This window comes from Gobius niger (genome assembly GCF_951799975.1).
Source record: "Gobius niger genome assembly, chromosome: 18".
In the NCBI taxonomy this organism is placed as follows: domain Eukaryota; kingdom Metazoa; phylum Chordata; class Actinopteri; order Gobiiformes; family Gobiidae; genus Gobius; species Gobius niger.
Window position 1 is genome coordinate 324,933 of NC_136869.1, and position 124,044 is coordinate 448,976.

At 41.5% G+C, this 124,044-nt stretch overlaps 2 protein-coding genes across 2 annotated transcripts; one reads left to right on the forward strand and one right to left on the reverse strand.

Moving 5' to 3' along the window:
• Nucleotides 1-31,105: 31,105 nt before the first annotated feature.
• On the forward strand, nt 31,106-84,927 carry unm_hu7910 (un-named hu7910). Its single transcript, XM_079576280.1, has 25 exons — nt 31,106-31,177; nt 40,049-40,228; nt 41,687-41,731; nt 44,974-45,042; nt 62,115-62,165; nt 63,292-63,375; nt 65,579-65,617; nt 65,705-65,746; nt 66,941-66,973; nt 67,071-67,109; nt 67,188-67,223; nt 68,085-68,132; nt 68,247-68,348; nt 69,928-69,951; nt 70,019-70,104; nt 70,221-70,307; nt 73,655-73,805; nt 73,868-74,004; nt 74,889-74,987; nt 75,636-75,725; nt 76,908-77,048; nt 78,153-78,288; nt 78,353-78,444; nt 80,017-80,150; nt 84,749-84,927. The coding sequence occupies exons 1-25, from the start codon at nt 31,138-31,140 to the stop codon at nt 84,897-84,899; spliced, it is 2,136 nt and encodes a 711-aa protein (XP_079432406.1). The 5' UTR covers nt 31,106-31,137; the 3' UTR covers nt 84,900-84,927.
• A 2,364-nt stretch (nt 84,928-87,291) lies between these two features.
• Nucleotides 87,292-120,720, reverse strand: LOC306977842 (uncharacterized protein; the record flags this gene model as incomplete). Its single annotated transcript, XM_079576281.1, has 19 exons — nt 120,595-120,720; nt 118,611-120,531; nt 118,442-118,536; nt 118,128-118,245; nt 118,015-118,049; nt 117,678-117,908; nt 109,867-109,898; nt 109,549-109,762; nt 107,730-109,485; nt 107,479-107,655; nt 107,247-107,414; nt 107,134-107,168; nt 90,665-90,726; nt 88,761-89,485; nt 88,286-88,453; nt 88,054-88,221; nt 87,929-87,975; nt 87,571-87,855; nt 87,292-87,332 (listed from the first exon to the last, which is right to left on the reverse strand). The coding sequence occupies exons 1-19, from the start codon at nt 120,629-120,631 to the stop codon at nt 87,292-87,294; spliced, it is 6,315 nt and encodes a 2,104-aa protein (XP_079432407.1). The 5' UTR covers nt 120,632-120,720.
• Between the last annotated feature and the right edge of the window lie 3,324 nt (nt 120,721-124,044).

Here is a 124,044-nt window from a genome sequence, read left to right on the forward strand (position 1 = left end):
ATCATCAAAACATCACCAAAACATCATCAAAACGTCATCAAAACATGACCAAAAAATCACCAAAACATCACCAAAACATCACCAAAACATCACCTAAACGTCATCAAAACATCATCAAAACATCATCAAAACATCATCAAAACATCACCAAAACATCACCAAAACATGACCAAAACATCACCAAAACGTCATCAAAACATCACCTAAACGTCATCAAAACATCACCAAAACATCATCAAAACATCATCAAAACATCACCAAAACATCACCAAAACATGACCAAAAAATCACCAAAACATCATCAAAACATCATCAAAACATCACCAAAACATCATCAAAACATCATCAAAACATCACCAAAACATCACCAAAACATGACCAAAAAATCACCAAAACATCATCAAAACATCATCAAAACATCACCAAAACGTCATCAAAACATCACCAAAACATCATCAAAACATCATCAAAACATCATCAAAACATCATCAAAACACTGGGAAAACATGACCAAAACATCACCAAAACACTGGGAAAACATGACCAAAACATGACCAAAACATGACCAAAACATCACCAAAACATCACCAAAACGTCATCAAAACGTCACCAAAACATCATCAAAACGTCATCAAACATCACCAAAACATCACCAAAACATGACCAAAACATCACCAAAACGTCATCAAAACGTCACCAAAACATCACCAAAACATCACCAAAACATCACCAAAACATGACCAAAACATCACCAAAACACGACCAAAACATGACCAAAACATCACCAAAACATGTCCAAAACATCATCAAAACGTCATCAAACATGACCGAAACATCACCAAAACACTGGGAAAACATCACCAAAACATGACCAAAACATCATCAAAACGTCACCAAAACGTCATCAAAACGTCATCAAAACATCACCAAAACATCATCAAAACACCAGGAAAACATCACCGAAGCAGTGTCTTATAACCAGGCGGTTTCTATGGCAGAAATTGGTTAAAAAAAATATTGGTAAAACTCATTGAGACGGACACGAGATTCAAGGTTCAACTACAATACAACTTCAACTACAATACCGAATACCGAAGGATCTGCCAGATACCAGAGACTTCCTGTAAAATGGCCGCCGTGAATGAAAAGTGAAAAACATGAAACTTTTCTAAACTGAGCCGTAAATAAAGGAAACAGAAACACAGGAGCAGCTCCGTTTCCGCCGCAGAGAAAACGCGAGACGCCGCTGCTGGTTCATCACAGCCCGACCTGGAAACGGCTCCACGGAAACCAGATCCGTCCAGGAAACCCAGTCCAGACGCACGCTTTAACTTAACCCTGACCCGGGCTTTTACTGTGAAGGAGCTACACGGGCTCTTACTGTGAAGGAGCTACACAGGCTCTTACTGTGAAGGAGCTACACAGGCTCTTACTGTGAAGGAGCTACACGGGCTCTTACTGTGAAGGAGCTACACGGGCTCTTACTGTGAAGGAGCTACACAGGCTCTTACTGTGAAGGAGCTACACGGGCTTTTACTGTGAAGGAGCTACACAGGCTCTTACTGTGAAGGAGCTACACGGGCTCTTACTGTGAAGGAGCTACACGGGCTCTTACTGTGAAGGAGCTACACGGGCTCTTACTGTGAAGGAGCTACACGGGCTTTTACTGTGAAGGAGCTACACGGGCTCTTACTGTGAAGGAGCTACACAGGCTCTTACTGTGAAGGAGCTACACGGGCTCTTACTGTGAAGGAGCTACACGGGCTCTTACTGTGAAGGAGCTACACAGGCTTTTACTGTGAAGGAGCTACACGGGCTTTTACTGTGAAGGAGCTACACGGGCTCTTACTGTGAAGGAGCTACACAGGCTTTTACTGTGAAGGAGCTACACGGGCTCTTACTGTGAAGGAGCTACACGGGCTCTTACTGTGAAGGAGCTACACAGGCTCTTACTGTGGAAGGAGCTACACGGGCTCTTACTGTGAAGGAGCTACACAGGCTCTTACTGTGAAGGAGCTACACGGGCTCTTACTGTGAAGGAGCTACACGGGCTCTTACTGTGAAGGAGCTACACGGGCTCTTACTACACGGGCTCTTACTGTGAAGGAGCTACACAGGCTCTTACTGTGAAGGAGCTAAACGGGCTCTTACTGTGAAGGAGCTACATGGGCTCTTACTGTGAAGGAGCTACACAGGCTCTTACTGTGGAAGGAGCTACACGGGCTTTTACTGTGAAGGAGCTACACAGGCTCTTACTGTGAAGGAGCTACACGGGCTTTTACTGTGAAGGAGCTACACAGGCTCTTACTGTGAAGGAGCTACACGGGCTCTTACTGTGAAGGAGCTACACGGGCTTTTACTGTGAAGGAGCTACACGGGCTCTTACTGTGAAGGAGCTACATGGGCTCTTACTGTGAAGGAGCTACACAGGCTCTTACTGTGGAAGGAGCTACACGGGCTCTCACTGTGAAGGAGCTACACAGGCTCTTACTGTGAAGGAGCTACACGGGCTCTTACTGTGAAGGAGCTACACAGGCTCTTACTGTGAAGGAGCTACACGGGCTCTTACTGTGAAGGAGCTACACGGGCTCTTACTGTGAAGGAGCTACACGGGCTCTTACTACACGGGCTCTTACTGTGAAGGAGCTACACAGGCTCTTACTGTGAAGGAGCTACACAGGCTCTTACTGTGAAGGAGCTACACGGGCTCTTACTGTGAAGGAGCTACACGGGCTTTTACTGTGAAGGAGCTACACAGGCTCTTACTGTGGAAGGAGCTACACGGGCTCTTACTGTGAAGGAGCTACACAGGCTCTTACTGTGGAAGGAGCTACACGGGCTCTTACTGTGAAGGAGCTACACAGGCTCTTACTGTGAAGGAGCTACACGGGCTCTTACTGTGAAGGAGCTACACGGGCTTTTACTGTGAAGGAGCTACACGGGCTCTTACTACACGGGCTCTTACTGTGAAGGAGCTACACAGGCTCTTACTGTGAAGGAGCTACACGGGCTTTTACTGTGAAGGAGCTACACAGGCTCTTACTGTGAAGGAGCTACACGGGCTTTGACTGTGAAGGAGCTACACAGGCTTTTACTGTGAAGGAGCTACACAGGCTCTTACTGTGAAGGAGCTACACGGGCTCTTACTGTGAAGGAGCTACACGGGCTCTTACTGTGAAGGAGCTACACGGGCTCTTACTGTGAAGGAGCTACACGGGCTCTTACTGTGAAGGAGCCACACGTGCTCTTACTGCTTGTTAATGTACTTTTACTCGTGTGTTGTGTCATGTGATCAGGTCACATGATGCAGGAGAAGGTCCAATAGGATTGAAGCACGGCGACTTTTGAACCTCTGAACTCCCAGCTGAAGTGAGTGCATTTTCACAAGTTTGATTTCTATTAAGTGACAAAAAGTGACAAAAAGTGACAAAAAAGTGATAAAAATGCGATAAAAAAGTGACAAAAAAGTGACAAAAAAGTGATAAAAATGCGATAAAAAAGTGACAAAAAAGTGACAAAAAAGTGACAAAAAAGTGACAAAAAAGTGATAAAAATGCGATAAAAATGCGACAAAAAAGTGACAAAAAAGTGACAAAAAAGAGACAAAAAAGTGACAAAAAATGCGACAAAAAAGTGACAAAAAGTGACAAAAAAGTGACAAAAATGCGACAAAAAGTGACAAAAATGCGATAAAAATGCGATAAAAAAGTGACAAAAAAGTGACAAAAAAGTGACAAAAAAGTGATAAAAATGCGATAAAAATGCGACAAAAAAGTGACAAAAAAGTGACAAAAAAGTGACAAAAAATGCGACAAAAAAGTGACAAAAAAGTGACAAAAAAGTGACAAAAAAGTGACAAAAAAGTGACAAAAAAGTGACAAAAAAGTGACAAAAAAGTGACAAAAATGCGACAAAAATGTGACAAAAAGAGTGACAAAAATGTGACAAAAATGTGACAAAAATGTGACAAAAAAGTGACAAAAAAGTGACAAAAAAGTGACAAAAAAGTGACAAAAGTGACAAAAAAGTGACAAAAGTGACAAAAAAGTGACAAAAGTGACAAAAAAGTGACAAAAAAGTGACAAAAAAGTGACAAAAAAGTGACAAAAAAGTGACAAAAAGAGTGACAAAAATGTGACAAAAAAGTGACAAAAAAGTGACAAAAAAGTGACAAAAAAGTGACAAAAAAGTGACAAAAAAATGACAAAAAAGTGACAAAAAAGTGACAAAAAAGTGACAAAAAAGTGACAAAAAAGTGACAAAAAAGTGACAAAAAAGTGACAAAAAAGTGACAAAAAAGTGACAAAAAAGTGACAAAAAAGTGACAAAAAAGTGACAAAAAAGTGACAAAAAAGTGACAAAAAAGTGACAAAAAAGTGACAAAAAAGTGACAAAAATGCGACAAAAAAGTGACAAAAAAGTGACAAAAAAGTGACAAAAAAGTGACAAAAAAGTGACAAAAAAGTGACAAAAAAGTGACAAAAAAGTGACAAAAAAGTGACAAAAAAATGACAAAAAAGTGACAAAAAAGTGACAAAAAAGTGACAAAAAAGTGACAAAAAAGTGACAAAAAAGTGACAAAAAAGTGACAAAAAAGTGACAAAAAAGTGACAAAAAAGTGACAAAAAAGTGACAAAAAAGTGACAAAAATGTGACAAAAATGTGACAAAAAGAGTGACAAAAAAGTGACAAAAATGTGACAAAAATGTGACAAAAATGTGACAAAAATGTGACAAAAAAGTGACAAAAAAGTGACAAAAAAGTGACAAAAAAGTGACAAAAGTGACAAAAAAGTGACAAAAGTGACAAAAAAGTGACAAAAAAGTGACAGAAAAGTGACAAAAAAGTGACAAAAGTGACAAAAAAGTGACAAAAAAGTGACAAAAAAGTGACAAAAAAGTGACAAAAGTGACAAAAAAGTGACAAAAAAGTGACAAAAAAGTGACAAAAATGCGACAAAAAAGTGACAAAAATGCGACAAAAAAGTGACAAAAAAGTGACAAAAATGCGACAAAAAAGTGACAAAAATGCGACAAAAACGTGATTACAAAAGTGACAAATATGCGAGAAAGTGACGACACAGTAACAACGCGGTCTTAGCTTTCAAATGCACCGTTACTCTGGCCTATAGGCTGTGAGTGTCAGTCATGAAGCTTTCAGATTTGGGTAAAGCTGAACTGGAGAGAGTGCGTTTGGTTCAGATGTGAGTTCAGAAGTTAAAGCATCCGTGCATTAAAGTCAAAGAACATCGAAGAGTGTGGAGAGTCCGGGAGCTTTATTGTGAAAGCCTCCTGTGCCCCACTGCACTTCCTGTTTGTCCAGAGACTAAAATTAGAGGCGATTATGTCAGGAATAAAACACGGGCCACAATAGACCAGGAGCCGAGCCTGGACTAAAGCCAGGACTAAAGCCTGGTCTGAAGCCAGGACTGAAGCCTGGACTAAAGCCTGGACTAAAGCCAGGACTAAAGACGGAGCGGGACATGTTTGGGTCACGTTACAGAGAATTATAGGTCAATAAAACGACATTAAAAAGCACTAAACTGACATTAGATCCATAATCCTGTGAATATAAAGGCACGAGTTCATCAAGGACACAAACATCTGGTTTAATCAGATACTCCTGCAGACACGAGGACATCTGGAAGGGGTCTCCCCCCAGGTTCAGGACGACGATTATCTTTACCAAAATAAAATATTGTCTATGATTTCAAAGCTTCACATGGAGCGGATCAAAAACACAGAACAAAAAGCAGCTGATGTTTTCATGGCCACGATGGAGAGCGAGGCAGCACTACATGAAGCAGAAGAACCACAGAACCTTCAGGGCTCAGGTCGTGCCAGCTGGAGATCCATGACTTTACTGCCCGGTAAAGACGACAAACTGAGACTGAGACGCTTCCAAAACCTTCACCGCTCCTCGGTTATTCATGAAGGGGAAGTGTCTTGCCCAAGGACACGACAGGAGTCGAGTTTCACAACACGAGAAGACGATCTGCACTGCATGTCCCGGAGACCTTAAACACTTTAAACAGAGAATCCTCCGGAACGGGAGGAGAGAAACTAAGACTGTCCCAGAGCCTCCAGAGCCTCCAGAGCCTCCAGAGTCTCCAGAGCCTCCAGAGTCTCCAGAGTCTCCAGAGTCTCCAGAGTCTCCAGAGCCTCCCGAGTCTCCAGAGTCTCCAGAGTCTCCAGAGTCTCCAGAGTCTCCAGAGTCTCCAGAGCCTCCAGAGCCTCCAGAGCCTCCAGAGCCTCCAGAGCCTCCAGAGCCTCCAGAGCCTCCAGAGCCTCCAGAGCCTCCCGAGTCTCCAGAGTCTCCAGAGCCTCCAGAGCCTCCAGAGCCTCCCGAGTCTCCAGAGTCTCCAGAGCCTCCAGAGCCTCCAGAGCCTCCAGAGTCTCCAGAGTCTCCAGAGCCTCCAGAGTCTCCAGAGTCTCCAGAGTCTCCAGAGCCTCCAGAGCCTCCAGAGCCTCCCGAGTCTCCAGAGTCTCCAGAGCCTCCAGAGCCTCCAGAGTCTCCAGAGTCTCCAGAGCCTCCAGAGTCTCCAGAGTCTCCAGAGCCTCCAGAGTCTCCAGAGCCTCCAGAGTCTCCAGAGCCTCCAGAGGCTCCAGAGTCAGGACAGTCCAGGTCCACATGAGGACAGTAACTCACTGAGCTGATCCACAGAGTGAGCGCTCACTTCATCCACAAACTCTCTTTGATCCCAAATCCTCGAGCCGCCATTTTGGGGCAGCTCGAAACAACAGCAGTGACTTCAGGCTCTGTGAGGCTAACGCTAACGCTAAAGCTAACGCTGAAGCCCAGGTGTTTCTCTTTGTCTAAGAGTCGAGCTTCTTATTCAGTCCTGGTTTAGTCCTGATTTAGTTCTGGTTTAGTCCCGGTTTAGTCCCGGTTTAGTCCAGGTTTAGTCCAGGTTTAGTCCAGGTTTAGTTCTGGTTTAGTCCTGGTTTAGTCCTGGTTTAGTCTTGGTTTAGTCCTGGTTTAGTCCTGGTTTAGTCCTGGTTTAGTCCAGGTTTAGTCCAGGTTTAGTCCTGGTTTAGTCCTGGTTTAGTCCTGGTTTAGTCCTGGTTTAGTCCTGGTTTAGTCCTGGTTTAGTCCTGGTTTAGTCCTGGTTTAGTCCAGGTTTAGTCCAGGTTTAGTCCAGGTTTAGTCCAGCTTTAGTCCAGCTTTAGTCCAGGTTTAGCCCAGGTTTAGCCCAGGTTTAGTCCAGGTTTAGTCCAGGTTTAGTTCAGATTTAGCCCAGGTTTAGTCCAGGTTTAGCCCAGGTTTAGTCCAGGTTTAGTCCAGGTTTAGTCCAGCTTTAGCCCAGCTTTAGTCCAGCTTTAGTCCAGGTTTAGCCCAGGTTTAGTCCAGCTTTAGTCCCGCTTTAGTCCCGCTTTAGTCCAACTTTAGTCCAGCTTTAGTCCAGCTTTAGTCCAGCTTTAGTCCCGCTTTAGTCCCGCTTTAGTCCAACTTTAGTCCAACTTTAGTCCTGCTTTAGTCCGGCTTTAGTCCAGCTTTAGTCCTGCTTTAGTCCAGCTTTAGTCCTGCTTTAGTCCGGCTTTAGTCCGGCTTTAGTCCCACTTTAGTCCAGGTTTAGTCCAGGTTTAGTCCAGGTTTAGTCCAGGTTTAGTCCAGGTTTAGTCCAGGTTTAGTCCAGGTTTAGTCCAGGTTTAGTCCTGGTTTAGTCCTGGTTTAGTCCTGGTTTAGTCCTGGTTTAGTCCTGGTTTAGTCCAGCTTTAGTCCTGCTTTAGTCCGGCTTTAGTCCAGCTTTAGTCCTGCTTTAGTCCGGCTTTAGTCCGGCTTTAGTCCCACTTTAGTCCAGGTTTAGTCCAGGTTTAGTCCAGGTTTAGTCCAGGTTTAGTCCAGGTTTAGTCCAGGTTTAGTCCAGGTTTAGTCCAGCTTTAGTCCTGGTTTAGTCCTGGTTTAGTCCTGGTTTAGTCCTGGTTTAGTCCTGGTTTAGTCCTGGTTTAGCCCTGGTTTAGTCCAGGTTTAGTTCAGATTTAGCCCAGGTTTAGTCCAGGTTTAGCCCAGGTTTAGTCCAGGTTTAGTCCAGGTTTAGTCCAGCTTTAGCCCAGCTTTAGTCCAGCTTTAGTCCAGGTTTAGCCCAGGTTTAGTCCAGCTTTAGTCCCGCTTTAGTCCCGCTTTAGTCCAACTTTAGTCCAGCTTTAGTCCAGCTTTAGTCCAGCTTTAGTCCAGCTTTAGTCCCGCTTTAGTCCCGCTTTAGTCCCGCTTTAGTCCAACTTTAGTCCCGCTTTAGTCCCGCTTTAGTCCAACTTTAGTCCAGCTTTAGTCCGGCTTTAGTCCAGCTTTAGTCCTGCTTTAGTCCAGCTTTAGTCCTGCTTTAGTCCGGCTTTAGTCCGGCTTTAGTCCCACTTTAGTCCAGGTTTAGTCCAGGTTTAGTCCAGGTTTAGTCCAGGTTTAGTCCAGGTTTAGTCCAGGTTTAGTCCAGGTTTAGTCCAGCTTTAGTCCAGCTTTAGTCCAGCTTTAGTCCTGCTTTAGTCCGGCTTTAGTCCGGCTTTAGTCCCACTTTAGTCCAGGTTTAGTCCAGGTTTAGTCCAGGTTTAGTCCAGGTTTAGTCCAGGTTTAGTCCAGGTTTAGTCCTGGTTTAGTCCAGCTTTAGTCCAGGTTTAGTCCCGGCTCAGACTGTGCTGGAAACGTCTCCACGGCTTCGTCCTGAGCAGATAAACGGACAGAAAAACCCTCTGATTTGATCTGTTTTCACGTTTTCCTCTTCGTTTCTCCACAGCTGGAGGAGAAAGTGTCTCCAGACCCAGACCTGGACCAGTTTTAGTCCAGTTTTAGTCCAGACCTGGGGGAAGGTCCGGCTCAGGGTGACCAGGAGGAGACTGAGGTCAGTGTGAGCCGGACTTTAGGACCAGGAACAGAAGATCTGCAGCTTCACAACACAGGCTCATCCACAGGGTCAGACATGAGGGGAATATTAGTCATAAAAATCAGCAAAATGAGGAAAAACTGTGTTAAAAAAAAAAGTGAAAATAAATAAAAATGTGTAAAATTGTGGAGCTTTAGGGAAAATATCAGTGCTGAAAATGGGCAAAAAATGAGGGAGAGAAATTGGGAAAATGAAGAAAAATTAGGGCAAAAACTAGAAAAAAAATGCCCAAAAACTACAAAAAAATGAAATACCAAAAATATATATATAATGTGATATAATAATAAATCTGGAATGTGGAAAGTCACTTCCTTTAAGCAGCTCTTAGATCCAGCACATTAACTCTGCAGACGTTAAAGAACCGAGAGAAAAGACAAAACCAGGGCCAGATGTTGGAGCGGCAGATGTTCCGTCGCATCGTCTCAGCATCAGTGCAGAGAAAACACGAGCTCATGTTTCAGCAGAAACAACAAACAGGCCGAGAGAAACCGGAAACAAGAACCGGGAACTAGAACCAAACCGGAAACAAGAACCGGGAACAAGAACCGGAAACAAGAACCAAACCGGAAACAAGAACCGGAAACAAGAACCAAACCGGAAACAAGAACCGGAAACAAGAACCAAACCGGGAACAAGAACCGGAAACAAGAACCAAACCAGGAAACAAGAACCGGAAACAAGAACCAAACCGGGAACAAGAACCGGAAACAAGAACCAAACCAGGAAACAAGAACCAAACCGGGAACAAGAACCAAACCGGGAACAAGAACCAAACCGGGAACAAGAACCACACCGGGAACAAGAACCAAACCAGAAACTAAACCAAACCGGAAACAAGAACCGGAAACTAGAACCGGAAACAAGAACCAAACCAGGAACAAGAACCAAACCAGGAACAAGAACCAAACCGGGAACAAGAACCAAACCGGAAACTAATAACCCACACAAAATAGTCCCGTAGTCTGGCAGATTTAGTGACTTTAGTCAATGAAAAACACATTTATTATAAATGTTAGGTTTGTGGGACCCTGGTATAAGCGGATTAAACAACGAGGAGCCGCGTTAGACGTTATAATGCAGGAGGAACAACACTGTGTCGGCCGTTAGAACCGGCTAATGCACTAAGGCTACGAGGTGTTTAATCCTGACTTATTCTACCATGTGTTTAGCTAAACCTGGGACTATTTAGATGGTTTACAGTTATAGTTATTGTAAGTGGCACAGTTGCAGAGTCACAGTTGCAGAGTCATGTTGTACAGTTGTAAATCTTACACTAAAATACTCAGTGGTATAATATTGTCGTAGAAATAAACGATGTAGCTAGCGTGCTAGATAGCGTAGCCGATTTAGCCCAGCCTCTGTGACAGCCATCTGTCTCAGATGTAGATTTTAGTTTATTTTTTGTATATTTTTATTTTTTTCACTGATATTTGATATCGGAACCGACACTGGAAAAAATCCGATATTGGGTATCGGCTACAAATATCCGATACTGAACAGCTAACGATTTATATACCAATTATTTTCACGATTCATCGATTCATCGCTTGGCTGTGAAAGGTGGAAATTGTATTTTTTCAATTTTTTTATCACATAAGCTAAAGTGGCGCCACTCGAGGACGTGTTGATGGAGGAAACTTAAAGTAAACATTTGTAGGAGGCTCTTTGGGCTAATTCTGCTTCTGATTGGACGAGGCAAAGACAGATATTTATGAAATTTACAATGTACAAAACACTGCAGACCCGAACTTTAAAAATACAGTAGGTTTTCATCCAAAATACATAATTGTCATGTCTTTTTTGCTCTAAAAAACTGCAAAAACTACCTCTGTACAACATCACATCTTAGTTATTATACTTTTTAGGTCCTACTTCTCCCAAATAGCAACAACAATTATAAAATGCACAGCAGACAAACTCTCGGGTCTCAACCGAGCACATTTCCTCCAGTGCAGCTTTACCCAAATCTAAAAGGATCAACAACAGAAAACACAACAAAGTGACACAAAAACTGTGCTGGAAAAACAACAAAAACGACGAACAAAAATGACAAAAAAAATGACAAAAATCTACAAAAACACGTGACAAAATGTTATGATCACGGTTGTAGGTCTAAGCTTTCAAATGAGTCCAGACGCTTTTAGATTTAGGTAAAGCCAGTGCTCGGATCAGGCGGTAAGAGGTTTCAACTCTGCTCCTTTTTTTGACTTTAGCACGAGAAATGAACTGCCCGACATCGATGCTCGGAAACTCACGAAGTCCCGATTAGCTTTGGAGACGCTACGACTCGTTCAGCGCTAACCAGCGGTAACCATCGCTAACCAGCGCTAACCAGCGCTAACCAACGACAAAAGACCAGAATCCTCACTTTCACCAAACGCAGCATCAGCTCATCTGGAAAACTAAAATATCAGAAAAAGCAAAACAAAGAGAGCTGGAGACACGGAGCGGAGGAGAAACACCCCCTCCACCAGGGCTGGACTGGCAGAAAAAAACAGCCCGGGACTTTTGGGTCAAGACCGGCCCTCCAAAAAAAAAAAAAAAGGCATATTCAATGCAATAGTGGAGGTGATGAGCAAAACAATGAACCCTTGGCTTGAACTAAAACAGTATAAGCTACGACTTGAGGACAATAGTTTCATTTTGTTTCTGCTGAATTCAAGCTCACGCCTCAGAGACTCAACACTTTCATCTTGTCGTTTATAACTTGAAGGAACTTTTGTAAAATGACTTAACAATCTTAAAATGTGCGTTCCGTTAATGAAGTTCCTCTCGCGACTGTGACACAAATAAACTTCTCAAAACAAACCACATGATCCACTGTAGATGAAGATGAAACGGAGTTACAGAGCTGTGGAGTGAGAACAGAAATCCCAAAAAGGCCAAACATTGTGAATCCTTTCAATGGAAACAAGATTTTTCCAAACTGCACTGACGACGAGTCACCTGACAACTCCCAGCATGCACTTCTTTGCAAACATTTATCTAAAATGTATTTAAAAACAGAGGTCTGAGGTTCTGTGGGTCCGGGAGGGAGTTACAATAAACTGTTTCCTCTGATATTCACAGTGTGAGGGGCATGAGTGTTATGTCCCAGAGGCCCATCGCTCATTATACCAGATTATCTGGACCAAGACTCAAGAAAGGCCACCAGAGGGCGTCACATCCCTCTAGTGGAGGAGTTGTGTAATTGCATAAATATAATGATAGATACTCCAATGGCTTTTCCCGTTAATTGTGGGCCGGAAAACCCCCGAATCTCCCGATGGCCCGTCCAGCCCTGCCCTCCACACAGAGTCCGAGCCGGTTCTGCTGCTTCCATTGGTCCTGGAGCTCAGAAAGTCCTTTAACCCCGGGGTCCAGCCGTCAAGTCGGAAATTTGAACGACAAGAATCGCTTAAGCTGCGACGCTGCTAAAAACCCCGAGCAGCTACATTTAGCGTGTTAGCATGAGGGACGTTAGCAACATTAGCATCACACACAGGAGCGGCTCAACAGATCGTCCGACTGTAGGGGGCGCTGCAGGCCACCTTTGAGGACAGACAGAACCCTTAACCAGAGCTACATGTGCAGGGACTGGGAATGTGACACTTCCACAAATACACATGATGACCTCTGACCCCCCGCCTGAACCCAGAGCATTTTCTCCAGTTCGGCTTTACCCAAATCTAAAAGCTTCTTGACTGTAACGCCTCATTTGAAAGATAAAATCTAGAAAAGTGACGGGAACTTTCTGTCACGTTGTCGCTGCATTTTTGTCACTTTTTCGTCTCTTGTTTTTCAGGCTTTTTTTCTTTGCTTTGTCGTCACGTTTTCGTCACATTTCGTTGTGTTTTTGTCACTTTTTTGTTGCTTTTCCAGCACATTTTTGCTTGTTGGATGCTTTTCTTTCAACCTCTTAAAAGGAATAGGCCACCGTTTTTACATACTAAAATATGTTCTTACCTCAGTTTAGTGGAGTTAATATATCCCCGTCTGGTCTTTGTCCGTGCGCTCACACATACGCAGCCTCTCCCACATGTCACATAGCTCCGAAAAAGCTCACGATAGAAGCTACCAAGCTCTTCCACGTGTTCCCTATTTAAATAAAGTTACGTGAAGTGTTTTCATGCGAAGTATATTTACACAGAAATGTAACATGTGGATTTTATAAGCAGATAAAAAGGGGAACTATATTGTGAGGCGTAATGATACGAGGAGACTAAAGACTCCCCCGCTCACTTCCGTCAATAACCTTTAGGAGTTACTGCGCGGACGTTTTACTCCTCGTATCATTACGCCTCACAATATAGTCCCCCTTTTTATCTGCTTATAAAATCCACATGTTACATTTCTGTGTAAATATACTTCGCATGAAAACACTTCACGTAACTTTATTTAAATAGGGAACACGTGGAAGAGCTTGGTAGCTTCTATCGTGAGCTTTTTTGGAGCTATGTGACATGTGGGAGAGGCTGCGTATGTGTGAGCGCACGGACAAAGACCAGACGGGGATATATTAACACGTCTAAAGTGAGCTAAGAACATATCTTAGCATGTAAAAACGGTGGCCTATTCCTTTAACTCCCGCCTGAACCCAGAGCATTTTCTCCAGTTCAGCTTTACCCAAATCCTGTAGGCCAGTGGAACGCCTCATTTGAAAGCTAAGACCTACAAAACTTAATTGATCTTTTTCCTCAGATTATCAGATTTTTTTCATCACTTTTTTTGTTGGGCAGTGATCTCATTTTTTCCCCACTTTTTTGTCAAATTATTTGCATTTTTTTTTTGTCAAATTCTTATCACTTTTTCGTAAAAATTTGTGTCACTTTTTCGTCCATTTTTTGTCACTTTTTTCACATTTCCATCATTGTTTTCGTCTCAGTTGTGTTGCTATTTTTCTCCAGAAGCTTTTGGATTGGGGTAAAGCTGGAGAAAATGTGCTCGGTTCAGACGGGAGTTAACTGCAGGCGAGCAACCCTTAACCTCTTAACTCCCGCCTGAACCGAGAGGATCTTTTTCCTCACGTCAGCAGATTATTTTTCCATCATTTTTTTGTGGGTGTTCAACTCATTTTTGTCACTTTTTTTTTGTCATTTTTAGTCATTTTTTAGTCATATTTTTGTCATTTTTTTCTCATTTTTGTCACTTTTTTGTCATTTTTTTGTCATTTTTTTGGTCAATTTTTTGTAGTTTTTTCGTCCATTTTTGTCACTTTTTCATCAAATTTTTCGTCCATTTTTTGTCACTTTTTTGTCACATTTCCATCATTGTTTTCGTCTCAGTTCTGTTGCTTTTGTCCAGAAGCTTTTGGATTGGGGTAAAGCTGGAGAAAATGTGCTGGGTTCAGGCGGGAGTTAAGGGGTTAAGCTTTTAGATTTGGGTAAAGCTCGGTTTCGCCCGGGGGTAAGGGTCAGGTACATATGACCATCCGCCCCTGTATAAGCCGTAGCGCTGAGTTTGCAGAGTTTACAACACGACAGGCTAATGTTGCTAACTAGCGGCTAACACACGGCTAACTAGCGGCTTGGCCCAGGCGCTTCATTCATCTGTAAAACTAACCTAAAAGTATCAGAAAAAGCAAAACAAAGAGACTGTGTGTTTATGTGGAGCAGAAACAACCAAATACTGAAGCATAAAAATATAATAACAGGATAAAGTGACAGACTCAGAACATGAGCTTCATTCTGATCCTTCTGTTTAAAGCCACTTTACTCAAATGTTAAAGTAATAATGACAACGTGATCAGTCTGGAAACACTTTAGAACGTCAAACACCAGAGTGTGGACTAAACATGGAGCTGCACCAAGACCGGTTTAAAAGAGGGAGGTTTCACCCCTTAACTCCCGCCTGAACCAGCTTTACCCCAATCCAAAAGCTTCTGGGAAAAAGGTGAGAAAATAGCGACAGAACTGAGACGAAAACAAGGAGGATGTGACAAAAAATGTATAAAAAATGGACAAAAAGTGACAAAAAAGTGACAAGAATTTGACGAAAAATTGAGGAAAAAATGGGCGAAAAAGTGATAATAATTTGACAAAAAAAATGGACAAAAAAATCAGAAAAAATAAGGAAAAATAATCTGATGATGTAAGAAAAAGATCAATTTAGTTTTGTAGGTGTTTCAAATGAGGCGTTACACTGGCCTACAGGATTTGGGTAAAGCTGAACTGGAGAAAATGCTCTCGGTTCAGGCGGGAGTTAAAAGGACTCAAAAAAAAGTGAAAAAGCGACAAAAAAAAACACAACAACAAAAGGACAAAAACATGAAAAAAATGCTTTCAAATGTGTTCTAGGCCTTGGCTTTCAAATGAGGCTCTGCGGTCCGGAAGCTTTTAGATTTGGGTAAAGCTGAGCAGAGGTTAAAGTGAAGGAAAGCAGAGGAGACGTGAGGACGAGGAGTGAGGTCACATGACGCAGCTGATCCTCAAGTACAGACGCCAAAACTAAAGCAGTCAGCGCTTTGGGGAGGAACACGTCAGCGCCGCGAGGCTCTGCATCACCGGGACACACCGGGACACACCGGGACACACCGGGACACACCGGGACACGCTGAGACACACTGGGACACTGAGACACCAGGACACTGAGACACTGGGAGACACTGAGACACACTGAGACACACCGGGACACTGAGACACACCAGGACACTGAGATACACCGGGACACTGAGACACACTGAGATACACTGAGACACACCGGGACACAGGGGGAGAGACACCAGGACACCCTGAGACGCCCTGAGACACACCGGGCCGAGAGCAAACAGCGTTTACATCAGGGGTCAAAACTGACCCTCCATCATCAAACTCTGGCCCTCCAGATGATTTGGAGAAACATTATGACCCAAATCAGATCAAACGCCGTTAAAGTGCTCTAGAAATGTGAAAAATACTGTCAATTCCTTAAAGTGTCTTAACAGAGCTCCTTACAGGCCATAATCCTGAAAGAATAATCATCTATAGGTAGAAATGACTTCAATCTCTTTGAATGAAGAGATTTAATCTAAAGTTGGAGCAGATTTGGTCTGGCCTTAAAGCAGATAAAGCAGGAGTCGGCAACATCAGGCCCGGGGGCCAAATCCGGCCCTCCAGCACAGAACCTCTGGCCCTCGAGGTGATTTTGAGAAACAGAGTAGTACTTTAAGTACTTTAACATTTTTAAGGTTAAATGGGAGGAATGCTGTTAATGCACCCGATGAGGTCATATTATGCACAACTCTGGCATTTGTACAAAGTGCACTGGAAAAATATAGAAGAAATTAGAAATTATAGAAGAAATGACAGAAACCTACTTGAATGAAGAGATTCAATCTAAAGTGAGAGCAGATCTGGTTTGGTCTCAGATCAGATAAAACATCTTATCACCAATGGAACAAGTCATTATTCTCATATTTCAGATTATATTGTAGAATTTCAAGTGAAAAACATCTTTTTCAAAGTAAATAAGTCATTTCAAAGTGGGTTTTATGTTTGTTCCATTGACATCAGCATTTGTATCTTTATCTGAGATTAGTCCAAACAGAGTCAAATTCAACATAAAGAATCTTTATTCAAGCAATTTTAAGTCATTTATCTCATTTATCTCATTTAGGATGGTAGTTTTTCCAGTGTCGTGCTTTACTTTGGCCCTCGGTCTGTTTACAATCAAACAAAATGGCCTCTGTTAAGAAAACTTGCCTCCCCTGGAGATAAAGCCTGTTCTTGCCAATGGAACAAGCACAAGTGTTTTTCTTTATTCAGATTATTCTGTATAATTTCAAGTGAATAATAAATATTTTTTACAGAAAAGGTGAATTTTCCTGATTTCCAGCAGGATTTGTATTTGTTCCATTGACATTCGCGTTTTTATCTGACCTTAGATTAGTTCAAACCGACATAAACTTAACATAAAAAACCTTTATTCAAGTGATTTTAAGTCATTTATCTAATGGACATGTTTCCAGTGTGTTTGATGTACAACACTGGCAGAATAGAAAGTGATGCTTTACTTCAAATCCTCCAAGTGGAGGCTCCGGCCCCTGGTCTTTTAACAATGAAGAAAACCGAGCCTCCACCAAGAGAACTCTCCTCCCCTGCTTTACATCATGTTTTTATGTCGTCGTTTTCAAACCTTTGACGGAGAAACGTCACCGTAAATCTCCACCTCAGCTCATCACAAACACAGAAAACACAAAAGCACTTCTTATATTTGTGCACAGTTTGTCCAAAACCCAAACCACCAAACCACCAAAGCTTCTCTCCTCTCACTGACAGACCCGAGTCCCTCCAGGCCTGGTCTGGTCTGGTCTGGTCTGGTCTGGTCCGGGACGTTCCCTCATGTATTCACCAAACGGAACTCTCTCTCACCTCTAAACCTTTCACATCACATCCAAACTTCCCGGATCCTAATATTCCGTGAGCTGAACTTTTCATTTCTCCTGCGTCACATGACTCTCCCGCTTTCACTGCCCCGAAAGGCTCGTGCCAAAAACGCGCGCACTTGGCGACACCGATAAAGAAACGGGGACGTGCGTAAATCACGCGTAAAAAGAGGAGGAATGTTTGCGCTTTTGGAGAGAGAGGTGCGCGCGGGGAAGGACCTTGGACTCACCTTGATCCCGGGGCGGGTTTTGAAGCGCGTGATGAGGAGAGAGACTTTCCTCCGACTTAAACACTTTTATAAGCCCCGGTTTAGACGCACAAAGGCGGGATTACCGGACACATTCGCCGCGTAATCACGAAAAAGTTGCGTTGTGCGTAAAATCCGGCGGACCGTGTGTTTGTGAGCGAGCGTGAGCGCGTGTTTGGGCAGGTTTGACCTCTGGAGAAACTCAGAAAACACATGTGTAACGCGCGCAGAGAGCCGGGGAGCGCGGAGACGCAGACGCGCTATTCCGGCCCCGCGCGGGCGGAATGCCAGGCGGTAATTACCGACTTTAAAGTTGTTATTTATATGGATCCGCGAAGGCGAGGGCCGCGCGGAGGTCAGGCCGTTTACGTGATTGACATTTTGATCATAGCGCGGCCAAATTTAGCATCAAAACAGTCCGGGCGCGCGCGTAATGGTGCGACAATGCGGGAGGGAGCGCCGGGTTTGTGGGGATGAAGCGCGCGCGGAACCGGGAGGGCGGCGCGTCAGAAAGTCGCTTCTGTTTGACACTGGAACAAAAACCCAAGCGGAACACAGAGGCAGGAGGTGTGGAAGCTTTGGACTCACGTGTGGAGCTCGCGCGGAAAAAGCGGTCCGAGGCTCGTGCGTCAGCCCCGAGCGCGCGGCGGCTCCGGCTCCATCGGGGGAAGCGCGGAAAGGAAACGCCGTAAGATCCAGGTGTCGGTTTGTTTGGGGGTTGTTGTTTCAGCGGGACATCCTCGAGTTTGTATCCCACAGAGAGGCGTCCACGGCCGGGCAGGAACACAGAGAGAGAGGGGGGGGCAGCGGCGGCGGTGGCGGCGGCGGGGGGGTCCCGGCAGCGGAGGGAGAAGAGGAGGCGGCGATGTGGACCAGAGAGAGGAAAACTCCAGACTGAAGCGAGAGGAGCGGGAGGCTCCGGACGCGCGCGGGGACAGGGGAGAGAGAGAGAGAGAGAGAGGGAGAGAGAGAGAGGGAGGGAGGAAGTATCGCGAGGGTTTGGGCACAGCTTCTCCAGTTTGGCTTTACTCGAATCTAAAAGCTTCTGGGGGAAAACGAGACGAAAAAATGAAACAAAAACATTAAAGTGAGGAAAAAACAAAAGAGCAACAAAACTGAGACAAACACGATGGAAAATTAGAGAAAACGTCAAACGCGACGGTGGTGCACAAGGCCGTGGGAACCCAGGGTGCTGAGGGCGCTGCAGCACCCCTGGTGGATAGTTTGTGAACTGCAGGCAATATTAACCACTTAACTCTCGCCTGAACCGAGCACATTTTCTCCAGTTTGGCTTTACCCCAATCCAAAAGCTTCTGGAAAATGGTGTGAAAATAGCGACAAAACTGAGACGAAAACAATGATGAAAATGTGAAAAAAAATGTACCAAAAATTGACAAAAATTTGACGAAAAAGTGATAAGAATTTGACAAAAAAAATGCGAAAAATTTGATGAAAAAGTGGCAAAAAAGTCATGAAAATTTGCCAAAAAAATGAGAAAATTTGACGAAAAATTGAGGAAATAATGGACAAAAAAGTGACAAAAAATTTACAAAAATTGACAAAAAATGCGAATAATTTGACGAAAAAATTAGACAAATTTGACAAAAAAGTGACAAAAAATGGGAAAAAAAAATGGAAAAAAATTTGCCAAAAAAATGAGAAAAAGTGATAAGAATTTGACAAAAAATGTGAATAATTTTGACAAAAAAGTGACAAAAAAATCACGAAAATTTGACCAAAATTGAGAAAAAATAAACAAAAAAGTGATAAGAATTTGACAAAAAAATGACAAAAAATTTTACAAAAAATGACAATAAATGTACGAAATATTTAGAAAAATTTGACGAAAAATTTAGAAAAAAAATTAGGAAAAAGTGACCGCGATCGGAAGGTTGTGGGTTCGAATCCCAGCTCCCGCAAACGCACACAGAACAAAAGCGCTTCAGAGGTCGAGTTCATTTGGCCCCGGTACTTTCTTTCTGAAACCGGTGCTTTAACGACACTTAGTTTCCGGCACCGACACTTCATTATTTTTCATACAGAAACATAAAAATGATGGATTTGTATCAGTCGTTTGAGATGAAACTTCCTTTAACAACAGGCGGAAAAAAACTTTCCACGTTTCTTATTTTTTCCCCCATTTGCAACAATTTAAAAGAAAAATGTCCCCCCGAAATTTTACTTCCAATTTTCCCTTTTTTCTAATTTTCCCCAATTTTTTTTTCTTCCATTTTTCCCCCACATTATTTCCCTTTTTGATATTTTTGATTCCCCAATTTTTTCCCAATTTTTGCCCTTTTTTTTTTCTTTTTTCTTTAACTTGTCTTTCACTTTTCTTTTTCTTTTTAAATGTGTAAAACCAACGGCACAAAATCTTGAATATAAAGATTGTATATTTCTTGTCTTTACCTGCTTTCGATACTTTTATTTTCCGATACCGGCAGTACCTAAACCTTCATTTTGGACGCCGTACTGCAGGGGGGGCACCTTTTCTTAACAGACGGCCATTTTGTTTGATTGTAAACAGACCGAGGGCCAAAGTAAAGCACCACACTGGAAAACACACCTTCTTAAATGAGATAAATGACTTAAAATAAAGGTCTGTTTGGACTAATCTAAGATAAAGATACAAATGCTGATGCCAATGGAACAAACATAAAACCCACTTTGAAATGACTTAATTACTTTAAAAAAAGATGTTTTTCACTTGAAATTATGCAATATAATCTGAGTTAAGTGAATAATGACTTGCTCCATTGGTGATAAGATGTTTTATCTAATGTAAGACCAGACCAGATCTGCTCACACTTTAGATTGGATCTCATTAAAGTGGGTTTCTGTCATTTCTTCTATCATTTTTTATCTATTTTCTCCCAGTGCACTTTGTACAAATGCCAGAGTTGTTCATGATATGACCTAATCGGGAGCATTGACAGTATTTCTCCCATTTAACCTTAAAAATGTTGAAGTACTTTCTGATTTGTGTCATAATGTTTCTCCAAATCACCTTGAGGGCCAGAGGTTCTGTGCTGGAAGGCCGGATTTGGCCCTCGGGCCTGACGTTGCCGACCCCGCCGTCCTGGTATCGTTTAACGGCACCAGCCCCAGTTCTGTAGGTCTTAGCTTTCAAATGAGCGTTACTCTAGGGAGGGAGGGGGGGACCGGGACCGGGGGGACCGGGGGGGGGGGCTCTGGTTCAGACTCAGACTTGAGTGAAAAGCCGCTGACCCACTTGAGTCTTGTTTTGATAAAAGTGGGACGTTGGGCCTATCTTTAGGAAAACGTTTCCTCATCAGGAACGAGACTTTCTGTGTGAGCTCCGGATCAGAATCACCACGACAGCGCTGGACCAGAGAGCCGGGGTCAAAGGTCACGGCTGGACCGAAGAGCCGGGGTCAAAGGTCACGGCTGGACCGAAGAGCCGGGGTCAAAGGTCACGGCTGGACCGAAGAGCCGAGGTCAAAGGTCACGAATCTAAAAGCTCTCAGCCGATAGGCCAGATCTCAGTGGGACTATCCTGGTTAAAAAATGACGAAAAAATGACAAAAAAATGACAAAAAGGTAAAAAAATGTCAAAAAAAAATGTCAAAAAATGAAGAAAAAACAAAACAAAAAATGACAAAAAAATGACACAAAATGACAAAAAAAGAAGAAAAAACAAAACAAAAAATGACAAAAAATGAAGAAAAAACAAAACAAAAAATGACTAAAAAAAAGACTAAAAAATGAAGGGAAAAAAATGACAAAAAAGTTTCAAAAATGAGTTCAAACCCCCCCAAAAAAGATGAGTCTAGAGTTGGATGAGTTTTGTAGATCTTAGCTTTCAGATGAGGCGTCACTCTGGCCTACAGGATTTGGGTAAAGCTGAACTGGAGAAAATGCTCTCGGTTCAGGCGGGAGTTAAGAGGTTAAATAAAGGTCAATAAAAAAAAACATGTACAATAGGTCAGGATGACGTGTGTGTGTGTGTGTGTGTGTGGTGGGGCACAGACGTGTGAAGAGGTTCATTCTTCACAGATGAGATTCAAACACCTGTGAGTGTCAGACACAGAGTCTGCAGTGACGTCACAGAGTCTGAGAGAAACTGCAGAAACAGAAGCTCCTGAAGCTTCAGACTCAGAACTGAAGCTAAAATAAATAGAAATAAGAGTTTTCTCAGATTGTTGTTTCTTCTGTGTCAGACTCATAATAACCTGTGTCTCATCTGCAGCTAAAGTGCGCCCTCTAGAGCACAGAGTTGGGCGGTACCACATGGACAGTGTTCAGGTCACTCTTTCATTTGACAGTTCAAGCCTCTGGTTTATATGGGATCGACGGATCACAAACAATATTCAAAAAATGTTCAGCAACAGAGACGTAAATATAATCTATTTTTTAAACTTTAGACATTTTTGTTTGTAAACTTTCACCTCTTAACTTCCACCTGAACAGATCCCATTTTCTCCAGTTTGGTTTTACCCGAATCTAAAAGCTTCTTGGGGAAAAAGCACCAAAACAGCCACAAAAAATGAGAAGAAAACAAGGATGTAAACGCAGCAAAAATGTGACAAAAATTCAACAAAAAAAGACAAAAAATCAACAAAAAAATGACCAAAAAAATCAACAAAAAATCAACAAAAAAACAAAAATCAACAAAAATCAACAAAAAAAGACAAAAAAATGACAAAAATTCAGCAAAAAATCAACAAAAATCAACAAAAAAAGACAAAAAAATGACAAACATTCAACAAAAAATCTACTAAAAAATGACAAAAATTCAATAAAAAAGACACAAAAAAAAGAATTTAAAAAAAACCAACACAGCAACAACACAAGGAAAAAGTTATCAGTTTTGTGGGTCTTAGCTTTCAAATGAGGTGTTACACAGGCCTAGGTAACAGCCAAAGAGAACAGAATGCATTTGGTTCAGGCGGGGGGTCAGATAAGACTCCACATCAGAGGATTCTACAGATCTGACTCCTGAGATTTCCTCTGATACAAATGTATATTTAGACACAGTAAAGAGTTTATTCACAAACTAAACTCTGTCCTAAAGGCACAAACCTGCTGCCCCCTGGTGGTCGCTCTGTGCTGATGCAGCCGTGACCAGAGTGAAGCAAAAACAGGCCCAGAGTTCAGAGTCACAAACGTGTTATTGCTTTTGTCAGTGAAAGGTCAGTCAAATCCTGGACGGCAAAAACTTTCTCCAGCTTCACCAGGACCAAACTGAAACGTTCATCAGCGAGAGAGGCTTTTCTCTGTCTTTAATCGTTCCTCACAGGGGAAGAACCTGGTGTGATCTTTGACTCTGAGCTGGTGTTTATTCCACACATTAAGAACATCACAAAGAGGTTCTTCATGTCCTCCTCCCTCTAACAGGAAGTGAAGTTACCTCTGAACCCCCGCCTTAACTCAGCACATTTACCCAAATCTAAAAGCAAAACAACAAACAAACAAAAACATGTCAAAATAGCAACAAAAAAGGGAATAAAAAGTGACAGAAAACGTGATAAAAATGTCACAAATGCTGAGAGTTTTCCAGCTCTTCTTCGCGCTGAAATGAGGCCCGGCCTGTGAGCTGGAAACTCCAGTCGAGAAGCTTTAATTTATTTGATTTATTTATTTTATTTATTTTATTTATTTTATTTATTTTATTTATTTTATTTATTTTATTTATTTTATTTATTTTATTGTATTTTTTTTTTTTATGTTTTTATTTTTTCATTTTATTTTATTTTATTGTATTTTATCATTATTTTTGTTTTATGATTTTTTTATTGTTTTATTTATTTTATTTATTTTATTATTTTGTTTTATTTTTTTAATGATTTTTTTATTTTATTTTATTTTTTCATTTTATTTCATTTTATTTTATTTTTAAATTATTTTAATTATTTTGTTTATGTTTTTATTTTTTCATTTTTTTTAATTTTATTTTATTATTTTATTTCTTTTTTTTAATTATTTTTTTTAATCATTTTTTAAATTGTTTTATTTTTTCATTTTATTTCATTTCATTTCATTTCATTTTTAGCTTTATTTAGGACAGTGTTACTAATGAAGCCACACTGTATTGTCCCCGTGCTCAGGCTCAGACACTCTCATACATCCTGACCTGTTGTACATGTTTTTAGTGGTCGGGGAAACCGGACACAGACACGGGGAGAACAGGCAAACTCCTCACAGATTTGGGTAAAGCCAAACAGGAGAAAGTGTCACAGATGTTCACAGATGTTTTTAAGGCTGTGTGTGTTTGTCTCTTACCTGCTGTCCCGCGTGCGCGCTCGTGCTGAGGGCGTGGCTCGCGCAGGTGTTCCGCATCTGCACTAATGAGCCTCACCTGTTTCCTTCTCTCCGCCTTCAGAATAAAAGTGCACTTCCGGTCTGACACTTTCACAATAAGAGCCCAGTGCTGGGGAAGTTCCACACATACATCAACCAATCAGCTGAAGCCTGACCCCGCCCCCTCTAACCACAACCTCTCAAGCCCCGCCTTCCCCCACTTTACCCAAATCTAAAAGCCAACTGACAAAGAAAACTTCAAAAATGAGACAAAAAAGCAACAAAAACGTGACATAAACACGGCGACAACGCAGGGAAATATCTGTTTATTAACCTCTTAACTCCCGCCTGAACCGAGAGCTTTTTCTCCAGTTCAGCTTTACCCAAATCCTGTAGGCCAGTGTAACGCCTCATTTGAAAGATCTACAAAACTAAATGGATCTTTTTCCTCACAGCAGATTTTTTTTCATCACTTTTTTGTCGGGCAGTCGTCTCATTTTTTTACTTTTTGGTCACTTTTTCATCAAATTATTCACATTTCTTTTGTCAAATTCTTATCACTTTTTCATTAAAAAAATTCTCAATTTTTCGTCAATTTTTCTGTCATTTTTTGTCAATTTTTTGTATTTTTTTGTCACTTTTTTGTCATTTTTTTCATCAATTTTTTCTCAAATTTTTGTCATTTTTTTGTCGGGCAGTCGACTCATTTTTGACAAATTTTCTTGACTTTTTTGTCACTTTTTTGTCAAAATTATTCACATTTTTTGTCACATTCTTATCATTTTTTCGTAAAATTTTTGTACATTTTTTCCTCAATTTTCCGTCAAATTTTTCGCATTTTTTTGTCACTTTTTCGTCAAATTATTCGCATTTTTTGGTCCATTTTTTCCTCAATTTTTCGTCAAATTTGTCTAATTTTTTCATCAAATTTTCATCCATTTTTTCGTCAATTTTTTTTCCATTTTTGTCATTTTTTTGTAAAATTTTTGTAATTTATTTTCTCGATTTTTTGTCAAATTTTTCTCACTTTTTTCACATTTTCATCCTTGTTTTCGTCTCAGTTTTGTTGCTATTTTCACACCTTTTCTCCAGGAGCTTTTGGATTGGGGTAAAGCTGGAGAAAATGTGCTCGGTTCAAGTGGGAGTTAAGGGGTTAATATTGCCTCCTGATGGTGAAGGACCTGCTGATGCTGAAGGACCTGCTGATCCAGAGCCGTGGGAGGATGTTTTAGTTAGGGGGCGCTGAGGGACAAAATTTACCCCCAAATACTTTTTCTGCATAAATCCTATTTATTAACCTCTTAACTCCCGCCTGAACCCAGAGCATTTTCTCCAGTTCAGCTTTACCCAAATCCTGTAGGCCAGTGTGACGCCTCATTTGAAAGACCTACAAAACTGAATGGATCTTTTTCCTCACGGCAGATTTTTTTTCATCACTTTTTTGTCGGGCAGTCGTCTCATTTTTGACTTTTTGGTCACTTTTTCATCAAATTATTCACATTTCTTTTGTCAAATTCTTATCACTTTTTCATAAAAAAATTCTCAATTTTTCGTAAATTTTTTGTCATTTTTTCGTCTAATTTTTCTCAATTTTTCATCAAATTTTTCTCATTTTTTTGTGAATTTTTTGTGAATTTTTTGTCACTTTTTTGTCATTTTTCCTCCATTTTTTGTCACTTTTTTCTCAATTTTTCATAAATTTTTTCTCAAATTTTTGTCACTTTTTTGTCACTTTTTCGTCAAAATTATTCACATTTTTTGTCAAATTCTTATAATTTTTTCGTAAAATTTTTGTCCATTTTCTCCTCAATTTTTCATAATTTTTTTGTCACTTTTTCGTCAAATTATTCGCATTTTTGGTCCATTTTTTCCTCAATTTTTCGTCAAATTTGTCTAATTTTTTCATCAAATTTTCATCCATTTTTTGTACATTTTTTGTCACTTTTTCGTCAATATTTGTAATTTTTTTTCTCGATTTTTCGTCAATGTTTTCTCACTTTTTTCACATTTTCATCCTTGTTTTCGTCTCAGTTTTGTTGCTATTTTCACACCTTTTTCCAGAAGCTTTTGGATTGGGGTAAAGCCAAACTGGAGAACATGTGCTCGGTTCAGGCGGGAGTTAAGGGGTTGATATTGCCTCCTGATGGTGAAGGACCTGCTGATCCAGAGTCGTGGGAAGATGTTTTAGTTAGGGGGCGCTGAGGGACAAAATTCACCCCCAAAATACTTTTTCCTATTTATTAACCTCTTAACTCCCGCCTGAACCGAGAGCATTTTCTCCAGTTCAGCTTTACCCAAATCCTGTAGGCCAGTGTAACGCCTCATCTGAAAGACCTACAAAACTAAATGGATCTTTTTCCTCACGGCAGATTTTTTTTCATCACTTTTTTGTCGGGCAGTCGTCTCATTTTTGACTTTTTGGTCACTTTTTCATCAAATTATTCACATTTCTTTTGTCAAATTCTTATCACTTTTTCATTAAAAAAATTCTCAATTTTTCGTCAATTTTTTGTCATTTTTTGTATTTTTTTTGTCACTTTTTCGTCTAATTTTTCTCATTTTTTTGTCATTTTTTTGTGAATTTTTTGTCACTTTTTTCTCAATTTTTCATCATTTTTTTCTCAAATTTTTGTCATTTCTTTGTCGGGCAGTCGACTCATTTTTGACAAATTTTCTTGACTTTTTTGTCACTTTTTCGTCAAAATTATTCACATTTTTTGTCAAATTCTTATCACTTTTTCGTAAAATGTTTGTACATTTTTTCCTCCATTTTTCGTCAAATTTTTCGCATTTTTTTGTCACTTTTTTGTAAATTTTTTGTCACTTTTTCGTCAAATTATTCACATTTTTTGGTCCATTTTTCCCTCAATTTTTCGTCAAATTTGTCTAATTTTTTCATCAAATTTTCATCCATTTTTTGTAATTTTTTTGTCAATTTTTGTAATTTTTTTTCTCGATTTTTTTGTCACATTTTTCTCACTTTTTTCACATTTTCATCCTTGTTTTCGTCTCAGTTTTGTCGCTATTTTCACACCTTTTTTCCAGGAGCTTTTGGATTGGGGTAAAGCTGGAGAAAATGTGCTCGGTTCAGGTGGGAGTTAAGGGGTTAATATTGCCTGCTGATGCTGAAGGACCAGGGGGAGGAACCACCTGTGCAAACACCTTATACATAAGAGTTTTATTCAATCCTTTAGAACCTTTTTATTCCTTTATTTTACTCCAAGGCCTGGGTTTAAGAGATGTTTTGCACGGATGCTTTAAAAAGACCAGTGTTTGACGGCTCGCCCGGGGGATTCTGGGAAATGTAGTTCAGTGTCAGGCTAAAGCTGGGCTGCTCTATTTATTTCATCTTTATTATGAAACATTGAAAGTGTAAAGCACAGAGCAGTTCAGTCCGGGCACTTTCAGCTGAGCAGGAACAGTGAAGCTCACATTTGAAAGCTAAGACCTACAAAACCATCTATAGCAGGGGTGCCCAAAGTGGGGCCCGCGGGCCAAATTTGGCCCGCCGAAACAGTTCTGTTGGCCCGCCAAAGAGTGACCTACTTTTGCGCTGCGTGTGGTTAAAACTAACTCATTCTCAATGGTAAATATGGATGCAGTACACCTTTTGACCACCAGCGTCAAATTGGGGGCGCTGTTTCACTCCTTTCACAAAGCTAAGGAAACACTGTTGTGGTGTCTATTTATCAATTACAGAGCTTTGTAGCATCAACTTTCACAGTTTTCCAACTTTTATTGCAAGGGTTGTTGACATCGACAACAGTATATGTTAAAAACTGACTTATAAAAGAATTGATGCTGAACTGACACTTTCAAAATACTCTAATGTGGCATTTTCTTTGAGTTAACCTCTTAACTCCCGCCTGAACCGAGGGGATCTTTTTCCTCACGTCATCAGATTTTTTTTCCATAATTTTTTTGTTGGGCATTTAACTCATTTTTGTAACTTTTTTGTCACATTTTTGTCCTTTTTTAGTCCATTTTTTGTCATTTTTTGTCTTTTTTTGTCTTTTTTTTGGTCCTTTTTTAGTCCATTTTTTGTCATTTTTTGTCTTTTTTTTTGTCATTTTTTTGTCACGTTTTTGTAAAAAAAATTGTCACATTTTGTCAGATTTTTGTCTTTTTTTTTGTCACATTTTGTCAGATTTTTGTCACATTTTGGTCACATTTTTGTATTTTTTTTGTCAGATTTTTGTCTTTTTTTTGTCACATTTTGTCAGATTTTTGTCTTTTTTTTTGTCACATTTTGTCAGATTTTTGTCTTTTTTTTGTCACATTTTGTCAGATTTTTGTCTTTTTTTTGTCACATTTTGTCAGATTTTTGTCTTTTTTTTGGTCACATTTTTGTCACATTTTTGTCACATTTTTGTATTTTTTTTGTAATTTTTTTCGTCACTTTTTGTCAATGTTTTCTCACTTTTTCCCTCACATTTCCATCATTGTTTTCGTCTCAGAATGAGGTAAAGTTACTGTAGGTGCTGCAGATACAGGTGTTTTTTTTTGGCACTAAATGCTACAATTGGCATAGCTACCATTTGTTTTAATATAGCATGTTATTTGCAGTTATATGTGTTTTTCGTGCTTGACATCGCTGTGTTTGGCCCGTGACTCACAGGCACTTTTTAATTTTGGCCCTCGGAGACAAAAAGTTTGGGCACCCCTGATCTATAGGATCTTTTTATTTATCTTTTTATTCCTTTCTGTTGCGATTCTGTGTTTTTGTCATGTTTCTGTTGCTCTTTTGACCCGTTTTTATCACTAATGCAGAGACAGGGATGAGGAAGCTTCAGATTTGGGTAAAGTGGAACTGGAGAAGGTGGGGGTGGGGCTGGTTTGTGGTGCGTTGCTCAGGGGCTGGGGTAAACACATGATCCTCTGCTCCAGCCGCTGACCCTGAGCTGGTCCTCCACTGCAGTCCCGCAGCTCACCAGCAGAGGGCGGCGCTCGCTCACTGTGGACAAACCTCCTGTGGTCAGTCCAGACCTGTGGTGCAAACATCTGCCTCCACACGGTCTCCTGAACTCACGACCACGTGGTCCCGGACTCACCTGATAAAGCGCTTTGTATCAGGCCCAAAGTGCTTTACATGAGGAGCCGGACACACGAACAGACACGGACTAAAGGGCAGAAGAAACACTTTTACAATTCATTCCAAGATGTTTAACCTTTATTTATCACACGGCTCTTCACAGCGTCAGCAGAAGCTCCGTTGATTTGAATGGGATGTCATTATTCTCTGATAAAGTTCCTCTGAGTTGGTGTTTTCATATCACTCCGCACGTACGTATCAGCGACACTATCTGTCCCGTCACTGAGAGAGAAGTCGGGGAATCGTGAGTCTGACTTTCAACTTACCCAGAGATTCACCACCATTCCTCCAACTGCACCTTCAGCTAAGTAGCTAGGCTAGCTGCTAGCCTTGCTGCTTCTAGCCTAGCCAAACGTTGCCGAGCAACGCGCAAACTTTTGGGAACTATTTGTTGCGGAAGTCATTAAATAAACCTTTGGACCTTCATAAAAGTGTACGAAGTTTATGTTGTGTGTGTTCAGTTGGCAAATGGCCGAATAATAAGCGGATAATTTATTTATTTATTTATTTATTTATTTCAGTCATGTTAGTATGTTTTCACATTTCAACAACTATACATGCTTTTTTTTAATACATGATTGAAAAGGAGCACGATGAAGACAACGCTTATGCTAAGTGCCCCTTTCTTCAAATACAAAAAGTAGACAAAAAAAAAATATTAGATTTTTTAAAGTTAAAATCTAATATTTACAGTAGTGTGTAAGAGTTGATATTTGTTAATTTGAACTGTTTTTTAAATTGGTGCGCTGTGGAGGAGTTCTTTAAATTCAAGGGCAGGGCGTTCCACAGTTTGATGCCCATCCGCTTCTGGGTTGTTCTGGCAAAGGGAGAGTAAAGTGAAGTTTTCTACGACTGGATGCATCGGCGTTGAACACAAACATCAATTGTACAGCTTGAGGCAATCGAAAAAATCTTGCTTTAGACATTATTATCAATGTTTGTAATTTAATGAGATCTTGTAATATTAATAGTTTTGATTTTATAAACAGTGGATTTGTATGTTCTCTGCTATGCGTTTTATTTATTATTCTTATAGCTTTTTTTTGTATTTTTATCAGCGGTTGATTGTAGTTTTGTATGTGTTTCCCCAAACTTCTGAGCAATAAAGTAAGTGAGGAAGTATTAAAGCGCAGTACAAGACCCTTAAAGATTCACGATTTAAAAATATTTTACTTTGTGAAGAACAGCAATGTTTCTACATAATTTATTTCTAATACTGTGGACATGAGATAGAACGAATGTGTAGAACGCTGGTCATTACCGGAAAATAAGCACCTTCAGGGCGAAACAAGACCGGTTTGCCCTGTCGGTGCTTATTTTCCCGATAATGACCAGCGTTCTCTACATGATCCTTTACTTACAGTTTTTTTTGCCAATTTATTTACATTTTTTCCAGATTATTATTTTTATGTCCACTTTATCCCCTAGTTTTAGACACATTTTCCCACTTTTCCCTCAGGTCTGAGGAGAACGAGACCCGCCTTTTTAGTTTAGCTTTTAACTGACCTCTATTTGTTTAGTCCTAAAATATAAAATATAAAATATCTGGAGGTTGTGCAGGCGCATTGTTTTAAATGTTGTATCTGTAAAGCTCTTTGTGAAACCTTTTGTTATGAAAAGCGCTTTATAAATAAAGTTTGATTGATTTTCTTTTTACAATTTTTTCACATTTTTCCCCATTTCATTTATTTTATTTTTTCTCCATTTTTGTTTTTCTTCCAAATTTGTCCTGGACATAAAGTCGAGTTTACATTTGCAGTTCTCTCAGACATGACTTTACCTGCTCAAAACTGACACTTTCATCACAGTGTCATCATTCTGTCACTTATTTGCAGTAGTATTTGTGGTAGTAGTAACAGTAGTTTGTGTATTATTATTATTATTATTATTATTATTATTATTATTATTATTATTATTATTATTTATTATTATTATTATTATTATTATTATTATTATTATTATTATTATTATTATTATTATTATTATTATTATTATTATTATTATTATTATTATTATTTTACTGTATTTATGATGGAACCGCTGCTTCTGCCACGTTCGGTCCCGTTGTAAAAGCAAAGGCCCGTTTTTGAGCCTCCCCATTGGTCAGACGCGCCTCCGGCCCCGCCTCCCCCCTGACTCCCGGCTCCTGATTGGCCCAGAGCGGCGTCAGTCCGGAAGTGCAGGACGTGATTTCGCAGAGGCTGCTTCAGTGCGAGCGAACAGCGGCTCGTCGCGCTCACTCTCCCGCCGTCCAGCGCGTTTTCACGGCGGGTTTCTGACCGAAGGGAGGCTTTCACCCGGAGGAACCGGAGGAAACGGAGACATGACGCAGAGGAGGAACTCCAAAAGTCACGGGAGGAAAGGTGAGGAGATGTTTGTCTCCTGCGCGTCGCCTCAAAACGGGAGGCGCCCGCGGTATCAGCTGTTTACGCTCTCCTCGCGCTCCATCGCACGTTTAACGCGACATTTAACGACACTGCGCACGTGACGTCATGTGCGTGAAGCCTGTCTTTAATTCGGCTTCGACTCTTGAACCGAACATCCTTGATTTCTGCCGTTATTCCCACGGTCCGCTGTACGGGGCGCACCGCTCACCGCAGCGCCATTGTTGGATGAAACTCAACATCGCGTCGGAATAAAAGTGAATTATTAATTTCGAGCTGAGCCGAAGTGACGAGAGGATCTTCACTTTATCGGAGAATCGATTTAAAACATTCGACTTCGCTGGTTTTGCGCTGAAACTGACGCCGGACTCTAAAGTTCACGCTTTTGCTATGAGATCCCGCGATGCTTCGTGTGACTGAAGGACTTTGTCACGGTGGTTTTGTTTGTTTTGAGTTCAGATAAAGATGACGTCACGAGCGTAAGGACGTGATTAAAGCTCGTTATTCGAATCTGAAGCTCGGTTAGTTCCCGGTGACATGAAACCTCTTAACCTCCGCCTTAACCGAGAGCATTTTCTCCAGTTCAGCTTTACCCAAACCTACAAAACTCATCTCACAGATCGTAATGATAATTGTTACACATTTAATTAACCACATATTCACAGTTTCATAATTATGGGAAAAGTTCAACAGTTTATAACCGGGATTTATTATTATTTTACATTTTTATTGAGCCAAATAATGCATTTTTTTAAAAACTTTTTTATGGAAATGTTGCACATATGTTTCTTAACCTCTGAACTCCCGCCTGAACCGAGAGGATTTTTTCCTCACGTCATCAGATCTTTTTTCCATCATTTTTTTGTTGGATATTCAACTCATTTTTGTAACTTTTTTGTCATTTTTTTGTCAAATTTTTGTCACATTTTTGTCATTTTTTTGTCACATTTTTGTCACATTTTTGTCATTTTTTGTCTCATTTTTGTCATTTTTTTGTCATTTTTTTGTCACATTTTTGTCACATTTTTGTCATTTTTTTGTCATTTTTTTGTCACATTTTTGTCACATTTTTGTCATTTTTGTGTCATTTTTTTGTCATTTTTTTGTCACATTTTTGTCACATTTTTGTTGAATTTTTTTGTCTTTTTTTGTCACATTTTTGTCATTTTTTTTATCATTTTTTTGTCATTTTTTTGTCATTTTTTTGTCTTTTTTTTGTCACATTTTTGTCATTTTTTTATCATTTTTTTGTCATTTTTTTTGTCACATTTTTGTCATTTTTTTGTCACATTTTGTAATTTTTTTGTCATTTTTTTGTCACATTTTTGTAATTTTTTTGTCATTTTTTTGTCACATTTTTGTTGATTTTTTTATTTGTCTTTTTTTGTCAATGTTTTCTCACTTTTTTGTCCCATTTCCATCATTGTTTTCGTCTCAGTTTTGTCGCTATTTTTCCCAGAAGCTTTTGGATTGGGGTAAAGCCAAACTGGAGAAAATGTGCTCGGTTCAGGCGGGAGTTAAGGGGTTAAAAGACATGAGAGGTAATTTGTGCAGATACAACTTCAACAGATCAAACTTGCCAGGGGAAATCAACAAAAACAAAAAAAAAGCGTTGAAATCTGGTCACGATATATGTACATATGAACAGCCTTTCTGTTCTTTATTTATTTATTTATTTGTTTATTTATTTGACAGGGACATTAATCATCCAGGTCACAGGAGTGAGTCTGGTCTCCTCAGGTCTTCATATTTTGTCATTTTTTGTTACATTTTGGTCATTTTTTTGTCAATTTTTAATCAAATTTTTGTCATTTTTTGTCACATTTTTTATCAAATTTTTGTCATTTTTTTGTCAAATTTTTATAATTTTTTCGTCCATTTTTTATCAGATTTTTGTAATTTTTTCGTCAATTTTTCATCAAATTCTTATCAAATTCTTGTTATATTTTTGTAATTTTTTGTCACATTTTGTAACATTTTGGTCATTTTTTTGGGTCATTTCTTGTCAATTTCTTGTGACATTTTTGCCACTTTTTCATAAATTTTTCGGCACTTTTTTTGTCAATGTTTTCTCACTTTTTGGTCACATTTCCATCATTGTTTTCGTCTCAGTTTTGTTGCTATTTTCACACCTTTTTTCCAGAAGCTTTTGGATTGGGGTAAAGCCAAACTGGAGAAAATGTGCTCGGTTCAGGTGGGAGTTAAGTTCCAGCCTGATTGTCCTGGTTTATGATCTGGTGACTCTGGTCTCCTCAGGTCTTCACATTCAAAGCCTGGTCCTGGTTTATGATCTGGTGAGTCTGGTCTCCTCAGGTCTTCACATTTAAAGCCTGGTCCTGGTCTGTGTGGTTCCGCTGCAGCAGACCCGTTATCGCCTCAGATCTGTGTCCGTGTCAGACTCAGAGGAAGCCCGTGAGGATGTGGGTTTTGTGGTGAACGATGCTCAGAAATAAACTCCACTAAAGATGTGACACTTTGAAGACGAGACAAAGTCGAGCTGTGAAGATAATGTTGGTTTAAAGAGAATTATCCAGTTATGTCCGGAATAGAGACGTATTTACTGCAGTACTTTTACTTCAGAAACACGGAGACGCTGCAGGTCAAACACAGACTCTCTTTACCAGGTTTATTCTCTGACAGTTTACTCTCCAACATTTACAAACATCTGGAAGAGCTTGTGAAATGTCTGTGTCTCCCTGGTTTTGACTAATGCTGACATGTTCGGTGTCCACGTGTAGCACGACAGGCTGTGCCCGAGGTGACGCTGGAATCCAATATTTGGATTTTTAACCTCTCACCACCAAATCAAACGCATTCTCTCCTCTTTGCCATTGGCGTCACTTTTTATTTCCCCTATGTGTTTTTGTCACTTTTTAATGGCACTTTTGTAACTTTTTTTTTTTGCTGGATTTTTGTCACTTTTTTTGCTTGATTTTTGTCACTTTTTTGCTGGATTTTTGTCATTTTTTTGCTGGATTTTTGTCATTTTTTTGCTGGATTTTTGTCATTTTTTTAATGGATTTTTGTCACTTTTTTGCTGATTTTTTGTCACTTTTTTGCTGGATTTTTGTCACTTTTTTGCTGGATTTTTATATTTTTTTGCTGGATTTTTGTCTTTTTTTGCTGGATTTTTGTCCTTTTTTTGTCCTTTTTTTGCTGGATTTTTGTCACTTTTTTGCTGGATTTTTGTCCTTTTTTTGTCCTTTTTTGCTGGATTTTTGTCACTTTTTTGCTGGATTTTTGTCACTTTTTTGCTGGATTTTTGTCACTTTTTTGCTGGATTTTTGTCACTTTTTTGCTGGATTTTTGTCACTTTTTTGCTGGATTTTTGTCTTTTTTTTTGCTGGATTTTTATATTTTTTTGCTGGATTTTTGTCTTTTTTTGCTGGATTTTTGTCCTTTTTTTGTCCTTTTTTTGCTGGATTTTTGTCACTTTTTTGCTGGATTTTTGTCACTTTTTTGCTGGATTTTTGTCACTTTTTTGCTGGATTTTTGTCACTTTTTTGCTGAATTTTTGTCATTTTTTTGTTGGATTTTTGTCATTTTTTTTGTTGGATTTTTGTCCTTTTTTTGCTGGATTTTTGTCTTTTTTTGCTGGATTTTTGTCACTTTTTTGCTGGATTTTTGTCACTTTTTTGCTGGTTTTTTATCACTTTTTTGCTGGATTTTTGTCACTTTTTTGCTGGTTTTTTATCACTTTTTTGCTGGATTTTTGTCACTTTTTTGCTGGTTTTTTGTCACTTTTTTTCTGGATTTTTGTCGTTTTTTTGCTGAATTTTTGTCACTTTTTTGCTGGATTTTTGTCACTTTTTTGCTGGATTTTTGTCTTTTTTGCTGGATTTTTGTCACTTTTTTGCTGGATTTTTGTCACTTTTTTGCTGGATTTTTGTCTTTTTTGCTGGATTTTTGTCTTTTTTTTGTTGGATTTTTGTCGTTTTTTTGCTGGATTTTTGTCACTTTTTTGCTGGATTTTTGTCTTTTTTGCTGGATTTTTGTCTTTTTTTTGCTGGATTTTTATCATTTTTTGCTGGATTTTTGTCATATTTTTGCTGGATTTTTGTCATATTTTTGCTGGATTTTTTTCCTTTTTTGCTGGATTTTTGTCACTTTTTTGCTGGATTTTTGTCACTTTTTTGCTGGATTTTTGTCATTTTTTTGCTGGATTTTTGTCATTTTTTGCTGGATTTTTGTCACTTTTTTGCTGGAATTTTGTCTTTTTTGCTGGATTTTTGTCACTTTTCTGCTGGATTTTTATCATTTTTTTGTTGGATTTTTGTCTTTTTTTTGTTGGATTTTTGTCTTTTTTTTGTTGGATTTTTGTCTTTTTTTTGCTGGATTTTTATCATTTTTTGCTGGATTTTTGTCATATTTTTGCTGGATTTTTTTCCTTTTTTGCTGGATTTTTGTCACCTTTTTGCTGGATTTTTGTCATTTTTTTGATGGATTTTTGTCACTTTTTTGCTGGATTTTTGTCACTTTTTTGCTGGATTTTTGTCATTTTTGTCAACTTACATCCTCATTTTCTTCTCATTTTTGTCGCCATTTTGAAGAAGCTTTTAGATTTGGAGAAAACGTGTTCAGGCCGGAGTTAAGAGGTTAAATATCTGCAGTTTTAGACTTTTTTATGCACAAAATGAACACATGAAAAGACAGTAAAGTTCTGGTGCATTTTCCTGATGTTTCTCCATAATCCACAGCAGGACCAGACTCAGACTCTCGGTCTAACTGAACGTTCCACATGCCTCCTGGTGGTCGTGCAGTGTAAACGCGGCGTGTGTCTCTTTAAACTCTCCCGTCCCTCGACACAAGGTCAGGTCTATTTGAGTCTGGACTCAGACTCTGGTCCACCTTCACACCGTGTCACAGGGGAACACTCGCCGTCTTTACTTTCTGTGGATTATTTACTTTTGTTTCTGTGGATTATTCAGTTTTGTTTCTGTGGATTATTTACTTTTGTTTCTGTGGATTATTCGCTCTGATGCAGCGTTTGCTCCGGCTCGGGCTCGGACAGGAAGTGGGTCAGTGATACTAAACTAAACTAAACTAAACTATACACAAACACCTGCAGTAATAACTGTAATAACTGTAAGAACTGTAATAACTGTATTTGACAAACGTTCTCATCAGTGACTGAAGACTTATCTGCACTTTATTTATTCACTTTATTTCTGCTTTTGTCTCCAAGGACGACACAGCTACATCTACATTGTCCTGAGAAATGAATGAATGAACCTGAAATGAGTCGAGCCGTTGTTACTCCTTGTGTGAAACTAGCCCCCCCATAGTGTCCCATTCACTCCAAACTAGTGTCAATGCTTAGTTCTTCGTTTGTGCTTCGTTTGTGCACTTACAATTAGCGTTTTATGTGCACAAATGAAGAGCTGAACATTGACACTAGTTTGGAGTGAATGGGACACTATGGGGGGGCTGATCAATTACCAATCAATGATCAATATCTCAAAAACGAAGTGCGCTGGTGCGCCGTCTGGTCTGGGGTTGGTTCTTAGTCTTGATCTTTGTTCAGGTCTTGGTTCTTCGTCTTGATCTGGTCTTGATCTGGTCTTGATCTGGTCTTGGTTCGGGTCTTGGTCTTTGCTTAGTTTTAGTCTGGTTCTTGGTTCGGGTCTTGATCTGGTCTTGATCTGGTCTTGATCTGGTCTTGGTTCGGGTCTTGGTTTGGGTCTTGGAAAAGTTGAAAACTGCTGAAAATCAGGAAAAAGACGGAAGTTTGATAAAAGATAAAGAACATGAAAACCAATGATTGATGCGGAGGATCCACAGTCAATCAATATCTCAAAAACGAAGTGGCACAAACGAATGACACCATTTTGAAACAAATCGGACACTATGGGGGGGCTAAACTTCACACAAGTTTCGATACTGACTAAATGAAATGTGAAACATCTGTGGGACTTTCTCTTTAACGATGATGTACAGATGTATCTACTAAACATCTGTGCAGATGTATCTACTAAACATCTGTGCAGATGTATCTACTAAACATCTGTGCAGATGTATCTACTAAACATCTGTGCAGATGTATCTACTAAACATCTGTGCAGATGTATCTACTAAACATCTGTGCAGATGTATCTACTAAACATCTGTGCAGATGTATCTACTAAACATCTGTGCAGATGTATCTACTAAACATCTGTGCAGATGTATCTACTAAACATCTGTGCAGATGTATCTACTAAACATCTGTGCAGATGTGCATCGGTTTGTTGCTCACACTTTTTAAAATCTAAAGATGCGACACTTCAGACAAACATTTGATTTTGAGTTTATGTTTCTGCACTTTCTGTCCACGAGGAAACTTCTGCTTCGTGTTGTATTTGTGGTAACAGTAACAGCAGTATTTGTGTTAGTAGTATCTGCAGTAGTATCTGCAGTAGTATTTGTGTTAGTATCTGCAGTAGTATTTGTGTTAGTGACAGTAGTATTTGCAGTAGTATTTGTTCCCTGTAGTTCTGGTCGTAGCAGTAACAGTAGTGTTGTAGTAGTAATTGGGTTAGTAGTGACAGTAGTATTTGTTCCCTGCAGTAGTAGTAGTCTCGCTGCAGTAGTATTTGCAGTAGTATTTGCAGTAGTATTTGTGTTAGTAGTGACAGTAGTATTTGTTCCCTGCAGTAGTAGTCTCTCTGCAGTAGTATTTGCAGTAGTATTTGCAGTAGTATTTGTGTATCCGCTGCAGCTGCTGGTGGATTCCAGGTCTATTCCCGTCACTGTGACATTCACATCGTCACATTGTCTGTGTTTGTGTCGTCGACTCCAGGACCAACTCAAGGCCTTAAACGTCATTAAAACATTAAAAACATTAAAACATGAATGAACCCTGTGTTCAGAGTGAATGAGTGAATGAGTGAATGAGTGACTGCTCTCTCACATTCACAGCTGAACTTGGGTTTAGTTAAATGTTTTAGGAGAAGCAGCAGCTCGATGTCCGATGCTAACTGACTCATGTAAACCAATGGACGCCGCTAGGCTAGGCTAGGCTAGGCTAACCCATAGAAATGAGTGAGCGCTAAGCTAACACGCTTATTCCATAGACTGTAAAAAACAATGGACGTCTTGTGCTCAGGGGGAATTCATGGAGGATTTACAGACTCCTCCTCCCCAGCTCTGACGAAGCATGTTCCTAATAAGGGCATAAGGGCGGGATCTTCACCGTAGACTCCGCCCTTGTGTGACGTGTAGCTCGCGCTGCTCCAATGCTAACAGTCCCACCCTCATTAAGCACCAGATTTCTAACATTCTTCTTATGAAAACCAGCCTGGTTTCATATATTGTGACTAACCCAGCGTTACCTCAGGAGGAAGATCCAGGCTGTGTCCGAATGTCCACACTATTCCCTATATACTGACTATATAGTGACTATATAGTGACTATATAGTCACTATATAGTGACTATATAGTCACTATATAGTGACTATATAGTCACTATATAGTCACTATATAGTCACTATATAGTGGTCACATGTTGTAGGCGTGTCCGAATGTCCAGAGGGATAAAAGTCGTCCACTCAAAATTTCCCACAATGCATCTGGAAAAGTAGTGAGCATCGATGGTCACTAAACGGGTCAATATTTCCCACAATGCACTGGGAGAAGAGCCTGACAGAGACAGGTCTGTGAACTAAACACGACTGAAGTAAATCAGCTGTTTCAGTCGAGTGTTTGTGTTTCTCAGGAATAAACGACCTAAATATAAACGGTTACGGTGAAAAGATGCTAACGTTAGCTGCTAACCTTTAGCTGGAGCTGTTACATGACCGATAGCTTCATGCTAACGTTAGCTGCTAACCTTTAGCTTGCGCTGTTAAATGACCGATAGCTTCATGCTAACGTTAGCTGCTAACCTTTAGCTTGAGCTGTTAAATGACCGATAGCTTCATGCTAACGTTAGCTGCTAACCCTTAGCTTGAGCTGTTAAATGACCGATAGCTTCATGCTAACGTTAGCTGCTAACCTTTAGCTTGAGCTGTTAAATGACCGATAGCTTCATGCTAACGTTAGCTGCTAACCTTTAGCTTGAGCTGTTAAATGACCGATAGCTTCATGCTAACGTTAGCTGCTAACCTTTAGCTTGAGCTGTTAAATGACCGATAGCTTCATGCTAACGTTAGCTGCTAACCTTTAGCTGGAGCTGTTAAATATAAAGCGTATCTGACTCGTATTTATCATAAATATTCCACTGTCTCCGAGTTTGGTTTTTATCACAGAAATACTTTATTCCCGGAGTTTATTGAACTTTTAGCAGATGTCGTCGCTCAATCTGCTGGTGTTCGGACACCGGGCTCTGAGCTCACGCTTTTTTTTTTTTTCTTTTTTTGTGATGACAGTAACGCCTGTGACGTCACGCAGCGCGGAGAAAGTCGTGTCCGAATCGCCAACAGAATCAGTGACTATATAGATCGGGCCTATGTAGTGAATGAGGGGTTAGGGACTGGGTGGACATTCGGATACAGCCCTAGTCTAGTGTTGAAAACATTGAAACCAGGCGTTAAAGTTGTTTTTAACGTGTCTAAACTCCAATGCTTTTCAATGGGGCCTGGTGGCCATATGGAGGTACTGCAGCAACGGCATAAATTCAGTGTAGAAGAAACACTTTGATGATAAAAACACAAATGAACCGACATTATATTAATAAAAATGGCCGAAAACGTCTCCTTGTTCTAAACTCCGGGTCCAGATGTTTGTGAAGCGTCTCCTTGTTGATCCAGATGTTTGTGAAGCGTCTCCTTGTTGATCCAGATGTTTGTGAAGCGTCTCCTTGTTGATCCAGATGTTTGTGAAGCGTCTCCTTGTTGATCCAGATGTTTGTGATGTGTCTCGTCTCTGTTGCAGAAGTGAAGGCGGCGCTGAGTAAGAACGGCCGGCGCCCGTCAGACTCCGCCCCCTCTGACCCCGCCCCCCCGGACCCGGGCCGGTCCTGGCTGGGTCTGGTGCTGGTCCTGGCTCTGCTCGGGCTCTGGAGCTCCATGGCCGTGGTTTACTTCGACGTGGTGGACTACGACCGCGTCCTGGGTCAGTTCTGTTCAAACACGCTATGATCCAGATGTTTCTCTATGATCCAGATGTTTCTCTGAGCCAGTGGTTCTCAACCTGGGGGTCGCCAGACAAATGTGGGGGGTCACCAGATCATTTAGATAAAATAAACATATTTTCATTAGCGAATAATCTGATATTTTGTTGTAGCCTGTGTTTGCTGTTTACCAGAGGGACATTATGTGTTTGTAGTTTGATGAATTTCATTTTAGCCATTTTTTTTTTTTTTTTTTAACCCCTTAACTCCCACCTGAACCGAGCACATTTTCTCCAGTTCGGCTTTACCCCAATCCAAAAGCTTCTGGAAAACAGCAACAAAACTGAGTTGAAAACCATGATGGAAATGTGACAAAAAAGTGATGAAAAATTGATGAAAAAGTGGCAAAAATGTCTCAAAAATGACAAAAAATGTGACAAAAAAATTACAAAAAATGACAAAAAAAATGACAAAAATGTGACAAAAATGTGACAAAAAAATGACAAAAATGTGACAAAAAATGACAAAAAAATGACAAAAATGTGACAAAAATGTGACAAAAAAAATGACAAAAATGTGACAAAAATGTGACAAAAAAAATGACAAAAATGTGACAAAAATGTGACAAAAATGTGACAAAAATGTGACAAAAAAAATGACAAAAAAATGACAAAAATGTGACAAAAAATGACAAAAAAATGACAAAAATGTGACAAAAATGTGACAAAAAAAATGACAAAAAAATGACAAAAATGTGACAAAAAATGATAAAAAAATGACAAAAATGTGACAAAAAAATGACAAAAATGTGACAAAAAATGACAAAAAAAATGACAAAAAAATGACAAAAAATTGACAAAAAAATGACAAAAAAATGACAAAAAAATGACAAAAAAAGGACAAAAAAATGACAAAAAAATGACAAAAATGTGACAAAAAAATAACAAAAAAATGACAAAAAAATGACAAAAATGTGACAAAAAAATGACAAAAAAATGACACAAAAATGTGACAAAAAAATGACAAAAAAATGACAAAAATGTGACAAAAAAATAACAAAAAAATGACAAAAAAATGGCAAAAAATGACAAAAATGTGACAAAAAAATTACAAAAATGTGACAAAAATGAGTTGAATCCCCAACAAGAAAATTATGTAAAGAATGTGCTGACGTGAGGAAAAAGATCCTCTCGGTTCAGGCGGGAGTTAAGAGGTTAAGAATGTTCCTATTTCTCACGGTGTGACCCGGGCGGGGGGGGGCGGGGCGGGGTCACGAACCCTTTTACCTGTTATAATGGGGGTCACGAACCCTCCAAAAGGTTGAGAACCTTTACTCTAAACACGAAAACATCTGTGACACTAAAACATCTGTGACACTAAAACATCTGTGACACTAAAACATCTGTGACACGAAAACATCTGTGACACTAAAACATCTGTCACACTCTCCTGGGACGCAGCGCGAGCCACGGAGTTCCGGCTCAACTTTACTAACGTTCTACAAGGTACTCGCCGCCGCCGCCGCATTCATGTTCCCACCACCATCTTTAAACGGTCACGTGACGTCGCCGTGTGGTAACCGCGGTAACGGGGCACGACAGGAAGCAGAAAAAACCACTTTATTTTATACTTTATGTTGAAAATTCACTTGTTATTGGAAAGTGCTGTTATTTCCACACTGACTTTGATGCACCGATCCGATACTGGCATCAGATATCGGAGCCGATACTGGCGTCAGATATCAGAGCCGATACTGGGAAAAAGTATCGGCAAATATCTGATACTGAACCGATACCAGTTCTAAAAACACGACTTTCATTAAATGTGCGTGAATATGAACCTGCTGAGACAGAAGCTATGATGGGATCACCCGAGTGTTTGAGTTTTACTTTATAAAGTCACTGATGTGACGTATATTTGTAATGATGAGAGATGGATTAATGTAACTGAAGCCGAGGATGTTTAGAAAGTCCAGAGATCCTTGTTTCATGTTTTTACATTAGTTTATAAGTGAAGGATAATGTAAAGAACGCTGCACTGCAAAAAGTACCCAACTAAAAACAAGGAAAAAATCTTAAAATAAGACGTTTTGTCTTGTTTTAAGGAAAAAATTCTGCCAATGGGGTCAGCATGTTTTTCTTGCTAAGAATTCTTATTTCTAGAATATTTTTCTCATCATAAAACAAGAAAGAAACATTAATTTTAAGCAAATAAATAACTACAATTAAGCAAAATGTCCTCAGAAAATGGAGTAATTTAAGGAAAACATTCTTATTTAGTGAAAAATTGTGCATATTTTACTTAAATGTTGCTTGATTTAAGTAAAATGACTCACATTTTTGAGCAAAATGTTGTTAATAAATACTAATATTTAAGGAAAGTATTGCCCGGAGACCCGCCTCCATGATGTGGAGCCAGGCTGATGGTCAGAATCACTTATTGTACATGTTTTTAGTGGTAGACTCGGGGAGAACATGCTCCACACAGAAAGGCCCCGTCCTGGTGGGAATCGAACCCGGGACCTTCGAGCTGTGGAGCTGAGGCTCTAACCGCTGTGCCACCGAGCCGCCCACTTTAAAGAATGGAATGTTTTATCTCTCTGTGAGAAGCAGTTATTACATTAAGAGTTGATCTGAGTTTTTCTTAAAATAAGAAAAAATATTCTTTGTCCAGTCATCCACCATATCCAATATTCATGTCTCAAGCCATAACATTCCCCTTTCCTCCTCCGTTACAAACCTAGGGGTCAGATTTGATCCTCATCTGTCATTTGAGAACCATATCCGCCACCTGTGCAAAGTGTCCTTCCATCACCTACGAAACATCACCAAACTCCGCCCCTCCCTCTCACAATCAGACGCTGAGAAACTGGTCCATGCCTTTGTCTCCTCCAGGCTGGATTACTGCAATGCTCTCCTCGTCGGGATCCCTGGTAAGAGCCTCCTGAAGCTCCAGCACATCCAGAACTGTGCAGCCAGGATCCTGACGAGGAGGCGCAAACATGACCACATCACCCCCGTCCTCCGGTCCCTCCACAGGCCGCCGTCCATTACAGAATCCACTATAAAATCTGCCTCCTCACAGACCAGTGTCCATGGAACAGCCCCGGCACCTCACTGAGCTCCTGACCCCACACACCACAACAAGGCGCCTACGGTCCACTTCCACCCACACCCTTCACCAGCCCGGGACCAGGCTCTCCACAATGGGCGACAGGGCCTTTAAGGCAGTCGCCCCGAGACTCTGGAATGCCCTGCCAGAGTCCCTGAGGGTCCCCAGAGTGTCGAGGCCTTTAAAAAAGGCCTAAAAACACATTTATTTTTAAAGGCCTTTTCAGACTAATTTGTTTGTTTGCTGTGTTGTTTTTACTATGTGAATGTTCTTTTTGTTTTTATCAGATTTTATTATTCTGTTGTAGCACTTTGAGGTTTCGCTGAAATGTAAAGTGCAATATAAATAACATTTATTATTATTATTATTATTATTATTATTAAAACTGAAGAAGATTCAAAAAGTTTTTCTTTCTTGTTACAAGAAAAGCAAATTTATCTGAACAAGAAATGGCTCGATTTTATTTCCTAAAATAAGATTTTTTTTCTCAAGAAAATTTGCTCAGTGAGACATTATTACTTTTTAGGGAAAAATAAGAACTTATTTCTTAAAGTAAGACATTTTTTACTTGCTTAGAATCCACTTTTTGCAGTGTGGTCATTATCGGGAAAATAAGCACCGACGGCAAACCGGACCCTGAAGGATCTTTTCCCCATAATGACCAGCGTTCTGAACATTATCTGAACTTATTATTTTCCAACTGAACTCACACAACATGAACTTCATACACTTTATGAAGCCCAAAGGTTTATTTCATGACTTCTGTGGCAAACAGGTCCCAAAAGTTTGCGCATTGCTCAGCAACATATGGCTAGGCTAGTAGCAGCAAGGCTAGTAGCCTAGCCAAACCACTTAGCTGAAGGTGCAGTTGGAGGAATGGTGGAGAAGCTCTGGGTGAGCTGAAAGTTGAAAGTCGGACTCGCGTTAACTTCACGAGTGATTCCCCGACGTCTCTTATGGACGAGGACGGAGACGGAGAGACTCTAATACTATATGAGACTGTGTTAAAGCATGAGCTCCGAGGTCAGGGGCAGCGCTCAGTATATTTTCGGAGGTTCCTTTATCAGAAACTAGTAGAACGTTGGAAAATCCCATTCAAGTCAATAGAGCTTCTTCTTACATCATGAAGAGCTGAATAATAAACAGATCTAACTCAGATATAAGATCTTTATTGATCTCACTCTCACAGCAGACTCTTTAACAAAGTCTCTTGGTATAAAACTGTATTTATATTATGCTTTAAGAACACTGTGGAGCACAGTGCAGCACACGGAGCAGGGCAAACCGGTCACAAAAGAACAGTCGATATAAATAAATGTAAAAAACAACACTCGATATAAATAAATGTAAACTAATACAAAGGCAATGAGAGAAACATGAATAAAGCGTTTAACACATGATGCAAAGTCCCGCAGACAAAAGTAAAGACAAAGACAGATCCAGTAATGCAAACACTGCAAGGTAAAGGTTTGTGGATTTAAATCAGGCAGAGGCGACCCTGGAGGCACGTGTTCAAAGAGGCTAAATAAAAGAATAACAGATAAAGTATTTACCGTCTGTGGAGTCGGTTTGGTCGTGTTTACGTGACGACCTCACGTTTTAAATGTTCTGATAATGTTTCTGTTTTTGTTTTCAGGGAAACTGTCGGCGTACGATTCTGACGGAGACGGAGACTTCGACCTGGACGACGCCAAAGTTCTGCTCGGTGAGTTTCACATTTGTTTATGACGATGATGTCACGTGTGGTTTACAGTCAGTCCGTTCAAACAGCTCAAACTTTATCAAAACTGAAACAAAACGACGAAGTTTTACATCTGAATCTTCGTTCCCTGAGTGAGTTTATCTCATCTGCTCAGTCGCCTCGTCCTGAACCTGCTCCTCTGCTCGTTTAAAGTGTGTTTTTATTTACTGTTGTTGGAAATGAAGCACATTCACCCCACACACACACATGCATCACACGTGTTCATAAAGAAAACAGCTTTTATTTTGTTTTTTTTAGCCGACACCAAACATGTCACTACTTTTGTTTGATTTACTTTTATTACCATTTTATTTTCATTTGCACTAATCAAAAGTGTTTTCCCCCTTAACTGTTTTCAAACATGACCATATATGGGCGATTCCAGAGAAGCGTCTGTATCCACATCATGAAAAAGTTCTGAGGACGAGGCAGATCCGGACCGCAGTGAATAGGCGACAGAGGCGGCTTTTGCTGTGGTTTCTGTGTAAAAACTATGGCAAAGTTAAAGCTTGAACAGCATTTCCTAAACTAAAATACAGACACTCGTTCGCTCCAGACCCGAGATCGGCTCCGATATCCGATACCGTATCGGGTCGATGCATAGTTTTTACTAGTGCTGTCCATTGTTTTTTAACTGCGATTAATCAGCGTCATTTTTCTCTAATGATGATGTTCATTATTAACCTCTTAACTCCCGCCTGAACCGAGAGGAGCTTTTTCCTCACGTCATCAGGAGTTTTTTTCCATCATTTTTTTGTTGGATATTCAACTCATTTTTGTAACTTTTTTGTCATTTTATTGTCGTTTTTTTATGTCACATTTTTCGTCATTTTTTTTATTTATTTTTTTTATTTTTTTTATTTATTTTTTTTATCACATTTTTGTCCAATTTTTGTCACGGTTTTGTCATTTTTTTTAAAAAAAAATTGTAATTTGTTGTCATTTTTTTGGTCATTTTTTTGGTCATTTTTTTGTAATTTTTTGTAATTTTTTATTTTTATTTATTTTGTCATTTTTTTGTCTTTTCTTAATCAATTTTTTGTCATTTCTTTGTCATTTTTTGTAATTTTTTATTTTTATTTTGTCTTTTTTTGTTGTCAATTTTTCATCAATTTTTTGTCACATTTCCATCATTGTTTTCGTCTCAGTTTTGTTGCTATTTTCACACCTTTTTTCCAGAAGTTTTTGGACTGGGGTAAAGCCGAGCTGGAGAAAATGTGCTCGGTTCAGGTGGGGGTTAAGGGGTTAAACACTTGACCGACATTTTTTTTTCCATCATTTTTTTGTCACATTTTGTCACATTTTTTGTCAATTTCATGTGACATTTTTGCAATTTTTTCATCAATGTTTTTGTCATCAAAAAATGACAAGAATTTGATTAAAAAAATACATTTATTTTTATTTTTATTGATTTTTATTGACCTTTATTTAACCAGGATAGTCCCACTGAGATTAAGAATCTCTTTTTCAGGGGAGTCCTGGCCCCAGAGGGGAGTCTATTGTACATGTTTTTAGTGGTAGGGGAAACCGGAGCACCCAGAGGAAACCTACGCAGACACGGGGAGAACATGCAAACTCCACACAGAAAGGCCCCGTCCAGGTGGGAATCGAACCCGGGACCTTCTAGCTGTGAGGCAGGAGCCACCGTGCCAAAAAATGTGCCAAAAAATGACAAAAAAATGACAAAATTTTAATTAAAAAATGACCAAAAAAAAAGACAAAAAATGACAAAAAAGTTTGGCTTTACCCCAATCCAAAAGCTTCTGGAAAAAAGGTGAGAAAATAGCGACAAAACTGAGACGAAAACAATGATGGAAATGTGACAAAAAAAATATTATATATATAAGAAAATATTGATGAAAAAGTGGCAAAAATGTAACAACAAAATGACAAAAATTTGATAAAAAAAACTTGACCAAAAAATCTCAAAAATTACAAAAAAAAATTAGAAAAAATGTGACAAAAAAATGATGAAAATTTGACAAAAATTTGACAAAAATTTGACAAAAAATGACCAAAAAATTACAAAAATGTGATTAAAATCTGACAAAAAACTACAAGAAAATGACCCAAAAAAGAAAAAGAAAAAAAAAGGACAAAAATGTGATAAAAAAAATTACACCAAAAATGCCAAAAAAGTTGCAAAAATGAGTTGAATCCCCAACAAAAAAATGATGGAAAAAAAATCTGATGACGTGAGGAAAAAGATCCTCTCGGTTCAGGCGGGAGTTAAGAGGTTAATTTTCCATTCTGTCTCCCATCACAGCCTCTCGTGCTACACGTGGATACCAAACATGTCAGTATCTGGGAATGAATGAGCGGGAAACACCAGGGAGTGCATTTTCAAAACTTTCAAACTAAAAATATGCAAAAATATGCAAAATGTTTAAAAACAATTCTAAATAAAAACAATATAAACGTTTCCATGATTTTCCAACTGTTCCAAACTGAGTCACTTCCTGGATTAATCTCGACAAAACGTCAGAGAATAAACATCGTAAAGAGTTAAAACTGCGTCTCGGCTTCATAAATGTTTACTTCCTGTTGAACTCGTGTCTCACTCTTTTCTTTCTTTCTTTCTCCACATTTTTGTTAAACCATCTTCTCCATTTTTATTTTACTTTCCTCCATTTTACTCCTCACTTCCTCCTCACTTCCTCCTCACTTCCCTCCCTCACTTCCTTCCCTCCCTCGCCTCCTTCCCTCACTTCCCCTCCTCACTTCCTTCCCTCCCTCGCCTCCTTCCCTCCCTCCCTCCCTCCCTCCCTCCCTCGCGTCCCTCCCTCCCTCGTCTCGTCGCGTCAGGCCTGAACAAAGATGGCGGCGGCGGCGGCGAGGAAAGCGCCGAGTCGTCCCTGGAGGAGGTGATTGGCGTCTTGTCGGACGAGGGCTCTGATTGGCTGTTCGGGTTCTTCAGCTTCCTGTTTGACTTAGTGACGGAGGCGAAGAGTTCACCCGGCGACAAGGAGCCAATCACAGCGGAGGGAGTGGGCGGAGCAGGCGGAGGCGCGGGCCAATCAGAGAGAGCAGAGGACAGTGCACGGACCAATGGGGAAGCAGGAGAGGAGAAGGCGGAGTAACCAATCGGGGAAAGATTTGGACAGACTTGAACCTGGAGCACTTTATGAGCTGGAGTTTCTGAGGACCGCAGTGAATAGGCGACAGAGGCGGCTTTTCCTTTGGTTTCTGTGTAAAAACTTCCAAAGTTAAAGCTTGAACAGCATTTCCTAAACTAAAATACAGACACTCGGTCGCTCCAAACCCGAGATCGGCTCCGATATCCGATACCGTATCGGGTCGATGCATCCATAGTTTTTACTAGTGCTGTCAATTGTTTTTTTTTAACTGCGATTAATCACCGTTAATTTTCTCTAAAGATGATGATGTTCATTATTAACCTCTTAACTCCCGCCTGAACTGAGAGGAGCTTTTTCCTCACGTCATCAGGTTTTTTTTTTTTCATCTTTTTTTTTTGGGGGGTATTCAACTCATTTTTGTAACTTTTTTGTCATTTTTTTGTTATTTTTTTGTCACATTTTGCGTCTTTTTTTTGGGTCATTTTTTGGTTATTTTTTATCACATTTTTGTCCAATTTTTGTTACGGTTTTGTCATTTTTTTTTACATTTTTTGTAATTTTTTTTGTAATTTTTTTGTAATTTTTTTTGTAATTTTTTTTTGTAATTTTTTTTGTAATTTTTTTTGTAATTTTTTGTAATTTTTTTTGTAATTTTTTTTAGTTTTTAATTTTTATTTATTTTGTCATTTTTTCGTCCATTTTTTGTCACGGTTTTGTCCTTTTTTTGTCTTTTTGTCCCATTTTTGTCTTTTTTTTGTCTTTTCTTAATCCATTTTTTTGTCATTTCTTTGTCATTTTTTGCCACTTTTTCATCCATTTTTCGTCACTTTTTTGTCTCATTTCCATCATTGTTTTCGTCTCAGTTTTGTCTCTATTTTCTCACCTTTTTTCCAGAAGCTTTTGGATTGGGGTAAAGCCAAACTGGAGAAAATGTGCTCGGTTCAGGTGGGAGTTAAGAGGTTAAACGCTTGACCGACATTAAACTCTCAGATAGATACAGACGGCATCTCTGGAGTCGCCCATATTTGGTCATGTTTGAAAACAGTTAAGGGGAAAAACAATTTTGAGAAAAATCTAAACTTTCTCTAATTATTGAAAAACTACTTTAACAAATGCTGAATTATGAATATAGTTTCTACTAAATAAAGATACAAAGACATGGGGAGGAGCAAAGTGGTTCAACAGCCCATAAATACATGAATAACGGAGAATGCTAACCTGATGCTACATGTTTCGGGCCGTTTTTTCACTTCTACTGAACAATCTGCTGTGAGAAAATATCCATATGGGCCCGATTTACACCTGACTTTATGTATGTGATAAATAAGTTCATATTCCAGCAGAAAATGGTTAAAAAGAGGGAAAAATTGTGTTTCAGATTTTTTTTTTTAATCATTTTTTTCATGGGTATTCAACTCATTTTTGTAACTTTTTTGTCATTTTTTTGTCACATTTTTTGTCATTTTTTCGTCCATTTTTTATCATATTTTTGTCACATTTTTGACACAAATGAGTCGTTTGTGCCGCTGGTTTAACAGAGAAGTGAAAAAAGGAGGCGCGGCGGTGTTTTCCTGTCTTTATATCACTGTCATTCACATTTGGGACGGTAAAATCACCCACGTTTCTCCCGTGTGTCCAAAATCGAACATGTTTGATTTCCTACGACTGGAATCTCCTCGCGTCTTTCTACCGCCCACACGATTCGAACGTCAGTCCAGTCGTGACTCGAGAAGACTCGGCACAACGAGAATTAGAGCAAAATGGGGCATAAAAGTGGTGTAGCGTGAGCCGACCTTTAGTCATGTTTTGGGCTGGGCCTGATGGTGAATGAGTGAATGGAGATAATGCGGCTGAAACAGAGGCGGCGTCTCGTGTTTCCGGTCGACGCCCGGCTCGTTCTCATTCTGCCTTTTGTTCGTGTCCCCGTTAGACGAGACTCAGCAGCTCAGAGGGAACGACTCAGGTAAAGCGTGAGCTCTGTCTGCTGTGGGTTTAAGACACTCATTAAAGGAATTAACTCAACTAATGTCATTGGAGTTTTCTTTGCATCTGGTTTGAATAAACACAGTAACTCATGTCTGTAAATCATCCTAACATTAAAGAGCCGACGCTTGGAAGAGCTCTGTGTTTTCCTTCATTTCCCTCCTTCTGGATGCATTAGCAAAGTCTAACATGCCGGACAAGTGAGTAAAGAAACTGATGTCCTGCACCTGCTCTGCTCGACTGCCGTGCGCCGTAATCCCACTAACCAGTTTGAAGTGGTGGAAAAACCTAAACGTGAGATTCCGATTCAGATGGCTCTCTGCTCGCCGTGCGTCTGCGGTCGGCGCTGAGGCGGGAGCTGCGCGACTTCCACCGGTCCGTCGAGGCCAAGCGAGTCGCGGAGATCGTGCTGGCGGCGTTCAGGGAGGCTCTGCGAGAAGAGGAACGGGACAGGCGAGAGGAGACTGGAGACGAGACGAGGGCGAATCAGACCGGAGACGAGACCAGGGGTTTCCAGACTGGAGACGAGACGAGGGGTTTCCAGACCGGAGACAAGACGAGGGGTTTCCAGACCAGCGAAGAGACCAGGGGTTTCCAGACCGGAGACGAGACCAGGGGTTTCCAGACCGGAGACAAGACGAGGGGTTTCCAGACTGGAGACGAGACCAGGGGTTTCCAGACTGGAGACGAGACCAGGGGTTTCCAGACCGGAGACGAGACCAGGGGTTTTCAGACCAGCGAAGAGACCAGGGGTTTCCAGACTGGAGACGAGACGAGGGGTTTCCAGACTGGAGAAAAGACGAGGGGTTTCCAGACTGGAGAAAAGACGAGGGGTTTCCAGACTGGAGACGAGACCAGGGGTTTCCAGGCCGGAGACGAGACGAGGGGTTTCCAGACTGGAGACGAGACCAGGGGTTTCCAGACCGGAGACAAGACGAGGGGTTTCCAGACCGGAGACAAGACGAGGGGTTTCCAGACCGGAGACAAGACGAGGGGTTTCCAGACCGGAGACAAGACGAGGGGTTTCCAGACTGGAGATGAGACCAGGGGTTTCCAGACTGGAGAAAAGACGAGGGGTTTCCAGACCGGAGACGAGACAACGAGGGGGTTCCAGACTGGAGAAGAGACAACGAGGGGTTTCCAGACCGGAGATGAGACCAGGGGTTTCCAGACTGGAGACAAGACAAGGGGTTTCCAGACTGGAGAAAAGACCAGGGGTTTCCAGACCGGAGACAAGACCAGGGGTTTCCAGACCGGAGACAAGACGAGGGGTTTCCAGACTGGAGACGAGACCAGGGGTTTCCAGACCGGAGACGAGATGGATCGAGTGTCGGAGGAGAAGAAGGGAAAGGCTTTGGAGGAAGTGGAATTCGACGCCGCTGGACGACCGGCCAAAGACGAAGCCGTTGAAGAGTTTGAGAAACGAAAGGAAACGGAGCGGAAGGATCGAGTTGAAAGAGCGGTTTTGCCAAATGACAAAGTCGTGTCGGAGAAGGAAAGACGAAGACATGGTTCGATCGAGGAGGAGAAGCGAGGAGTGGACGAAGCGAAGGGAGATCGGAGCGAGCGACGCAAAATGGTCAAACCGGAGAAACGCAAAGGAGTCAAGGAAACGGAACAAGAGAAATCATCAAAGTCGAGAGCTGGAAAACTGAAAATGGAGAGATTTCGGAAAGCGAGAGCTCAGACTGAACCAGGAAGAGGGGTTGAAGTGGAGAAAAGGGAGCGTGAAATGGAAGAGGAAGCGAAGGGAAAGCAGTTGGAGAGACTTGGACAGACTAAAAAAGCGAAGGAAGACGGGAAAAGGGAAGTAAAAGCAAGAGGTGAGACTAAAGAGACGATCAAACGGGAGCGGAAAGTTCAAGAGAAAATGGTCGAGCAAGTTCGTGTCGCAAAAGTAGAACGCGACGAAGAGGTAAAGAGAGAGAAATCCCAAATCTACCCAGAGAATATTGGGAAGGAAACGGCAAAAGGAGACGACGAAACGACAAAAAGTGTGGCGAGGACGGGGTCTGCTGCGAAAGTGGAACCAGCGCGAGTGAACGTAGAAGTGAAAATGGATGCATTAGGGGAAGCTGAAGGAGAAACGGAACAAAGATCGAGTGAACTTAAAGAGTCTGAAGGGAGGGCGATCGTAGACGAGGTTTTGAAAGTCGGCAAACAAAAACGAGCTGAATCGGACAAAGACTTTGCGGTGAAAACGGGAAAAGTCGAATCTGAAAAGGAGCGAGTTGGAAGGAAAAGTCTGACCCAGGAAACAGCGGAAAGCGAGAAAGGATTAGTGGAAGATGCGGCTGATGAGAAGGCAGGAGTTGTGCCGACTTTAGGGAAGGAAGACGAGGCTGAAGGCGGACGGGAAGAGGAGCTGGTGGATGATGGAGCGAAAGAGTTTAAAAGAATAGGGGGTGTGAAGGAAGAAGGAATTGCTAGACGAAAAGTAGAGATGGAACAGCGCGAGAGAAAGTGTCTGGCTGAAGAAACGAGCGACAAAACGGCTGCGAAAGAGTCGTCGGACAAAGTGGAGGAGCAAAGAATCGAGAAGGTCGGACGAGACGGGAGCGGAGAACGAGCTAAAGAAGAGAGGACGGTCGAAGAACAAAAACATGTGCAGGAACGTTTAGCAAAAGCTGACAGTAAGAGTGTTCAGCAAACGGTTATGGGAGAACAGAAATCTGAAGTTGGAATCGATCAAACGAAGGCGACTGTTTTGGGACAGGCAGAGAAAGCAGAGGATAAAGGTGACAACGAACAGAAGAGGCGAGTGGTGAAATTACAACAAGCTGAGGAGCAAAAGAAAGCGGCTGTTTTAGGGCAAGCGGAGACAGTCGAGGTTAGAAAGACTCCAGTTCTGAATCTGAAAAATGAAGAAGTTCAGCGAGAAGGAGCGGAGAAGGAAGTGACTGTAGTTAAACCTAAGGAAGCGACTGTGGCCGTTTCACAGAAAGTAGTTGTTCCAGTTGTTGAAACCGTGGTCAGACGGGAGCCGGTGGTGAAATTACAAACTGAAAACGACCAAAGGAAGGCGGTCGTTTTAGGACAAGCTCAGAAAGAAGTTGCTAAAGACGTATTGGTTGGAAAGACGACAGGACAGGAGCAAGTGGCAAAACAGGATGAAAGTAAACTAGTGGCTAAAACTGAAAACAACCAAAGGGCAAGTTTACAACAAGCTCAGGAGCAAAAGAAGGAGGAGAAAGAAGTCGCTAAAGAAGCAGGGGTTAAAGAGACGCCAGGACATGAGACGGTTCTGAAGGAAAAAACTGAACAAATGCAGCAGAAAGAGGAAATAAAATTAGTGTCAGCTGCGATGCAAAGAACCGTTATCATGTCACAGAAGCAGGAATCTGTCGCTAAAAGCCCAGTCGTTAAAACCGTGGTCAGACAGGAGCCAGTGGTGAAATTACAAACTGAAAACGACCAAAAGAAGGCGGTTGTTTTAGTACAAGCTCAGAAAGGAGTCGCTAAAGAGGCTGTGGTTAAAGAGACGCCAGGACACGAAGCGACTGTGGCCTTTTCACGGGGCGAGAACGTTGTTACTGATAAACCAATCGTTCAAACCGCGGTCGAACCGAAGCTGGTGGCTAAAAACGAGCGAGAGAAGGCGGGTGTTTCAGGACAAGCGGAGAAAGGAGTCGCTAAAGAGGCTGTGGTTACAAAAACGCCCGGACAGGAGGAAGTTCTGAAGGAACACAATGCGACGAGGCTTACTCTGAAGAAAGAACAAACCCAAAAGACAATAGAACCAGCTGTGGCCACTTTACAGAAAGAGAAGGTAGTCGCTAATATTCCAGTTGTTAAAACCGTGGTCAGACAGGAGCCAGTGGTTAAATTACAAACTGAAACCGAGCCAGAGAAGGCGGTCGTTATAGGACAAGCTCAGAAAGGAGTCGCTAAAGAGGCAGTGGTTAGAAAGACGACAGGACAGGAGACAGTTCTGAAGGAACACAATGTGACAAGACTTACTCTGAAGAAAGAACAAATCCAAAAGACAATAGAACCAGCTGTGGCCACTTTACAGAGAGAGAAGGTAGTCGCTAATATTCCAGTTGTTAAAACCGTTGTCAGACAGGAGCAAATGGTTAAATTACAAACTGAAAACAAGCAGGAGAAGGCGGTCGTTTTAGGACAAGCTCAGAAAGAAGTCGGTAAAGAAGCTGTGGTTAGAAAGACGACAGGACAGGAGCCGGTGGCAAAGAAACCGAATGAAGACAAACCAGTGGCTGAAGCTAAAAATGACCAAATGGTGAAATTAGAACAAGGTCAAGCTCAGAAAGGAGTCGCTAAAGAGGCTGTGGTTAGAAAAACGCCAGGACAGGAGGAAGTTCTGAAGGAACACAATGCAACAAGGCTTACTCTGAAGAAAGAACAAACCCAAAAGACAATAGAACCAGCTGTGGCCACTTTACAGAGAGAGAAAGTAGTCGCTAATATTCCAGTGAAATTACAAACTGAAAACGCCCAAAACAAGGCGGTCGTTTTAGGACAAGCTCAGAAAGAAGTCGCTAATATTCCAGTTGTTAAAACCGTGGTCAGACAGGAGCCAGTGGTTAAATTACAAACTGAAAACAAGCAGGAGAAGGCGGTCGTTATAGGACAAGCTCAGAAAGGAGTCGCTAAAGAGGCTGTGGTTAGAAAAACGCCAGGACAGGAGCCGGTGGCAAAGAAACCGAATGAAGACAAACCAGTGGCTGAAGCTAGAAATGACCAAATGGTGAAATTAGAACAAGGACAAGCTCAGAAAGTAGTTGCTAAAGAGGCTGTGGTTAGAAAAACGCCCGGACAGGAGACAGTTCTGAAGGAACACAATGCGACAAGGCTTACTCTGAAGAAAGAACAAACCCAAAAGACAATAGAACCTGCTGCGACTGTGGCCACTTTACAGAAAGAGAAGGTAGTCGCTAATATTCCAGTGAAATTACAAACTGCCCAAAACAAGGCGGTCGTTTCAGGACAAGCTCAGAAAGGAGTCGCTGAAGAGGCTGTGGTTAGAAAAACGGCAGGACAGGAGACCGTTCTGAAGGAACACAATGCAGCAAGACTTGATCTGAAAACTGAGCAGATGCAGCGGAAAGAGGAGATAAAAGTAGTGCCAGCTGAGAAGGAAACGACTTTACAGAAACATAAAGTAGTTGTTAATATTCCAGTCGTTAAAACCGTGGTCAGACAGGAGCCAGTTTTAGGACGAGCTCCGAAAGTAGTCGCTAAAGACGCTGTGGTTAAAAGAACACCAGGACACGAGCCGGTGTTGAAGAAACCTGAAAACAAACCAGTGACTAAAACTGACCAAAAGGGGGCGTTTCAAGATGAAAAGTCACAAACGAAAGCAGCCGTTTCAGGACAAGCTCAGAAAGTAGTCGCTAAAGAGGCAGTGGTTAGAAAAACACCAGGACAGGAGGAAGTTCTGAAGGAACACAATGCAGCAAAGCTTAATCTGAAGAATGAACAAATCCAGAAGAAAGTAGAACCAGCCGTGGCCACTGCACAGAAAGAGAAAGTAGCTGCGAGTATTCCAGTGGTTAAAACCGTGGTCAGACAAGAGCCAGTGGTGAAACTACAAACTGAAAACAACCAAAAGAAACCAGGACAGGCCCAGAAAGACACAGTGGTTACAAGGTTTGCAGGACAAGCTCAGAAAGTAGTCGCTAAAGAGGCTGTGGTTAGAAAGATGCCAGGACACGAGCCGGTTTTGAATCAGAAAATAGCAAATAGCCCAACTTTTAAAGCCGTGGTCAGACAGGAGCCAGTGGCAAAGAGACAGGAGGAAAGTAAACCAGTGGCTAAAGCTAAAAATGACCAAATGGTGGAAGTACGACAAGCTCAGGAGCCAAAGAAAGCAGCTGTTTTAGGACGAGCTCAGAAAGGAGTCGCTAAAGAGGCAGTGGTTAGAAAGATGCCAGGACACGAGCCGGTTTTGAATCTGAAAATCGCAAATAGCCCAACGTTTAAAACCGTGGTCAGACAGGAGCCAGTGGCAAAGAAACAGGAGGAAAGTAAACCAGTGGCTAAAGCTAAAAATGACCAAATGGTGGAAGTACAACGAGCTCAGGAGCCAAAGGAAGCAGCTGTTCTAGGACGAGCTCAGAAAGGAGTCGCTAAAGAGACAGTTCAGGAGGAACACGATGCGACAAGACTAATTCTGAAGAACGAACAAATCCAGAAGAAAGTAGAACCAGCCGTAGTTGCCAATCGTCCTACGTTTAAAACCGTGGTCAGACAGGAGCAAACGGCGAAATTACAAAGTGAAAACGACCAAAGGAAGACGGTCATTCGCTCAGGACAGGCCCAGAAAGTGGCGGTGGTTAAAAGAACACCAGGACCAGAGGGACACGATGCGACAAAACATCATCTGAAAACTGAACCGATCCAAAAGAAAGTGGAACCGGCTGTGAAGCAAACGACTGTGGAGAAAGTAGTCGCTAAAACGCAGATGGTGAAAAAGACAGTACGATCGACGCCAGTTTTAAAACCAGCAGACAAAGCAGTCGCTAAGGAAGCAGTGGTGGTCGATAGTAAGATAAATGTACAGCAAACAGTGAAAATACAAGGTGAGGGTCAGGCACAGAGAGTTGTTGCTAAAGCAGCCGATGATGCAACTAAAGAGAAACCGAAATACAAACAGTCTGAGCGAGAAAAGGCAGAGAGGGAGCGAGAGAAGGCGCCGGCGTTAGGGCAAGCAGTCGCTAAAGGACAGAATGTGAACAAACCAGTGGCTCAACCTGAAAACGGGCAGAAAAGACAAGACTCAAAGGTGAAATCACGAGATGCAAAGTCACTAATTAACGCTCACACTTTAGGCAAAGCTGAGAAAGTTATCGCTGAAGGATCGACGGTTCAAAAACCAGCGGTGAAGGCGCAGACGAGGGCTTTAGTTTCAGGACAGAATGAGCAGGAAAAGAAAGAACGAGTGGCTAAAGTTATTGTTAAAGCTAATAATGAACGAATGACGGAACTCGGCCGAGGAAGAAGTCGCTAAAAGGTCGGGGAAATGGAAGAGACTTAAGCTTAAAGCAAACCATTACTGGGGGAGTAACTAACGGGAGAAAACATTTGAGAAGCCGTGAAAGAAAAGGTCGGTCAGTTCAGAGAAACCATTTGCTGAAGAACAAATGGTCATGAAGTCAGTAGGACGAGAACAAATGGTGAAGCTACATCAAAATGGACAAGAACGAATGAATGTAGGGCTTAGAGATTAGAATGCAACTTAAAATGGTGGCTCTAAAAGTAGATTAAAAGGAGAAGTGAAGAAGGGGAACGAGTTGAAGCAGTAGCAAGAGGGAACAGAGGGTGTTGCGACGCTGCTGTGGTTTCCTCTCAGGTTTAACAGAGTAAAAACAGCCCGAACTCTTTCTTCCTGATGATGACCGAGATGACTCTGTCGTTTTGGAGAGTTTGCAGAATGTTTGGAAGTGTTTTTAAACAGTTTTGGATTTTTGAAGTTTGAATTTTAGTCTAGTTTAGTTGATTCCGTTGTTTAACCTCTTGCCTCCCACCTGAACAGAGCACTTTCTCTCCAGTTTGGTTTTACCCAAATGTAAAGGCTTATTGGGAAAAGTGTAAAAAAAACAAAAAACTAATCAAAAATGTGACAAAAAATAAAAAATGTGACAAAAAATAATAAAAAATGTGACAAAAAATAAAAAATGTGACAAAAAATAATAAAAATGTGACAAAAAACAAAAAAAATGTGACAAAAAGACAAAAAAAAGTGACAAAAAATAAATAAAAATGTGACAAAAAAATAAAAATGTTTAAAAAAAAAGTGACAAAAAAAAAAATATGTAAAAAAAAAAAAAGAAAATGACAAAAAAATAATAAAAATGTGACAATAAAAAATGTGACAAAAAACAAATAAAAATGTAAAAAAAAAAAAACACTCTTGCAAAAGAGATTATTAATCTCAATGAGTTTTTACCTGGTTAAATAAAGGTTAAATAAAAAAATAAAAAAAAATAAAAAGTGATAAAATAATAAAAATGTGACAAAAAAACAACAAAAATGTGTCAAACTCTGGCAAATATGAGATGAAAAAGAACGTGAAAAAGTTATTGGAAAAAGTGTAAAAAGACAAAAAACTAAAAAATGTGAAAAAAAAAAAAAAATGTGACAAAAAACAAAACAAAATGTCACATAAAATAATAAAAATGTCACAAAAAATAATAGAAATGTCACAAAAAATAATAAAAATGTCACAAAAAATAATAAAAATGTCACAAAAAATAATAAAAATGTCACAACAATTAGTAAAAATTTGACAAAAAAACAACAAAAATGTGTCAAACTCGGGCAAATATGAGAAGCAAAGAATGTGAAAAAGTGACAACACTGAGGCAGCAATGCGAGGAAAAGGATCTGTTTTGTGTCTTGGCTTTGAGGCGTTACTCTGGCCGATATGCTGTAAGCGCCAGGTGAGAACTTGTTAGATTTGGGTAAAGCCGAACTGGAGAAACTGCGCTCGGTTAAGGCGGAGGTAAGAGGTTAATGCAGGGGTGTCCAAAGTCTGGCTGAATGGGTAACACAGCTTCAGGATTTGGTTCTTTTTATTTGAAATGTGATAATTCTACACAATTCTAACCAAACAACTATTTATTGTGAGGCAGAGCTGGCATGAAGGTTTAAAGCAGAAGTAAAGGTGGGTAACCCCTTAACTCCCACCTGAACCGAGCACATTTTCTCCAGTTTGGCTTTACTCCAATCCAAAAGCTTCTGGAAAAAAGGTGAGAAAATAGCAACAAAACTGAGACGAAAACAATGATGGAAATGGGATCAAAAATGTCACAAGAAAATGACAAAAAACTGACGAAAAAAAATACAAAAATGGGACAAAAAAATGATGAAAAAAAGACAAAAATGGGACAAAAATGTGATAAAAATTTGACAAAAAATCTCAAAAATGTGGGGGAAAAAAGACAAAAAAGTGACAAAAAATGTGACAAAAAAATGATGAAAAAATGATGAAAAAATGACAAAAATGTGATTAAAATTTGACAAAAAAACTACAAGAAAATGACCCCAAAAAAAAGACAAAAAAAGACAAAAATGTGACTAAAGTGACAAAAATGTGATAAAAAATTGACGAAAAAAAGGACAAAAATGTGTTTAAATAAATTACACAAAAAATGCCAAAAAAATGGCTAAAATGAGTTGAATCCCCAACAAAAAAATGATGGAAAAAAAATGTGGCGACGTGAGGAAAAAGATCCTCTCGGTTCAGGCGGGAGTTAAGAGGTTAAACTTTTACCAGTCAGTATGTGGCCCCGCCCCATGGCAAAAGTTTGGACTCTCCTGGTTTAATAGTTTTATACGGAAAAGTCTTTGAAGAAAAAGAGTGTTGGAAGTTTATGTAAAGTTTTGTTTTCTCTTCTGATGTATTTGTTTTTATCTGACTGATCAGTGAGTGAAGATAAACGCTGAAATGCAGCTCTGGACTCGTCTTACTTTGTTTGTTTGGTGCAAAAAAAACAGACCAGGCTCTCGATGTAAATGTCCATGTAAATATCTGTCGGTTTGGAGTCACATGACCTGATGTTGATTTGAGTAAAGACTGAAACACTGACTGTAAACCACGACCCGCGTCTGCCTGAGCTTTTCTTGTGTCTTTTCCCTCATTTCTCAAGTTCTCAACACGGCTGGAGTTACTTTAATCCAGAGGCTCTGAAATGTGGGTCTCCTGTTATTATCAAGGCCGTGGGAGCCCAGGGTGCTGAGGGCGCTACGGCTCCCCCTGGTGGATCGTCTGTGCATTACAAGCAATATTAACCTCTTAACTGAGAGCCTTTTCTCCAGTTCAGCTTTGCCCAAATCCTGTAGGCCAGTGTAACGCCTCATTTGAAAGCTAAGATCTACAAAACTCACCTAAATGGATCTTTTTCCTCACGTCATCACATTTTTTTGAGGGGGGGATTCAACTCATTTTTGTAAATTTATTGTCATAATTTTTCCGTCATTTTTTGGTCATTTTTTGTCGATTTTTTTGGTCAATTTTAGTCAAATTTTTTCGTAATTTTTATTCAATTTTTTGTCAATTTTTTCTGTCATTTTTTGTCTTTTTTTTGTCTTTTTTTCTCAATTTTTTCCTCAATTTTTTTCTCAATTTTTGTCAATTTTTTGTCAATTTTTTTGTCATTTTTAGTCAAATTTTTTCGTCATTTTTTGTCACTTTTTGTCAATTTTTTTGGTCAATTTTTGTCATTTTTTGGTCATTTTTAGTCAAATTTTTTCGTAATTTTTATTCAATTTTTTGTCAAATTTTTTTCGTCATTTTTTTGTCACTTTTTGTCAATTTTTTCTGTCATTTTTTGTCAATTTTTTGTCATTTTTTGTCAATTTTTTCGTCATTTTTCGTCATTTTTTTAGTCATTTTTTTGTCTTTTTTTGGTCTTTTTTTCTCAATTTTTTCTCAATTTCTTTCTCAATTTTTGTCAATTTTTTGTCAATTTTTTTGTAATTGTTTTTGTCATTTTTTGTCATTTTTTGGTCATTTTTAGTCAAATTTTTTCGTCATTTTTTGTCACTTTTTGTCAATTTTTTTGTCATTTTTTTGTCACTTTTTGTCAATTTTTTTGTCATTTTTTGTCAATTTTTTCGTCAATTTTCGTCAATTTTTTTGTCTTTTTTTTCAATTTTTTTCTCAATTTTTGTCAATTTTTTTCAATTTTTTGTCATTTTTTGTCTTTTTTGTCACATTTCCATCATTGTTTTCGTCTCAGTTTTGTTGCTCTTTCCTCACCGTTTTCCCAGTAGCTTTTGGATTGGGGTAAAGCCAAACTGGAGAAAATGTGCCCGGTTCAGGTGGGAGTTAAGGGGTTAAATAAATAGGAAATAAGCAAAGAAGGGGGGCAATCTTGTCTCTCAGCACCCCCACGGCCCTGGTTATTATAGTTATTGTTTAATGACGCTGGAATCATGGCTCATTTAAAGTGACTCCAGACGTGTTTTCTCTTTAGATCCAGGTTTTGATGCAGTTGGTCCAGAGACAGAAGGGACTTGTTTCAGCTCAAATAAACATTTTCTTTTTCCCATTTTTGTTTTTAAATTATTTTTTGATTTATTTATTTGAACAGGGACAGTGAACAATACACATTAACCTCAAAAGGGTGATTTTTTCCAATTTGTTTCACTCATTTTGGCTATTTTGTTATTACTAATATTTTCGATATTCCCCTCATTCTTTCCCATTTTCCAACCCACTTGTTTCCAAATGTATTTCCCAATGTTGCCATATTTTTGCCCCATTTTTACCCGATTTCTTTTCCTGAATTTCTTTTTTTTTTACCCCCAGTTTCTTCAAAAAAAAAAGAAATCCAATCCACTTTATTTGTATAGCACATTTAAATGTTTCCAAAGTGCTGCACATGAGATCCAGATTAAACCATATATATAAAGCAATATAAAAAGCAGATTAAAACAGATAAATAGAAATAAAAAGCAATAAAATAAAAGACACAGGACGACTCACGCAGAGCTAAAAGCCAGAGAATGAAAGTGTGTTTTAAGACGAGACGAGAAAAAGGATTTTTTTTTTCTAGTTTTCCTATTTTTCCTCTTCATTTTTGCTATTTTTTACTACTATTTTCCCTGTATCCTCTTTTTTTAAAATTACTTTTTACATGTTTTTCATTTTTCCCCCTGATTTTTCCAAAACAGAAAAAAATCCAGACACAGTTTCTCCCAATTTCCCCCAAATCTTTCTCCATTTTTCACACACTTTTTGACAGTGCAGATACACATATTGTTCTGTTTTCTGGTTTTAGTATTCAGTATTTTGTATTCAGTATTTTGTATTCAGTATTTTGTATTCAGTATTTTGTATTCAGTATTATGTGTTCAGCCCTAAATCAGAGCCAGTTCATCACTTCTTCTGTGTCAGTGGTCATTACAGGGGAAACAGCTCCCCCTGGTGGCCGTGGATCCGCCCTTTGTGACACTTTTTCTACAATCCGGCCGGTTTATTCTGATTCTGATTGGTCGGTTTAATGACAGGCCTGAAGAGCGCAGAGAGAGCCACGCCCACCACACCTGAGGAGCCGACAGGTGAGTGGACCGGGACCGGGACCAGGACCGGGACCGGGACCGGGACCGGGACCGGGACCAGGACCGGGACCAGGACCAGGACCAGGACCAGGACCAGAACCAGAACCAGGACTCAGGACTCAGGACTCAGGACTCAGGACACAGGACACAGGACCCAGGACTCAGGACCAGGACTCAGGACTCAGGACTGTGCAGTGAAACCAAATACTTGCCAGAAAAATATGAAGAAAGTTAAATATTTACAAAGGAACAAATATTTAGTTTCACTGCAGTACGATACAGATACTTCTTTGTAATATTATCACGTAACTGTATCTGTAACTGTAAAATGAAGTGTCAGGGACAGCGCCTCCTTGTGGCAGGACTGGTGTTAAACCCTTAACTCCCACCTGAACCGAGCGCATTTTCTCCAGCTTTACCCCAATCCAAAAGCTCCTGGAAAAAAGGTGTGAAAATAGCGACAAAACTGAGACGAAAACAAGGATGAAAGTGAGAAAAAAGTGACGAAAAAGTGACAAAAATTTGACTAAAAATTGAGAAAAAAGTGAGAAAAAAGTCACGGAAATGTGACAAAAAAGTGATGAAAAATGTGACCAAAAATGTCACAAAAAATGGACAAAATGTGACAAAAAGTGAGAAAACTTGGACAAAAAACTGACAAAAAATGTTCCTAAAATGACAAAAATGTGACCAAAATACAACAAAAAATATACAAAAATTTTACCAAAAAGTGCCAAAAATGTCACAAAAAATTGACAGAAATGACCAAAAAAATGGCAAAAGATTTGATAAAAATTTGACGAAAAAATGAAGAAAAATGATGAAAAATTGATGAAAAAGTGCCAAAAATGTCACAAAAAAATGACAAAAATGTGACAAAAAGTGAAAAAAAATGAAGAAAAAAAAAAGTTACAAAAATAAGTTGAACACCCAAAAAAATGATGGAAAAAAAATCTGACGTGAGGAAAAAGATCCATTTAGTTTTGTAGGTCTTAGCTTTCAAATGAGGCGTTACACTGGCCTACAGGATTTGGGTGAAGCTGAACTGGAGAAAATGCTCTCGGTTCAGGCGGGAGTCAAGAGGTTAAAAGAGCCGTCGATGTATCGTTGTGTTTTCTCCCCCAAGACTCCGGTCAAACAAAACCACCAGCGCCAAAAGAGGAGGAGCCAACGCAGTCACATGACCAGCGGAGCCGGGAGGACGAGCCCGGTGAGTCTCCAGCCCGGAAAAAAAACTTTAAATTATATTATTGTTACAATGTGGGAGAAAATGTCAACATTGGATGATATTTACAAAAAAATAATATAAAAAATAAATAGTAATAATTAGGGGTGTAACGGTACGCTAAAATTGTATTCGGTTCGGTTCACGGTTTTGGAGGGCTCGGTTCGGTTAATTTTCGGTACAAATAAATAAGAACTAACAAAATTTTTCTTTTGAAAAGCTGCCAATACACAATAGAATTCTTGCATAAAATAAATAAAAGTGACCCATTTGGGTGATATTTTAAATAAATTGCACTCTTATAATGAGAGTTACTGTAACTCATGAGAACCATGTGGATTCAACTCAACAAAAAGGCCACAGTGAACGGCGTTTTACTCTCGTCTACTCGCCAAACTACTGTCCTGATGCTCTAGACTCACCAGACACAGTAAGATGAGAGTTTAAATGAGAGTGAGGCCCAGAGTCTGCGCAGAGAAAACATGAGAGCTGCGCCCGGGACACTGGTGACATGATGCAGCCGCGCATGAGGCGAAGTATGAGGCGAAGCACCGGGAAACAGACGGCCGAGCGGGACACGAGCGGAGAAGCACTCGCGCTTTGGAAGAGACGGGGGGAAGGCGGTCGGTCTCTCCTGCTCATTCACTTGCAGACTGCTCCGTGTTGGTGTTATATGTGGCGAAGTAGGCGGAGAGTGAGTGCGCGCTGGAAGAGCCTGTCCCGTAACAACAACGCGTTGATTAATCAGTGAAACAACACTACGCACCTTGCGTAGTTTGCGTATAGGAAGAACCGGCTCTGAGCGCTGGTATAACTTTGTGGCTGAAGTGCGGACGTGATGGGATATTGTAGCGAGGCTCAAGACTTTTAATCAAATACTTAAAGCCAGCGCCTGTAGTTTCTCTCGGCTACTCATGCAGCTTCAATGTACGTCACTCAATAGCGTCCGTGCGGAAACTCGCGTAGGAACTTTGTTCCGCGGCGCTTAATATGACGCTAATAATAAATTTACATTATTTAATGAAAATAATACACCGAAACGGTACGCAAGTGGACCGAACCGAACAGGCCGAACCGAACGGTTCAATACATCCCCGTGAACCGTTACACCCCTAGTAATAATAAAAAAAAGAGATGCCGAAAAATGTGGGAAAATTGAAAAAAATACATAGAAAATGTGGAGAAAAAACAATGCGGAAAAACTTAAATTTAAATGAATAAATAAAAGTATTAAATTGCTGGGTTTGCAGGTGACATCACAGGGTTCTAAAGGCCTTTACTGTTATATAGAGGAAAAATTATTTTGTTTTTGAGGAAATGATCATGGACCCAGTGACTGATGTTGACTCTTAACTCCCGCCTGAACCGAGAGGATCTTTTTCCTCACGTCATCACATTTTTTTTCCATCATTTTTTTGTTGGGTTTTCAACTCATTTATGTGACTTTTGAGTCATTTTTTTGTAATTTTTTGTAATTTTTTGTCTAATTTTTGTCATTTTTTTGTAATTTTTTTGTCACATTTTTGTCATTTTTTTGGGTCAAATTTTATCACAATTTCGTCACATTTTTGTCACCTTTTTGTCACTTTTTTGTCATTTTTCGTCACATTTTTGCCTTTTTTTGTCTTTTTTTGTCTTTTTTTTGGGTCATTTTTTTGTAATTTTTTTGTAAAATTTTTATCACATTTTTGTCATTTTTTTGTCACTTTTTTTGTCACATTTTTGTCATTTTTTTGTCACTTTTTTGTCACTTTTTTTGTCACATTTTTGTCACATTTTTGTAATTTTTTGTCACTTTTTTGTCACTTTTTTGTCACTTTTTTGTCAAATTTTTGTCACATTTCCATCATTGTTTTCGTCTCAGTTTTGTCGCTTTCGCTGGGTCCGATGACATCATCACATTCTAGAACCTGCTGGGCTTTTCCACATGAACCACATAACCTCCTATAATCAGCACAATAAGATCCATAATGTTATTAACCACATAACCTCCTATAATCAGCACAATAAGATCCATAATGTTATTAACCACATAACCTCCTATAATCAGCACAATAAGATCCATAATGTTATTAACCACATAACCTCCTATAATCAGCACAATAAGATCCATAATGTTATTAACCACATAACCTCCTATAATCAGCACATTAAGATCCATAATGTTGTGACGTCGTCTGTTTTCCAGCAGCTGAACCTGAGTCGGACGTGGAGTCTGAGATACAAGGTGAGTCCGGGCTCAGTCCTGGTTTTACTCACTTACTTTCCTGTTTTAGTCCAAGCTGATCTGAGTTTTCTGCTTCTTTTCCCTCAGAAGCCGTGGCTTTGCCTCCGCCCGACGACAGCTTCATCCCAGGTCAGTCTGAGGATAGACTTTAACCCCTTAACTCCCACCTGAACCCAGCACATGTTCTCCAGTTTGGCTTTACCCCAATCCAAAAGCTTCTGGAAAAAACAACTTTATTTATACGGCGCATTTCGTACACAAGGCGACTCAATGCGCCAACTCAAATAGCGACAGAACTGAGACGAAATCAATGAAGATGTGACAAAAAAGTGAGAAAACTCAGACAAAAAATGTACAAAAATTGACCCAAAAAAATTACGAAAAAATGACAAAAAAATGACAGAAAGTGACGAAAAAATTACGAAAAAATGATGAAAAAGTGGCAAAAAATGGACAAAAAAAGGACAAAAAAAATTACCAAAAATGATGAAAATGTGGCAAAAATGTGATAAATATTTGACAAAAAATTGACAAAATTAAAAAAAGAAAAATACAAAAAAATGACAATAAACTGACAAAAAAGGACAAAAAAATGACGAACAATTGACAAAAAATGTATGAAAAAGTGATGAAAAAGTGGCAATAAATTGACAAAAAAAGGACAAAAAAATTACAAAAGATGATGAAAAAATGTGATAAATATTTGACAAAAAATTGACAATAAAAAAAAAATACGAAAAAAATAACAAAAATGTGACAAAAATGGACAGAAAGTGACAAAAAAGTGACGAAAAATGGACAAAAAAAAGTACAAAAAATTATGAAAAAGTCGCCAAAAATGTGATAAATATTTGACAAAAAATGTGACAAAAAAGGACAAAAAAATGTATGAAAAAATGACCAAAATATGAAAAAAAATTATGAAAAAATGGCAAAAATGTGATAAATATTTGACAAAACATTTACAAAAATTTGACCAAAAAGGACAAAAAAAATTACCAAAAAATGATGAAAAAGTGGCGAAAAATTTGATAAATATTTGACAAAAAATTGACAAAAGTTTAACAACAAAAGGACAAATGTGACAAAAAATTTACAAAAAAGTTACAAAATGAGTTGAAAACCCCCCAAAAAATGATGGAAAAAAAATGTGATGACGTGAGGAACAAGATCCATTCAGTTTAGTTTTGTAGGTCTTTCAAATGAGGCGTTACACTGGCCTACAGGATTTGGGTAAAGCTGAACTGGAGAAAATGCTCTCGGTTCAGGCGGGAGTTAAGAGGTTAAAGATGAGCTGTATTTGACTCGTTCATGTTTCTGCAGATGATCCTCGAGGAGACGACACTTTCTCTCACCGTGAGTTAAACTGTTAGAATCTAATCCTGAAGAACATGTGCTCTGTTAAAGTGGGGGGTTAGAGGTTTAAACGTGATGAAAATGTCTCTCTTTTCAGTCTCAGAGGAGAAGCAGGTTCTCATCGACACCACCGGGGGTCAGTGTTCGTCTCTCAGAACGTTTTTAAATCTGAAACTTTGACAAATGGTCTGAACTTTGGCGTCTGTGTTTCCAGAGTTGGTGACGGAGGCGGCGCCGCAGGAGGCGGTCGGTGAGTCAGGGTTTTAACCTCTTAACCCCCGCCTCAACCGGGAGGAGCTTTTTCCTCACGTCATCACATTCTATCCAGCATGTTTTTGTTAGGGATTCAACTCATTTTTGTAACTTTTTGTCATTTTTTGTCACATTTTTTAATAACATTTTTGTATCAATTTTTGGTATTTTTTTGGTCACATTTTATGTCTTTTTTTTGTTAAATTTTCATCACATTTTTGCCACTTTTTCATCAATTTTTCGTCACTTTTTTGTCATTTTTTTGTTGAATTTTTGTCATTTTTTGTTGAATTTTTTTCACTTTTTTGTCATTTTTTTGTTGAATTTTAGTAATTTTTTTGTTGAATTTTTGTCATTTTTTTGTTGAATTTTTTTCACTTTTTTGTCATTTTTTTGTCTTTTTTTGTCACTTTTTGGTTAAATTTTTGTCACATTTTTGTTGAATTTTTGTCACATTTTGTTGCGTTTACATCCTTCTTTTCTTCTCATTTTTTGTGGCTTTTTTGGTGCTTTTTTTCCCAAGAAGCTTTTTGATTCGGGTAAAGCCAAACTGCAGAAAATGGGATCCGTTCAGGTGGGATTGTTTCCCCATTTTTTCCTTATTTTTGCCACAATTTTCCCCCAAATCATTCCCGATTTTCCCCACATTTCTCGACATTGGAGGTGCTTTTGTAAACGTGCAGATCTTCCACATATTGTTCTGTTTTCTGGGCCGACTCTGATATAATAAACGAGGCTCTGATGTTTGGAGGAAAGTCCTTCATACTTTTGCTCTCTTTGTGATGACGCTGTCCCAGATGTGATTCCTGTGTCTGTGGTTTCGTGGCCCTAAAAAGAATAAATAAATGTGTTGTTTCAGTGACTTCAGGGCAGTATCTGACCAGCTCCAAGTTCACACAGGAGGAAGGTACGAACTGGAGGAACTTCAGACTTTAGCTGGACGACCGAAAGGCCTCTGAGTTTCTGTTTCCAAACAGAGGAAGAGGGAGGAGTTCAGGAGTTCATGTGTTTGTGATTTCAGAACCAGCAGAAGAGAAAGAGCCTAAAGCCAAAACAGAAGCAAAAACAGAAGCAGAAGCGTCTCCTGAACGGAGTGAGGAGCCCACAGCCACAGCCGCTGAGGGTGAGGAACAAAAGGGCAACAAAACATACCGGAAAAGCAACAATAGCAACGACACAACACGACCAAAAAGTGGCATAAAAACACGACAAAAACGCTTCATAAATGTGACAAAACATGTTGAGCTCCAGTCGCGAAAGCTTTTAGATTTGGGTAAAGTCAAACTGAAGAAAATGGGCTTGGTTATTAACCTCTTAACTCCTGAACGGATCTCATTTCTCCAGTTTGGCTTTACCCAAATCTAAAAGATTCTTGGGGAAAAAAGCACCAAAACAGCCACAAAAAATGAGAAGAAAAGAAGGATGTAAACGCAACAAAAATGTGACAAAAATTCAACAAAAAATCAACAAAAAATGTGACAAAAATTCAACAAAAATGTGACAAAAATGTGACAAAAACTCAATAAAAATGTGACAAAAACTCAATAAAAAATGTGACAAAAACTCAACAAAAATTCAACAAAAAATCAACAAAAATGTGACAAAAATTCCCCCTGTCATGCCCAACGAGTGAGCGCCGTCTCCCGGTGTTCGCCTCGCCAAAAACTCAATAAAAATTCAACATAAACTCAACAAAAATGTGACAAAAAAGTGACAAAAATTCAACAAAAAATCAACAAAAAAGTGACAAAAATTCAACAAAAAATCAACAAAAAAGTGACAAAAATTCAACTAAAATTTGACAAAAATTTGACAAAAAATCAACAAAAAAGTGACGAAAAAGTGACAAAAATTCAACAAAAAAGTGACAAAAATGTGACAAAAAATCACAAAAAAGTGACAAAAATTCAACAAAAAATCACAACAAAGTGACAAAAATTCAACAAAAAAATCACAAAAAAGTGACAAAAATTCTACAAAAAATCACAAAAAAGTGACAAAAATTCAACAAAAAATCACAAAAAAGTGACAAAAATTCAACAAAAAATCACAAAAAAGTGACAAAAATTCAACAAAAAATCACAAAAAAGTGACAAAAATTCAACAAAAAATCACAAAAAAGTGACAAAAATTCTACAAAAAATCAACAAAAATTCAACAAAAAAGTGACAAAAAATCACAAAAGTGCAGAAAATTCTACGAAAAATCACAAAAAAGTGACAAAAATTCAACAAAAAATCACAAAAAAGTGACGAAAATTCAACAAAAAATCACAAAAAAGTGACAAAAAATCACAAAAAATCAACAAAAATTCAACAAAAAAGTGACGAAAAATCACAAAAAAGTGACGAAAATTCAACAAAAAATCACAAAAAAGTGACAAAAAAATCACAAAAAAGTGACAAAAATTCAACAAAAAAGTGATAAAAAAATCACAAAAAAGTGACAAAAATGTGACAAAAAATCAACAAAAAAGTGACAAAAATTGAACAAAAAATCAACAAAAATGTGACAAAAGATCACAAAAAAGTGACAAAAATCAACAAAAAGTGACAAAAAATGGAAAAAAAGAAAGAAGGAAAAAAAAAACCCACAACAACGTGAGGAAAAAGATCAGTTTTGTGGGTCTTAGCTTTCAAATGCGTTGTAAGAGTTTTTAACCTTGCACGTGTGAATAATAAATGTTTTCATGTGTTTTGCAGAGAAGCTCCCGGAGAAAGACAAAGGTAAATCTAAAGCGACGCCTCGTGTTTGTTTCTCCTGTAGGTTTTTAAGCCTCGTTTTGTTTTGCAGCAAAGAAGAAAAAACCAAAGCTGTTGAACAAGTTTGACAAAAGCATCAAAACTGAGCTCGACGCGGCGGAAAAACTACGGAAGAAAGTAAGATATACTTCACACAGACGGTTCCTCCCTTCATACAAGTGTAATAATAATAATAATAATAATAATAATAATAATAATAATAATAATAATAATAATGTTTGTTTGTGTTTGAGGGGAAAGTGGAGGAGGCTCTGCAGGCCTTCGAGAGTCTGGTTCACAAATATCCACAAAGTCCCAGAGCCAGGTTTGGGAAAGCCCAGGTAAGACCGGAGCGAGACCAGAACCTGACCAGAACCAGACCAGAACGAGACCAGAACCAGACCAGAACCAGATCAGAACGAGACCAGAACGAGACAAGAACCAGACCAGAACCAGATCAGAACCAGACCAGAACCAGACCAGAACCAGATCAGAACGAGACCAGAACCAGACCAGAACCAGACCAGAACCAGATCAGAACGAGACCAGAACCAGACCAGAACCAGACCAGAACCTGACCAGAACCTGACCAGAACCTGACCAGAACCAGACCAGAACGAGACCAGAACCAGACCAGAACGAGACCAGAACGAGACCAGAACGAGACCAAAACCAGACCAGAACGAGACCAGAACGAGACCAGAACCAGACCAAAACCAGACCAGAACGAGACCAGAACGAGACCAGAACGAGACCAAAACCAGACCAGAACGAGACCAGAACGAGACCAGAACGAGACAAGAGGGAGACCAGAACCAGACCAGAACGAGACCAGAACGAGACCAGAACGAGACCAGAACCTGACCAGAACCAGACCAGAACGAGACCAGAACGAGACCAGAACCAGACCAGAACGAGACCAAAACGAGACCAAAACGAGACCAGAACCAGACCAGAACCAGACCAGAACGAGACCAAAACCAGACCAGAACGAGACCAGAACGAGACCAGAACGAGACCAGAACGAGACAAGAGGGAGACCAGAACCAGACCAGAACGAGACCAGAACGAGACCAGAACGAGACCAGAACCTGACCAGAACCAGACCAGAGCGAGACCAGAACGAGACCAGAACGAGACCAAAACCAGACCAGAACGAGACCAGAACGAGACCAGAACGAGACAAGAGGGAGACCAGAACCAGACCAGAACGAGACCAGAACGAGACCAGAACGAGACCAGAACCTGACCAGAACCAGACCAGAACGAGACCAGAACGAGACCAGAACCAGACCAGAACGAGACCAAAACGAGACCAAAACGAGACCAGAACCAGACCAGAACCAGACCAGAACGAGACCAAAACCAGACCAGAACGAGACCAGAACGAGACCAGAACGAGACCAGAACGAGACAAGAGGGAGACCAGAACCAGACCAGAACGAGACCAGAACGAGACCAGAACGAGACCAGAACCAGACCAGAGCGAGACCAGAACGAGACCAGAACGAGACCAGAACCTGACCAGAACCAGACCAGAGCGAGACCAGAACGAGACCAGAACGAGATCAGAACGAGACCAAAACGAGACCAAAACGAGACCAAAACGAGACCAGAACGAGACCAAAACGAGACCAGAACGAGACCAAAGCGAGACCAGAGCGAGACCAAAACGAGACCAAAACGAGACCAGAACGAGACCAGAACGAGACCAGAACGAGACCAGAACTGAACCAGACCAGAACCAGACCAGAACGAGATCAGAACCAGACCAGAACCAGACCAGAACCTGACCAGAACCAGACCAGAGCGAGACCAGAGCGAGACCAGAACCAGACCAGAGCGAGACCAGAACCTGACCAGAACCAGACCAAAGCGAGACCAGAGCGAGACCAGAACCAGACGAGAACGAGACCAGAACGAGACCAGAACCTGACCAGAACCTGACCAGAACCTGACCAGAACGAGACCAGAGCGAGACTAGAGCGAGACCAGAACGAGACCAGAACCAGACCAAAACCAGACCAGAACGAGACCAGAACGAGACCAAAACGAGACCAGAACCAGACCAGAACCAGATCAGAACGAGACCAGAACGAGACCAGAGCGAGACCAGAACGAGACCAGAACCAGACCAAAACGAGACCAGAACCAGACCAGAACCAGACCAGAACGAGACCAAAACCAGACCAGAACGAGACCAGAACGAGACCAGAACGAGACCAGAACGAGACAAGAGGGAGACCAGAACCAGACCAGAACGAGACCAGAACGAGACCAGAACGAGACCAGAACCAGACCAGAGCGAGACCAGAACGAGACCAGAACGAGACCAGAACCTGACCAGAACCAGACCAGAGCGAGACCAGAACGAGACCAGAACGAGATCAGAACGAGACCAAAACGAGACCAAAACGAGACCAAAACGAGACCAGAACGAGACCAAAACGAGACCAGAACGAGACCAAAGCGAGACCAGAGCGAGACCAAAACGAGACCAAAACGAGACCAGAACGAGACCAGAACGAGACCAGAACGAGACCAGAACTGAACCAGACCAGAACCAGACCAGAACGAGATCAGAACCAGACCAGAACCAGACCAGAACCTGACCAGAACCAGACCAGAGCGAGACCAGAGCGAGACCAGAACCAGACCAGAGCGAGACCAGAACCTGACCAGAACCAGACCAAAGCGAGACCAGAGCGAGACCAGAACCAGACGAGAACGAGACCAGAACGAGACCAGAACCTGACCAGAACCTGACCAGAACCTGACCAGAACGAGACCAGAGCGAGACTAGAGCGAGACCAGAACGAGACCAGAACCAGACCAAAACCAGACCAAAACGAGACCAGAACCAGACCAGAACCAGATCAGAACGAGACCAGAACGAGACCAGAGCGAGACCAGAACGAGACCAGAACCAGACCAAAACGAGACCAGAACCAGACCAGAACCAGATCAGAACGAGACCAGAACGAGACCAGAGCGAGACCAGAACGAGACCAGAACCTGACCAGAGCGAGATCAGAACGAGACCAGAACCAGACCAGAGCGAGACCAGAACCAGACCAGAACCAGACAAGAGCGAGACAAGAGCGAGACCAGAACCTGACCAGAGCGAGATCAGAACGAGACCAGAACGAGACCAGAACGAGACCAGAGCGAGACCAGAACCTGACCAGAACGAGACCAGAACCAGACCAGAACGAGACCAGAGCGAGACAAGAGCGAGACCAGAACGAGACCAGAGCGAGACCAGAACGAGACCAGAGCGAGACCAGAACCAGACCAGAACGAGACCAGAACAAGACCAGAACGAGACCAGAGCGAGACAAGAGCGAGACCAGAACGAGACCAGAGCGAGACCAGAACGAGACCAGAACGAGACCAGAACCAGACCAGAAACCAGACCAGAACGAGATCAGAACCAGACCAGAACCAGACCAGAACCTGACCAGAACCAGACCAAAACGAGACCAAAACGAGACCAAAACGAGACCAAAACGAGACCAAAACGAGACCAAAACGAGACCAAAACGAGACCAAAACGAGACCAAAACGAGACCAGAGCGAGACCAGAGCGAGACCAGAGCGAGACCAGAACCAGACCAGAACCTGACCAGAACCAGACCAGAACCAGCCCTCGCCCCTGGTCAGACCCTCTGCTGTGAACCTGTTTCAGGCGGAGGACGACGTGGCTGAGAAGCGCCGCAGTAACGACATGTTACAAAGAGCCATAAACTCGTACAGAGAAGCTTCAGAGCTGCCCGACGTGACTCCAGACCTCCTCAAGGCGGCGCTGAAGAGGCGAGCGGAGAGGCAGACCTTCTTAGGTAAGCATCTCTGCTCCTCTGCTCTGAGCGCTGCCTGGTGTTAAAGCCACCGTGTGTTTCAGGACGGACTCGTGGGGCCGTGATGACTCTGGAGAAACTGGTGCAGACGTTTCCAGAAGACGTTTCTCTGAAGAACGACCTGGGAGTCGCTCACCTCCTGCTGGGAGACAACAGAGGAGCCAAGGCCGTGTACGAGCAGGTCTGTGAGTCTCGTACCGTAAATGCTCTAATACAGGCCGGGCCTTTATTTACTCCAGGGCATCAGGACCAGGCCTTTATTGGAACCACAGTTAGAGACAGGCCTTTATTTCTATTTGAGCAAAACGGACGACCAGGAAAACGAAGAAAAACGAGATTTGTGTCCATTTTAACCTAAAATATTAGGTTCATTTATTAATTAACATTTCAAACCCTCTCCCAGCGGCTGGAACATTGACGCCTTTTATTTTGTCGGGACAACAGGAAGTGTTTCGTTGCTGTTAGCGGAGCTTTGACATCAATGTCACTGCAGGTTTCTGTTTCGTTTTTACCGGACCGGATTATTTGTTGTTCTCTTGTGTAAAAGGCGAGTTTAGACGGAGCGTTTGTGTTTGTGATCGATCATGAGACTGACCCGAGAGAAGACGAGACGCTCGCGCTGATGGGAGGAGTTATTTTGAGGCGTGGGACTGACCTGCACACGGAGCAGCTGGACGTGCTTTGAAGACGCGATGGAGACTTTATTAAAACCCTGGAGGGTCACACAACATTTGCCCTGTTTCCAAATATGGTCACAGGAGGTTTGAAAAGTGGCTAAATCTGTGTCAAAGTTACGCTGGGATCAGCTCCTCCGCAGCGTCCCCCTCGGCCCGGGTTCAGTTTGTTACTTCCTGCACGCGAGTTTTCATTTACACCAGTATGAGACAAACTCCTAACATGGGGAATATTTCTACTGCTATAGTTTCTAATAAAAGGCCTGTTCTAGAGACCGGCTTTAATTTGCCTCCGCCAGCCGCGAACCCGGCCCCTGTCGGAGACCCGGCCTCTGTCTGAGACCCGGCCCCTATTTTGGTTTAAAGCTCAATAACTTTGTGCCGTGTGCAGGTTTTGGCCGTGGCTCCTGACGACGGTTTTGCCAAAGTTCACTACGGCTTCATCCTGAAATCAGAAAACAAGATCTCGGAGAGCATCCCCTTCCTGCGGGTGAGTACGAGAGCGCCCCTCTGTATGAAGGTTAATTTGTGTTTTTATTATCAAGGTGTTTTTTATACACTGAATTTATGTATCTGAATTTTTTGCATCCGCATTTCACCACCATATTGAAAAAAAGTCAGTGTATTTTTTTTCGCTGTTGTAAAAAAGCTGCGAAAAACAGCTGATGGAGCCAATCAGATCTAAATGCATTCATTGTGGGAGCCTGGGATCTGATCACTGGTGCTGTACCAGGGTGAAAGGAGCAGGTGTTTTTATAGAAACTTATGAATAAGCGTGTTAGCTTAGCGCTCACTCATTTCAATGGGTTAGCCTAGCCTAGCCGCGTCCATTGGTTTACATGAATTAGTTAGCATTGGACATTGAGCTGTTGTTTCTCCTAAAACATTCAACCAAATTAAATGACCCAAAGCTCAACTGTGTATGTGAGAACAGTCATTCATTCATTCACTCTGAACACACAATGTGGGTCAGCCCGATGTTCCCCGGGCACCTGGACCTTCCAAACACCGGAGGCGGGCCGGTGTTCCCCGACTGCGGGTCTCGCTCATAGACATGTTATTGCTGCGCGTCTTCATAAAAACACAAATTAACCTTCATACCCCTGTCTTTGCCGAGCACTAACCCTGTCTGTTCCAGGGCGGGCTGGAGTCGGGCGAGCCGGGCACCGACGACGGGCGCTTTTACTTCCACCTGGGCGACGCGCTGCAGCGAGTGGGAGACGCAGAGGTGAGTGTCTCCCTGAGGGCGCCGGGAGGGCATCCGGCGCACAGCGGTAACCCCGCGTGTGTTCGCAGGAGGCGCTCAAATTGATATCTGTAAAAAAAAAAAAAGTTCCCTGTTTACATGCAGTGTCTCGCCTGAAGAAGTATTTTCACCTAGTACTGGACTTGTTCTTTTGTACAAAATGTGACAGAAAATGACAAAAATGTGACAAAAAAAGACAAAAAAATGACAAAAATGTTTAAAAAAAACGAAAAAAATATTGATTTAAAAAAAAATGACAAAAATGTGACAAAAAAAAGACAAAAAATGACAAAAATGTGACAAAAAATGACAAAAATGTGACAAAAAATGACAAAAAAAAGACAAAAAATGACAAAAATGTGACAAAAAATGACAAAAAATTGATTAAAAAAAATGACGAAAAAAATGACAAAAAAATGACAAAAATGTGACAAAAAATGACACAAAAATGACAAAAAAAATGACAAAAAAATGACAAAAAAATGACAAAAATGTGACAAAAAATGACAAAAAAAATGACCAAAAAAAATGACAAAAAAATGACACAAAAATGACAAAAAAGTGACAAAAAATTGACAAAAATGACAAAAATGACAAAAAAATGACAACAAAAATGAAAAAAAAATGACAAAAATGTGACAAAAAATGACAAAAATGTGACAAAAAAAAGACAAAAAATGTGACAAATGTACGAAAAAATGACAAAAAATTGACAAAAAATGACAAAAAATTGATTAAAAAAATGACAAAAATGTGACAAAAAATGACGAAAAAATGACAAAAATGTGACAAAAAATGGACGAAAAAATAACCAAAAAACGACACAAATGAGTTGAACACCCAACAAAAAAATGATGGAAAAAAAATCCGATGACGTGAGAAAAAAGATCCTCTGGGTTCAGGCGGGAGTTAAGAGGTTAATCTCTCCAATAGCCTCGCGTTAAACATGTATTATTATGGTAAAGACTTCGATCATAGAAATATATCTGATAATAGAGGTCGATCTCAGTTTTTCTGCACCAACAATATTTTTGGACAATTTTTTGAAAGGTTTTTTTCAAGTTTTGTCAGTGTGTACCATGGGTTTCTCTCTCGTCTCCTGCTCACCTGCCCTCAGTGTAATCCATCATCGGCGCACAGCGGTAACCCTGCGTGTGTCTGCAGGAGGCGCACCGCTGGTACGAGCGCGGCCACCAGAGGGGGCACTTCGCCTCCGTGTGGCAGAGGTCGCTTTACAACGTGGAGGGGCTGACGGCGCGGCCCTGGTGGACGCCGAGGGAAACGGGCTACTCCGACCTCGTCAAGGTACGAAGGCCAATCAGAGGGGCTCGTCTGCCGAGGGGGCGGGTCTAAGGCGCTGCTCGGGCTCTCTGATTGGTTGTACTTCTCTGTGCGTTGACTTAAGGTCAGCTCACACTACACGACTTTTATGCCCGATTTCGCTCTGATTCTCAGTCGCGCCGAGTCTAATCGAGTCGGGTCTAGTTGAAGGTGGTCACACAGAGTCGGGTCGTGTCGTGTGGGGCGGCAGAAAGACGCGACTCCAGTCGTAGGAAATCATACATGTTTGATTTTTAGGCCTGATTTTGGAGGCACGGGAGAAACGTGGGTGATTTTACCGACACTAATGTGAATGACAGAGTGATATAAAGACAGAAAAACACCGCCGCGCCTCCTTTTTTCACTTCTCTGTTAAACGACTCATTTCATGGCCACAGCCCCACACACGAAACAGCACAACTTTATATCACCAAGAGTTCACGACAACCACCTTTTTCAGCTACATTTCAATCACGAGCAGAGTTTAGCGGCTCTTACTGAGTTTGGAGACGAACTGTTTAGCTTCACCTCGCTGCTAACGGCGGCTAACGGAGGCTAACGGCGGCTAGCCTCCCCGCTGTCTCCTCTGTCTCCTCCGCTGTCTCCTCCATCTCGAGGCTGAGGTTCGTCTCCTTTTCTTATTAAATCCACTGAAACACGTCCCGCTTCTTCCTGTCGCCGACTTTTATCTCCATGTGACAGAACTATAGCCCAGTTGAAGCTTGGTAGTAGCAGTAAGCTAGCGCTGCGGTGTTGTGACATTGTTGACACCGTTGACCGATTGGGACACACACGTTATCCCGCGCTCACAAACACAGGCCTGTCTTTGCTGATCTGGGCTCAGTTTTGAAGCCGTGGAGACGACAGACGCGCTGTGTTATAAAACATCAGCTGTTTGTCAGAATCGTGAGTCGCTCTGACGATTCTCAGTCGTTAAGTGTGAACCCCCAGACGTTCCAAAATCGCACTGAATCCAGTCATGTAGTGTGGACCTATATAAAATCGTTTACGACTAGAAAAGTCGTGTAGTGTGAGCTGACCTTTAAAGAGTCCAGCCTCAGGTTTATGGTTCACGTTGTGACGCTTCAGACTCTGGAGAGGAACTGGAAAACCATCCGGGACGAGGCTCTGGCCGTGATGGATCAGAAATCTGGACTGTTCATGCCTGAAGAGGAAAACCTGCGCGAGACCGGAGAGTGGGGCCAGTACACGCTGTGGCAACAAGGTACGAGACAGAGCCGGGACTGGACCGGGACTGAACCGGGACTGAGCACATGGTGTTTTCACAGGGAGGAAGGCGGGCAGTGCGTGTCAGGGCGTCCCAAAGACCTGCGCTCTGCTGGAGAAGTTTCCTGAAGCCACGGGCTGCAAGAGAGGACAGGTCAGTCACTACCTGGACACACCCTGGTCACGCCTTCAGGGGAGACACTGCAGGAAAAACTACATTCTTCCAGGTTTTGGGCCAAATCTGTCTCTGAACAGATAAGCTTTCACTCAAAAACAGAAAATACACCTAATCTTCACAGTAACATGTTTAAATATTGCGCTGATTCAATGTTCCCCCATAGACTTATATGGGAGAATGCAATTTCAAGGGTCTTTTTCTCCAAACACATGTTTCTGTCATTGTGGCGACACTATGTCCACGTCAGTCGGACCTAAAGACGTCACATTTTCCAGCCTCGGACTGAACAAGATTTGGAATATTTTTTCAGAAGGATTTACTACAAATAATGAATATCAAGCATTGGCTTAAATGACTTGAATTGAAATGTTTCTTGTTTTGAGCGGTTTTCTCTCATTTAGACACTTTTCCTGATCGGACCGAGTTCACTTTGCTTGTTTGAGGACATTTCAGACCAGTTCTAGGGTAAATCTCGCTTGAAATAAGAAAGTAAAGTTGCCAATGAGACAAGACCAGTTTTCTTTCCCCATTGGCAAAGAAAATGAGCTGAAATAAGGACGAAATGTATCGAAACGAGTCAGAAACATCTCAGAACAAGTGACATAATCTGGGACAAATGCCCAACAACTTCTTAACTAGTCAGAACAGCTAAAATTTGGGTTATTGTGCTCAAACTGAGATGTTTATACTGATCTAGTTAAATACTTTTGGCAGTTTATCATCTAATCCCTCGCCTGATTTATTGAGTTTTGAATGTCAAAAAATAAGGCGAATATACATTTTTTACACATTTTTCCGCTAAAAACAGATTTTTTTTAAAAACTACACAAGAAATCCAAAATCCCCTGTGAAAAAGTCTCGGTAACTCATTTATTAATAAAATGAAACCATACATTTGAATGTAGCTCTATCCAATATTCAGATTTTGTCGCCAAAAGATGTGAAATGTGGGTCATTTTTAGGCATAAAACACCTTGTTCTTATATGAAAAGATAAAATAACAGATGTATTTTTTTCTCACATTTATGCCAGTGATCGACAGCAACAGCTTCAAATTGATATCTGTAAATTTATTTTTTTCCCCTGTTCAACTGCAGTGTCTTGGCTTAAGAAGTATTTTCACCTAATACTGGACTTCTTTTGTACAAAAATGTGACAAAAATGTGACCAAAAAATGACAAAAATGACCAAAAAATGACCAAAAAAATGACAAAAATGTGACAAAAAAATTACAAAAATTGGATTAAAAAAATGACAAAAAAATGTGACAAAAAATGACAAAAAAAATGACAATAAAGTGACAAAAAATTACAAAAAAAAATTACAAAAAAATGACGAAAATGTGACAAAAAATGGATTAAAAAAATGACGAAAAAATGACAAAAATGTGTTTTTCAAGTTTTGTCAGTGTGTACCATGGGTTTCTCTCTCGTCTCCTGCTCACCTGCCCTCAGTGTAATCCATCTCTGTCTCCATCATCTCCATCTTGTCATTTTTTGTCACGTGTGACTGAGCCGCCATGACAGAATCTCTTCTTCTTGGTTCCAGATCAAGTTCTCGGTGATGCAGCCGGGGACCCACGTGTGGCCCCACACCGGCCCCACCAACTGCAGACTGCGGCTCCACCTCGGCCTCGTCATCCCGAAGACGGGCTGTCGCATCCGCTGCACCGACTCCACCAGGTAACCACGGTGACCCCACCCCCGCGGTGACCCCACCCCCGCGGGGATAACCACCGTGCCACCGCAGTGACCCCACCCCCGCGGGGATAACCACCGTGCCACCGCGGTAACCCCACCCCCGCGGGGATAACCACTGTGCCACCGCGGTAACTCCACCCCCGCGGAGATAACCACTGTGCCACCGCGGTAACCCCACCCCCGCGGGGATAACCACTGTGCCACCGCGGTAACTCCACCCCCGCGGAGATAACCACTGTGCCACCGCGGTAACTCCACCCCCGCGGAGATAACCACTGTGCCACCGCGGTAACCCCACCCCCGCGGGGATAACCACCCCCGCGAGGACAGATACAGACGAATCTCGTCATAGAAGGGGGCGTGGCTTCGCCGAGGGGGAAAATAGAATCTTTAGAGAAACACAATTTTCCTCTTTTAAGCCATTTTCTGGTGGAATATGAACTTATTTATCACATAAATAAAGTCAGGTGTAAATCAGGTCCATATGGATATTTTCTCACAGCAGATTGTTCAGTAGAAGTGAAAAATCGACAGTTGTAGCTAGTGCTAGCTAACCGTTAGCATTAGCCCGATGCTAACATGTAGCATCAGGTTAGCATTCTCCGTTTTTTATGTATTTATAGATACAGACGCATCTCTGGAATCGCCCATATATGGTCATGTTTGAAAACAGTTAAGGGGGAAAAACAAGTTTGAGAAAAATCTAAACTTTCTCTAATTATTCAAAAACTACTTTAACAAACGCTGAATTATGAATATAGTTTCTATTAAATAAAGATATAAAGACATGGGGTGGAGCAAAGTGGATCAACAGCCCATAAATACATGAATAACGGAGAATGCTAACATGATGCTACATGTTAGCATCGGGCTAATGCTAACGGTTAGCTAGCGCGAGCTACAACTGCTGTTTTTTCACTTCTACTGAACAATCTGCTGTGAGAAAATATCCATATGGACCTGATTTACACCTGACTTTATTTATGTGATAAATAAGTTCATATTCCACCAGAAAATGGCTAAAAAGAGGAAAATTGATGTTTCTCTAAAGATTCTATTTTCCCCCTCGGCGAAGCCACGCCCCCTTCTATGACGAGATGCATCTGTATTTATGGGCTGTTGAACCACTTTGCTCCTCCCCATGTCTTTGTATCATTATTTAATAGAAACTATATTCATAATTCAGCATTTGTTAAAGACGTTTTTGAATAATTAGAGAAAGTTTAGATTTTTCTCCAACTTGTTTTTCCCCCTTAAAGGGGGGGTATTATGCAAAATCGACTTTTTGAAGCTTTACATCATGTTATTAAGTCATTCCCTCATTAAAACCATGGCTGAAGTGTTGCCTTGGCACATTCACGTATTTTCGAGTAATCTGTAAAAACTCTGATGGCGGCCATTTTAGGGATAAAACGCCTGATTCCTTCAGGAAACGCCCTCGACCTCCTGGATACGCCTCCGACCTTTCGTCACCAGCCGAGTAACCAACCACTGCTCCTCAGCAGAACCCCCTCCCCGCAGTGTCCAGCCCTAAGACGTAAACAGAGTCATCATGGAGGATTAGCTTCATGTGTTGTGAACCGGAGCCACAGCAGCTCTGAGACTTTTACAAAGACACATCAGTGTTTCTGTTACCGAAACACCCAGGATTCAAACCGGTGACAAGAACACTTATTTCAGTGTCTGGTTCTGCGCTGGGCCTTGATGATGCCCAGAGCCTCCGGAGAAAGCTAATGCTAAGCTAAACCTCGAGTCATCTCGTGAAAACGAGAAATATGCACAAATAAAGTCAATAAAACCACCACACACATAAGGAACCGTTAAACAATGATCACACACGGAGCCGGGCTTGTTGATTTCGAAGTTTATTGCTCACATTTCATCTACAATGGGTCATAGCCGAGTGGTTTTCTCCCGGAGCTAACAAGCTAGCCGCGTCAAGCTAACGGGAAAATTCACTGAATACAAGCAGCATATTATGCATTGAAAACGTCACTAAAACAGGCAACTGCTTGAAGCAGCCTTTACGATGATCACACACGGAGCCGGGCTTGTTGATTTGGAAGTTTATTGCTCACATTTCATCTACAGTGAGTCGTAGCCGAGTGGTTTCTCCCGGAGCTAAGGCACTATTAGCCGCGACAAGCTAACAACCTTCACCTTCACAACATTCATTGAAAACAGGCAGCATATTATGCACAAATAACGTCAATAAAGCAGCAACTACTCGAAGCAGCCTTTACGATGATCACACAATGAGCCTGGCTTTACACATTTGTGGTTTATTACAGACTTTTCATCAACAATGAGCTGTAGTCGATTATAACAAGCTAACGGGTAACCTCGAAAAACCATTGTCCACCTGCACAGATAATGTCCGTCTTTGAATCGTATGGGCTCCTGCAGATCCTGGTGTCGTCCATGGGGGTATAGTTAGAGATCCATAGGGCAGATGCAAAGAGAAGCCTCCAAACAGCAGTTATTTTTCAGGCAAGAGCCTCTTCCAAGCGTCCGGTGTGGAAGGTTCGTCTCCAAATAATATCCTGTGTGGCCATTGTTCACAAAGTGATAAACAGTAGCTCCTTTCCAACAATAAAAATTAAAATGCACCGATCGTAGTTTCAATACTGTTGAGACAACGAGCGCAGTGTTGTTGTGATGCCACAGACAGCGTGTGGAGGGGGCGTGTCGGAAAGGGTCAGAGGTTCTTAAAGAGACAGAGGCCTATTTCAAGTCATTTGCTACCGCCATTTTGAAAGAGCAATTTTATACAAGGCAGTTCTTCTAATTTACTGCATTGAGAGACCAACAGAAGGTTTCGTCATCATTGTAGTGTGCTATAGACTGGTGCTATGTGGCTGAAAAAAGCATAATACCCCCTCTTTAACTGTTTTCAAACATGACCATATATGGGCGATTCCAGAGACGCGTCTGTATATATAACCACTGTGCCACCGCGTGCAGGGCTGGGCACCGTTCAACGATCCCGGTCCGTTGTCGAAAGGTTCAGGGTCTACTGGGATCGAAAAAATAACAGGAACCAAAAAGAAATAAGATCTTTATGTTCAAGTTTTGATACTGTTTAAATTTTAAAGAAAAAAAGTGAAGCACAAGTTAAAAATGAAATAATAAAAAAAGAAGAAAAACAAATGGAAAAATGAATTGGGGAAAATGTTGGGGCAAAACACATCTGGCAAATATTTAAATAATTAAGAATAAAGTGGGTCTAACAGTGTTAATGTTGACAACATATTTTATTTTAGTTTTAGTCTTTTGACTAAAATGAAATTTAATTTTAGTCACAATTTAGTCAAAAACACTTTTCTATTTTAGTCTAGTTTTAGTCGACTAAAATAAAGACATTATAATCATCATTCTAATCATATTTAATGTTGTTCCTCTGCTTCATGTTTCTGCTCCACATGAACAAAGCTCAGAGCTGATCCTTTAAACATGATCTGAGGCTCTTTCAGACGCTCAATACAAGTTTGGATGATTTTAGTCTCTCCTTTTCATTTTTATTTAGTCTGATTTTAGTCGACTCAAACATCTGGACATTTTAGTCACAGTTTTAGTCTCATGAGAAACTTTTACTTTAGTTTTAGTCCAATTTTAGTCACAAAAATATCACTTTGACTAAAATTAAGACTAAATATTTTAGTCGAGAAAATTAACACTGGTGTGTAACCGATACCAGTCCGGTGTCGAAAGGTTCAGGTTCTACTGGTATCGAAAAAATAACAGTATCGAAAGCAGGAACCAAAAAGAAATATTAAATCTTTATGTTCAAGTTTATATTATATTATTTTTAAATAATTAAGAATATAGTGGAACAAATTCAAATTCAGAATAAAGTGGAAAAAAATAAGAATAAAGTGGAAAAAAAGAAATAATTAAAAATAGAGTGGAAAAAATTGGGGGGAAAAATAAGAATAAAGTGGGAAAAAATAAAGTGGAAAAAAATGTATAATTAAAAATAAAGTGAAAAAAAGTGGGGAAAAAATTAATTTAAAATAAAGTGGGCAAAAATAAAGTGGAAAAAAATGTATAATTAAAAATAAAGTGAAAAAAAGATAATTAAAAATAAAGTGGAAAAAAATAAAGTGGAAAAAAATGTATAATTAAAAATAAAGTGAAAAAAAGTGGGAAAAAAAAAATTAAAAATAAAGTGGAAAAAAATAAAGTGGAAAAAAGTGGGGGGGAAATTTTTTAAAATAAAGTGGGAAAAAATCAAATAATTAAAAATAAAGTGGAAAAAAGTGGAACATTTTTTTTTTAAATAAAGTGGAAAAAAGTGGGAAAAAAATAATAATTAAAAATGAAGTGGAAAAAAATTGGGAAAAACAAGTTTAAAATTGGGGGAAAAATATAAAAATTTGGGGAAAACGCAAAAAACAAAATTCTGGAAAAATTTGGGGCAAAATTGGGAAAAATGTTTTTGGGAAAAAACACATTTCTATTTCTCTCTTAGTTCACCTCAAACAAATGATACAAATGCAAGATAAATGAAATGGAAGGAAAATGGTTCAATATGACAAATATTTCAGTATCGACTACAAAGTGTCCTGTTGTGTCCGCAGAGAGTGGGAGGAGGGGAAGGTTCTGATCTTCGACGACTCGTTCGAGCACGAGGTTTGGCAGGACGCCGACTCGCGCCGCCTCATCTTCATCGTGGACGTTTGGCATCCGGAGCTGACGGCGCATCAGCGGCAGACGCTCAGCCCCATTTAGACGGACACCGGTTTGTCATGAACTCCTAGAAACCGAACAGGAGCTACGGCGCCAGAGGAGGAACTTCTGGACGATGGTTTTCGTGGAGAATTGAAGGATTGTTGGTGAAAGAAGAATATTTGATGATTATGGACTTTACTACTGACTGTAAACGGTACAGGAGATGCTACACCACGGGACAGGGTTTTGATTTTTTTTATAAGAATTATGTAAATGTTTAGGAGTCAAACACAAAGGTCAGTAAACATTTCATACCAAGACATTTCTAAATGCAACTAGTTACCAATATTCTTTCCTTTAGTCCAGTTTCAGTCTAGTTTAGGTTCAATCTTGTGTAAGTGGCTTTTTCCCTTAGTGTGATTCATTTTGATGCACAGATAATGAAAACCTTAGGACCAAACCACGAGAGCCGTTTAAGCACAACTCACTGAAATATCAAAGTGATTTTACTTTATTCCATCTCGGGTCATTTCTAAACCGAGGACTCGTTTTAAAGCCTCACAGTTTGTATTGCAGACGAAACATTTCATTCACCGATGTTGAAGCCACGACTGTTCTTTACTTTTGCACAAAATCTGTTCCGTCTGAGATGTTTATATTTGTAATAAAACCAAATGAAGGTGTTTCGTTCCATCTACAGAAAAGGTTCATCCTGTGTCTCAGTAGAAACTAGTAAAGCAGGTAAACTAACCCGTCTGCTTTACAAACATAACAATGGTTTAATAGTTGCACCGAGTGAGAGCGTTTTAAGACTTCATCACATGTGAATAAAGTCAGTCTTTTATTGCGTGATGAGTTTTAAAGTGTGGAGGTTATGCAGATGAAGTCACAGCAGGTGTAACAGTCGAGCTAAACACAGACCACTGTTAAATATGAAGCTTCAGAACCACATTTAAGGAAGGTTTCAGACAATGACATTCTTTTTCAGTTGCTTTCAGATAACAGTGCATTGATGGACCTGGCAGAATGAAATGGATGTACGGAGGAAGTTCACGGTGAATGAAGGAGCTGAAACACAAATGACACGACGCCATCACTGGTTAAGAACAATATATGTATTTTTACTCTATAAATGTTTCCACTGAAGCGAACACAGATGAAACACCATTACTGACGACAGAACAGCAAAGTCTGTCACAGTGAACGACCACTCACATTTTAGACAATTATACCAGATTAAATCACAACAGAACAGTTACTTTACAGAAGCTTCAATTAACAAATAAAGTCAATTGTGAAGTTCACAGTAAATAAGTAAAATATAGCTGCAAGCGGCAATTATCGGCCCTCGCCGACCGCCCTGCCCCCCTTTGTCTCCCTCAATCTAAATTCACGGTGTTGCTACTGCCTTTGTGTTTGTTTTTTAAGCTTTTTTAAAGGTTGTTAGGATCTGGTTCTTTTGTATCACGCGAGAACAGTTATTTGGATAAAGCCAAAGCAGACACTGGAGATAGAAGTCGTCTCAAAGATAAGGCTTTTATTGCCATTGTTCCAGTTACAAAGTTGTATAACCAGCTGGTGACTTCAGAGAAAGAGAAGAAGTGAAGTCCAGACCTCCGTTGACAGTTCCTTTTATCCTAGTCTTGCACTTCTCTGCACAGAGAGGGTGAGGCCTATCAGTGAGTGTGTTGTTTGTGTCTATGTGTTTGTATACTATCTGTACTTTGCGTTATGTTCAGAATGATTATGGTTTGGACCATTGTCGATCAGCTCATCTCAGTGACATGGTCTTCTTGTTCTGTAGCGTGTGAGCAAAGCATGAGTCAGAGGCCTGTTCAGATTTCGTTATAATCCTTACACCGTCCTCATTGTGCCTCCGGTGTGGGCAGTCACTGTTTTATACGGTGAGTTTATGTTTGACATGGGGACAGCGCTTTGCGTTGTTTTCGTGCACTCCGCGCACTTAGGTTCAGTGCGCTGCGCGCACTACGCTGCGATTGCGATTACAATAGGCCCTTGCTCGGGCCTAAATATTCTCAAACGAAAACAGTGTTTCCGCTTACGCAGGTACCATAAACTATATATTTTCGGAAAGTGCTCGCGCATTCCTACCTCATGGTTCGTGCCCGTCAGTGACCAGTCGCCCTTTGACTTTTATGGGCTCTGTACAATTACAATGTTGATTTTTGCATTATATATGTATGTGCACGGGACGTGCACGACAAGAGCAGCTTGTTTTTCTCGCCAGCCCTGATGGCGCTCGGGCCTAAATATATGAGGATGGGGTAACGATGCTGAATCTATGATCTATTACCAAGTGTAAACTTGAACAACATGACACGACTTTCGAAACAAAAAAGGTAAACAATTAATCAAAAAAGGTCAAATAAAAAAGAAACAGGTCTGTGCTCCAGGGGGCGCAGTAAGAAAACAGACAGTTTAGATCCAAGACTCAGTCCAAACCCTGGAAACAGCGGCTCAGTGAAGGAGGAGCTGAAGGTGTGGAGATGGGTCAGATCATCATCAGTGATTCTGTAAAAGGACAGAAGTCCAGCCTCAGAGTCCAGGAACACGCCCACTCTCTCTGAGGAGATTGAACCAGGCCAAACAGTCTTTCCACATGCCCCCATAGGGGGTATTCTTTGTTTAAAATCTGAGAACCGGTGATGGACGAGTCGTTTTTCTCTCTTGTTGTGAAGAACTGAGCATTGTCCCTCCTTGATCCTCAGACTCCAGGACTGATCATTGTCTCCAAACCTACTCTTTCTACTGTCTCCTCTGCGTCTGATTCCTCTGTAAGTCACTGCTATATCAATGTCCTGCCCAATCCAGTCGACCTCCCAGTAACAGCGCCCCCTCAGGCCAGTGGAGCTCAGGACCTGATACAGGTCTGTGAACCTGTCCTCATGATCTGGATACTGTTGCTCCTTCCACCCACAGCTCACAGTCTGTCTGTCCTCAGACAGAAGGAGACGTCTGTGAGCTGTGTTTGGATCTAGAAAGACGTCACAGGAATCTGAAACACACAAACATCTAACTATCTGTGACAGAAATATGATATAATATCTCAACTATAAAACAGTACTCACACTTCCTCAGACCTGGGACCATGAACTGTTGTCCAGCAGGATCCAGCCTGAAACACACCAGTCCAGTTTACTGCTTAAAGACCAGACCAGGACCAGAGGGGAAGGTCCTCCTCAGTCAAACTCACCTGAGAGAGTCCAGGGGCCCGTGTGGGGCCTGTAGAGCCTTCAGGAGCTCGGTGGAAGGTCCTGGATGGTTGTAGCTCAGGTCTAAGTCTCTAAGACGGAAGGAGGCGGAGCTTAGTGCTGAGGTCAGAGAAGCCCCGCCCCTCTCTGAGACCAGACATCCAGACAGCCTAAAGACACACAGCATTACTCTCTAATGTGACAGAGACAGAGTGCATGATGGGAGCGTCTCACCTCAGAGTGTCCAGTCTGCAGGGGGCGCTCTTCAGTCCCTCACACAGCAGTTCCACTCCTGAGTCCTGGAGGTCATTGTTACTGAGATCCAGGAGAGTCAGACTGGAGGAGCTGAGCACTGAGGCCAGAGGACCACAGATGTCCTCCGTCAGGTTACAGCAGGACAGACTGAGGAGAGAGGAGACAGTTACTGACACTTAGGGCTGGATGATATTGACAAAAATGAATATCTTAATATTTTTGATAGTTTAATTTACATTGCTTTGTCAACTACAAAGATAATAGTCCTGAAGAGAAAAAAAACAAAACATTTTCCACATTTCTTGACATTGGAGACAAACTCAATATTGTAAATTTGCATATCTTCCAAACAGCAATTTCATAAGACCTTGTAGATGCCCAGTTCTACTGATGTTATCTGACAATGTTCCTCTAAGACAGACAACACAGCTGAGAAACAGGAGACTGGACTCACTTTGCTTTAGTGGAGGCTTTGATGACCGGCAGCAGACCCAGGAGAGCTTCCTCTGAGGGACAGTACTTCCTGAGGTCAAAGTGCTCCAGGTCTGAGTCTGAGGACAGCAGGAGGAAGGACAGGGTGGACCACCCAGCAGGAGACATGTTTCTGTCAGAGAGACGTCCTCTTCTCATGACCTTCTGCATCTCCTTCACCAGACTGCGGTCGTTCAGCTCGTTCAGACAGTGCAGCAGGTTCAGGCTCCTCTCTGCAGACACGCCCCTTTTATTCAGCCTCTGTTTAATGTAGTTTACTGTCCACTGATTGGTCCAGTCACTTCTTGTTTCAGTCAGCAGACCTTCCAGCAGCCTCTGATTGGTCGGCAGAGACAGCCCCAGGAGGAAGCGCAGGAACAGGTCCAGGAGACCGTTTGGACTCTGTAAGGCCTGGTCCACAGCGGAGAAGTAGAAGATCTCCTCTGGGGTTGGATCAGGGTAGGTTCTCACTGAGTGTGGTGGTGACAGCAGTTTCTCCTCAGGGTCAGGGCTCTTAGAGGAGTCTGGTGGCGGCAGGTTCATTATACAGCTGACGAAGGGTCTGAAGTCTTGTGATTTTCTTTTTGGTATCTTTAAGTTGAATACTGAATGTTTAAGCAACAGCTTGAATGGCTTTCTTGAAATTGATCCCAGGCTCTCAGAGGAGAGTGGTGGTGGCAGCAGGTTCTCCCCAGAGCTGTAGAAGGTCTGATGGACGTGAAAAGCAGCCAGAAACTCCTGCACAGTCAGATGGATGAAGCAGTAGACCTTGTCCTGGTACAGACCTTGTTCTTCTCTAAAGACCTGTGTGAAGACTCCGGAGTAACGAGCGATCTCTGCAGCGTCCAGCCCACACTCGCTCAGGTCACTCTCGTAGAAGATCAGGTTTCCTTTCAGCAGCTGCTCAAAGGCCAGTTTTCCCAGAGACTTCACCATCTCCCTGGTCTCTGGAGTCCAGTGAAGGTCTGCTCCTGTTCCCTTGTGATACTTGATGTTCTTCACTTTGGCCTGAACCACCAGGAAGTGGATGTATATCTCAGTCAGAGTCTTGGGCAGCTCTGGTTTCTCTGTTTGCTCCAGAATCTTCTGTAAAACTGTGGAGATGATCCAGCTTATGACCGGGAGGTGGCACATGATGAAGAGGCTCTGTGACGTCTTGATGTGGGAGATGACGGCTGTGGCCTGCTGCTCGTCTGTGAACCTCTTCCTGAAGTACTGCTCCTTCTGTGGGTCGCTGAACCCTCGCACCTCTGTCACCATGGAGACGCACTCAGCAGGGATCTGATTGGCCGCCGCGGGGCGTGTGGTTATCCAGAGGCGAGCGGAGGGAAGCAGGCTCCCCCTGATGAGGTTCACCAGCAGCTCCTCCACTGAGGCGCTCTCTGTGGGCTCCGTCAGGACCCGGGTCCGGCTGAAGTCCAGAGGAAGTCTGCACTCGTCCAGACCGTCAAACATGAAGAGCAGCTGCAGGTCTTTAAAGCTGAGGAGACCTTTGGTTTGACTGAAGAAGTGCTGCAGCAGCTCCACCAGGCTGAACCTTCTGTCTCGCAGCACATTGAGCTCTCTGAAGGTGAAGGGGAACAGCAGCTGGACGTCCTGGTGAGCTCTGCCTTCAGCCCAGTCCAGACTGAACTTCTGAGTCAGCACCGTCTTCCCCACGCCGGCCACGCCCTTCGTCAGCACTGCTCTGATTGGCTGTTCAGATCGTTGTTTAAAGATCTCCTCACAGGTTATCGCACGTTCTGTTGGTTTCCTGGACGCTCTCTCGATCTGTCTGACCTCATGTTCCTGGTTGACCTCTGAAGCCCCGCCCTCTGTGATGTAGAGCTCTGTGTAGATCTCCTGCAGAGGGGCGGAGTTTCCAGCTTTAGCCACGCCCTCAAACACCTGACTGAACCTCTGCTGCAGGTGAGACTTCAGTTCACGGCTGCACACAAGAGCTGCAGACTCTGAAGACAAACACAGGAGTCAGAGCAGATCAGGATCAGAGCGACTGTAAACACAGATCTTACTGTTCCTCAGACGCTGGGCCAGCTGCTCCTGCTCCATCCTCCTCAGGAAGTCCACAGTGATGTTCAGCACAGCCTCTCTGCTGCTCTGCTCCGCCACACTCTCTGAGGAGCTCCCTGTGCTCTGCTCTTCACTCTCTGGGTTCTCTAAGGTCATTTGTCTGTGGAGCTTCTGCAGTTGTTCTTTGACAAAGGTGAGGATCTGCTGCTCCAGAAGCTACAGAAGTTTATGAAACAATCACATATGAACACAGAGCAGGTGCACTGTGCCGGTGAGAGAGCATGAACTGACCATGAATATGGAGTCCAGCTGAGTCTGACCATCTCCACGGACATCACCTCCTCCTTCAAACCTGCATCACAGAAACATTACAATATTAAACCTGCAGTTGTTTTATGAACAGAAGCAGTAAAATTCCTTCCTAATAATAAATAATAACTACTTTTTTATGATATGATTTAGATGATGCAGAGGCTGTACATGCGCCTGATTGTGGATATTATTATGTTGCTTGAATATGGAAGTTTATATTAATTTATTTATCTTGTCTATCTCGATAAAGCTGGAGACTTCACGAGCGGGAGAATCTATCAATGGCCAGACCCTGCTTCCGGGAACAGACAGAGGCTGTTACACACACAAGGGACCGCAGAGGTAATCCCGCACCCCACAGTCGCAACCATGCACGAGATTCAACCACTGATTCAGAATCAAGCTCATTCTCCCAACCCAGCAGCTCTTTTTTGGATACAGGCTGAGGAAACGAACAAACGCACACGACAAACGAAAGAAGAAATGCAGGAGGGGGAAGAGGTTGCGGGACAAAAGCCCCGTACACAATGACAGACTTTGAACAGGGAAACAATGTATTAAATCTGTCCAGTATTTTTTAAACTCGCACAGACGCACAATGTGGACAAGAGTACACATTAAGCTCACAAAAAGTGTTGTTTGGATCACAAGCAACAAAACGCTGCTTATTTCATGGCAATCCGACACATATTTACATCAGTAACCTGCTGTAAAGATGACAGAATGAGTCGTGGTTGGACGCGCGTACGGGTGCGGACCAGGATGTTTGAGCACCAACTCGACCCGCGACCAAAGGAGAATTTTTTGCCTGGCCTGCCAGACACTCCTCCTTTCTGTTCAAAAGAAGAACCATCTGGACAGCTCCTCGCAGCCGATCATTTCACCATTTTACCCACATCGGTCTGAGAAGTGCCATCTGTGTGCATTCATGTGCATTTCATAACATTTCCAGCTCTGTCCCTCAAAAAGGAAAGACACCTGTCGTCCTGGTCACACTACGCTGGTTAGTCTCAAAGTTTGATCAAATGATAAGAGTTGACTTAAAAGACCCAACTCCTGCGAGAGGAACTCGGGGGGGAAAGGTGTTCGCACACACAAGAACACCACACAAGAATTACTGTGTTAGTCGAATGGCCGACCACACCTGTCCTGTAGACTCTCCCCACACACTCTCTTTTTAACCATCGTACTGATTGTACACCAAGCACAGCGTGCATTACAGAACTCATTGACCTTGTTCTAAGTTCTAATTTTTTCATGTTTCAATCTGATTTCTATCTACAGATCTCCGGCACAAGCATGAGCCCCAAGATCGCGCCGAGCTTTGCATGTCTCTTCTGTGGACACTTTGAACACAACATTATCTTCAATGATAATCAGAATCTTTTTCATCTGGAAGGGCACAACAGAACTGAGGTCTTTTCATGACTTTTTAAACTCAAATGATTACCACCTTAAATTCACTATGGAATATGATTGCAATAAAATGAATTTCTTAGACATACTGGTTCACAAAGATTGCAACAAACTGTCTTCAGATCTATACAGAAAGAGTGCTGATAGAAACTCAATTTAATATGGACATTCACATCATCTGGTACACTTGAAGACGAGCCTTCCAATATTCCAATTCAATTGGATCCGGCAGATCTGCAGTGCAGACTCAAGACTATGAAATCCAAGCAAATGACCTGACCGCACGTTTCCAGAAAAGATAATATAAGGACGAATGGATCATCTGTCTCACAACAGGAGTGTCTTCAACACACCACGACGGATGAAAATTAGCCTAAGGCTACAATCCGGTGTGGCTTGTTCATTAACTTGCACTGTCCCTACCAAATAAACCATAAACCAAACCATTAAACCACAAAAAACGAAACACAATCGAGAGTCAAATTGCATTGTACAATATTCGCCTCTCAGCAAAGAATTTGAACACACCATCAAAAGGCACTGGTACATCATACAATCTGATCCAAACCTGAAGGAACTCTCGCAACCGCGCCGCCTTGTCATGAAAAGACCGCCCAACTTAAATAACATGCTTGTCAGAGCAGATCTACCCTCATCTGTTCAACCACACTTTCTACAGCAAACTACAGCATACCACAAGGAAACTATCATCCGAGAGGCGGGGATAAGAACGATATCTGAGAGGAAGTGGGCCGCCAACTCTGCAATCAATCAAGCAGAAAGCTCACTTAAGATCAAGGACATCATTGGCAACACCTGCGCCGGACGGCAAGGGCTTGGGGCAGCCCATTTCCAACAGTGGTCAAAATCAACTCCTATGGGGAGGCAAGCCCTAATTCTGGAAGAGGTACGGAACAGGGAAGAGGAGGAAAGTAGAACTAAGGCCGTTGGTCTCGTAGCTCAAGGAGCTTGTACAAAGCTGAGCTGTGGCGAATGGAGCCGTTTCATATTTCCTTCTTACTCAGAGCTGTCTATGACACCTTACCCACACCTGTTAACCTTCACAAGTGGGGAATGAGGGAGAATCCCTTGTGCAAGCTGTGTGGGTCCACTGGAACCATGGCCCATATTCTGTCAGGCTGTAAAATTGCCTTAAGCCAAGGAAGATACAGGTGGCGCCATGATAAAGTGTTGATGGTACTGGCGGACATTCTTGAGCAAGAGAGGACCAAGAAACATCAGGGAAAAACTAAAGCAGCCTACAGCACCATTGCCTTCGTAAAAGCAGGGCAAGTCAGTGGTCCATGGCATACCCGTCGCTATGGGCGGGCCATAGGGGGCCGTCCCCCAACATGCTTGTGCCCCCCCAGACACAGATGTGGTGTCGTCTAAGTGATACGCAGGTATACACCGTATAACCACGAGAAGCCACTACAAATTGGGCAAATATAGGCTACACATCACTTTATTAGAGACCAGCCCAAACTCCACAACAAGTAACTATTTCCTCCCCTGACACCGAGAGAGGGACCGGCGGCATTTCACCCCTCTCTCTCTTTCTCTGGCACGGTTCCCTCTAGCTGCGCTCGTGCGCAATTGTGCACGGCTCCCGTGTTGTCTGGGCACAAAATAAAATATAGCTGATATGATAGAGGAGTAATTAACGATCATCCTCCGCTCTGAGAGTCCACGATGTCGGCCTCCTTACGCTTATTTCCCCGTCCCGGCTCGTGAGAGGCAAAGGCAGTGACCGGTGCTCGTGTGTGTTTTACTACAAAGCGCTGAAGTCCACCAAAAAGAGCCCGCGTTCCAAGTGTGCGTTTTACACTCAGACACTGAAGCTTTCAGTGAAGGCTGAGAGAGACTGAAAAGTGGACGCAGCCACAGCACTGACCGAGCCATATTCATGGTCCAAAAACGGTGGCGCGAGTGTGTGGGGAGTGTGGGGGGGAGTGTGGGGGTGCAGGCGCTCGTTCTACAGCCCCAGAGTCCGGTCGTTTTCCACACACAGAAACGTGTTTTCGTTGCATCGGCGCAATGTTCTGCACAGACGCAAGGCCCAGCTCATTCAGCTGCTTTTGAAAAGGACCTCACTCTCATAAAGTCAAGTTTGAGTAGAAGGATGTGTTGATGAGGAGGTTCAGCTCGGAGAAACGCCACCTGCAACATACTGACATTTCCGCCACGAGACTCATGTTGCAGCTGTAGTTGGTCTGGTCATATTTGCTGTTGATTATGTTTAATGTAATGATCAGTGTGCGCCAGGGCTACGTGAATACCATATAAAAAATATGTATTTAATAGTAAATGTGCCCCCCCCCCGTGGATTTCATATGCCCCCCTTTAGACTGACGTCTGGCGACGGGACTGGTCCATGGTGAGGGAGAGCAAAGCCTGCTTCATTTGGCACAGGGATGGGAAATGGTGGCTGACCTGGGCAAGAAGCTCATCTTTCCTGAGGTGATACTGTCCACAACTCTCAGGCCAGATATTATTATCTGGTCTCAAGATGGGAAGAAAGTCCTTCTAGTGGAGATAACTGTCCCTTGGGAAGAAGGCTGTGAAGAGGCAGCGGAGAGAAAGAAAGCCAAATACCAGCAGTTGACACAGGACTGTCGGGACAAGGGATGGTCAACTTGGCTATTTCCAGTAGAGGTGGGGTGCAGGGGTTTTCCAGCCAACTCCATATGGAACTTGTTGACCAAAGTTGGAGTGAGAGGACACAAGCGGAAGGCTGCTGCTCGGAGGTTGGGAGAAGCGGCGGAAAGAGCCTCCTGTTGGCTCTGGCATAAGAGGGAGGACCTTAGCTGGAAGCCCGGAGGAGAGGGGCAGTGACTGGCCATCACTGCCAACCCACCAACTGGAGAGTGTTGTGGTTAAGGGTCGAAACACTCCGTGAAGGTTGGGAACCACCTGATGACCACTCCTCCGGGCCAAAGCTACAGCTATTAACAATAGCTGTCATGAAGGCATCACTGATGTAATTACAATCTGGCCACAGTACTCAGTGCAATGTCACGCAAAAAAGTAATTATTTTTTACCATCCAAGAACCGGAAAAACCTTCAAAGTCACAGGTGTGATTTCATGCAACACAAACAATGTCATATATATGCTGAAATGTCCCTGTGGACTAGCATATATTGGCAAAACAACCAGACCTTTAAAAACTAGAATCTCAGAACACAGATCAAACGTTCGCAATCATGATGACAAAAGTTTAGTGGCGATCCATTTCACAAAAAACAAACACAACGTCAGTACCCTGAGATACATGGGGATAGAAAAAGTGAGTTTGCCAAGAAGAGGTGGCAACATCAATACCCTTCTGTTAAGAAGGGAAGCTTTCTTGGTTCACACTTTGGACACATTGAGCTGTTGCGGTCTCAATGAAGACTTTGATACCAGACCCTTTCTATAATTTAAATGTCGGTACTCTAGTGCTGTGGTTTCTCTATATGGCGGTACACTATCACTGCAACGTTGCTATTTATTTCATCTCAACTTCCTTTTTATGGATCTTGTCATACTACGTTGGTCGCTAAAACACAACTTACACCAACTTAGATTAATTTAGGACACCCTTTGCACACGTACAAATGCTTGCTACTCAGCATAACGGTGCTAAAGGACCCGTTGGGCTTTGAAGGATCATGTGACTGCTCATGTGACTTCGCTAATCAAACACACCCTATAAGTACTGTGTGTATGTGTCCTAGTCCATCATGTCTGAGGAAGGGCCAATGCCCGAAACGTTACATACGGTGCAAGTAATAAATACTTTTTGGGAGCTATGCAGTTGTGCGGACACTTTTTCCTCCTTGTGTTCTACTTTGATCCTGCACACTATTCAGACTGTCTGGATGTGCGTGTTTTTGCTTTTCTAATGATTATGGAAGTTGAGCATGAGTTTACAGAGTTTTCTTTTCTTTCAACAAAATTTTGTAAATGGGAAACTGAGGATGAAATTTTGTCTGATGTCTATTTAAGGATGAACTCAAAGAAGATTCATTGTAGTAATCCATTGGTAAACTAGAAATGCAATGGCTGCACCAATAATTGACTGCGGAAGAATTCCGCAGTCAATCAATTATGTTTCTTGATGCTGTTTTGAAGCTTTTCTTCAGAATTGAACAGAAGTGGGTAGGTGGCCAAGATATTTGCTCAAGAAAGAGTAACTTTGCTTTAGAGTCATTTCGCTCGAGTAGAAGTGGAAGTTGGCGTCCAAGACTCAACGAAAAGGAAAATGGCAGAAAATACAGAAAAACAAAATAATTGTAAAGATAAAGGTGCACAAGACAAGTTACATCTATTTAACCAAAATGAAGCATTTTCCGCTTTACTCAAAGTGGAAAATGCAATTATTATTATTTTTATTCACACAAGAGTTGACTTCTAAAAGTTACTCAAGTCTATGTATTTGAGTAAATATAATTGAGTGCTACCCGCCTCTGGAGTCAAATATTTTTTGAATAATTATTTTGGATACAGGCGGATTGTGCTGTATCATCAGGAAATGTTTATTACATTGATTATGGGGTAGGTGTATATGAGCTTCTCAATTCAGCCTATATATACCACATACTAAATATTTAAAGAAAATCACACTAAACAGAGTAGGCATGGTTCTCAGAGGAATGGGAATTCACGGGAATTGATCGCTCCAGTCCCCATGGACATGAATTTGTGGGAAATGTGAAGATATGGAGGGGCTTGATGTGCGATGGTAGAAGTTAATGAGGATAAGAGTGGTTGAATAAATAACGATGCACACACATGAGAGCGCTTCCCCACGAAGTATGACTTTCAAGGTTCATTTGGTCAGACATTAGGACATTAGAAATCTTTACTTTAAAGCAGTACTACTAAAGCAGTACTAAGTAACTCGTGCCCCTAGAGGCCATAAGCGCCACTGCAGGTGTCGTACATGTTGTGTTTTTTACTCATTAATTGTCTGTGAGAGTAAATACTACACTGACAGAAAAGACAGAGGGACAGAGGGAGATTGTTCATCCAATTACACAATGGAGATATTTATTTCACTCAAACTTGGCTGTAAATACTGTTTAAATGGCGCTAGCCCACAGTTAGCTTTGCCCGTTAGCCTGTTAGCTTCTTCTTCGTGATTCCATTAATGTGTATTGGAGACTCCGACCCAGAGACACCAGAGGGAGATGAAAGAACCCCCCCCCCCCCCAATCATCCCATTAACACTTGTATTACCCCCATAGGGACTACGGAAAGGATTTATTGAGGCAAACAAGTTACCTGGTACTGCTTTAACATGTTTCAAAGCCACCTGGCATCTCTAATCCTCAAATCTGACCAAATTAACATTGAAAGTTATATTAGTTACACAAGGAGACACAATTAACATTACTAAGCTTATCCCAGTGAAGCGTCATTTACCGCTGAGTTTTTTCATAAAGCCTGGACTTGAAGCACAGCGGCTCCACAGACTGATGCCAAGGTGAACGAGGCAAAAGTTTAGCACAATCTAAAAATAAACCTTGTGTCCGACACGAGCGCAGCTTACCGCAGCTTACCGCAGCTTACCACCGCATCCCCACAATGTGTTTTAGTCACAATATCTAAGCTCTATCTTCTCATAAAACAACGTAAAACCTGTGCCCTTTTTGATTTTTGAGTTCATTCATTAATCGCTAGCAGAGACATGACATGAGTCAAAAGGCAGTGATTGGAGAAAAGAGTCAAGTTAAACCTACTGGTCGCATCTGTGGTCTACAGAGAGAACATGTACCTGAGGTCTTCAAGAGGATCGACTCTAAAGTTTGAGTCACAGAAACCAGGTCTTTCTAAATTCCTGTTTAAATAAAGAAAGTTATTAGTTTAAAGGAACAGGGAACCATTTTTACATACTGAGATCTGTTCTTACCTGAGCTTAGACGAGTTGATGCGTACCTGTCTGGTCTTTGTGCGTGTGCTCTGTCACGCAAATTTATTTATTTATTTGAAAAGGAGGGACAATACAAATAGACCAAAGACGTTGTCCGCATTTTGCCTCTCCAAGCATATTCCTATAGCTCCAAACTGGGCTGAAGCTAGAAGCGATCGAGCTATATTGTAAGGCGCAAAAACAATGTGAGGTCCACACAATAACTCTATTGCTCTAAGTGGTACAGTGTTATTACGCCTCACAATATAGTTCCCCTTTTTATCCACTTAGAAAATCCACATGCTGCATTTTGTGTGACTGGACTTGGATCGTGTAGTTACTCATGTAACCGTATTTAAATAGGGAACACATGGAAGAGCTTGGTCACTTCTAACTTCACCCATGTTTGGCCCCATAGAAGAGAGGAGGAGAGGCTAAATGCTAACAACATCTTTGGCCGTTGTGTGTGACTGAGCACACACAACGACCAGACAGGTACACATCAACTCGTCTAAGCTCAGGTAAGAACAGATCTCAGTATTATAAACACTCCACAGAGAGAGCAGTGATTGAAAGAAATCATGTCACTACAAACCTTTGAAAGAAAACTACTGCGTCTTTGGATTGGTCACTTTTCAGAGACAAACAGCTGGGGCCGGGTCGGTCCTGTTTCCTCCTGATGGACAAAGAGATGAACTGGTGTCAAACAATCAACCACAACTGGTTTTGTTTCTAAAACTGTGTTCACAACTAATACTGAACAGGTTTATATGTTTAGAAATGTGTGTCATATGATAACTATGTTCAGAGCAATAGGAAACATGTGAAATAACACACTTCTTCTCCTGTCAGCTATCAGTGGTTGTTTCCTCCTCTGTTCTTGTGCTCACATATCTCCCATGAATGTCTGACAGCTCCTCTGCATCAGCCTCTGTCTCCCTGTGTTGTTTACATGATCCAGGTTAGACTGAGTTTACACACTGATTTTATTAAAGGCGCACTGTGTAACATTACATACAAACCTGCTCCTAATGAGCAGCTCCACAGAAGAGTCTGTGTTTGAGGTGGAAAATCAAAGAATGGATTTGGATGAGGACCTCATTTATTTAAATACTGTATTCACCTGCTTTTAATAGTCACATTTTCATAAAGACCAGCTGGAGACGTCCTGCTCACAGTAAAGTCAATGCTTCGTACCTGCACTGTGGCTAATGTGAGCTCAAACATTGACTGTCATGAGTTCTGATTATTTGTGGAGCCTGCACTAATTTATACACATTCTGTGTGAACCCTTTATACATGAAACAATTAATCCACAAACCTCTTCAGCTCAGACCCACAGTCTCTGGAGGTCTCTCTGTCCTCAGACCCACAGTCTCTGGAGGTCTCTCTGTCCTCAGACCCACAGTCTCTGGAGGTCTCTCTGTCCTCAGACCCACAGTCTCTGGAGGTCTCTCTGTCCTCAGACCCACAGTCTCTGGAGGTCTCTCTGTCCTCAGACCCACAGTCTCTGGAGGTCTCTCTGTCCTCAGACCCACAGTCTCTGGAGGTCTCTCTGTCCTCAGACCCACAGTCTCTGGAGGTCTCTCTGTCCTCAGACCCACAGTCTCTGGAGGTCTCTCTGTCCTCAGACCCACAGTCTCTGGAGGTCTCTCTGTCCTCAGACCCACAGCTGGGGTTAAGTTTAGGATCAGAGTCAGGACCATGATTAAGGTCAGGTCTGGACATGGGACGATACATCTTCTGAAGAGAGAAAACTTGAATTGAATTGATTTGTATTTGTTTAGCTACTGTAAAGATGCTGAGGCTTTTTAATGCTTGTGTCAAAATCAGAGACCATTGATGACTTTAAACAGAAGCCTTTTTTATTCCCATCAGCTGCTTCTTCATTGTAAACAGTCTGTAGATCACAGGTGGGCACAAGAAAATGATTCCTCTCCAGTAGTGAGGACACCTCAGACTGAACAATGTGTTTAAAAGCTAAAATATATTCACGTATAAAGTGAAATCAATCAGTTTTGTATTTGCAAACTTATTTGACACATAGACACACCAAAATATACAATACAATATCAGTATCTACCATCTTTGCAGAATTACCCTAAACATATTAATAATTAAACAAATTAAATTAAAACGTTCAATGCCACTGGTTTTCATAGTTTAATAACGACTGTGTAATTGTACTTAACCTCCTCGTCTGCGTCACCTCCACATTTCAGGCTCTGCTTTTCTTTGTCAAGGACTGATGACAGAACAAAAGAATGATCTGGAGGAAAGAAAATATGAGACTAAACAAGTCAGACATGAATGTAATTAAATGTTGACGTTACAAAACTGTGGCAGCTGAAAAAACATGAAGACATTCAGTAACAAACTGATTTACTGATAGAAAAGGCTGAACTAAGAACATGTGGCAAAAGAGAAAAGCAGTACTCAGCTACATTTACTCAAGTCACTTCAAAAAAGTAAAGTCATTTTACTTCTTACAGTAGTTTAACACTGCTTAGTAATATTATAATGAAGTATCTGTACTTTTACTTCAGTAAATAAAGGAGTTACTCGTCCCACAGTGAGTAAATCTTTGTGTTTCATCTCATCAGGTCATATTCACATAATCTCATGAATCAGACTTTTACTCAATGCTCCCAGTACTGAGTAATGATTTTGGTCATTACTTTTTACTTCCTCTTCAGTAAAATTCAAAGTCAAGTCACTCCACCTCTGCAGCCACATATTCAGTTAAAAGCAGTTGGGGCTGCCAAAAATAAAGCTGCTCGAAAATAAACAATAGAACTGGTTTGATAAGTAATAAAACATGAATAGTGAATTACATTGTTACTACTAACAAGAAAGTAAATGCAAAACAATCTTATGATCTGTCTAATCCAGGAATAAATGAGCTACAAATTTTCTATTAATGAGAGAATAAGAGAAAATCCACTCACCAAACTCAGTCCTGTGTCTCAAAATGGAGTCAGTTTCACTTTAGGCTTTTACAGGAAATGTCCACGTTCGGAAAGAAACAAACTCTAACGCTATTTTAAAACTTTGCTGGATTATATCAAAATGAACCTTGTCCCGTGTTTCTAAACACAGTCCGTCCTCACAGTGTCAGACAGGTAACAGGAAGTGAGGGCGGAGTCACTGAAACGAGGAAGAGATTTCCCACTTTTCATAAATAAAGGGAGTAATGAGTCAATATCTATTTCTTTGTAAAGTGAATTCAACTACAGTGATTACACAGAGTTAAACTACAAGATAAGTCCCTACAAAGCTGTAACAGAAATATGCTGAGAGGAAATAAAGCTGTAATGCATTTCTCTGAACACCAGATGTCGCCGTTTGGTAACTGAAACTGCTCCCTAACACCTGGAGCTCGACTGAGGAGAAAACAATAGTGTGAGCGCCACAAAACGGAGTCAGAGTGGGACAAGTTGTGTGATGTTGTGGGACACGGTGAGACGATTTGATAACGACCATTATAGAAGCATTTACTTTTCTGTTTTAGCCCCAAACACACATATTAATACGGATAAAGGAACATCAGAACACACATACTGTAGACATGAGCTGTACATGGATATGATGACATTGTTCATGAACAGAGTCTCACTGTTTTGTAGCTTTGTAAATGAGGGACTTTCTCTACATTGGTGGGACAAAGGCCTAAATGACTGTACAGAACAACCAAAGCCTTACACAGCCCTTAAAGCATCATCTGCCCATCACTACGCTCTACCATTTAGTACAAACTAAACACACACTTCCTGTTCTTGGATGTGAAGCGTGTTAAGAGTTACTCACCGCCTGGCTAACCCTGTCCAGTCGTTATCACCGCAAGGTTTCCCCAGACAGAGTGAGCCAGTGTGAAGGCCTGGGCTGCAGTCGTTTCTCACATGGCTCTGGGCTCCAGGAGATGCTCCTTCTGTGGGTCTTCAGTCACGGAGTCACTGGAGAAAAAGGACTTTTTATACAACTCGCTTTATTTAGGAAGTCTTTATGGTTTGAACATTATTTTACTAAGTATTATTATTATTAGGTCCAACACAGTCACAGTGTTTGTGTTTTTCTTTCTTTTTCTCTAGTTCGGCTTTCACCAAATCGAGGAGCTTTTTGACTGGAGTTTACAGCATATAAACAGCATAGCCTCATTTAGTACCTGTTTCTTGGTGCTTTTTTGTTGCTTTTTTACGGCATTTTTGTCACAATTTTGACACTTTTTTTGTTCAGTTTTTGTTGCCTTTTTGCTGCGCTTTGGTCACTTTTTTTTTGTCAATTTCTCTTAAGTGGCTTTTTTACTTCTTTTGTTGTACTTTCATCGCTTTTTGTTGTGTTTTGTCCTCATTTTCGTTTCGTTTTTGAAGAAGCTTTTAGATTTGGATAAAGCCAAACTGGAGAAAATGTGCTCCGTTCAGGCGGGGGTTAAGCTCTGACCCCCCGCCTGAACCAAATGCATTCTGTCCTCTTTGGCTGTTATATAGGCCTGTGTAACACCTCATTTGAAAGCTAAGACCCACAAAACTGATAACTTTTTCCTCGCGTTGTTGCTGTGTTGGGTCACCTTAATTATGTTTTTTTTTCTTTCTTTTTTCATTTTTGTTGATTTTTTGTTGAATTTGTGTTGAATTTTTATCTTTTTTTTTGTTGAATTTTTGTCATTTTTTTGTTGAATTTTCATCATTTTTTTGTTGATTTTTTGCTGAATTTTTGTGACATTTTTATAGAATTTTTATCATTTTTTTGTTGATTTTTTGCTGAATTTTTGTGACATTTTTATAGAATTTTTATCATTTTTTTGTTGAGTTTTTGTTGAATTTTTTTCATTTTTTGTTGAGTTTTTATTGAATTTTAGTCACATTTTTTTGTTTTTACATCCTTCTTTTCTTCTCATTTTTTGTGGCTGTTTTGGTGCTTTTTTCCCAAGAAGCTTTTTGATTAGGTTAAAGCCAAACTGGAGGAAATGGGATCCGTTCAGGTGGGAGTTAAGAGGTTAACATGACGTTACTTCAATACACAGCCCATAGAGGATCAGTAATATAAAGAGACAGAATAAGTTGTACTAACAAAGAACACTATGCATTTTTACTCCTTTAATTTATAATCAACTTATTATAATTTGACCCAATAACTTCTGTTCTCAGGCAGTTTTATCTCCAAAGGTTAACGTTAACCAAGTCCTCACGAGGAGAGTCTGAAGTTTAACGAGTCACTGGTAAAACTAACGAGCATTAGAAAACAATCAAACCAGCATCATCGAATATTTCAATAATTAGCAAACCAGAGGACATTTATTCCTGCTTATTTTTCTAAAGCAATAGTTTTAACCTTAAGTGTAAAAAAATGAAGTCATTAAAACTAAGCTAACGTTGACGTAACTTCGACAGAAACGGCGTAAAAATGACACGTTCAAAAGTGTGAATAAACTGAGTTATAACAAACACTGGCCGCTACGTAAACCTTATAAAACACAAGTGTAAAAACTCACCAGAATCAGGAAAATTAAACTTTATTCCGCGTTTGCTTCGCTCCTCCGTGTCCTCTGCGGTATCCCTCCGCAGGCCGCGGCGCTGCTCCGTGTTCCTCCGCCCTTCGTGATTCCTCTGTGGCTTTTTCCTTCACTTTATTGAGGAGCAAATCGCGTTTGTTGAATGAAACAATAATGTCTCACAGTGATGACGTGGATATCTGATATTTACACTAAACTGTGCGCTGTCGTTTCTGAGGGAAGTGTAAAAGGCCCGGGACTACTTTTTCAGTTTGACGTGTACGGGGGGAGGAGTGATCCATTCCCGCCGTTTGAGGCCCATTCATTTGGTTTAAACCGGACTAAAACCTATGACTAAAACAGAATAAAACCAGGGTTAATAAAAGACTAAGCTGAGGTTTACATTCAGGTGAAGCTGTGGGTGAAGATGTTCTCAGGACTAAACTGTCTGTCGTTTAAAGTAAATATAGTTAAATATAGTTTACTGTGGCCTAACCAGAAATTAATAAACAGTAACATAAGATGGGACATAACAAGTATAACTCCAGTCTAAGATTGACAGACTATAAATTTAATTAAGAAAAATGAAATGTTTTGTCACTGAAACGAGGAAGAGATTTCCCACTTTTCTTGAATAAAGGGAGTAATGAGTCAATATCTATTTCTTTGTAAAGTGAATTCAACTACAGTGATTACACAGAGTTAAACTACAAGATAAGTCACTACAAAGCTGTAACAGAAATATGCTGAGAGGAAATAAAGCTGTAATGCATTTCTCTGAACACCAGATGTCGCCGTTTGGTAACTGAAACTGCTCCCTAACACCTGGAGCTCTACTGAGGAGAAAACAATAGTGTGAGCGCCACAAAACGGAGTCAGAGTGGGACAAGTTGTGTGATGTTGTGGGACACGGTGAGACGATTTGATAACGACCATTATAGAAGCATTTACTTTTCTGTTTTAGCCCCAAAAAACACAGGAATCAGAACATTGATCGTATCTTGTTCTTTGTAAAACACTGGAAACTTCCTGCTGCTCACGGTTCTGATCAGTCTGGGGCTTCATGCTTCATACATGTTTCTATCTGTTGATGCAAAAAGGAGAGTGAAATAAATCAGAGTAAGTTGTAAAATCTAAAGGAGAATATCAAACAAATGAGTTTCTGTTCACTAACAGGTAACGTTAACCAAGCCCTCACCAGGAGAGTCTGGAACAAAGTCCTCATGATTAAATGTTATTAGTTTAAACAAACACTTAGGGAGTCCAATGGGAGCCACGTCTCATTTATGAATATATTGCATCTCGTAGAGCAATTTAATCTGACATTTCCTCAACTAAACTTGGCTCGTTTTAACTGTAAAAGGTGGAAACAGTGACCAGCCACAAAAGCTACAAAATGTCATTCTACAAATCACACAAAGGCATTGATATAGAAAGTTATTGTTTCTGACACTGTCGACAACACAAACCTGACCAAATAAATGTGTTTAAACTCACCAGAAACGGGAAAACTAAACTTAATCAAGCTTTTGAGTCTCCTTCAGTCGTCGTCTGTGTCGGAAAACTTGATTATTACACAGGAATTTAAAAGATATTTTGATTAGTCCACAAGGTCCTAATTCACTGATGTTGAAGCCACGACTGTTCTTTACTTTTGCACAAAATCTGTTCCGTCTGAGATGTTTATATTTGTAATAAAACCAAATGAAGGTGTTTCGTTCCATCTACAGAAAAGGTTCATCCTGTGTCTCAGTAGAAACTAGTAAAGCAGGTAAACTAACCCGTCTGCTTTACAAACATAACAATGGTTTAATAGTTGCACCGAGTGAGAGCGTTTTAAGACTTCATCACATGTGAATAAAGTCAGTCTTTTACTGCGTGATGAGTTTTAAAGTGTAGAGGTTATGCAGATGAAGTCACAGCAGGTGTAACAGTCGAGCTAAACACAGACCAGTCACCGGATTCTTTACAGATTTATGAGACTGTTAAATATGAAGCTTCAGAGCCACATTTAAGGAAGGTTTCAGACAATGACATTCTTTTTCAGTTGCTTTCAGATAACAGTGCATTGATGGACCTGGCAGAATGAAATGGATGTACGGAGGAAGTTCACGGTGAATGAAGGAGCTGAAACACAAATGACACGACGCCATCACTGGTTAAGAACAATATATGTATTTTTACTCTATAAATGTTTCCACTGAAGCAAACACAGATGAAACACCATTACTGACGACAGAACAGCAAAGTCTGTCACAGTGAACGACCACTCACATTTTAGACAATTATACCAGATTTAATCACAACAGAACAGTTACTTTACAGCAGCTTCAATGAACAAATAAAGTCAATTGTAAAGTTCACAGTAAATAAGTAAAATATATGAAGATGGTGTAACGATACTTAATCTATGATCTATGACCAAATGTTAACTTGAACAACATGACACGACTTTAACAGACAAAACAAAAAAGGTAAATATCAATTAATCAGAAAAGGTCTGTCCTCCAGGGGGCGCAGTTAGAACAGACAGTTTAGATTCAAAACTCAGTCTAAACCCTGGAAACAGCAGCTCAGTGAAGGAGGAGCTGAAGGTGTGGAGATGGATCAGATCATAATCAGTGATTCTGAAAAAGGACAAAACTCCAGCCTCAGAGTCCAGGAACACGCCCACTCTGTCTGAGGACACGCCCCCTCTGTCTGAGAACACGCCCACTCTGTCTGAGGACATAGGATGATTTCTCACAGCCAGTCTACGTGTCCCTGCAAATTGGTGTTCCATTTTGTATTCTGAGGGCCAGGAATAGGACAGCCGCGTTTCTCTTTTGTTGTGAAGAACTGAGCATTTTCCCCCCTTGATCTTCAGACTCCAGGACTGATCATTGTCTCCAAACCTACTCTTTCTACTGTCTCCTGTGCGTCTGATTCCTCTGTAACTCACTGCTATATAAACACTCCCCCTCCAGGCGACCTCCCAGTAACAGCGCCCCCTCAGGCCAGTGGAGCTCAGGACCTGATCCAGGTCTGTGAACCTGTCCTCATGATCTGGATACTGTTGCTCCTCCCACCCACATCTCACAGTCCGTCTGTCCTTAGACAGAAGGAGACGTCTGTGAGCTGTGTTTGGATCTAGAAAGACGTCACAGGAATCTGAAACACACAAACATCTAACTATCTGTGACAGAAATATGATATAATATCTCAACTATAAAACAGTACTCACACTTCCTCAGACCTGGGACCATGAACTGTTGTCCAGCAGGATCCAGCCTGAAACACACCAGTCCAGTTTACTGCTTAAAGACCAGACCAGGACCAGAGGGGAAGGTCCTCCTCAGTCAGACTCACCTGAGAGAGTCCAGGGGCCCGTGTGGGGCCTGTAGAGCCTTCAGGAGCTCGGTGAAAGGTCCTGGATGGTTGTAGCTCAGGTCTAAGTCTCTAAGACGGAGGGAGGCGGAGCTTAGTGCTGAGGCCAGAGAAGCCCCGCCCCTCTCTGAGACCAGACATCCAGACAGCCTAAAGACACACAGCATTACTCTCTAATGTGACAGAGACAGAGTGCATGATGGGAGCGTCTCACCTCAGAGTGTCCAGTCTGCAGGGGGCGCTCTTCAGTCCCTCACACAGCAGCTCCACTCCTGAGTCCTGGAGGTCATTGTTACTGAGGTCCAGGAGAGTCAGACTGGAGGAGCTGAGCACTGAGGCCAGAGGACCATCAGGACCACAGCATCGAGAGGTCAGACGGCAGATGGACAGACTGAGGAGAGAAGAGACAGTTACTGACCCTATCTGACAATGTTCCTCTGACACAGAAGGACAGTCTGGACTCACTTTGCTTTAGTGGAGGCTTTGATGACCGGCAGCAGACCCAGGAGAGCTTTCTCTGAGGCCTGGTATTTCCTGAGGTCAAAGTGCTCCAGGTCTGAGCCTGAGGACAGCAGGAGGAAGGACAGGGTGGACCACTCAGCAGGAGACATGTCTCTGTCAAAGAGACCTCCTCCTCTCATGACCTTCTGTATCTCCTCCACCAGACTGCGGTCGTTCAGCTCGTTCAGACAGTGCAGCAGGTTCAGGCTCCTCTCTGCAGACACGCCCCTTTTATTCAGCCTCTGTTTGATGTACCATGCTGTCCTCTGATTGGTCCGGTAACTTCCTGTTTCAGTCAGCAGACCCTCCAGCAGCCTCTGATTGGTCGGCAGAGACAGCCCCAGGAGGAAGCGCAGGAACAGGTCCAGGTGTCCGTTTGGACTCTGTAAGGCCTGGTCCACAGCAGAGCGGTAGAAGGCCCTAGGGCTCTTAAAGGAGTGTGGTGGTGACAGCAGGTTCTCCCCAGAGCTGTAGAAGGTCTGATGGACGTGAAAAGCCGCCAGAAACTCCTGCACAGTCAGATGGATGAAGCAGTAGACCTTGTCCTGGTACAGACCTTGTTCTTCTCTAAAGACCTGTGTGAAGACTCCGGAGTAACGAGCGACCTCTGCAGCGTCCAGCCCACACTCGCTCAGGTCACTCTCGTAGAAGATCAGGTTTCCTTTCAGCAGCTGCTCAAAGGCCAGTTTTCCCAGAGACTTCACCATCTCCCTGGTCTCTGGAGTCCAGTGAAGGTCTGCTCCTGTTCCCTCGTGATACTTGATGTTCTTGACTTTGGCCTGGACCACCAGGAAGTAGACGTACATCTCAGTCAGAGTCTTGGGCAGCTCTGGTTTCTCTGTGTGCTCCAGAATCTTCTGTAAAACTGTGGAGATGATCCAGCTTATGACCGGGAGGTGGCACATGATGAAGAGGCTCTGTGACGTCTTGATGTGGGAGATGACGGCTGTGGCCTGCTGCTCGTCTGTGAACCTCTTCCTGAAGTACTTCTCCTTCTGTGGGTCGGTGAAGCCTCGCACCTCTGTCACCATGGAGACGTACTCAGCAGGGATCTGATTGGCCGCCGCGGGGCGTGTGGTTATCCAGAGGCGAGCGGAGGGAAGCAGGTTCCCCCTGATGAGGTTCACCAGCAGCTCCTCCACTGAGGCGCTCTCTGTGGGCTCCGTCAGGACCCGGGTCCGGCTGAAGACCAGAGGAAGTCTGCACTCGTCCAGACCGTCAAACATGAAGAGCAGCTGCAGGTCTTTAAAGCTGAGGAGACCTTTGATTTGACTGAAGAAGTGCTGCAGCAGCTCCACCAGGCTGAACCTTCTGTCTCGGAGCACATTGAGCTCTCTGAAGGTGAAGGGGAACAGCAGCTGGACGTCCTGGTGAGCTCTGCCTTCAGCCCAGTCCAGACTGAACTTCTGAGTCAGCACCGTCTTCCCCACGCCGGCCACGCCCTTCGTCAGCACCGCTCTGATTGGCTGTTCAGATCGTTGTTTAAAGATCTCCTCACAGGTTATCGCACGTTCTGTTGGTTTCCTGGACGCTCTCTCGATCTGTCTGACCTCATGTTCCTGGTTGACCTCTGAAGCCCCGCCCTCTGTGATGTAGAGCTCTGTGTAGATCTCCTGTAGGGGGGCGGAGTTTCCTGCTTTAGCCACGCCCTCAAACACCTGACTGAACCTCTGCTGCAGGTGAGACTTCAGTTCACGGCTGCACACACGAGCTACAGACTCTGAAGACAAACACAGGAGTCAGAGCAGATCAGGATCAGAGCGACTGTAAACACAGATCTTACTGTTCCTCAGACGCTCGGCCAGCTGCTCCTGCTCCATCCTCCTCAGGAAGTCCACAGTGATGTTCAGCACAGCCTCTCTGCTGCTCTGCTCCTCCACACTCTCTGAGGAGCTCCCTGTGCTCTGCTCTTCACTCTCTGGGTTCTCTAAGGTCATTTGTCTGTGGAGCTTCTGCAGTTGTTCTTCGACAAAGGTGAGGATCTGCTGCTTCAGAAGCTACAGAAGTTTATGAAACAATCACATATGAACACAGAGCAGGTGCACTGGGCCGGTGAGAGAGCATGAACTGACCGTGAATATGGAGTCCAGCTGAGTCTGACCATCTCCACGGACATCACCTCCACCTTCAAACCTGCATCACAAACGCAAACATTACAATATGAAACATGCAGATGTTTTATGCATCATGAACATAAGCAGTAAATGTCACCTTTTTTTCTATACAATTTTGTGCAAAAAAGCCTAATAAAACCATAGGCTCGTTAGAATGTTAAGATGTAACGTACACTCGATTATAAAAAATACCAACTGATCCACTGCAATATTCAGTGTTATTCATTAATCACCAGCAGAGGCATGACTTTTCCTTCAATCACGACCTTTGACTCATGTCAAGTAAAGCGTACAAACCCCATGTGATCTGCAGAGAGACTCCTCCTCAACATTATTATAACAAAGACAGCAGTCTACGTTACCTGAGGTCTCCAGGAGGATCGACTCTAAAGTTCATGTCTGTGTCTTTGGACCGGTCGCTCATCACAGACTCACAGAAACCAGGCCTTTCTGAATTCCTGTTTAAATAAAGGAAGTTATTAGTTTAAACACTCCACAGAGAGAGCAGTGACTGAAAGAAATCAGGTCAATACAAACCTTTGAAAGAGAATAACTGCGTCTTTGGATCGGTCACTTTTCAGAGACAAACAGCTGAGGCCGGGTCGGTCCCGTTTCCTCCTGATGGACAAAGAGATGAACTTGTGTCAAATGCACAATCAATCACAACTGGTGTTGCTCCTACTTCTCTTGCCAGGTTCACACTGAATACTGAGCAGATTTAGGTTTAATAAGGGGTATCAACGTCAACAACAACATACAGAGAGGACAATAAACAGCACATTTACGTTAACTATCCTATCTTCTATCTCAGGTTTATACAGGCTGCAGTAAGTTAAATTTAATGCCTTCATAATGTCAATTGGATGTAATTTAATGCACAAATACCATAATTACAAAAAAATCATGCATTTTTTGATAAATAGTTGGACGTTGGAAGAAACGTAGATAACATTTTAGCGAAACCTGCAGTTGATTTAGTTTTCACTAAAATGATGCAGTAAATAAAGTTGACCGTGACCTTATCCTTGAAGGAAATGTAGTTTTAGATGCCTGTTGGGAGTCAAATTCAATGCTTTTCAATGACACGTTTAATGACAGGCCTTAGTTTCAGCACAATTCATTCAATTTAAAGCTGAAACCCTGTATGTGCTATAATCATAAATCCTTACATTGCAGTGTTGGTTTTCTTCCTCCCCTGTGATCCTCTGACAGCTCCTCTGTATCACAGTGCCTCTGTTTTCCTGTGTTGTTCACATTTGCATACTGATTCAGTTGCAAAATTCAAGCAAATTCTGTTCCTTCTCTTCCCTCTGGATGCATGACTTCTTTTTTTACTCTTTCCACACCACATGAGCTCAGCCGCACCTGCTCTGCACTGTGAGCCCTCAACACTGACTTTAATATTATTTGCACTATACCTGTTCAGTGTTCAGTCTGAACCCTGTGAACATGAAACAATGAAGTCACAAACCTCTTCAGCTCAGGCCCACAGTCTGTAGGGTCCGAGTCAGGACCATGATGAGGACCAAGTCTGGACATGGGACGATCCATCTTCTGATGCAGGGAGTTTATTTTGATGTTTCCTGTTTATTTACAGTAAATGATTTATGTGCAGCTGCTGTAAAGCTGCTGAGACTGTTTAAAAACATCAACTGACTTTAAGCAGGTCTTTTTTTAATCTCAACAGCAGCAACAAAGGTGTGACTAAGAATTTCTTCAAGATGAGAAGAGAAGAATCAGCCCTGAAAGACAAAACAGACATGACAGGATGGGTCGAGTCTCAGACAAACTGCGTTAAAGGGGCTTAGCTGGAATAAACAGGCCGAATAATTCAAACATTTGGCAACAGTATTTTCTCTCATTTACTGATATAAAAGGCTTCAACATTCAAAGATCACAAACAGAAGGTGTCAGACTTATAACAGTGAGGAAATGTAATGTTTAGCTCTGACTCTGACCCACATTCCAGGAGCTGTTTGTAAAGTGCACAACAATCTCATGATCTGTGTAATCCAGGAGTAAATGAGCTTTTTCTATTAACGAGAGAATAAGAGAAAATCCACTCACCAAACTCAGTCCTGCGTCTCAAAATGGAGTTAGTTTGACTTTAGCCTTTACAGGAAATGTCCAGTTCAGTGAGAAAACTTGGAATCCAGATGAAAATAACACACATGTCGAAATCTCTCTCTCCTGATCCATGGGTTAAAGTTGTCTTTCTCGGTATTTGAAAATGTTGCTGGATTTGACTCAAATTAAACACAGTCCGTCCTCACAGTGTCAGACAGGTAACAGGAAGTGAGGGCGGAGTCACTGAAACGAGGAAGAGATTTCCCACTTTTCATGAACAAAGGGAGTAATGAGTCAATATCTATTTCTTTGTAAAGTGAAATCAACTACAGTGATTACACAGAGTTAAACTACAAGATAAGTCACTACAAAGCTGTAACAGAAATATGCTGAGAGGAAATAAAGCTGTAATGCATTTCTCTGAACACCAGATGTCGCCGTTTGGTAACTGAAACTGCTCCCTAACACCTGGAGCTCTACTGAGGAGAAAACAATAGTGTGAGCGCCACAAAACGGAGTCAGAGTGGGACAAGTTGTGTGATGTTGTGGGACACGGTGAGACGATTTGAGAACGACCATTATAGAAGCATTTACTTTTCTGTTTTAGCCCCAAACACACATATTAATACGGATAAAGGAACATCAGAACACACATACTGTAGACATGAGCTGTACATGGATATGATGACATTGTTCATGAACAGAGTCTCACTGTTTTGTAGCTTTGTAAATGAGGGACTTTCTCTACATTGGTGGGACAAAGGCCTAAATGACTGTACAGAACAACCAAAGCCTTACACAGCCCTTAAAGCATCATCTGCCCATCACTACGCTCTACCATTTAGTACAAACTAAACACACACTTCCTGTTCTTGGATGTGAAGCGTGTTAAGAGTTACTCACCGCCTGGCTAACCCTGTCCAGTCGTTATCACCGCAAGGTTTCCCCAGACAGAGTGAGCCAGTGTGAAGGCCTGGGCTGCAGTCGTTTCTCACATGGCTCTGGGCTCCAGGAGATGCTCCTTCTGTGGGTCTTCAGTCACGGAGTCACTGGAGAAAAAGGGCTTTTTATACAACTGGCTTTATTTAGGACGTCTTTATGGTTTGAACATTATTTTACTAAGTATTATTATTATTAGGTCCAACACAGTCACAGTGTTTGTGTTTTTCTTTCTTTTTCTCTAGTTCGGCTTTCACCAAATCGAGGAGCTTTTTGACTGGAGTTTACAGCATATAAACAGCATTGCCTCATTTTTTACCTGTTTCTTGGTGCTTTTTTGTTGCTTTTTTGTGGCATTTTTGTCACAATTTTGCCACTTTTTTTGTTCAGTTTTTGTTGCCTTTTTGTTTTGCGCTTTGATCACTTTTTTTTTTGTCAATCAATTGCTCTTAAGTGGCTTTTTGTTACTTCTTTTGTTGTACTTTCATCGCTTTTTGTTGTGTTTTGTTACTTTTCTTTGCTCTTTTGTGGGGGTTTTTTAATGCGGTTTTGTTTTTGTCGCTATTTTGAAGAAGCTTTTAGATTTGGATAAAGCCAAACTGGAGAAAACGTGCTTGGTTAAGGCGGGGGTTAACCTCTTACCACCCGCCTGAACCAAATGCATTCTGTCCTCTTTGGCTGTTATATAGGCCTGTGTAACGCCTCATTTGAAAGCTAAGACCCACAAAACTGACCTTTTTCCTTGCGTTGTTGCTGTGTTGTGTGTGTCACCTTTTAATGTTCTTTTTTTTCTTTTTTTTTCTTCATTTTTGTCACATTTTTGTTGAATTTTTATCATTTTTTTGTTGAGTTTTTGTTGAATTTTTATCATTTTTTTGTCACATTTTTGTTGAATTTTTGTCACATTTTTGTTGAATTTTTATCATTTTTTTGTTGAATTTTTATCATGTTTTTGTTGAGTTTTTGTTGAATTTTTATCATTTTTTTGTTGAATTTTTATCATGTTTTTGTTGAGTTTTTGTTGAATTTTTGTCATTTTTTTGTTGAATTTTTGTTGAATTTTTATCATTTTTTGTTGAGTTTTTGTTGAATTTTTGTCACATTTTTGTTGAATTCTTATCATTTTTTGTTGAGTTTTTGTTGAATTTTAGTCACATTTTTGCTGCATTTACATCCTTCTTTTCTTCTCATTTTTTGTGGCTGTTTTGGTGCTTTTTTCCCAAGAAGCTTTTTGATTCGGGTAAAGCCAAACTGGAGAAAATGGGATCCGTTCAGGTGGGGGTTAAGAGGTTAACATAACGTTACTTCAATACACAGCCCATAGAGGATCAATAATGTAAAGAGACAGAATAAGTTGTACTAACAAAGAACACTATGCATTTTTACTTCTTTAATTTATAATCAACTTATTATAATTTGACCCAATAATTTCTGTTCTCGGGCAGTTTTATCTCCAAAGGTTAACGTTAACCAAGTCCTCACGAGGAGAGTCTGAAGTTTAACGAGTCACTGGTAAAACTAACGAGCATTAGATAACAATCAAACCAGCATCATCGAATATTTGACTAAGTAGCAAACCAGAGGACTTTTATTCCTGCTTATTTTTCTAAAGCAATAGTTTTAACCGTAAGTGTAAAAAAAACGAAGTCATTAAAACTAAGCTAACGTTGACGTAACTTCGACAGAAACAGCGTAAAAATGACACGTTCAAAAGCGTGAATAAACTGAGTTATAACAAACACTGGCCGCTACGTAAACCTTATAAAACACAAGTGTAAAAACTCACCAGAATCAGGAAAATTAAACTTTATTCCGCGTTTGCTTCGCTCCTCCGTGTCCTCTGCGGTATCCCTCCGCAGGCCGCGGCGCTGCTCCGTGTTCCTCCGCCCTTCGTGATTCCTCTGTGGCTTTTCCTTCACTTTATTGTGGAGCAAATCGCGTTTGTTGAATGAAACAATAATGTCTCACAGTGATGACGTGGATGTCTGATATTTACACTAAACTGTGCGCTGTCGTTTCTGAGGGAAGTGTAAAAGGCCTGGGACTACTTTTTCAGTTTGACGTGTACGGGGGAGGAGTGATCTGTTCCCGCCGTTTGAGGCCCATTCATGAGGTTTAAACCGGACTAAAACCTATGACTAAAACAGAATAAAACCAGGGTTAATAAAAGACTGAGCTGAGGTTTACATTCAGGTGAAGCTGTGGGTGAAGATGTTCTCAGGACTAAACTGTCTGTCGTTTAAAGTAAATATAGTTAAATATAGTTTACTGTGGCCTAACCAGAAATTAATAAACAGTAACATAAGATGGGACATAACAAGTATAACTCCAGTCTAAGATTGACAAACTAAATTGAGACTATAAATTTAATTAAGAAAAATGAAATGTTTTGTCACTGAAACGAGGAAGTGATTTCCCACTTTTCGTGAATAAAGGGAATAATGAGTCAATATCTATTTCTTTGTAAAGTGAATTCAACTACAGTGATTACACAGAGTTAAACTACAAGATAAGTCACTACAAAGCTGTAACAGAAATATGCTGAGAGGAAATAAAGCTGTAATGCATTTCTCTGAACACCAGATGTCGCCGTTTGGTAACTGAAACTGCTCCCTAACACCTGGAGCTCGACTGAGGAGAAAACAATAGTGTGAGCGCCACAAAACGGAGTCAGAGTGGGACAAGTTGTGTGATGTTGTGGGACATGGTGAGACGCTTTGATAACGACCATTATAGAAGCATTTACTTTTCTGTTTTAGCCCCAAAAAACACAGGAATCAGAACATTGATCGTATCTTGTTCTTTGTAAAACACTTGGAAACTTCCTGCTGCTCACGGTTCTGATCAGTCTGGGGCTTCATGCTTCATACATGTTTCTATCTGTTGATGCAAAAAGGAGAGTCAAATAAATCAGAGTAAGTTGTACAATCTAAAGGAGAATATCAAATAAATGAGTTTCTGTTCACTAACAGGTAACGTTAACCAAGCCCTCACCAGGAGAGTCTGGAACAAAGTCCTCATGATTAAATGTTATTAGTTTAAACAAACACTTAGTGAGTCCAATGGGAGCCACGTCTCAGTTATGAATATATTGCATCTCGTAGAGCAATTTAATCTGACATTTCCTCAACTAAACTTGGCTCGTTTTAACTGTAAAAGGTGGAAACAGTGACCAGTCACAAAAGCTACAAAATGTCATTCTACAAATCACACAAAGGCATTGATATAGAAAGTTATTGTTTCTGACACTGTCGACAACACAAACCTGACCGAATAAATGTGTTTAAACTCACCAGAAACGGGAAAACTAAACTTAAATCAAGCTTTTGAGTCTCCTTCAGTCGTCGTCTGTGTCGGAAAACTTGATTATTACACAGGAATTTAAAAGATATTTTGATTTGTCCACAAGGTCCTAATTCACTGATGTTGAAGCCACGACTGTTCTTTACTTTTGCACAAAATCTGTTCCGTCTGAGATGTTTATATTTGTAATAAAACCAGATGAAGGTGTTTCGTTCCATCTGCAGAAAAGGTTCATCCTGTGTCTCAGTAGAAACTAGTAAAGCAGGTAAACTAACCCGTCTGCTTTACAAACATAACAATGGTTTAATAGTTGCACCGAGTGAGAGCGTTTTAAGACTTCATCACATGTGAATAAAGTCAGTCTTTTATTGCGTGATGAGTTTTAAAGTGTAGAGGTTATGCAGATGAAGTCACAGCAGGTGTAACAGTCGAGCTAAACACAGACCAGTCACCGGATTCTTTACAGATTTATGAGACTGTTAAATATGAAGCTTCAGAACCACATTTAAGGAAGGTTTCAGACAATGACATTCTTTTTCAGTTGCTTTCAGATAACAGTGCATTGATGGACCTGGCAGAATGAAATGGATGTACGGAGGAAGTTCACGGTGAATGAAGGAGCTGAAACACAAATGACACGACGCCATCACTGGTTAAGAACAATATATGTATTTTTACTCTATAAATGTTTCCACTGAAGCGAACACAGATGAAACACCATTACTGACGACAGAACAGCAAAGTCTGTCACAGTGAACGACCACTCACATTTTAGACAATTATGCTTTAATGATTTGATACTTTAAAAAGACTTATTTGTTATGATCACATTCAGTACAGTCCCCACTCAGCCACAGCAGGCCCACTTTTAGGGGAGGGACATTTTAAGACTTTTAATGGCATTTGCAGTAACATTGTAAATGCCATGGGCTTAATTCACTAGTTGGTTGACCAGCAGAAGCTTCAATGAACAAATTAAGTACATTTTAAAGTACACAGTAAATAAGAGAGATATACAAGGATGGGGCAGGACACTGAAGTTGACAATGAACAAGCTTCAACCTGAATGACATGACTTTCACATGCAAAACAATTAAAAAGATAAACACCAATAAATGCACAAAAAAAAGTCTGTCCTCCAGGAGGAGCAGTTAGACCACAGACAGTTTAGAGCCAGGACTCAGTCCAAACCCTGGGAAAAGCGGCTCAGTGAAGGAGGAGCTGAAGGTGTGGAGATGGATCAGATCATAATAAGAGATTTTGTAAAAGGACAAAACTCCAGCCTCAGAGTCCAGGAACACGCCCACTCTGTCTGAGGATATTGGACCAGGCCAAACAGCCATTCCAAGTGACTCCATGCGGCTTCGTTCTGTTTCTGTTACTGAGAAAGGGGAACAGGACAGTCGTGTTTCTCTCTTGTTGTGAAGAACTGAGCACTGTCCCTCCTTGATCCTCAGACTCCAGGACTGATCATTGTGTCCAAACCTACTCTCTTCACTGTCTCCTCTGCGTCTGATTCCTCTGTAACTCACTGCTATATAAACACTCCCGCTCCAGTCGACCTCCCAGTAACAGCGCCCCCTCAGGCCAGTGGAGCTCAGGACCTGACACAAGTCTGTGAACCTGTCCTTATGATCTGGATTCTGCTGCTCCTTCCACTCACAGCTCACAGCCCGTCTGCCCTCAGACAGATGGAGACGTCTGTTAACTGTGTTTGGATCTAGAGAGACGTCACAGGAATCTGAAACACACAAACATCTAACTATCTGTGACAGAAATATGATATAATATCTCAACTATAAAACAGTACTCACACTTCCTCACACCTGGGACCATGAACTGTTGTCCAGCAGGATCCAGCCTGAAACACACCAGTCCAGTTTACTGCTTAAAGACCAGACCAGGACCAGAGGGGAAGGTCCTCCTCAGTCAGACTCACCTGAGAGAGTCCAGGGGCCCGTGTGGGGCCTGTAGAGCCTTCAGGAGCTCGGTGGAAGGTCCTGGATGGTTGTAGCTCAGGTCTAAGTCTCTAAGACGGAAGGAGGCGGAGCTTAGTGCTGAGGCCAGAGAAGCCCCGCCCCTCTCTGAGACCAGACATCCAGACAGCCTAAAGACACACAGCATTACTCTCTAATGTGACAGAGACAGAGTGCATGATGGGAGCGTCTCACCTCAGAGTGTCCAGTCTGCAGGGGGCGCTCTTCAGTCCCTCACACAGCAGCTCCACTCCTGAGTCCTGGAGGTCATTGTTACTGAGGTCCATGAGAGTCAGACTGGAGGAGCTGAGCACTGAGGCCAGAGGACCATCAGGACCACAGATGTTCTCCGTCAGGTTACAGCAGGACAGACTGAGGAGAGAAGAGACAGTTACTGACCCTATCTGACAATGTTCCTCTGACACAGAAGGACAGTCTGGACTCACTTTGCTTTAGTGGAGGCTTTGATGACCGGCAGCAGACCCAGGAGAGCTTCCTCTGAGTTCTGGTATTTCCTGAGGTCAAAGTGCTCCAGGTCTGAGCCTGAGGACAGCAGGAGGAAGGACAGGGTGGACCACTCAGCAGGAGACATGTCTCTGTCAGAGAGACCTCCTCCTCTCATGACCTTCTGTATCTCCTCCACCAGACTGTGGTCGTTCAGCTCGTTCAGACAGTGCAGCAGGTTCAGGCTCCTCTCTGCAGACACGCCCTCTTCATTCAGCCTCTGTTTGATGTGCTTTACTGTCCTCTGATTGGTCCGGTCACTTCCTGTTTCAGTCAGCAGACCATCCAGCAGCCTCTGATTGGTCGGCAGAGACAGCCCCAGGAGGAAGCGCAGGAACAGGTCCAGGAGACCGTTTGGACTCTGTAAGGCCTGGTCCACAGCAGAGCGGTAGAAGATCTCCTCTGGGGTTGGATCAGGATGTGTTCTCTCTGAGGAGTCTGGTGATGGTTGTGTTGGTTTCTTTATAAACTTGAATAATGGAAGCAACTGCTTGAATGGCTTTCTTGATGTTGATCCCGGGCTCTCAAAGGAGTGTGGTGGTGGCAGCAGGTTCTCCTCATGGTCAGGGCTCTTAGAGGAGTCTGGTGGTGGCAGCAGGTTCTCTCCAGAGCTGTAGAAGGTCTGATGGACGTGAAAAGCAGCCAGAAACTCCTGCACACTCAGATGGATGAAGCAGTAGACCTTGTCCTGGTACAGGCCTTGTTCTTCTCTAAAGACCTGTGTGAAGACTCCGGAGTAACGAGCGACCTCTGCAGCGTCCAGCCCACACTCGCTCAGGTCACTCTCGTAGAAGATCAGGTTTCCTTTCAGCAGCTGCTCAAAGGCCAGTTTTCCCAGAGACTTCACCATCTCCCTGGTCTCTGGAGTCCAGTGAAGGTCTGCTCCTGTTCCCTCGTGATACTTGATGTTCTTGACTTTGGCCTGGACCACCAGGAAGTGGATGTATATCTCAGTCAGAGTCTTGGGCAGCTCTGGTTTCTCTGTTTGCTCCAGAATCTTCTGTAAAACTGTGGAGATGATCCAGCTTATGACCGGGAGGTGGCACATGATGAAGAGGCTCTGTGACGTCTTGATGTGGGAGATGACGGCTGTGGCCTGCTGCTCGTCTGTGAACCTCTTCCTGAAGTACAGCTCCTTCTGTGGGTCGGTGAAGCCTCGCACCTCTGTCACCATGGAGACGCACTCAGCAGGGATCTGATTGGCCGCCGCGGGGCGTGTGGTTATCCAGAGGCGAGCGGAGGGAAGCAGGCTCCCCCTGATGAGGTTCACCAGCAGCTCCTCCACTGAGGCGCTCTCTGTGGGCTCCGTCAGGACCCGGGTCCGGCTGAAGACCAGAGGAAGTCTGCACTCGTCCAGACCGTCAAACATGAAGAGCAGCTGCAGGTCTTTAAAGCTGAGGAGACCTTTGGTTTGACTGAAGAAGTGCTGCAGCAGCTCCACCAGGCTGAACCTTCTGTCTCGGAGCACATTAAGCTCTCTGAAGGTAAAGGGGAACAGCAGCTGGACGTCCTGGTGAGCTCTGCCTTCAGCCCAGTCCAGACTGAACTTCTGAGTCAGCACCGTCTTCCCCACGCCGGCCACGCCCTTCGTCAGCACCGCTCTGATTGGCTGTTCAGATCGTTGTTTAAAGATCTCCTCACAGGTTATCGCACGTTCTGTTGGTTTCCTGGACGCTCTCTCGATCTGTCTGACCTCATGTTCCTGGTTGACCTCTGAAGCCCCGCCCTCTGTGATGTAGAGCTCTGTGTAGATCTCCTGTAGGGGGGCGGAGTTTCCTGCTTTAGCCACGCCCTCAAACACCTGACTGAACCTCTGCTGCAGGTGAGACTTCAGTTCACGGCTGCACACACGAGCTACAGACTCTGAAGACAAACACAGGAGTCAGAGCAGATCAGGATCAGAGCGACTGTAAACACAGATCTTACTGTTCCTCAGACGCTCGGCCAGCTGCTCCTGCTCCATCCTCCTCAGGAAGTCCACAGTGATGTTCAGCACAGCCTCTCTGCTGCTCTGCTCCTCCACACTCTCTGAGGAGCTCCCTGTGCTCTGCTCTTCACTCTCTGGGTTCTCTAAGGTCATTTGTCTGTGGAGCTTCTGCAGTTGTTCTTTGACAAAGGTGAGGATCTGCTGCTTCAGAAGCTACAGAAGTTTATGAAACAATCACATATGAACACAGAGCAGGTGCACTGGGCCGGTGAGAGAGCATGAACTGACCGTGAATATGGAGTCCAGCTGAGTCTGACCATCTCCACGGACATCACCTCCCCCTTCAAACCTGCATCACAAACGCAAACTTTACAATATGAAACATGCAGATGTTTTATGCATCATGAACGGGGGCATTTCAAAACACCTTATACAAAGACAGATCCATAATCATCTTCACAAACTATCGATTTTCAAAAATATTTGAAAAAGTTTTAAGCAAAAGGTTGGAAAATGTTTTGCTACATGTGGGATATTGAATGAAAGTCAACATGGCTTTAGAGAAACGAGATCTACTACAATGGCAATACTGGAAGCTGTGAAAGAAACAACTACACAGAGGATAAGATGAAGATGAAGATGAAATTTGCAATTGGAATATTTATTGATTTAAAGAAGGCCTTTGACACAATTAATCATTCCATTTTACTTGGAAAAATATGGTGTACGAGGAGTGGCTTGGAACTGGAAGCCGAGCTATTTAACAGAGAGACAGCAGTTTGTTAAGATGGGGGAGTAAGAATGTCAAAGCAGAGTTTGTGGTGTTCCTCAAGGATCTATATTGGGTCCTAAATTGTTCAATCTCTAGAATGATATTATTTGCTGACGACACCAATATTTTTTATTCTAATGATAAGTACAACAATCTTATTGATGTAGCAAATCTGGAATTGACCAAGATGAAAAATCATGGATGGATATTAATAAGCTTTCACTGAACTTAAATAAAACTAAAGTAATGATGTTTGATAATTTTACACATCAGTATCGGGCAATCAGCATAAATGGCATTACAATAGAAAAGGTGTCTGAAAACCCATTTTTGGGGATGATTATTGATGATAAACTGAAAAGGGAAACCGCACATCAAGCACATTCAAAATAAAATCTCAAAAAGTATTGCAGTGATTAATCAAACTAAGTATGTGCTGGAGTACAAAGCGCTTCATCTGCTGTACTGGTCAAGTATCTGACATACGGTATAGAAATTTGTGGCAACAATTATAAAAGTTCATTACATTCCCTGTTCATAATCAAGAAACGAGCAATCAGAACAATTAACAAGGCTGGATATTACGAGCACTCACACAAATTATTCCTGCAATCTAATCTATTAAAACTGTCTGATTCAGCTGACTTTTATACAGCACAACTATTACACAAAGCTAAAGGATCTGTATCTGCTATTTTATCCATCCCAAAGTATAGGCATTTATATGATATGTTGTACCTCTACCACTATGGAATACTCATTTTTGTGAGTATATAAACAAAACTACATCATAATTAATTTCCTGCTGTGAAAAGTGTAATCTGGAGCCTTCAGACACATACGCCTGTTTTGCCAACAGCATCATCAGAAGACTGGGGGAAACTCATGACTGAAGATCTGCTGAGGGGTCGTAGGGATGTCCATACAGTATCACCATTTGGTGCAAAAAGGTCTCTTTAGAAGGTTAAAGGAACAGGCAGCGTTTTTCCATAATGAGATCTGTTCTTACCTGAGCTTAGATGAGTTGATGCGTACCTGGTGGTTGTTGATGTTGTTAGCATTTAGCCTCCTCGTCTCCTCTATGGGGCCAAAGGGGGGGGAAGTAAGAAGTGACCAAGCTCTTCCATGTTACCAATATCTTCAGAATTCTTTTGGAGTGAAGATATTAATGCCCAGACGTCAAAGTACTCCAGGTGTTATTACGCCTTACAAAATAGTTCCCCTTTTTATCCACTTAGAAAATCCACGTTTAATTTTGTGTCGCTAGACTTGGATCGTGTAACAACTCACATAATAGTATTTAAATGGGGAAACGTGGAAGAGCTTGGTCACTTCTAACTTCACCCCCGTTTGAGTCCGTAAGAATAAGTCCAGAGGAAAAGCTCAGGTAAGAATATATATCTCAGGATAAAAAACTGTGGCCTGTTCCTTTAAGATATTATGTAAACTCGATGAAACTGTTAAAAGCATTAACTAAACTGCTGCAATATTCAGTTTTATTCATTAATCACCAGCAGAGAATTGTTCCTCCGATCACTACCTTTGACTCATGTCAAGTAAAACCTACAGGCCCTATAGTATGAGGTCTGCAGAGACTCCTCATCATCATCATCATCACAAACCCATCAGTCTGCTGTACCTGAGGTCTCCAGGAGGATCGACTCTAAAGTTCATGTCTTTGTCTTTGGACCGGTCGCTCATCACAGACTCACAGAAACCAGGCCTTTCTGAATTCCTGTTTAAATAAAGGAAGTTATTAGTTTAAACACTCCACAGAGAGAGCAGTGACTGAAAGAAATCAGGTCAATACAAACCTTTGAAAGAGAATAACTGCGTCTTTGGATCGGTCACTTTTCAGAGACAAACAGCTGAGGCCGGGTCGGTCCTGTTTCCTCCTGATGGACAAAGAGATGAACTTGTGTCAAATGCACAATCAATCACAACTGGTGTTGCTTCTTTTTCTGTTGCTGAATACGGAACAGGTTTGGACGTTTAATAAGGTCACACAACAACAAACAACAAACAACAACAACAACAACAACGTACTGAGAGAAATAATTGCAACCAGCACATTTAACCTCTTAACCCCCACTTGAACTGAGCACATTTTCTCCAGTTTGGCATTACCCTAATCTAAAACGGAAAAATTGAGCAATAAAAACCACAACAAAAAGAAACGAAAGAAAAAAGACGAAAACACAATTCAAACACTTCCAAGAATGTGACAAAAACATGATGAAAAAGTGAGTTTCAGTTTAGTAGGTCTTTCAAATGAGGGGTTAATCTGGCCTATAGGCTGCAAGCTCCTGTCGGGAAGGTGCTAGATTTGGGTAAAGCTGAACTGGAGAAAATGTGCTCAGTCCAGGTGGGGGTTAAGAGGTTAAATGTTAAATATCTCTTATCTTCTCCTCTCAGAGTTTATACAGGCTGCAGCAAGTTAAATGTAAGGCCTTAATAATGTCACTTAATACGAGCGATCGCTGTTATTGTTTACTTCCGCAATTTTCGCCGGATGTTTGGTAGGCAGCTGATGCATACAGGCCTCTAACTCGGTTTTATAAAATGACAGATCTGTTACAGCGCAAGAGAAGCAATGCCCTGTTTATGGACATTGTTTTTGCTGATTATAGGATTTTAATAAAATGTTTATCAATTTATCAATGCCTACCACGGCCAA

Bases quoted from the DNA above. Each gene is read 5' to 3' on its own strand.
- unm_hu7910 (XM_079576280.1), top strand. From the start codon at position 31,138: ATGACGCAGAGGAGGAACTCCAAAAGTCACGGGAGGAAAG. The intron at 31,178-40,048 runs GTGAGGAGATGT...TCTCTGTTGCAG, and splicing joins CAAAAGTCACGGGAGGAAAG to AAGTGAAGGCGGCGCTGAGT. The intron at 77,049-78,152 runs GTACGAAGGCCA...GTGACGCTTCAG, and splicing joins GCTACTCCGACCTCGTCAAG to ACTCTGGAGAGGAACTGGAA.